At 43.3% G+C, this 144,179-nt stretch overlaps 2 protein-coding genes across 16 annotated transcripts; one reads left to right on the top strand and one right to left on the bottom strand.

Moving 5' to 3' along the window:
• Nucleotides 1-32,483: 32,483 nt before the first annotated feature.
• On the bottom strand, nt 32,484-102,763 carry ABCD2 (ATP binding cassette subfamily D member 2). Of its 6 annotated transcripts, none has more exons than XM_053253613.1 (10): nt 102,749-102,763; nt 83,742-83,922; nt 76,602-76,723; nt 72,494-72,662; nt 64,390-64,484; nt 60,018-60,163; nt 42,573-42,718; nt 39,490-39,574; nt 38,125-38,250; nt 32,484-37,380 (listed from the first exon to the last, which is right to left on the bottom strand). In XM_053253613.1, exons 2-10 carry the CDS (start codon nt 83,914-83,916, stop codon nt 37,170-37,172), a joined length of 1,275 nt encoding a protein of 424 aa, XP_053109588.1. In that variant the 5' UTR covers nt 83,917-83,922; nt 102,749-102,763; the 3' UTR covers nt 32,484-37,169. The 6 variants fall into 6 exon arrangements, with proteins under 6 accessions (XP_053109588.1, XP_053109587.1, XP_053109589.1 ...); XM_053253612.1 differs by lacking the exon at nt 102,749-102,763 and adding an exon at nt 88,603-90,093; XM_053253614.1 differs by lacking the exons at nt 83,742-83,922; nt 102,749-102,763 and adding an exon at nt 88,603-88,718.
• On the top strand, nt 89,957-136,202 carry C5H12orf40 (chromosome 5 C12orf40 homolog). 10 transcript variants are annotated; one of them, XM_053253619.1, is made up of 15 exons: nt 89,957-90,858; nt 102,773-103,055; nt 105,043-105,082; nt 109,698-109,833; nt 110,273-110,405; nt 113,952-114,018; nt 114,933-115,063; nt 116,681-117,204; nt 118,455-118,511; nt 118,612-118,678; nt 122,705-122,765; nt 123,147-123,182; nt 132,135-132,192; nt 134,443-134,525; nt 134,891-136,202. In XM_053253619.1, exons 2-15 carry the CDS (start codon nt 103,033-103,035, stop codon nt 135,509-135,511), a joined length of 2,037 nt encoding a protein of 678 aa, XP_053109594.1. In that variant the 5' UTR covers nt 89,957-90,858; nt 102,773-103,032; the 3' UTR covers nt 135,512-136,202. The 10 variants fall into 10 exon arrangements, with proteins under 10 accessions (XP_053109594.1, XP_053109597.1, XP_053109596.1 ...); XM_053253622.1 differs by lacking the exon at nt 89,957-90,858 and having other exon boundaries at nt 102,505-102,962; XM_053253621.1 differs by lacking the exon at nt 89,957-90,858 and having other exon boundaries at nt 102,530-103,055; nt 122,708-122,765.
• The last annotated feature ends 7,977 nt before the right edge of the window (nt 136,203-144,179 follow it).

Here is a 144,179-nt window from a genome sequence, read left to right as displayed (position 1 = left end):
TACGAGATCCTGAACATAAGAACAGCCCTGCTGAATCAGGCCCAGGGTCCATCTAGTCCAGTGGCCTACTTCACACAGTGGCCCTGACATGTACAGGTTCCTCACAACACATAAAAATGGCGCAAATGCACCATCTCTCATCTTCCTTGTCCTTAAATCTTCTATTTCTGTCTGTAGCTCTCTACAAGCATTACAGTTCTGGGTACACTGTATCTGGGTATATGGGAGAGGAGGGACGAGGGCACTGTATATCAAATTCTTTGAGACTGTATATCAAATTATTTGAGAGTGTCAACAGGCATTGGATAAAGGTGATCCAGTTGACATAGTACTCTTGGACTTCCAGAAAGCTTTTGATAAAGTTTGCCACCAAAGGCTCTTGGGTAAACTTAGCAGTCATGGAATAAGGGGACAGGTTCATGTGTAGATCAGTAACTGGTTGAAGAACAGGAAACAGAGGGTAGGAATAAATGGACAGTTTTCACAATGGAGGCAGGTAGAAAGTGGGGTCCCCCAGGGATTGGTACTGGGACCAGTGCTCTTTAACTTGTTCATAAACTATCTAGAAGTAGGAGTGAACAGCAAAGTGGCCAAATTTGCAGATGACACTAAACTATTTAGGGTAGTGAAATCCACAACGGATTGTGAGGAACTCGAAAAAGATCTCTCCAAATTGGGAGACTGGGTGACAAAATGGCAAATGCAGGTCAATGTAAGCAAGTGTAAAGTAATGCACACTGGGGCAAAAAAATCATCTTCACATATATGCTGATGGGATCTGAGCTGTTGGTGACTGACCAGGAGAGAGATCTTGGGGTTGTGGTGGACAGCGCATTGAAAGTGTCATCTCAGTGCACAGCAGCTGTGAAAAAGGCTAACTCCATGCTAGGAATAATTAGGAGGGGGGTTGAAAATAAAAATGCTAATATTATAATGCCCTTATACAAATCTATGATGCGGTCACATCTGGAGTACTGCGTACAGCTTTGGTCACTGTATCTTAAAGAGGATATTGTAGAACTGGAAAAGGTGCAGAAGAGGGCAACCAGAATGATCAGGGGCCTGGAGCACCTTCCTTATGAGGCTAGGCTACAGCATCTGGGGCACTTTACCTTGGAAAAGAGGCAACTAAGGGGAGACATGATCAAAGTGTATGCAATTGTACATGGAGTGGAGAGGGTAGACAGAGAGAAATTCTTCTCTCTCACACATAACACTAGAACCAGGGGTCACCCCATGAAACTGAAGGAAATTTAGGACCGACAAGTGGAAGTACTTTTTCACACAGCGCATAATTAATCTATGGAATTCCTTGCCTTGGGATGTGGTGATGGCCACCAGCTTGGATGGCTTTAAAAGGGATTTAGACAGATTCATAGAGGACAGGTCTATCAATGACTACTAGTCTGATGGCTGTGGGCCATCTCCAGCCTCAGAGGCACGATGCCTCTCAATACCAGTTGCAGGGGAGCAACAACAGGAGAGAGGGCATGCCCTTACCTCTTGCCTGTGGTCTCCCCAGAGGCATCTGGTGGCCCACTGTGTGAAACAGGATGCTGGACTAGATGGGCCTTGAGCCTGATCCAGCAGGGCTGTTCATATGTTATGTTCTTCTTCTTCTTCTTCTTATTATTATTATTTGCATTTATATCCCACTCTTCCTCAAAGGAGCCCAGAACAGTGTACTACATACTTAGGTTTCTCCTCACAACAACCCTGTGAAGTAGGTTAGGCTGAGAGAGAAGTATCTGGCCCAGAGTCACCCAGCTAGTATCATGGCTGAATGGGGATTTGAACTCGGGTCTCCCCGGTCCTAGTCCAGCACTCTAACCACTACACCATGCTTATGAGAGTGACCAGCTAGCAACATCCCCTGGAGGTTATTCACACATGGCTTTTTATGGCTTGGGGTATCTGAAGAGCGAATCTGCTTCACAGCAGATATATATGCAAATAAAAGGAGGTTACAATAGCTTATGTGAGAGCTGAGGCTAAGACTAGATTTTTTAGGCTCAGCCCAGAGTCCCTCTAGGTAGGGCTGTCCTGGTCCTGCGGATTCTGCATGCGGCAGCACAGAACTCTGCAGTATTTTCTGTGATGGTGGGGTCTTCATCTGAGAGTAGCAGCAAGGTACAGAATTAACTTGAGCAACCAGGGTACTTAAGGAGTACTGTGTGAAGGAATATATTATTAAGCAGGTATAAGCATGTAAAAATGAAAGACTGTAGACTGTGTCAGGTTAATGATGAACTTAAGGGAGGAAACTGGACTGTTAATCACTGCCCAGCCTTAGCCAGTCTGTATCTAGCTAAAATATGCTGAAAGCTATGAAAGCACTGAGGTGCACAGGCGTAGACGCTTGGATGTAGATAAGAGCTATATACTTTCATGTCTTTTTTTCTTGGGGCAGACATTTTTGCAGGCGTTGAAAGACTGTGAGGTGTCTCCCATGATCATGGAATAAATATAAAATACTGGTTGATACACTCTGTTCCGCTCTGGTTATTGGCACAGCCGCAAAATGGACTCAAGAAATGGGCTTGTGTGCTTTGTGCTCTTGGAAGGCAAGGCTCCATTTGCCTCTCCTACCAAGCAGTTTGCTGGTTAGGTGAATGCAAGCCAGGAGAAACTTGGCATACGGACACAGTTTCCCACAACAACTGGCAGGACGAGGTTGGTACAACTATCTCTGTAAAAGGGGCAGAAGAGGAGAATATGCGCTATAGTTTCAACCTGCCCTGTGTCACAAGGACATAGTCTCTCCGCAGCTGGAAACTTCCTGAACCTGCCTTCCTGTACACCTGATGGGAGGTCATGGCAATGCGCCAAAGTGAAAGCCCTCCTATGGGCTGGCCATTTCCAGCAGTGACAGAGATGCAGCAGGAGAGGGGAGATATCTCAGACTTTCTGATATGGGGCAGTTTGGGACCCTGCCTAGGTCTGTTTTGCATTCTTTTTCTGTTGTTACAGGGTATGATCATAAATAAACTTCCTTGGAAGTAAGTTGCATTGAATTAATGGGACATATTTTTGTTTGTCTTGTTCACCAATTGGGGACTAATACCAAATGAAGAGATTTTGGATCTGTAAATGGGGATGAAATATATATTTGGCAATCATCTAATATGAAAGAAATCTCACGAGAAATCTTTGTTTAACAATTTAATCAGTTAGTTTACCTTTATAAAGGGAAGCAATTGGGAAATCCATAAAGCTGGGAAAACATAAAACCAACTATTCTTGTAAAAGCAGTCAAGATTGTTCTGATATATTGGACAACTATATTAGATACAGTGATGGGGCGGGGCAGGGTTTGAGTGTCCTAGGAAGGGCGTCTACCATTTCTCCAAATCATGTATATACATGCATCATGGTTTAGCACCCCACTTTCCTATCCTCCTATTGGATGTATGAGTATCTTGAAGAGCTCTGATGCTACCTAATGCAATTATACTGTAGATACCATTTAAACTGCAAATGGAATGTGGGGTGAAGGAATAACCCCACTTTTTCTTGGACAAAAACCAAGAATGACTTTGGGGAAGTAAAGTTCAAGCTCACTATCTTCAGTTGTGTTTCAATGTAAGTATGCTTTCCCAAAACCAAATAGTTATTTCCATGATCTATTAAATACTGTATCAGTACTTCCCCCTTTTCATATATTAGCAGGCTTAGGTAGAACTGCATCAGGAATTGAAGGCTGAGATGAAAATGTTCTGCACTCTTTTGCTGTTCCCTGAAACCAATTGAATTATCTCCCCCACACCCCTGTTTTTTAAAAAATAATTTGAGAAATTAATCTTGATCTACTGTGGTCCAGTTCTCACAATTGTTCTCTGCTGAAGGTCAGGTGGTAGGAGCATGTGCTCCCAAGAATTGCAGCTGGAGTGATTCTGCGCCATGTAAAAACAGCACAGATCTTGGACTGGCATTTGCCAGACCAATATTCAACCAGTCTAGATCAGATCTAAGATTCTTGATTGCAGTTAAATGTCGGTCTGCCATCGTGCCAAGTCAAGGTCCACATGGTTTCTACAGGGCACACAATCACTCCAGCCTTGATTCTTGGGAACTTGCATGCCTCCCCTGCTGGCCTTTCGGCAGAATTAACAAGAGAACCAGCCCATTATTGTGGTTCTAAATAAGCATGCACAGTATGTAGATTTCTCAACTTTTTACATTATTCTAATGGAAAATATAGCCTGATTTTTTTATTTTAAAAAAATCCACCACATATAATCCAGTTTGTTTATGGGCCTATGTCACAGAAAATGTATAGAATTTCAATATACTTGCAAGAACCTGCAGCTGTGAGCCCCAAGGCTTGAAAACAAGCTGGCAGAGCTCTGGGTTGGTCAGATTATCAACACTCGGAGATAAACCACTTTACTCCAAGAAGGGATTCATATTCAAATAGAACTAACATTTTGATCAGGAGGCCATTTACTCTCCTGTCTACCCAGGGCCAGATTAAGGGCAACTGATGCCCTAAGCACAGCCCAACAATGGTACCCCCCTCGGACCCCTCCGTTGCTTTACTGACAAGACATTAAGACTCAAGCAAATTATTTACTTATACCTTAATATTTATTTACAGATAAAACTTTTCTTCTAGATTTTTTAAGGTAAAACAAAACAGTTCCACTGCCTATAATTTCTTATAAATAGCCACAACAGAAGGAATGATTGAGAAAAATATTTCATCTTCAAGGTCAGACATCATAACATAAAACCATCTTTTACGTGAAGTTTTATCAATATTTTGTACTGCTCTTTACAGTAATCTTTCACAAATCAATGACTTTTTACTTCAGATACATAGTTTAGTAGTTTATCGAAACTTTAGTCACTCACCAAGCCAAAGAAAACATTTTTCTTAACAATGCAGAGTAAAGTCGATCACGGCAAATAAAAACAGTTACCCAAAAAGCAACTAAAGTTGAGTGTGGCAGGGAAATGCAAGGTGGCAAAAGAAATGCAAGGTGACAATAAGGGAGGCGATAGAGAGTTTGAGGAGCATTTAGCTAAAAGTATCAAGGGAAATAATAAAAACTTCTTTAAATATATCAGAAGCAGGAAACCTGCCAGGGAGACTGTTGGACCATTAGACAACGAGGGAGTGAAAGGGATTATTAAGGAGGATATGGAGGTTGCTGAGAAGCTCAATGAGTTCTTTGCATCTGTCTTCACGGCAGAGGATACTGAGCATATACCTGTTCCTGAACCAGGCTTTTCAGGGATGGAGGCTAAAGAACTGAGTCAGATAGAAGTGACAAGAGATGATGTCCTAAACTGTCTGGAAAAACTGAAAACTAACAAATCACCAGAGCCAGATGACATCCATCCAAGAGACCTCAAAGAACTCAAATGTGAAATTGCGGATCTCCTTGCCAAAATATATAACTTATCCCTGCAATCAGGCTCTGTACCGGAGGACTGGAAAGTAGCAAATGTAACACTGATTTTCAAAAAGGGATCCGGGGCGATTCGGGAAATTACAGGCCAGTTAGATTAACGTCCGTTCCAGGCAAATTGATGGAAAGCATCCTCAAGGATAAAATTGTAAAGCACAAAGAAGAACAGGCCCTGCTGGGGGAGAACCAGAATGATTTCTGCAAAGATAAATCTTGTCTCACAAACCTTTTGAGGTTCTTTGAGAATGTCAACAAGAATGTGGATCAAGGTGATCCAGCTGACATAGTATACCTGGACTTCCAAAAAGATTTCGACAAAGTTCCTCATGAAAGACTCCTGAGGAAACTTAGCAGTCATGGGATAAGGGGACAAGTACACATGTGGATTGCTAACTGGTTGAAAGAAAGGAAACAGAGGGTAGGTATAAGTGGAGAGTTTTCACAATGGAGGGAAGTAAGAAGTGGGCTCTCCCAGGGAGCTGTACTGCAAATGGTGCTTTTTAATTTATTCATAAATGATCTAAAAGTAGAGGTAAGCAGCGAAGTGGCCAGATTTGCAGATGATACCAAACTCTTCTGGGTAGTGAAAACCAAAACGGATTGTGAGGAGCTCCAAAAGGATCTCTCCAAACTGGGGGAGGGGGCAACAAAAAGGCAAATGCGCTTCAGTGTTGGCAAGTGTAAAGTGATGCACATTGGGACAAAAAACCCCAACTTCAAGTATACTCTGATGGGATCTGAGCTGTCGGTGACTGACCAGGAGAGGGATCTTGGAGTTGTGGTTGTCAGCTCATTGAAAGTGTCGACTCAATGTGTGGCAGCTGTGAAATAGGCCAATTCCATGCTAGGGATCATTAGGAAGGTTATTGAAAATAAAACTGCTAATATTATAATGCCTTTATACAAAACGATGGTGCGGCCACACCTGCAGTGCTGTGTACAATTCTGGTCACCACATCTAAAAAAGGATGTTGTAGAACTGGAAAAGGTGTAGAAGAGGGCAATCAAGATGATCAGGGGCATAGAGCACCTTTCTTATGAGGCAAGGCTACAACACCTGTGGCTTTTTAGTTTAGAAAAAAAGACAACTACGAGGAGACATGATAGAGGTCTATAAAATCATACATGGTATGGAGAAAGTAGATAGAGAGAAATTCTCTTCCCTCTCACACAACAGTAGAACCAGTGGTCATCCCATGAAATTGATTGCCAGGAAATCTAGGACCAACAAACGGAAGTACTTTTTCACACAACACGTAATCCACTTGTGGAATTCTCTGCCATGAGATGTGGTGACAGCCAACAATCTGGATGGCTTTAAGAGGGATTTGAATAACTTCATGGAGGACAGGTCTATCATCGGCTACTAGTGGGAGGGCTGTAGACCACTTCCAGCCTCAAAGGCAGGATGCCTCTGAGTTCCAGTTGCAGGGGAGTAACAGCAGGGAGAGGTCATACCCTCGACTCTTGCCTGTGGCTTCGAGCAGCATCTGGTGGGCCACTGTGTGAAACAGGATGCTGGACTAGATGGGCCTTGGGCCTGATCCAGCAGGGCTGTTCTTATGTTCTTATGCTCAGTGAAAGAGTTAAGGGCATGATAGCTAGGGGAAAAACTCTGTGGTGTCCCTCTTCCCTTGAGCCCTAAGCACGTGCTTGTTTTGCCTTATGGTTAATCCAGGGCTGTATCTAGCACAAGTGAGCATGTATGTATTTATTACGTTTTTATCTTGCTGTTCCTCAGGGGGTGTGCATGGTTCTTCTACAACCCATTTTACACACACAAACATCCTCTGAGTTAGGTTAGGCTGAGAGAAAGCAACTGGTCCAAAATCATCAGTAAGCTTCATGTGGAGATTTGAACCTGAATCTCCCTAGTCCTAGCCCAACACTCTAACTACTGTGCCATTCCGGCTCATATACACAATGACACATCATCATGTATAGCACATCAGCTGTCAAAAGTCAAAACTATACTTACAGGCCACAATGGACCCACTTACATGTGTCAGACCCACAGACACATACATAGTGTACACCCATCCTACTTCTTAATATAGCTGGCAAAAGCCATGCTCAGCTTGCAATAAAGATAAAGGGTACAATCTATAATATACAGGGCTGCAACATTTACTCAGCTGGCTAATCAACAAATCAATATTTTGATCAATTAAAATAATTATTATATGTATTATGCATTAAGCATCTAACACAAAGAGACATTCTTCTTCTTTCTTCTTCTTCTTCTTCTTCTTTCTTTTTTACAAAATTATGTATTAGACTATATCAGAGAGGGCAAAACCATGGCCCTCTTTGATACAGTACAGTACATAACTGAAATGGTTGAGATAATATTATTGCATAAGGATAGCTTAGGAAGGACATTCTATAGGATATTTGCTGTCAGGTCAGCATTAGCATGGTCAGCAGGCTTAAACCTTTTAGTGTAAAAGTTGCGTGGCAATATTTGCCTTGGGATTGTTTTAATGAAAGGTGGTATATAAATTAACAATAAATTAAATAAATAAATTTGCAGTTGGCATAAAGCCCACAAAGTATGGAGAAACCACTAATCAAAGCTGCCAGAATAGAAGTACAGACAATAGGTTAAGAAAGAAACAGTCCGTACAGACTCTCAAGGAAGTTAGTAATCCATTAGTAATCTCCGTGTAAACTGCCCTGAGCCATTTTTGGAAGGGCGGTATAGAAATCGAATAAATAAATACATAAATAAATAATCGGGAGAGGAGAGGAAGGAAAATTAAGAGGGTCACTGGATTACTGGTTTTTAAACTCTGTACATTCAAGGAACTTTTGTCCAGGAAAAGTTAGTTTAAAAACAAAAGGGAAAGAGAATCATTAAAAAGTTGAAACATCTGAGAATCTTGGGAATAAACAACCTGGCTATAAAAAGAAAGAAAGAGAGAGATCCCTTTCTAACAATCATGTGAGTGGGCTTGCTGGCAGGCAAGGCTGCAGAAGCTCGCCTTCCTCACAGACGATCCAGGTGCCGGGTCTGGGTACGTGGATCACATGTCCATACATTCCGCTGCTCCCAGTCAGCCCATAAGTGTGGGGGGTCAAGACACATCATCCCAGCCCCCAGAAATCCCACAATGCACAAGTGTGTGGTGCGTTATGGGGGTCCCCCAAGCAACAGGCGGCGGCTGCCCGACAGTGTTTCAGCACTGGCTGAAAACAGCCAGCACTGACACATGGTCAGTTAAACAGGGTTAAGGGAGTGCTTGCCCCCTTAACCTCATTTAGCAGCCTGGCTTCTTAGCTGGGTTTGCTGCCAAGGCGCCACTGGGAGCTAAGAGGCTCCTGGTTGTTCCACAGGCAGCCAAGCCCAAGCTTAGCCGCCCTAGCCCCGTCTTGGCTGCTCAAGAGAACAGCTTCTGAGAGTGTTCTCTGGGCCCTTTCCTCTTAGGCATATGGTCAACTAGATCAGTGAAGACTGGATCCATCTCTGAGATGGGCACCTGGGGATCAGAAAGCGTTAAAAATAAGGAACTAATGGGAATATACTCTGACTGTTCAATTATTTTTTGTTTGGCTTCTTTGCTGAGCAGGTTTAAAACAAAGTTTTATAAATTCATTTTACTAATTATTTTATTATTTTACTAATTGAACAGTCACTGGCAGGTACTTTGGATCATTGAAAAAGAAGAATGGATTGACAGTCTTCTAAAATTAAAGAAAATAGTGTTTTCCTCATAACACAGTTTGGGTCCTGAATCTGAAGGACCACCTGGTCCCAAGGATTTCTGCCCACTTGACAAGCTCATTGGAGGGGGCTCTGCTTTGTTCCTACCTCTAGTATCTCCAGCCAGATCGCCAAGTTGTTTCCTGATCAATCCAGATCATCCAGAGTTATGGTGGAAGAAGGTAAGAGAATAACATGCATATGAAATGCACCACAAATATTGGTTTGAGCATCTGTTGAGTGGCAACTCTGCAATATTCTCATATGAGACCATTTAACAGGTACAAACATCTTCCCCCAGATTTTTGTGTCACATAGTAAGCATTTCAAATCAGTACACGTGCAGGTTGAAAGAAAATTCAGTCTAGCTACCTGTGCTCCTTATGGGCATTGTTAAGCAGCAAAATACACCTGAAGGGCTGGCCTGTCTCTTAATCCTCCTTTTGAAAACTCTTAAGTACAGCTGGTACTTTGGCCCTCCCTTTAGACAAATGGGACATTTGCCCTGGGTTCATGGACCATATGAGATGTCAGACACACTGCTGCCCCTCCCAGAAGTGCAGCTGCTGCATATGTGGAGCAGCTAAAGGGAGGGGCAAGGTAATTGTCATAAGAGGAGGGAGAAAGTGCTCAGTGGCTTAGGGTTAACCCTATGCAAAATGATCTTTGGGGCTGACATCTCTAAAGTCTCCACCTGGAAATTGCCAAGAAACAAATATACAGCAAGTATGATTTAAGGCAGGGCAGCTGCAGAACTAGTAAAGCTCCATTGTGGTTTCAACATCTGCCAAGAGGCACATGATCAACCAAGGTGAGGAGGGTGGGGAAATAGAACCAGAGAGCAGATAAACTAGAAATGGAACTAGTTCCACCAGAGGCACTCAGAGATGCAAGTACACCTGAGAGGAAGGCTGAGAGCACCATACATGGTCACTGTTAGAGGAAGATTACAGGCACACTGAAGCAGAGGCAATGTGATGCTGAGTGACTGCAGTGTTAGGTTTGGAGATGGGTTTAAATCCTTGCACAGATACTTTCTTTCATCTAGCCTGGGGTATAATGAAGAGGAAACCAGATAATCCCACATAAACCACCCAGAATCCATTGAAAGGTAAATATTAATGTGATTCGTGTTCTTGTGGTTTGTTTTCCTAGAAACAGTGGTCTGAGAGAATGGACTGATGGCATATACTGCAGCTACCTTGCTGGAGCTAAACAGGTCCTCTTCATATAACCCCATCTATGCCTTCTTGAGTTCTACCACAGCAGAAAGGAACGGTTAAATACACAGCACAGAGAAACAGCCAACAAGGCCATTTTTAATATACAACGGGAAGACAGAGTTTATATTAAAGTGATGAATCACTCAGTGGTGAGATCTGGCCTGAGGCATTTTCACCTGGGGTGAGGAACTGCCAAGTTCTAATTAAGTGGTGGCTATGAAGAAAAATTGCTGCATTTCACTTATATGAAAAATCAAATTGCTTCCAAAAGTTGTAAGAGATTTGACTCTCTAATGCTATCTCTCTCTTTGGAGAGTCAGAGGCAAAATGCCCTGACCGGGTGTTACCCAGAGAAGCAGGGAGCCACTGTGCATCTTTCATACAAACTGGCTTACGTGATGTGCGGCATGATATCTCTGTAATGCTCTGCCCTGGGGATGCTGCAGACTTGCAAGCAGCCCTGATGCTGTTCAGAAGCAGCAGCTGTGCAAGCAACATTGCCACAGGTTTTTCTCTGTTTGTTTCAAGGGGAAACACGGAGGTAGCCCTTCGTGCACAACTCTTCTTCTGAGCAGTGTCAGGGCTGCTTATGAGTACACAGCAGCTCTGGGGCACAGCGTTCCAGACACATCATGCTGTACATCATGTAAGCCACTCTTTCTCTATTCAGGCATCAATGTCATTGTGTAGCCATGTGCAGATACATGCCCTGAACTGATACGCTGAGGTCATTCACACAATCAAAAACTGTGTTCTACCTGCAGGCACGGAGCCTGATCAGCAGTGGCCCATGTGCGGCGGCCCCACTCACCCCCCCCCACATGTGACGTCAGAGGCGGGGAGCATGGTCTGGCTCCCAGACAGAGCCCCGCGGCTCTGTTCGGGAGTTGGGAACACAGGCCAGTGCTGTGTTTGCAGTGCCGGCCATTTAACTCCCGAAGGGGCCACATGGCCCTTTCGGGAGGTAGACTTGGGCTGGCACTGAATTCACTGCACAGCCAGGAGCAGCCATTTAACTCCCAAATGGGGGCTACGCAACCCCCGCTTGGGAGCTAAACCAGCACCCCTGCATCTGATGTCAGATGTGGGAGGGGTGTCGGGGCTGCAAGGCATGGCCCCTGATTGGGCACGGCCCAGGTTCTTTGAACCCATTCACCCAATGGTGGCTCCATCCCTGTCTACCTGGGTTTGGGAGCTGTATGTGCTCCCAATATTCAGTTGTGTAGAAGCAAGGTGGGAGGAAAACCTGGGTAGAAGTGATTGAGGCTATTCCCCCGTGCACTGGAAACCAGCCTCAGGGAGCCCAGCCCAGTTTTCAGTGTGCATGTAAACTGCTGGTTGCTGCATGGCTCCCAGTGGCTAGTCTGCTAAATCGCCCCCCTCCGCTTAAACAAGGTTAGCAGAGTGCTCCACTAACCCCGTTTGTCTGACCGTGTGCTGCCATGGCACGACTCTGTGCCACAGCAACTCACAAGGAGACCCCCGACCGGGAGGCTACAACAAGCTTCCCAGCATTGGGGGGCTCCCCAGAATGTCCCACACACTTGTGTGGGGCATTCTGGGACTTCTGGGGGCCAGGAGGCCCTCAATCCCAACCACCCCTACCGGCTCCATGACAGAGCTGCTAATCGTGTGGGTGGCTGATCCAGCCACCCAGGGTGAGCTGTGTGCTCATGTGGAGAGACTCATTGTGTGGAAGCAAGGTAGGAGGGAAACCTGGAAAGCTATTCCTCCTACCTTGCTTCCACACAATCACTTCTATTCAAGTTTTCCTCCTACCTTGCCTCCACACAACTGAAAATTTGGAGCACACACAGCTCCCCAAACCCGGGTAGAACACAGTTTCTGATTGTGTGAATGACCTTACTATGTAACCCTACCATGTAATTAGGAACTCTGGGATGAAGAGGGGATCTCTCCCCGAGTACAGCATTTGTCTCTTCAAACAAATGTGTGAGTATTAGCTGTGAGCCAGGAATACTTCTGTTCAAATCTTTCCTTGTTTGTGATCTTATTAGGTGGCCTTAGACAATCTTCAGCAGCCTCATCTGCAATATTGGCATAAAAATATCAATCTGCAGTAAGAATAGTTGAAATAAGATAGGTGGAAAACATTGAACACAAAGCACTATGCCAGTGTTAAATATGTTTATCCTACGCAACTTTATTTCATGATTTAAAATGTGCTCTGTCTACCTCTGACAAATATTGAAATCCAAAACATTTTTGAGAAGTAAGGGGAGAGATATGGTGTGGAAACATCTTGCTTAACCCACAAAAACATAAAAGGCAATCTTTACACTGCATACAATAGTGAATAAGATTGTCATGTTTTTATCTCTGTCCTCCTAACTGAAGGCTTAAATATTTATAAGGTATTACCCTTCCATGCAGTTTTAAGTAGTTCTTCCTGCAGTATTGATCACGATCAATGGAGCAGCCCTTCCTGCAATATATTGATCACAGTAATCAAAATGGCAAAAAATATCAAAATCTCAGCTGCAGAGAGCATCTAGAAGATGAAATTGCCTTGGTGAACTGTCTGTGGGATGGGAAAAGCTTTATTAGGAAAAAGCTTTATTTATTCAAGAGGAGAAAGCTTTATTAGAAGCTCTTTAGAACTGCTAAATTAGAACCTCTTTATTTATTCAAGAGGGAAAGCTTTATTAGAACCTCAGCAAAGCCTGACTTGAGTGCTTCCAATTCTTCTAAGTCAATCAAGAGTCATTGCCTCATGAGTGAACCCTGGATCAAAAGCACTGTGTTTTCTGTCATCTTTTTTGGTGAGGCAGGTTGTTTGATCAAAGCTTTGCCGTAGGCACTGAAAGAAAATAATTATCGTTTGCTCAGCTGTCTTTATCATCAAATGTTTCCATTTATTTATTTATTTATTTATTCATTCATTCTTTCATTTTCATTTTTCACTTACTCATTTGGTCCAGTCTGTTGTTATAAATATCAGCCCTGCACCAGAGACCCTTTGCACAGGTGCTGTTAGGTGCAAGGATTTCCACTTGCCCTGAATCAAACAAATAACCTGGAGCCAGCCTGGTTAGTGATTAGAGTGCTGGACTAGGACCGGGGAGACCCGAGTTCAAATCCCCATTCAGCCATGAAACTAGCTGGGTGACTCTGGGCCAGTCACTTCTCTCTCAGCCTAACCTACTTCACAGGGTTGTTGTGAGGAGAAACTGAAGTATGTAGTACACCGCTCTGAGCTCCTTGGAGAAAGAGCGGGATATAAAATGTAAAAATAAATAAATAAACCTAAACTGTCGTAAAAGAACACAAGAATTGCCTTGCAGGATCAGATGAAGGCCCATTTAATTGAGCATGCTGTGACCAATTAAATACCTCTCTGGGTCCTCAGAAGTAAGAAATGAAAGTGATCTTGTCATGTCGTTCATCAGATGTGCAAAGATACATTTGGCTCTCATGGCTAATAACATCTGGCAGCTCTTATCACCTGATGGGAAGAAAGGTATTGCAGGGTGCCAAAATGCATTGCCTCTGCCCACAACAGGTGATGTGATCAGTGCTGTCAAGCATGTTAGTGGACAGTCTGCTTCCCCGCCAGCCCACCCACATTAGGAAACTCTGGCTTCACAAAAGTGAAGAGACAGGCACTTCGCATCATATTGGAAGCTGACCTCTGTCTGGAGCAGTGTCATGCAAACAGAAGCTAGACCAGTGGAAAAGCTGTCTTACAAACCAGGAGGCGCCTCTATTGAATCATGTGCATCCTTGGGTGAATTTCTGATAAACAAAGAAATGCTAATATATTAAAAGGCATGTGAGGCTGTGAATCACTGTTAACCAATTCACACACCCCAGAAAGCAATCAAGGCCCAGAACCTAAGATGAGACTAGGTCAGACAAACTCCAGGCACAACATGTGATCAGGATGGAAACACTGACTGATTTTGTCTCTGAGGGCAGCAAATCACCACACATTACCACTAGTGTGGGAGACATTGGTGTTACAGTATACCATTGCATCTTGCAGCAACACAGAGTGCAGGTGTCATGCATATTACACCTATCCGCATATCTTTAAGCACCTGTGTATGTGTGTCTGGGAAGCCTGATTGGCCAGGGTTCCCAAACACTTTTATACAGGTCTTTAAAGTTGCTTGTGCACACATGTATTACTTCCACACTTTTGTTGCAGGAAGTATTTGGTGTAAAAACTGGTATTTCCCACAGTGTTTACAGTATGTAGAGCTGCCCTTATCCTTTTCACCTGTTGTAAACCTTAAGCAACAGAGAAGCTCTTAATAAGCCTAGAGATTCTCTCGTGCACAGCAATGGGCCATATGGCATCCACATAAATGAAGAGTAGTGATTGGACAGAATTCTCCATAATATGCTTATGGTATATAAATAGGCTAGCCAGAGACTAGAACAGAACTTGCCCCTTCACATCCTTCTCTCCTGCTCCCAACTCAAGTCCATTACCTCTGCCCACCTGGGGAAGTCCGGTGCCACCTGCTTGTCACTTAGCATGACTTTCATTTACTTACATGGTGGTAGGTTTTTTTTGGCGGAGGGGAGCTTCCTCCCTCAGATATTTTGAACACTGACATATCTGCAACTCACCCCAAATCTGCTGGTACTTCCCACTTCAGTTCTCCATCCAAAAGAGCCCCCAAATTTCAGCACTTTTGGAGATAACATATACCTTATCATATATTAACATATAGATAACTTATAAGTGGTTACTATGGGTTGTGTCCTCAATAACCTTACCAAATAGAGCTATGGTAACAGTGCTCATTTACATTTTTCTATCCTACCAGACTTGCTTCACCAAATACCACACCTTTAATCATTATCTGAAGGCCTTTTTGAACAGGTACGTTTTGTGCCTTTCTGAAAGTTGGGAGGGACATACAACAGCAAACCTCATCATTCTGGTCATTCCACAGCCTTGGGGACATCACAGTAAAAGCCCTGTGCCTAACAGTTGTTCTCTCTTCACACAGTAAAAGCATCCAGAACAGGATTCTAGATAAAGATTTTAAAGCAACAATGGGACTCATATGCTTATGTACGTATGTATGTAGAAGTTTTTAAACTGCCCACAGAACTTTAACCATAACTTTAACCACTTTTAAACTTTACCACAGAACTCCTAGGACAATGTACAATTTAAAAAGAAATACAATAAAACTAAGATATAAAAAAACTATTAAGCAAACAAAAATCAAACCATAGAAACAGCAGCAGCCCAAATAGTTTAAAACCAGCACAAGCCAAATAAGTTGCAGTCAAGTCAACTATACGACATGTTGGAAAGCCTGGGCAAGTAGAAGTCCTCACCCGATGGGCACATTCCAGATTAGACCCTGCAATGGGGTCATGACGAATCTCTGAAGTGTGCTTCACACTCCCTGTGTTGTGACACCGCAGTCCCTACGCTGACAGCAGGGTGCCATTCATATTTGCAATGCCTTGTTTTGAATTTAATCGCTGCTATATGGTTTTATAATATTGTATGTCTGACATAAAAAGGTTGCTGCTTTTTCGGGTTGTTAGTTTTTGTGAGACTGCTCCCCCTGCTGGGCGCTTTGCTATTTGAATGTGATTTGCCTGAACGGAAGCATTTTGCCACTGTTGAGTGGCTAATCTGGAAAGCGCTCTGATGCCAAAACAGCATCAAAGTTGATGCCAAAACGGCATCAAAAATAAGCTTCTGGGGATAGCATTGTGTATGCAGGCTGCCATGACTGAAACCAGCTCCTTCCTGATTACTGCTCACTAACCACCAATGGCAGGTCAACTCAGAGGAAAGCCTCAGATGGTGAATGAAGGAATTCAGTCAAATGCTTTGATAAAAAGAGATGCCTTAATATGGGAACTAAAAAGAGGATTGTAGTTGCTTCATGGATTTGTTTGAAGTGGCTGTTGCAAAGGTGAGGTGCCACTGCTGAAAAGGCTGTTTGTATGGATTGGTCTCTGAGGTAAAGAAGTCCCAAGTTGTGCAGGACTCTAGAAAGAAGTAACACATTAGTACCACCATCAAGATATGACTGATATCATGACAGGAAGAAAGTACTTGCAAAAAGCAAATAGAAGGGAACTAGTGGAGATAAGTTTGACTTACCTTAAGGAAATCTTAAGGATTTCAGGTAAATAAGAGCTGGTGTTAGGCAAGTGCTCTGTTTATGAGGAGAACAAACAGTTGGGTCCCCCCCCCCGCCCCCCGGGTAGGGTCTTCAGGAAAAAAGGGACATAAGGAGCTACTATAAATAAGGGTCCTGTAAGTTGAGCATCACTGGGGGAGCAGATGAGGTTTAATTACTCTTTAGTTGCAGTCACACATTTGTTGCCTCTGAATGTGCTTCAAGCATACAGAATATAGATTAGCATTTATAACTTATGGTGTGCACATACAAGGAGGGGTTTACCATTGCCTCCTCCTACTGAGAATGAGAAGATGCCTTTCAGCATCTTCCTATATCGCTGCTGGCTGATATAGGTGTTTCCCACAGTCTGAGAAGCATACCAGTGGGGATTTGAACTGACATCCTCTGGCTTGCTAGTCAAGTCATTTCCTGCTGCACTATTTTGTAACCCCTTGGTAAGTTAGCCTTCTGTAATGTTCTGCCAAATTTGATGCAGAGAATTGTATCACTCCGTTACCTGATATTTCTAATCAGGTGTGGATATTTATATTTTTACATTTATATCCCACTCTTCCTCCAAGGAGCCCAGAGGTTATTTTTATCCTCACAACAAGCCTGTGAGGTAGTTAGGCTGAGAGTTAAGTAACTGGCCCTGAGTCACCCAATGAGTTACATGGATGAATGAGGATTTGAACTCAGGTCTCCCCAGTCCTAGTTCAGCACTCTAACCACTATAGTACATTGGCCCTTTATGTATGTGGTACATACATATGTGGTAACATTCTCATGTATGGTAACATTCTCTTGTGGCCAGCTTTCCAAGTGGTTGCATGCACTTTCAATTTACTTTACTGTATGGTAAATAGTTCTTTGTGTTCATTCACCATTTCCTGTCTTTCAATTGCCTCTCATATAGACAAAAATTATTGTATGAACCAGCCCTAAAATGTATAGTGCTGGTTTTGATATAGATATAAGATACTCCCTTTGAATATGTTTAAATTAAGTGTTGGAGACAACCTTGTTTGACGGTTCTTTTTCCGCTCACAGTCTTAGTATGCATTAACATCATGAGCTCATAATGCCATTCCTCTGCCATAATGAGGAATGACACAGTTTTCCTTTCAGCTGTTACAATACTGGAGAGCAAGTAAGGAGGTTTTGATCTTAAATTGCCTTAGCAAAGTGTGTTGCAATGAAAGATTGGGGGACTCAGAAAGTGTAGCTTTTGTTTTAAATTAATAATTATGTGATGGAAGAACTGAGCTCATTAATATCCTTTGCTGTGTTAGGAAATCCATATATATCCCTTAGAGGCACAATTAATAAGCAGTGCTTGTTAGGATTGGATTCAGCCAGACGTTTGCTGCCTCCTGACACTGAAAGCACTACTGGGCAAAGCAAGTCTCCGCAATCACTGCCATATCTATTTCAGAATCAATGGCTAACCCAGATCAAGTGCAGTAATAACAAAAGCAGACCCAGTTGGTGCTTCACTGTCCTCAATATCAAGTGAGTGCCAAACCATACCAAGAGATTCAACACAGCTCAAACAGATTTGACATTTAATTCAGAAATTAGTGGGAGTTACAGTATATCTCAGCAGGTCCCACAGCATTAGGATCTCAGTTTTAACATTGTTGTACACCTTTAGTTTGACTTTTAATATAGCAGGATTACACTGATAACACTTTGTAAGAGGAAATGATTAGGAGGAGACTGAATATATTTACCTATCTAGTGAACTTTGATGCTGCCGTTCACACAAGGTTGCTGCCAATAATTTTGCCTGCCTTTTAGGTATTTTTGCCTCAGGTTCAGAATCAGGTATTTTGTTCAGTAAACAAAACATGGGATTTTGAATCAGGATATTAAAAAAGTCTTCCCATCAACCCTGAACCTTTATTCACTCCACTCCACCCTGACACACTAAAATCTACTAGACTTGCCCCCTGACCTACCAAAGCTCTTGATCTACCAAGACCCACCACCACCAGGATCAACCCTCTGATTTACTAAAAACCACGGGGATCCATCTTGACCCTCCAAATGCTAACCAGGCTCCACCTGTTGACCAGTCAAAATCCGCCCTGACTCCGCCCAGGGATCCACTCTTGATTCTGTCCCGACCAGCTATTTTTAGAAACACATCTGTTCTTATGAATATTATTAGGGTAGAAGAAAACTCCTACCCTAGTTGGAGAGTTGGGCACACTCTCAATTGTTGATCATGTGTTACAGACAAGTATGGTTGGACGTGGGGAGTTGGCTCATCTGTCAAGCCCCAGCTAGGTTGAGGATCGGAGGAAAAATTGTGCGTCTCCTCAGGTTGCAAGGAGACACAGAGACGGGCACCGAGAGTACTCATTTGATGGGGAAATCCCCCAACACACATACACCACATTTGCCATGCATTGTGGGATACCCAGAGGCTGGGATGCAACGTCCCAGCATCTGGAACTCTGCACAGCCTGGTGCAGCGCTGCTCATCTGGGAGCTCAGTCAGCACTCCCAGCAATGTTTGAAGGATCATCGGCGGGAGGAAGTAAGGTTTCGCTGCCTCCCCCTCCCCCATTCCACACGCCCTCCTGCCCTCCAAAATGTTTGTATGAATAGCTCCACTATTTATCATTTATTTTGAAGAATTGTTTGTTTGGTTGGTCGTTTTGTGGGGAAATGGCCACCAACACCAGAGGAAGGACCAGAACAGCCTGAAAATGGGCCAAAATGGCCCTTTAAGGAGAGTGGGATGGCTGGCAGAGGGAAGGGAAGATGGCAGAGAGACACATACCCCCATGACCTAGCAGTGAGTCCTATTTTTAAAAAACACACGCTTTGAACTCCTGAACTGGCTCGAATTCCAGCTGAGCCAGGGGTCTGTTCGGGGGGAACTAAACCAAACATGCCTAGTTCAGTTCAAGTCTGGTTTGCACTCAAACCAAACAGGGCAAACCTGTTTTGTGCACACCTCTAAAGCATATTGGGGCAAACAAAAAACAAAAAACACCCACCAACTTCACATAAACACTGTTGGGGTCTGAGCTGTCTGTGACTGCCCAGGAGAGGAATCTTCGGGTTGCGGTGGACAGCTCACTGACAGTGTCAACTCAGTGTGCAGCAGCTGTGAAAAGGGAAAATTCCACGCTAGGGATCATTAGGAAGGGAACTGAAAATAAAAATGCTAATATGATAATGCCCTTATACAAATCTATGGTGCAGCCACATCTGGAGTACTGTTCTGGTCACCGTATCTTAAGAAGGACATTGTAGAACTGGAAAAGGTGTGGAAGAGGGCAACCAAGATGATCAGGGTCCTGGAACACCATCCTTATGAGGTGAGGCTACAGCATCTGGGGCTCTTTAGTTTGGAAAAGACGCGACTATGGGAGACATGATAGAGGTGTATAAAATTATACATGGAGTAGAGAGAGTGGAAAGAGATAAAATTTTCATCCTCTATCACAACACTAGAACCGGGGGTCATTCCATTAGACTGAAGGTCGAGAAATTTAGGAGCAACAAAAGGAAGTACTTTTTCACACAATTAATCTATGGAATTCTCTGCCACTGAATGTGGTGATGGTCACTAGCTTGGGAGGCTTAGACAATTCATGGAGGACAGGTCTATCAATGGCTATTAGTCTGGTAGCTATATGCCACCTCTAACCTCAGAAGCAAGATGCCTCCAGATACCAGTTTCAGGGGAGCAACAGCAAAACAGAGGGCATTCCCTCACCTCTTGCCTGTGGGCTTCTCAGGGGTATGTGTTGGGCCACTGTGTGAAACAGGATGCTGGACTAGATTGCCCTTGGGTCTGATCCAGCAGGGCTATTCTTATGTTCTTAACTAACAAGTCAATCAGCAGCAGGGTTGAAAAGTTCATTATCAGCAGGTATTTCTAAAGAATTTGATCTGTAAAAATCAAGATTTTGCCATAGACTTAGGAATGCTGGAGATTTCACCTCATTTTGGTGAGGTGTAAGCTTTGTTTTTTGTAAGGTATCTGTTTGCCTTTCATTGATCTGCATTTGTATTATATACATATATTTGTTGAATAACCTCTGTTTTTGTTATATTCGGTTTAGGCTTGTTGGAGACTTGTTAAGTGGGTCCTGAAAAGTCCATCCTCAAGTAGGCTATAGAGGCCAACTTCACACAAATAAGTTGGTACAATTCTTACCATATTCTGGACCATATAATCTCAGACTGCAGTTGTGGGAGCTGCATAGCTGAACACTACTCTTAAAAAAAAAAAAATCCTTGTAAACAAAATTAACATATTCGGAAGATGATTGAATTAGAACTCCACATTTGACATGTGTTGTGCACATGGAAGTTTGTATATGGACAAGTATAACTTTATCAGAAAGGAAAATATATGTCAAACTATGCTTACATGTGAGTTGGTTAATTTTTGGTGAAATGAAGACCTATCTCCAATCCAGTACAAATTCATATAAACATATGTATGTGTGAGTAGTTGTGCCAATGTGGAGATGCATCTCTGAATGTGCAGCCCATTGGAACAAATGTAGCCCAGACAGCCTGCAGCTGCATTTAATAACTGGATGCACATCCCATTTATCCCCACAATTCCTGATCCAGGAAATAGATGTGGGAAACACGTGGATCTCCTTTTAAGGGCTGGTGCACAAATACGGCAGTTACTAGTCTTCTGGAGATGCACAACTCCCGAGTCTTGCTCACAAGTAATTGCTATTTAGCATGGACTACATATTGAATCAGGCCTCCAGGTATGTGTCCTCTAAACCGGTTCTCTCTTTTAATAAGCTGACTGCAATACACCTGTTTGTGCAAGTTCAACAGTGAAGTTTGTTTCCAACAAGGCACACCTGCTCTAATCTTCAGACTTTCCAGTGTGTGTTTGCAGCAGCGAGCAGAGTTGGCGTTAACACCTGGTTCACAACAAGCCTATACAAGAAGGAGGAAGATTTATTTTCTGTAGCTTATAAGGCAACTTGAGCACCTGCTATGAAAGTGTATTTCCTCAGAATTTTATGAGAAGAAACTGCCTCTTCATCTTTTTACAACGGTTTAGCTTGTAGTGAGTTGACTGTCAGATATGAAACATCCAGGGAACTCTACTGTATGTTTCAGCATGCTACTCTCAGTTAAAATATTGCCACAATTCAACCACGAAGTTTTTCACACGGGGTTTTAAAAGCCCTTTAACTTGCATCTCCTCCAGAACGGAGGGGTTGGGTTCAAATATTGGCCAGATTTTACCGAAGTCCCTGCGAGTTATTGGGGAGCAGTTCACACACAATTCAAGGTTTTCACTGCATGTTAGAATGTAGCCCATTTTATATCCGGGGTAAAAAAACCCTCACTATTTGTATCTGTTTTTTGGGACAACTTAGAGTTTGCAATAAAGCCTCCCAGTCAGGGGCGTATCTAGGGTAGGGCAGGCAGGGCATGTGCCCCGGGCGCCACTTGAAGGGGGGGGTGCCATTTTTAAAAATTAATTTTTTTAATGGCCACCTAAAACAAAATGGCCACCATGCATGCTCAAATGGCCTCTGTGAGGCCCTAGGCCATGCCAGGCCTCACAGAGGCCATTTGAGCATGCGCAGCAGACATTTTGTTTTCATCGGCCATTTAAAAAAAAAAAAAAAATGGCCACCGCACATGCTCAAATGGTCCTTGTGAGGCTCTAGAGGCCAGCGGGGGGGAGGGGAACCTTTGCAGACCCCCCACAGCCTTTAGGAAGCCCCCCGAAGGGGCTACATGTTAAAAAAATTCATTAAAAATTAATATAATATAAGTCACTGTACACATATTCAGATTGGCACTATGTACAGAGAATCAGGGCTTGTGAATACTGAGCTGAAGCTTATGAGCTAGGATTGTATTCATTTGCTCTTACTTTACTTCTTGTGATAAGTGATTTAAATATGATGTCTTCATAATATGGCTATTAATGGTGAGTTTGTCTTTGAATCAATGTGAAATCCTTAGTATTAAGGCCCACTGGGAGTTTCTTGCTCTCTTTCTCTCATTTGAACCATCTTTCTGAAATACTAGAATATATTCCAAGCAGTGACACAATTTACTCTGCATATCTTTTAATTATTTTCAGAGTATCTGGGAAAAGCCATATTCTCCATTTATTTTTAAAACTTATGTAATAGTGATGCTGCAATGCATAGTACTAGAGAATTAGACAGGCACTTCTGTTTAGTTTTCCAAGTACACCTCCACATTGTATTTGGGTTTTTCATGAGCCCCAGCATACTGAAATTTGTAGTTTTCCAGCATTTTTTGGTCTGGCTACATCCACTGCTAAATAGTTTTTGAAATATTACAAGATTAACAAGCTTGACTTGTATTTTTCAGCTGATATTATGGTAAAGGGTGTCAGATGTTTGGACAGGGGGGTATTTGAGTGCTTGCCCTAAGCGCTATTTCCCCTAGATATGCCTCTGCTCCCAGTAAACTTGTGGTAAAGCCTGCTGTGTGTAAAGTCACAGTATCATAATCTATCTTTGAAGTAATCACAGATAATAAAATTTACATGCAAAGTTCCCAAACCTATGGGTATTTTTAGCAAATGTAGAATATGATAGCACTACCACACAACCTTCATGACCACATGTCTCTCTCTCTCTGTCTCTCTCTCTCTATACACACACACACACACACACACACACACCTTGTCTCAGCCTTCACAGTTGTCTAATACTTCCATTTAAGGGACATAGTGGAATAGTGTTGTGTTTGGTTCAAATCCTTGCTCCATATTGTGCTACTCAGGAGCAAGGTTGCTAATTAAGCCTTTTCTGTTTGTTCTACACATCTATTGTGACCTTACAGGGGTTTGTCATGAGGCACAAGAATCCACAGATGTATGTGTATCCTGTCTGTAACTAGTCTCTGACAAATTGGTTGTGGCTGAAGGGGGACTCTGTCCTAGGAGTGTTGTTTGTTGCCAGAACCTAAGGGGTATACTCATGGGTCAAATGGGCCGTAAACCAGAATTTGGCTTTTAAAAAGCCAAATCTGGCAACAAATCTGGAGCCTCCATGACAGTTCCCACAGCCACGCACACCCCAATAGCCACACCCCCAATGACCACACATCAGTACACAACACCAAATGACCCCTTTATATTTTTTGTATTGTTAATGCAGTTTTATTGTTTTATATGCAAACATGCAGGTTGTTTTTTTAAAAAAAACCTTAATAAAAAAACCTGCCCAGAATTGCACCTTTTCTTCAAAAACTAAGGGGAGACATGACAGAAATCTATAAAGTTATATATGGCATGGAGAGAGTGGATACAGAAAATCCCCACCCCCTCTCTCACAACACTAGAACCAGAGGTCATCCCATGAAATGGACAGGCAGGAAATTTAGGACAGACAAAAGAAAATATTTTTTCACACAGCACATAATTAAGCTATGGAATTCTCTGCCACAGGATGTGGTGATGGCCACCATTTTGGATGACCATTCATGGAAGACAGGTCTATCAATGCTGCTAATCTTATCTATCTATCTATCTATCTATCTATCTATCTATCTATCATATTTCTATACCGCCCAGAACTTACATCTCTGGGCGGTTTACAACAAGATAAAAACAAAAGTAAAACAGTTAAAAACAAAAATGAGAAATTTAAAAACAAGAAATTGTCTTGGTGGCTATATGCTACCTCCACACTTAGGCAGCCTGCCTCTGCATACCAGTTGCAGGGCAGCAACAGCAGGAGAGAGTCCATGCCTTCACCTCTTGCCTGTGGGCTTCCCAGAGGCATCTGATGGGTCACTGTGGGAAACAGGATGCTCTACTAGATCAGCCTTGAGCCTGATCCAGCAGGGCTGTTATGTTAGTACTCCTCCGTTTTGGCTCTCCATGAGATAAGGCAGGAAGTTCTCAACACTCAGATGGTGGAAGCACATTTTGGTAGCCCACGTGTGTTGAATTTGGAGTTAATTGGTCCACCCATCAATTTTTAATATTTGTTGTTACTCATGGCAGGAAATGTAGTAATACCAGAGAATCTACTTTTTGTGTATAATTTCAAACTTAGCCATTCCAGAGTTATTATAACTTTGCAAATTGTATCATTAGGAAGCAGGACTCCTGCACAGTCCCAGCCCAGCTTTGGGGCCTTAACTACCCATCCAGCTCATACATGTCATAATTGTCTGCCCCCATTCCCAACATTAATTTGCCCAACCTCACAGATGCAGAAACAAGAAGCAACATTCCCAGCCCATTAATTTGCCTGCCTCAGTCAGAGGAACATAGGAAGCTGCCTTTTAATGAGTAACTCCATTAGTAACTCCATCAGGCTTAGTACTGTATTTAGCTGAATCCAAGACTAGGCTTTTTTTGTAGTTTTTCTGATATTAGAAATCAGGTCATCTTAAATCCAGAGTCCTATTCCTTTTGAGTAAATGCAAGTATAACCTGTATTTAACCTCTGCTTTTAAAGGGGGTTGCCTTAAATTCATAACCTTCAATTTGGATAAATATGGTATTTTTTAAACTGGCCGGCAGCAGCTCTCCAAGGTTACAGGCAGGAGTCTCTCCCAGTCCCAGCCTTACCTGGAGATGCCAGGGAGTAAAATTGGGACCTTCTGCATACCTGGAGGGAGGAGTCACACAGAGGAAATGAGAAGCTCTGGGGTGGGGAAAAGCAGCCAGGGGCAGATTAGCAGGTGGGGAGGCCATCCAACCCAGGAAGAGGCAGTTTGGCACAGTGCAGACAGCCAATGACAACCTGCTTCCTGGATAGCATTGGCACAATGCCTGAGTGGAGCAGGGCAGAGGGAGCCACCAGAGACTCAGGGTCAGGAGTGATCTGCTGCTGGTGGTGGTGGTGGTGGGTGGCAGGGTGGGCAATTCCTTTTAATTTAAAAGCATCACTCTTCACGGGTTGTTGAGCACCTGGCGGCAGCCTCTGTGAATCGGCCACAATTCACTCAGCATTCCTTGGGGAGACTATCCCTCCCCAGGGCTCAGCTGGCCTCCGTGCATGTGCTAAAGACAGCTGAGTCCTGGGGGCAGGGCAGCCTCTCCAAGGAATGCCAGGTGAGCCCCCACCAGTTCACAGAGGCTGCCACTGGGAGCCTGACAAGCAGCAACGAGTAGCACTTGTAAAAGGAATTGTGCATTGCCTTCTCCACCTGCTGGAACTGGCCTTACCAGCTGCTGCTGGTGGCCACTGTGCACACGGAAATAGAGCATGGACAGTCGCAGGAGCACCCCAAGAGCAGGTTCCGTGCCGGAATGGTGTCCCCCATCCCCGTTACACAGCACCACAGCTGCTCTTAACTGGAAATCCACAAAGATACTTCCGGTTTCTGAAAGTTTCTGCTTTATACCGTACATAAAGACAACAAAAGTCAAGTATTTCTGTATTCCCATGTCTTCAAACACATTCTTGAAATTATATAGGCCTATTCACATGTTCAGCAGTCATACAACAAGTGTACAGTGCACACAGATACAGTTATTCGCATGTTATGTTGAACACAGGTACAGCAATATTCTTCCTATTTGTGCCATGTATTTATTTATTATTATTTCTTCATTTAACATATTTCTATACCACCCCAAACTTGTGTCTCTGGGCAGTTGAGGGACCTAAATCCAGGTTCATTTAAAAAGTCATTCAAATAAAAACCATGTACAAGTGCACAGACATCTGTCCGCCCATACAAAACGTCTGATTAGGGTTCCCCAAATTCAGACGTGCATTGACATTAGCCTGAATGGATGCCCTTGCATCTGCCGTTATAGAGGGCAGGTTCAAGGGCATCCCTTTCCCCGCCCGCCTCTGTCCTTGCGGTTCTGGCCACGTGGAGACCAGTACACATTCAATTTTACATTGTGATTTTTTAAAGGAAGCCCGCTTGAGATTAATCTCCCCCTTATTGTCTAAGTTTTTAGGATACTCTGATGATTTTTATTTGAAGTTTTTATTACTTAACCCAGATGAAAAAATATTAATATAGTGGCCAGGTTTTGTTTTATAATCTGCAAAACTTAATCTGATCTTTTGTAATGCATTTCATAAGTCGTTTACATATTTCTCTCTTCTTTTTCAATTTTATTTACATGATACATTGTTTGTATTTCTTGTATATTGGTCTATGACCGCAATGAAGTTCTGTTCTGTTCTCTTTAGGGCTATACAAACAAAAACGTTAGAACATTTCACAATGCCATTTTTTTAAAGGTGAAGATCAAACTAGACATTACTTTAAGCCTGTGATTGGCATAAGCATGCTTGTTTTTTATTCAGTAAATACAGTAGCAGCTGGATTGGGCTCGCCATGGATTAAAATCACACCATGGGGTGTTGGAGTTTTGTGATTATTTAGCAAAGCACCAAGGAAGCTAACACTCCAGTTACAGAGTGCAGAGTTTAGTTGTTGCAGATATTTAAGTAACATGCATGGAGATCACTGTAGAGACTAAACTAAACTAAATAGGTTTATTAGTGAAATACAGTCCCTTCCCTCCCCTGCTGCCAGGGTTCTGATCTGGTGGGGCCAATCTCACTATTTACTGCATAAAACACCAGCACATTAGCCCCAATCATGTGCTTAACATAACATCAAGTTTGACCCTAAGAAGTAGCTTGAAGTCATATTTCTGTCTGCCTTATTTTTCTGTCTACCTTACTGAGATAATGTATACAAGAAATGTGTGAAGAACTTTGTAGTCAGAAAATGCTGTATGCATGCTAGTTATTGAGTAATAATATACTCTAAAGTCTAATAAGTCTTTTCATTCTAACTTTATTTTGTTTGCTAATCCTTCAGATCCTGCTAATGCAAAAAACTAATTTCTGAGATGATACCACTTTATAAATTATATTAGAATACAATAATATCATTACTACAGCTGTTGGTGGCTACTAATCTGTAATTTTCTGCAGTTTACAGGCTATTAGGGTGGTTATAAATTATATATACATTTCAGTAAAGAAACTATTGGCTATCTCTCCTTGCCTTGGCTAGGGGTCAGTAAAGAGCTGTATAAACATAGCTGCTCTAGAAACCATTAAACATACTATTTCACTTCAAACATGCTGAAAACATATAGTGAAGAAATAATGTCTTCAGGGTTGCAGGCTACGGTGGTGTTTTTTGTTCTTTGTTTTTTCTTATACATGTAAAACTCCCCAAATCTGTATGGCCTTTGTACTGTTTGTCCTGTTTTTTTAAGCCATTAAACTCACTGGGTGACTCTGGGCTAGTCACGTCTCTCTCTCTCTCTCAGCCTGACCTACCTCACAGGGTTGTTGTGAGGATAAACATGTACACACTCTGGGCTTCTTGGAGGAAGTGCGGGATATAAATGTAAAAATAAAATAAATAAAAACAAATGATTAATAAACGCTGCAGCATCAAAGTAAAGTATAATTTGTTTAATTTATTGTCTTATACATTTGCATAAGCCACCTAACGGCGGAACAGGGAAATGCTTGACTAACAAGCAGAATGTTGCTGGTTCGAATTCCCTCTGGTACTATATCGGGCAGCAGTGATATAGGAACATATCATACCCACTCATACTGCGCAGGAGGCAATGGTAAACCCCTCCAGTATTCTACCAAAGAAAACCACAGGGCTCTGTGGGCGCCAGGAGTTGAACATCAAGAACAGAGGCACTCTTATCACCGGACCTTGGGGCCCCAGTCCATGGCCTCTAAGGTCCAAGGGGGCCTCCAACAGCCGGACGGGGGCTCCTGCCATCACCTAGGTGTGCCCCTGTAGGGGAAGAGGGGTTACTGGCATTCTTATTTTAAAAATATGAACACATTCCTATGCCCTGGGGTTACTATGGACAATGCCAGATCCTGTCATTACACAGAACAGTCTGTGTGCTGGGTGGGGTGTTGGTAGTTCTGGTGCTGGGTTTACACTACAGAATTTTTACACTGTTTTCTGCCTACATTTTTGAAAGGAGCTTTCCATTATTCTTCCCCAGCACCCTTTTTTAGGAATTGTTTAACTGTTCCCTTTTTATCTGGAAGCAAGTCATGGAGTTTAATGGAGCTTACTCCCTTGTAAATATACATATAAGATTGCTGGGTCAGTTGTCAAAATGTTACTTGAAAAGGCATGTGTACTCCCAGCTCAGCATCCTCTTTCCCAAAAGGCTTAGCCAGATTCTTCTTTTGGCAACTCTTTGTGGAGTTTCCTAGAAGATCTCACAAATCATTCCCACCCAGTACCACCAAACTACTGTTCTGGAGTAGACTGCCCTTGAACACGGATCATTGCCAAGCATTTGAACACAGAGCATTGGGCTGCCAAGCATTCTACTTGGCAGCCAAACTGCCTGTCAATATGGAAGCTTCATTTATTCATGTGGCCAAGTGCAGCCTCCATATTTACAGGCATATTGGCTCTCATGCAAAGTCTCCATTATTCAAGCGAGTTCTGCACCAGAATGCTGGTTTTTAGTGGTGGACTGGAATTGCTTTTGAGGTTTGCAGCTTCCTATCATGGGGTCTCAGATGTCCCCGAGAAATAAATGGATTTCCCCTTCCCCCCGTAAGTTTTTCTATGCTTTGGCTGGGAGGAAGGGGGGAAAGAGAGCCCAGATTCTTGCCTAGTAGCTCTGTTGGTTCTGATTCCTATGTTTACTCAGAAGTAAGCTCCAGTGAAATCAATCAAATTACTTTTCACTAACTTATTCCAAGCTCGGGTGAGGGGCTTTCTCTTCCACCGCTCTGATGGGGGTGAGAGAAGCGCGAGAAAGGAGGCAGAGGAAGGAAACAAAAGCCCATAAAAGGAAAGGGAGAGGAAATGGTTCTTAACTATGCAAGTACCATAGTGCTCATACACTCTCTTTATCAGGCAGCTATGTTCAGAACCAGGAAGCCACTTGCTAGAATTTGCCTGGGGTTGCCCCTCCCAACTCTGGCTTCAGAACCCTCATTGGGCAAATAGTTGACCTGTGCTCTTTGTTGATTTTACCATTATTATGGGGAATTTTGAATACTAATTACGTGAAAACCACTAGTTGGAAGTTTTCCAAACAAAAGGTATGTTATCTGTGGTGAAGAAAGTTGCCAATACTCAGCCCCTTCCTTTTAGGAGATTAAAGTTGTAAACTGCTATATCTCAGGCATTTTTCAATGGATTTACACTAAAGAGGGAGGAGTGTGTGCATTCTCTTGTGCCCTAGATGAAATTCAGAGAGATTGGGTGGATACTATAGATTTTATGAGCAATAGAATATCCAGGCCTTATAATGGTGGAATGTTGAAGCAATTCCTTATCTTAATTATAATTAATAGTGAGGTAAATCCCAGGATTCCTTGTAATGTAGCACAGGGGGCTGGGGAACTTATTTTTTTTTACATTTTACATTCTTCCAGTAATGTGCAGGGCAAGAGTTGTCGTGGCTTACATCCCTGCAAGAAAGTCTGGGACACAACTCTCAGTGCAGAGCAGCTGGTAGCGCAGTGGTCCATTGTATGGGGATTGGCCAGTATGACATTTGAACAAGGCCCACATGTCTGATCCTGATAATGTTCTAATCTAAAGCCAGTATTGCAGGATTCATCTTGTGAACACTTGCACCTGGCCTATGTATGGTGCATTATGTTTCAAAACTGGCTTCATAGATCTTTCTTTTCAATTTAGAGATGGCAATTAAGAGATTTTTGTACACTAATAGAATACCATTGGAATCAGATAATCAATTTCTGCCCTATTTGCATGTTGATAAGCTCAGTATACGATGAGACAGCCAACCAACAAGCAGTACAGGCTTTAAACCATCAGGTTTGATAGCAACTGTAAACATCACAACAGGATTATGGGAACCCACCCTAAGGCAGCCATAAAATCCAGTTAGAACATGGCAAATCACTTACCAGAGTGGATCCTTCTTTACAAAATGATTCTGGAAAGCACAACATGCTTTCTAGAAAGTACCTACCTTGGATCCTCAGATATTGTTGGATTACATCTCCCATCATCCACAGCCACAATGGCCAAGCATTCTTCATGAAGCACCTGCTTCCTTGAAGAAGTGAAAACTACTACTACTACAAATATTTATGTGCTTGACACTAAGTGGTAAAGTGTGCCATCGAGTCAGTGTCAACTCCTGGCACCCACAGAGCCCTGTGGTTGTCTTTGGTAGACTACAGGAGGGGTTTACCACTGCCATCTTCCATGCAGTATGAGATGATGCCTTTCAGCATATTCCTATATAACTGCTGCCCGATATAGGAGTTTCCTGTAGTCTGGGAAAATACCAGCAGAGATTTGAACCAGAAACCTCTGGCTTTCTAGTCAAGTCATTTCTCTGCTGTGCCATTAGGTGGCTTGGGCAGTCACAAACAGATAGAAATGTACAGATCCACTGAAAAATTAAATGTGAGATAAAATCAATAGCCAATATCCAGAATAATGCGTAAGCAAAAGAACATTCCACTCACATAAAGGGGATGGGGTGATTTTCAGCAATCCTCCTCCTCTCTGTTGCCTTTGATTCAGCCTCCTGGAAAATATGTCCCTGAGTTGGAGAACTTTCAGAGACATTGGGTGGGGGGGGGATAGAGAGCAGAGGGAGATTGCCCAGAATTATCTTTCTCCCCTCACACAAGTAGAATGTTCTTCTTTTCATGTTACATTAATCTGATGTAGGCCAACATGTTTGAAATAGTCACAGGGATTAATTCTTGGAGAGCAATGTAGCACTGGTGAATATCTTTCTATAATAAAATTTGGATAATTCCAAATATTGAACAAACAATAAAACTTCATTCTTTAAAGATTATCAGATTTGCTCATATTTTTGGAACATAATAATCAACAAACAGTGTCAGCATTTTAAACCTTTCTTCAGGAGCTGTAGCCTTTGTAGGGGTTGGAGTCAGTCTATCAAAGTTCTTTCGACAGACATGAGAGGTGAGCAGCTATGTTTAATTAATGTACACAGAGGGTAGCTTAAGAGGTTTTTAATGTCTCTGAATGCCAGTTGCAGGGGAGAAACGGCAGGGAATAGGGCATGCCTTCTTCTCCTTGTTCATGGGCTTCCCAGAGGCATCTGGTGGGCCACTCTGGGAAACAGGATACTGAACTACATTGGTCTTTGGACCTGATCCAACAAGGCTCTTCTTACATTCTTAACAGCAGTCTGAAAGAAGGCAAGACCTTTACCATCCGAGGGTCACATCACCTGAGTGCTGTGCACAGAATCTAGCATACAAGAGGTACCAAACCAATTTTAATTATTCAAAAGCATAGCATTGTCCTAATTGCCCATGCTAAGTTAGAGATTAGAACATCTCCTAATTATTTTTTAAAAAATTAAAAATCCATTGTTTTGGTAGTGCTTTGACTTCCTCAAATAACCCTAAAAGGACAGCAGCAGATAATAATCTTCTGCAAAAAGATAGGCAACTAAGGCTCACAGTGTTGGGAGGCTTCCAGTAGCTACTAAAAAATGCTCAACAGACACAAGTCTCAAGCAGAAAAAGGCAAGAACTGGACTCTGATACTACCTAATTTTCACCATACAATGCATTCCTGAAAATCATCTCTTTTGCCACCTGTATAGCAGGCCTACTGGCCTGTAGGGTTTTTTTTGACAGATCTGAAAAATAATATGGATTTTCATACTTAGCCTATGTCATTTCCTCCACGTTTAAAAAGCTTAAAAAGCTGAGGTTTTTCGGGGGGGGGGGTTAAAAGCAGACATTCAAGTAGCCCTTTGGAAAGCAGACAATGCATTTCCCATTGACTCTGTATTTATGCCTCAACCTCTGATGCAGTGCAATGCATCGGACTTGTACTAGGGGAACTGGGTTCAAATCATCTCTAAGCCACAAAGCTACCAGTTATGTGTGCGGTGGGGTGAGGAGGCGGCATCTTGAGCAAGTCTCTGCATTTCTCCACCCAGTGTTTCTTGCAGGATTGTTCAGAGAATAAAATGGAAAAACATCATGCACATCATCTTGAGCTTCTTGCAGGAAAGAGAGGAAACAAATGTGACCGAGAAATAAACAAATGAAGTAGGCATTGAATTTACTTGACTTTTACATTACTACATTCTTGATATATTGCACAAGCATAGCCCTTTGGTACAGAAAGTTGAGCTGCTGTATATATGTAGTCACGTAGTTGTCCTCGTAAGATAGTTTGATACAAAAAAACATTCATTACCTTTGTGACATTCCATGAACTCTAGCATGCCTGGGTAAGTAAGAACCAGTTCTTATTGAGGTGGTAAATCTGTGTCTGTGTGTGAGTTCTACCACTTTCCCCTGCTCTTGTTCATTTGCGTTTGCAGCCCCCATCAACTGCTGGGTCAGTGTGAATTGTGCTTGAAAATAGCCTTTCCTCATCCTACTATCATCTTAGTCATGTTACTGAAGTTAAACAAAGCTAATTCAAAGTCAAGGTAATGTCCATTCATGAAGTATTGCCCTTACTTTGAATTAGCTTCTTTTCCCACAATGATGTTGGTACGTAACCAAAATTGATTGGCTATGAGATAATGCCCAGAGATGCTTTTACCCCTGGATTTCAGGGCCAAAGTTCACGGCCTCCATACCCCTTGCCACCCCCCCCCAAATCCTCTTTAGTCTGTCCTGGGTGGTGTGGTCACTGTGCCACGCTGCCGGCCTGTGCTGCAGCAGACGGCCAAGTGTGATTGTCACCTGCACCGGGTGCTTTAGAAACAGAGGGGGAAAGTGGGGGAAGAAATATGTGGGATGGGTTAAGTTGCATGTTGAAATGCTTCTGCTAATGTATATTTGCATAAATATACCAGTTTTATATTCTTACATTCTTGTGAGTTCAGTTGCTGTTTGTGTCCTCTAAAACCCATGTGTTAAAAATACTGCGTGTGTCACGGTGCGTGTGTATAGGGGAATGATACTTAACTTTTGTGGGTGTGGTGTGGTGTGTGCATGTGTTTGGGGTGGCTTCAGGTCCAGGCTCCAAAATTACCAAGGTGCACTTCTGATGGTGTCACTGTTCCTCATATTAGGAAGAAGGAGACCAATGTGAAAGGAGCAAAAAAAGAGTGCCAACATTGCAACTGAATGGAGTTGCAACAAGGTTCACAGTGGAGCAGCTGCTAATGGGAGCTGCCTGAATGCATGTGGGAGGACTCACAGTTTCAATGTGTACAGCCTCTGCAGCAATCCACAAAAAGTGCCAATTTCCCCCCAATAATAGTCTAAAAACAGGGAAATTTTACAGCAGGAGAAATGTTTCAAGAAAAGCACCCACAACAGTCTCCTTCCTCCTTCATGTTTTAATCAATTTGGACTTTGGAGTACAGAGTGGGTCCAATCAGATGTCCTCAGAGAAAGAGGGGGATGAGAAGTTAATTTAGTCTGCTCTGGCAACAACTTTAAAAAGTGTTACACTCTGAGCACCAAGGAAAAGTGCTGCATAAGTACAAAGTATGGTTGTTAACATTAATAGGATCGTGTGGATACTGGTTTATTTTTACTATCTGCAGGGGTAAACTGTTGTTGTTAAAGAAAATTATATCAGCTAGAAAAGCTAGTGGGAGACTGTCTCCTTGTACTACACATAATATGCTGTTAAACACTCTATAAACAATACATGATATTTATACAGTGTGTTTTAAAGTGTTTCACATGCATCTTCATTGCAGGAATCCTTCAATAGCCCTGGAAGGTGGGCCAGTATTATCCCCATATTAAAGATAAGGGGATGGCTGACGTGAAGAAAGAGGCAGCTCAGAGAACTCACAGGTGAGGCAAGATCTGAACCAGAGACTTCCCAGCTCATAGCTCTTAACTCCCATGCTAACCTGAAATCATGCATGACATGGTGGAGATTAACCTTCAGTCCAGATTGTTCCAACTCTCCAGAACGTTTTGTTTTCATAAGGTTGAGAAACATGGCAAGTATCATGAAAGGATGACAGAATCTCCTGCTTTCTATTGTGCCTATTATTCTGATATTCTAAATAGGAGGACGGCGATTAATATAGCCACAAAATATCACAAGATTTGCCTTTAGAGCAGACGGTTGCTGTACAGTATCCATGCTTCATGGTACTGATCAACAAATGGTTTTTTGCAAAGTTGAAACGACTCACTGTCAGAATAAGCTTTCCACTCTTATATGCAGTCAGATCTGGATAAGTAGGCTGTTACCACAGGCTATATTGGAGCCACTGATACATTGCACAAGGGACAGTAATCTTTTCTTTTTAAAGAATAAAGCCCAAATATGAATATAACACTGTTGCTTGTACAAAGTTATCAGTGTATAATTCAAGTCAGATGTTGACTTTTGAGGCCAACAGAACATTATGGAGGAACATTTCTCTTAGGACCGATTTACTAAAATTCATACAGCACCATCAAGATACGTTAACACTTTATAGAATAATATAACCCTCACTCACCCTAGTTTAAATGCTGTCTCCTTTGATCTGCAATTCTCTCCAGGTTTACAAGAAACCTGCACCTGATGCAATACCCCAAAGAATGTGAATTGGCTTACTTCTTTGAATCATCCTCCTATATAAATATTTATATCATACTCCTTGCAAGACAGCATTCATCTTGCCAGAAGTGACATGGCCCCTTCTTTGCTCACTCTCCTCACTCCCTATTTTTTCCCCCTACTTGGTTATTTTGAGACAATGGAGAGGTTTTCTCAGAAACAAACAAAAACAAAAAGCTCAAGCTCTAACCCACCAGAAGTGGCAGTGGGCGGGGGGGAATCCACTAGTTAACCCTGGTTTAGGCTTGCTATGCTGCATGCCATCAGTGGAACTCTTAGGACATTGCAGAGGGCATATCCTTCTAGTCTCCTATGATGTGCTAGGTAGAGTTTGATCTCAACCTTCATAAGATAATACAGTAGATCCATAAAAGCAGCAAGGAGAGAAATCAGGTCTTCTAACTTTCTGCCCACACTGTACCAAGTACAGATATAGAAATCACAGTGAAAGACAGAATGAAAATGTTCTCCAGAATTCTGCCTTGTGGCAGATTTGCCATTCATGCATGCTGCATGCCATCGTTGTCATCTCTCTGTGCACAGAATGGAAAGCTGGGCCATTCTCACCATGACAGCCATTTTCTAGACTGCTTGTCATTTTGTTCTTTCCTAGGAAATACAGCTACTGACATGCACACATCATTAGTTGCAAACAAGGGGGTCACTTTTACAGGGATTAAAAGAACGGTGTTTTCCTTCATCCATAGTAGTTTTCTTTTCATGCACTTGCATACTCACCCCAGCCCTGCCCTGCCCTACCTTGCTCCATGCCTTTGTACATGTCAAATGTTTGTTGTATACAGCAGGCATATCATATGCATGTGGCAGTTGGGTGGGAGAGGACCTTCTGCCAACTGACTCTGAAGCAAGAACCTATTGAGATAATCTAACCACACAAGTAGCTTCCCAGGAACAACATGAGTTCATCTCACTAGGAATGACTGTGAGGCATAATGCATGGTCATATATACAGCACACTTCTTATTGAATTCTCAAAGTCTAGACCAGTGCTGAGCCAAAACTGAAGGCAGGCAGGCTTCCTGAACATCCCCCAGGCCAAAACAAGCCAGACTTCTTCAGTGATTTTTCTTTTTCTTTTTTTTTTACCTTGTTGCAAAAAGGTGTGAAACTATCCACAAAGCAGTCGGTGTTGGGGAGAAAGCAAACTTGTCTCTGTGGGGCAACTCTGGGAAGATGCTTCTTCCTCTCATCCAATCATGTGCACTGTTCCCTCTAACAGGGATTCCCAGATGTTGTTGACTACAACTCCCAGCATCCCCTGCTGCTGTGGCCTTTGGCTGAGGATTCTGGAAGTTGTAGTCAACAACATCTGGGAATCCCTGTTAGAGGGAATACTGGTCATGGTTCTATTAATTAAAATAGAAAGTGCACACACATTTGGATGTGCATTTGAATACCTGTCAGCTGAAAATAATGCCATGGGGAGGGATGGCATCCACATTTGGATGCACAACTGTATGAACATCTGAACACAGATGCCCATTCTTCCTAGTTACTTCCAAAGAGATGGGCATTAGGCTGTGAATCTATCTGCACATTCATATCCCCTATGCATAACTCTGCACAACTAGCATAGCATCAGAGTGAAAATCTTGCAGTGTAGATCTGGTGGGCAAGGAATTCACGAACACAGCATAGCAAAAGAGGGAGCATCAGCCTAGCTTCCCAGGAAAAGGGCACATGTTCCCTCTTTCCTCTCCTCACATTCTAAGAGCGATGGGAAGGGATTTGTTTCTTCTAAGCGAGGTTGTCAACTCGCATTTGTTACCAAGTGCTGTGACAGCACCATGTTAACTACGTCATTCCTGTGGTTCTTAACTTTGTGAGTCCAGCCAAAGAAACCCTAAAAATAGTGCTGAAGCAACATTGTACTGAGGCTGTGAACAGATGTGGGGGGACATGTCAAAGACCATTAAGATGGAGGTCTTGCAAGAGGCTTTTTGTAACCTTTGTAAGCTCACTTCCACATAATCAAACCTCACTACAATTCGGTGCAGCACTAGTCTGAACAACTTTCTTCTTCAGCTCTGAAAGGCTGAAGATTTACAGAAGCATTTCGCTGGTTGCCAGTTAGGCTTCCGTACACTCTAAGCTAATCACAATGCATGCAAATCATAGTGTTTCAGAAAACATAGCCCACTTAACTTTTTAAAAAGGAAAAAAATATAAACTAACACATTTATTCCTCTTTATCCATTGTTTTAAGCACAGAATCTTCTCCCAAGATTTTGCAAAGTTCATTCAGTCTCTGCTGCATTTTTGGCATTCCTGCAAGGTGAGATTCTAGTCTTTGTTTTTCTTCACTGAGGGTTAAGCGGATTGCAGTGTCCAACTGTTCAAAGCGCCAGCCTCCTTCCCCATCAAACTGCAGCAAGTGTGTGTGGTATTTCCTGGAGGACAAGAAGAAAGACAAACTGAGAAACAGAGGGATGGAACTGGGAACAACCAGAGGAACACCAGAGTTAGTGAGAAAGCTTTTGTAGTCAGATGCCCCTTGCTAGTGAAACACAACAGGTTCCTTAAGAGCCAATTCAGAAGATAATTTGGTGAAGGTTTGGCAGTTATAAGAATCACTCACTACTGCATTCTTCTTCAAAGTAGCGAAATGTCCATCAAGTTTGATGGATGGAAAGCTAACACTTTCCCCCTTCCCCTCTCTTGCTTCCATCTCACCCAGCCCACATGTTGTGGACAAACCAACTTATCTACCTAAAAAGGGATATAATCAATGCTAAACATTTTTTTATTGTCTACTCAGGCAAGACAAAAATCTTAGAAATTTTGACTTGGCAATCACGGTGAAACCTACATCCATGAGATTACATTACATGAGAGCCAGCGTGGTGTAGTGGCTAGAGTAATGGACTAGGACCGGGGAGACCCGAGTTCAAATCCCCATTCAGCCAGGATACTAGCTGGGTGACTCTGGGCCAGTCACTTCTCTCTCAGCCTAACCTACTTCACAGGGTTGTTGTGAGGAGAAACCTAAGTATGTAGTACACTGCTCTGGGCTCCTTGGAGGAAGAGCAGGATAAAAAAATGTAAAATAATAAATATTATAATAATATCCATTATCTGGTTGCAAGTTTTAAAAAAAAGGAAAAAAAGAGAAAAAGCCCTTTTTAAAGACTCACCAAAGTGATGGCCTGTGTGTTATTGAAAGCAGGGATATGCCAGCTCCCTTTGCAGCCTGGAATATCTTTCCTTCAACATCAATGCTGACGGCACTTGTACATTCATCCAGCAAAGCATATTTGGGCCTTATAAAGCAGGAAAATAAATGTTTATTCATTTACCTTTTACTGCTCAATGGATGCAGGGGGGCTACAATGGGACAAAGCTCATTCTCAGACTAAAAACCCTTCCTGTCTGAAGCTCCCTGCTACCACTGGAAATTCTGGGCTCAGAGTGATTATCTTAGTTCTATCAAATACAATTCAGTACACAAAACCGGCGATGTGATATGTTCTTCTAGGAGATTCTGAAGAAAATTCAAGCTTTCTGTGCCCATGACAACATCTGGACTTGCATTTGAGAGACTCAGTCCAAGATGCTATAAAATGAAAACACGATTTCTCCCCCGCCCCCCATCTTTCACAGTCACGACAGGCAAAGCAAAACTGAAAAACTGATTTCAAAGATCATACAAAAAGGTGATGTTAATCTTCCATAAACAGAGCTAATGTATACATGAAGAATGAAGAGTGAGAGTAGGATTACATTATTCCTCCTGATGTCTCAGATTATTCTGAGAGCAACCAGTGCAGTTTTCACAACAACCTGAGTGCTGTCTCTGATCAAGGCCCAACTTATGGATTTCCCTCCTGGAAAAGTGAGTTCCACACTGAAATGTTACCTTTCCCACTATGTGCCCTGAGATGTCTGGATGGATATCACAAGAAACACTGTTCCTTAACTTCAACCAACTGTAAGCATATTTAGTTCTGTGTAGGTGCACCAGTGTTCGACTTGAAGATAAGGCTGCTGGACCTACCCACAAGTAAATTCTTTTGGAACTGCTGTATCTTTTGTCTTTCATTGTTATTCTACTCTTCTTTGCATTTGCAATAAGTATGTGCATAAGGAGTAACACAAGAACAATGAAGAGACATAAGAGGCCCAAAAAATTAAACCAAAATAAAATTGAACACACAGCAATGGAGCAGCTGGTGAAGACTGAACTGGGCACTGTCCAATTTATTAGGTTTCAGAAAGGCCTCTGGCATTCTCATTCCACTTGCCTGTTGCTTGCTGTGTGTCAAGCCACCTTTACACATAGACATTCAGTGACCCCTGTTGCTCATGGCATTCAGCTAGCCTTGGGCCCATGCTTACCACCTAATCACTTGAATCCTTTGCTTGCTGTCTGACTCTTCCATGCCTTCCTGTAGCCCTGGGCCCTCTAACCTGCCTTTTCTCCCCGATTTGTCTGAGCAGCCACAATGCATTCTTTCCGGTGGTTTCTGCAGTTGCTTCAGAAACAAAGTAAATAGACTCACTTGTGGTAAAACATTCGAGCCATGCCCATCCTCTGTTTTTCTCCTCCAGACAGGACATCTTTCCAGTCTGTAACAGCATCCCACCCTTCAAAGAGGGGAGAGAGAGAGAGAGACAGACAGACAGACAGACAGACAGAGAGAGAGAGCTCTTTGTGAGGGCTGCAGACAAATGTCCAGAGTACGTGAGACAAAACCACTTTGTTTGTTCATCATTGTTAAAACACAACACATGAACAGATCATAATGCTTACATATTTATAATACTTCAATCAACTCTATTAACCTTCCCTGCACTAGATTTACTCTTCTCTCTCTAGCTCAAAAACTGCCTCAGTCTGCTGTTGCTAAACAAAAACGGGTCCCTTCAAAATTTCTGCAGGACAAACTTCTAAACCACGTAGATGTCATAAGATGTTCCTCCCTGGAGGCAGGTCTCATCCACTGAATGTGCAGTGAGACCATTTATGACATTACAGATTAGCACCAAACACTTCATCTACACCCTGACTTATTTAAACATTTAAAATCTAACTCCCCGCCCCCCCAAGGCAACACAGCCATCTTGTTCGGCTAATTCCCCACCCACAGTGAGAACGTGTATCAATGGAGAGGATGAGTCAAGGCGAGCCCTTTGATGATGCACAGCAAAGCATTTGCTTTGGTGACAGATTATATTGGATGACAGCAGGACAACCTCTACTGCTTCCCTCTTTCCCTCCTGTCATCACTTCTGCCAGAAGCAGCTCTTTTGGCTAATAACCACTCCAAGTCCTTCTCTTCCTTTGTGTTGCTGGATATGGAGGAGGAGTGTAAGAGTAAATGGAGAGAAGAGAGTGGTGGGCAGATACTGTAGAGTCTCCCCACCTCTCTCCCACACTTGCTCTCTCACTTTCTCCTTCTCCCTCCTTTTCATATCTACCACCTATCCTGCCTCCCTCTCTCCCTCTGCTGCCATTCTCCTCCATGTCACTAGATATGAAAAAGGGGGAGGGGGAGGAGAGTGTTCAGGAGGCATTCTAACTAGCGTGTCCCCATCACTCTCTCTCCATACGACTTCTGCCACTGTCTGCCCCTTTTCAAAGACAACAGCATGCCAAGGAGGAATTATGGGATGGCTCGTTCTTAGAGAGTCAGAGTCAAGCAGCTGCAGTGGACAAAGAAAATGGGGAGGAGGGTGGAGAGAGGAGCTGGCAGTCAGTGGAAGCATGTGGCGCCCTGCCAAGATGCCCTGATGTCTTGGGCTGCCACCAGGACTAGGAAGGGCTGGGGGTCAAATCCTTGCTTATCATGGACCCCATAGGTGACTCTGAATCAGTCACTTGCTGACTGGCTCAGAGGGTCATTACAAGGATAAAATGTGGATGTAATCTATGTATGCTTCTCCCAGTTTTTGAGGGATGGGTAAGATACAAATGTAATTTTAAAAAAAAAAAGACATAAAATGGAATACTAAAATAAAACACAGGAAAAAACACACCTTAAAGAAGATTTGAAAAAAGGCAGCACATGAACATCATTTATTATTGTAGATAGTCTGATGATACATTTTGACTTTCTATAAATGGTTGGAAGTATGAATTTATGTTAAGCTGAAAAAAGTGGACTTTCAATTGAAATCAATCAGCTGCAGCATAAGCAGCTTCACCACAAAACTCTGCGTTCCTTTAAAACAAAAAAACCCAAAACCTAAACCCATTTTTAAAAACAGAATGTGGTATTCCTACTACATTCCTAACTTTGATTTCATAAAGTGAGGTTGTTCTCCCAAGCAGCCAAGACTGGGCTAGGGCAGCTAAGTCTGGGCTTGGTTGCCCATGGGAACCAGCTGGAGCTGACCAGCTCCTGGGGGCAAACCTGCCAAAGAAGGCTGCCTCTTAAATGACCATGTGCAGGGCCGGCTGCTTGTAGCCAACACTGAAACACTGATGGGCACACCCACCCACCCATCGCTGTGGGGATCCCCACAATGTACTGTGGACTTGTGTGATACATTGTGGGATTTCCAGGGGCCGAGACGACATGTCCCGGCCCCCAAACTTCCGCACTGCCTGGGGCAGCTGGTGACCATCTGGGTGCCTGCTCAGTGCGCCCAGCAAGGACTCGGCGATCATCTGCAGGGAAGGTAAGTTTAAGCAGCCTTCTCCACCGCCTGCTCGCCCAGACATGAGAACGACTTCAGTGTTTCATAATGAATTCTTAATGGTTTAGAGAATTCTGAGATAAGAAGCAGGACAAAGGAAAAAGGCTTCTGCACATCACACACAGTTCATTTATAGAATTCACTACCACAGGTTATAGTGATTAACCACTAGGTCAGATGGCTTTTTAAAAGGATTAGGCAAATTCACAAAAGTGCGTAGGAAGACTGGAAGTAGTACAAGTATCTCTTTGCAAAAGCCCCACACACAGCACAAAGAACTCAGAGGAGAAAACATTAGAGGCAGGACAAGAGAGTGTCACACTGCCTCCAATTTTCCTGGACACCCCATCAGTGAGAATGATGGCATCATCAGTTTAGTAGGCCCTTGTCGGCCTCCAGGTCTCAGCAACTGCTCTACATGGATGGTTATGGGGAAGGGCCATAGCTCACTTTTCACGCAGCAAGTGTCCCTGGCACCTCCAATTAAAAGTCAGAATACTGGGCTAGATGGATCAATTGTCTGGCACAGTATAAGGCAGCTTCATAGGTACATATGCCTCCAGTGCTTCCAGCATACAAATTAAAGAAGAGTTTAGTTATAGCAAAGTCTTGTCATGTACTAATTGATGCAGTGGGGAGGTTTGGTTAAGAGGCATGTGTCCAGGATAAGGGGGGGAAATTGCATAATTCTGGAGAAACAACATCTGTTATACCATATATGTGCTATGCAGTCTTCCCTCTAACAGGGATTCCAAGAGATTGTTGACTACAACTCCCAGGATGCTCAGCTGCAATGGTTTGGCTTGGGCATTATGGGTGTTGCAGTCAACAACATTGGGGAATCCCTCTTAGAGGGGAAACTGGTGCTGTGTCTTTCTTCCTATTTATTTATTTAAAATATTTATACTTATGCACTCCTTTCTCCGACAACAAAAAGATGTACCTCCTTCTCTTTGCACTATGTGATTCAAATGAACGATCTTCAGGATACATTCAAGATTCTGGTCTTGGTACCCCTTTTCATGCATATCATCTACCGAGTCGGGATAGATGACTTGATCACGTAGTGTTCCAATGGACATGTAGGGCCTGTAAAACAATAAAGTGTAATTAGTCATTTTGCACAGAGTAACAACTCAACCCTGCTATTTGGTGCTGCCGGCTGAAATCCTTTGAACTGTGAATAATGCTTTAAGTGCTATGTTTCTAAACACTGTAATTATTTGAGGATGACTGTTTTCTTAAACTTACTCTAGAAAACAATGCTTTGTTTATAAAAGGCCTGATTAGAGTGTAGCGAAGCGGATAACGTTGGCTTGAAAAGATACCCTATAAAGAAGATGGCAGCATGCAGGGGTGGAGCCACCACTGGGTGAACAGGTTCAAAGAACCCGGGCCGCTGCCAATCAGGGGCCACACCTCGTGGCCCCAGACAAGCCCCCTCCACCTGACGTAAGAGGGCATGATTTTGCTCCCAAATGGGGTTGCGGGGCCCCGCTTACAAGTGAAATCGGCCAGCGCTGCATTTGCCAATTTTCGGCAAATGCAAATCAGCCAGCGCTGAATTCTACCTTTTAAAAGCAGAGGAGCCGTTCCTGGCCACACTGCAAACGCAGCGCGGGACGATCTCACTCCCAAACGGGGCTGCACGGCCCCGTTCGGGAGTGAGATCAGCCAGCACTGTGTTTGCAGCGCTGGCCCCGTTCAGGAGCCCCCACGTCTGACGTAATATGCAGGGGGCATGGCTAAACAGGCCCTGTGTCATATGTCAAATGCAGGGGGTGGGGCTGGGGGGCTGCGGTGGTGGCAGAACCCAGGACGCCGCTTGGCTCCATCCGCACCTGGCAGCATGTTTTGTTTATTTATTTATTTATTTATTTTTACATTTTATATCCCACTCTTCCTCCAAGGAGCCCAGAGTGGTGTACTACATACTTAGGTTTCTCCTCACAACAACAACCCTGTGAAGTAGGTTAGGCTGAGAGAGAGTGACTGGCCCAGAGTCACCCAGCTAGGTTCTAGTCCAGCACTCTAACCACTACACTATGCTGGCTTAATCTGTTGCACAAAATTCACTTTGCCTGACCACATAAATCAGAAAAATACATTAAATTTGAAGTTCATCTCAATCTTTGATTTATTATTTATATCCTTTTGCTTGAAAATCACTTTGAGAACTCTTGTGTGTAGTGTGTAGATATGAATAAAACAACTTAAACCAAATATTTAAAACTAGAAAAGCAGCATATTAAAAACAATTTATTAATCCCAAAAACCTTTGGTTTAAAATGAGAGTTAAGATACCTTACATTTTCATTCACGGTCTAAAAAGAATGGAAATTGCATGTTGAAGTGCCCATCTTAACTTCTGTGCCATATGTAAACTGTGAAGACTTTGTATAGTCTGGTATATGATGATGGCTTTAGAAATGAGGCTCCATGCACCAACACTTTGCCTTGATCAGAGATGCTCCAGCCAGAAATTAATCAGGGGCATTGCATCTCTAGGAAGTTATTAGGGAAACTGCACCTGTTAAGTGCCTGCCTGGATGCATTCTTCCCAATTGAAACACCAATGTCCAACTGAAACACCAAACCAAAGTTTGGCCGCATGGAGCCTCATTTCTAAAGCCATTATCATATACCAGAATGTTTGTTATGGGGAACTGGGGTGGGGGAGATGTATATGATTTGAGATTTTGGGGGGAATGCTACAAACATTTTTAAAAATATACCTTAGCGCTCTTCTCAAGAAGAGCCTGTGGGCTGTCTGCACCATGTAGCCACCAGGATCGGGCACGATCCTGGTGGTTCACACGAGCATGCAAAACCAGGCTGGGTTCTCTTAGCCCAGTTTTGCATGCTTGTGTAAATAGCGTCTTTATCTGTGGTGAAAAACGGTTGCCAACACTTTCAAACCTCCTTTTAGGAGTTAGAAATCTAAACTGCTGTATCTCAGCCATTTTGCAACACATTTGCACCAAATTTGGAAGAGTGGTGTCTCCTGTCCTCTAGTTGATGTGTCCATGATTTCAGAGGCATTGGGTGGATACTTTCAACTTTATAAGCAATAGAATGTTCTGGGCCTATAATGGCAGAATGTTAGAAACACTCCACATCTAGACAGAAGCAGCATGAAATGAATACCAGACTAAAAAGCAGATAAAAAACATTCACTATATAAGAGGAGCATAGGAAGCTGCCTTATACCAAGTCAGACCGTCAGTCCATCTAGCTCAGCATGGTTGACACTAACTGGCAGCAGCTCCCCAAGATTTCAGGCAGGAGTATTTGCCAGTCCATTTTGATTGGATCACATTAAGTACCCACATGGACGGATGAGCATGCCACTAGTCAAATACTAACCACAACTCCAAGGCACCTGTTTTGGTGATTTGGGACATGTCAGGACCAGACCAAAGTGAAGTACCACCAAAACAACATTTTTATTTGTAACCATATGTGTGCTGCACATGGTAGTTCCAATGAGATGATCCACTGCAAGACAGTGGCATTGCTCTTATGTCACAAATTCTAACCTTATCTACTCATTTTTTCATGCTGGAAAGTGAAGGTCTATTTCATTTAGTTCTATCACCACACATCAAGCTACAATCCACAGAAATTCTGTCTTCATTTGTTAAGCATATATATATATATATATCCTCTATAATTAAAAGGTAGGGTGTGCGCCCGTGTCTTTCATGGCCGTTCTGGGCATGCGCGGAGTGCATGCCCAGAACATGCGTGAAAGATACGGCTGCCCAGACACGGGCGGCCATGTTGGGGAAGAAACGGCAGCGGCGGAAGAGCCCTGCCTTTGAAATTAATGTCGGGGCCGGGAGGAGGAGAAGAGGGGAACGGGGAGGGGAGATGGCAGCGGAGGAAGGAGAAGCAGGATCGAAGAGACAGCGTCGGCGGGTCCACCCCTGCCAAAAAAGCAGCCATGGGCACCGGGAGGAGGAGAAACGCGGACCGGGGAGGGCAGCAGAAGCAGAGACCAAGAAGAGCAGAGGTGGCCGCTTAAAAAGGACAGGACAGGCGAAAGCAGTCCGAATGCCAAGCACCAAAATGTTAAAAAAAACCACACTAAAAACTAAGACCCAAGTATGCACTAATCACAATACCCCCCGCCCGCCCAAACAAACCAAACAAAGCTCCATTCAAACATGTGAAAAGCACACACAGTGCCACAAACAAAAGTACCGGCCATGTCCAACGTCCCCCGCCAGCCCATCCGCCCGAGAGCCAAAGGAGAAAAGAAAAAAAAACACTACCTGCGACTACAGCCGCCATTCCCTCCCCCTCTCCCCGGCCGCCATTCCCTCCCCCTCTCCTCGGAAGAAATGATGCAGCTTGCGTGCTATTAGGAAAGTAAGCGGATGGTGGTTGGTTGGTTTTTTGTTTCATTATGGATGATCGGCCGCCGTTTAGCTTGCTGCAAGTTTTTAGTAAAGCTGCTCAAGTGGCGGTACCGGGGAGGGAAATGGGGGGTGGGGGCAGAAGGGTGAGCAAACAAGCAAGCCAGCTGAGAGGGGCAGTTGCGGGGGCAAACTACTTCTTTTAGGGGGTGTTTACAGTTTCTCTGCCCCCCACCCCAGCCGTCCTTCCCTTTTATAACTAAGTGTGCAAAGAATATTTCCCCGGATAGCAATAGCAGATGTGCACTGCAGGCTCTTGGATCAGAATGTTCCCCTGAAATTCAGTTCCATCGATTCAGCAACAGTGTAAGCAGAAAACAATTCTTGCAAAGGATGTTCCCCCCCCTTTAAACATGCCCATTTAGTAGCGCCCCGCCCTCCAACCTGTGTCCATGCCTCTTCTGCAAAGTGTAACGTGTATTAAGTAATATTATTAACTTTTAAAGTGTTTATGGGCAAGTACAGAATGCCTATCTTCACTACTGAGCACTGCTGCACCCTGTTCCCACATGATTAGGAGTAGGCTTCCTTCCAGTGCCGATGCAACGCACCCATACAGGTGTGAATCCCAGTACCCCACCCCCTCGCTCTCTTTTTTGGAAGTAAGGAAATGCTTCATGTCTGCCTTGACAGCATTCTGAGAACACGTTTTCAACCAATCCTGAGTCTTTGGAAAGGTTATAGTTTATAGTGTAGTGTTTTTGTGCCAGGAGAGCAAGGAAGAGAAGGAAATGAAAGAGAGGGAGAGGGAGAGAAAGGGGGGGGGGAAGGCAAGAGAAAGAAAGAAGGAATAAAGAAGAACAACAAAAATGAAACTAGCGCCCGTTATTATAACGGGCTTAAAATATATATATATATATATATATATATATATATATATATATATATATATATACACACACACACACACACACACACACACACACACACATATATATATATACACTGAATACTGGAATCCTGTGCTCCAAAGGAATCTCTTTTCCAAAGGACTCCAGAGTTTTGGCAGTTCCAGCAGACATGCCTTGGGTACCATCTAGTCCTTTTGTGTTGGATTCTTTTCAGTTGGTGCAGCCTGAGGATGTGGACAAGATCCTGGGTGGTGTGTGGGTGACATGTGCTCTTGACTCTTGCCCTTCGTGGCTAATAAAAGCTGCCAGGGAGAGTACAGGCAGTTAGTTGGAGGTAATTATTAATGCTTCATTAAGGGAGAGCAGGATGCCATCATGCCTCAAGGAGGCAATGGTAAGACCATTATTTAAAAGGCCCTCCCTTGATCCTTCCAACCCAGACAACTATAGACCTGTCTCTAATCTTCCCTTTTGGGGCAAGGTGATATAGCATGTGATGTCCAGGTGCAGAGGGTCTTGGATGATAGGGATTATCTAGACAATTTTCAGTTTGGCCTACACCCCCGATATGGGATTGAAACTGCCTTGGTTGCTCTAGTGGATTACCTACGTCAGGAACTAGACAGGGGGAGTGCGTCCCTGTTGGTTCTGCTGGACCTCTCAGCAGCATTCGATATCGTCGACCATGGTATCCTTCTGGGCCTCTCAAGTATGGGAATCGGAGGTTCTGCTTTGGAGTGGCTCTGGTCCTTTCTTGGGGGGAGGGTCAAAACGTGGTGCTGGGGGACTATTGCTTGGCTCCGTGGCCATTGGCCTGTGGGGTCCCACAGGGTTAGATTTTGTCCCCCATGCTGTTTAACGTCTACATGAAACCACTGGGAGAGGTCATCTGGGGACTTGGGAGAGGTCATCTGGGGACTTGGACTGAGTTGTCAGCAATATTATTTATTTATTTATTTATTTATTTATGCAGTCAGACAGGTGTTATTGACTGGTTTGTTTTATCCAGACATTGAGTCCTTCCCAAAGACCTGGGATGACTGAATTTTATTATCAATGTTGTTGCTGTTGTTATAGATATTGTCGCAGAATATAGGCTGTTCCCAGTAAAGTTCCTTTTTGTGATTGGCTGATGGTGATTTCTGTGGCTCCTATAGTGTTGAGGTGCTCTTCAAGGTCTTTTGGAACTGGGATTATTTTGGTCTTTTTCTGCCACAGCCTTTCAATTTCAATTTGTAGATCTTTGTATTTTGTTATTTTTTTCTATTTCTTTTTCTTCTATTCTGCTATCCTCTGGTATTACTATGTCGATTATTTTAACTTGGTTTTCTTTCTTCTCGACTACGGTTATATCTGGTGTTTTGTGTGGCAGATGTTTGTCTTTTTGTAGTCAGAAGTCCCATAATATTTTTACATCTTCATTTTCTTCAACTTTTTCAATTTTATGGTCCCACCAATTTTTGGCTACAGGTAGCTTGTATTTTTTGCAAATGTTCCAGTGTATCATCCCTGCTTCCTTGTCATGCCTTTGTTTGTAGTCAGTCTGTGCGATCTTTTTACAACAGCTGATTAGGTGGTCCACGGTTTCATCTGCTTCTTTTCAAAGGCAGCACTTGCTGTTTGTTGTTGACTTTTCTACTTTTGCTCTTATTGCATTTGTTCTTAGTGCCTGTTCTTGTGCAGCCAGTATTAAACCCTCTGTTTCTTTCTTCAAGTTGCCATTCTTAAGCCATTGCCAGGTTTTGGTGATGTCTGATTTTCCACTTATATTGTCAAATACTGACCATGCAGTGGCTTATTTTTCCATTTTTCTGCTCGGTTCTTGACTTGTTCTTTCTTGTAGGCCTGCTTTGTTTCATTGGTGTTGAATAGTTTCACGTTTTTGACCATTTTAAGTGCATCTTCTTCACTGTCCTTGATATATTCTTCAGGGCCTCTTTTCTCCTCCTCTACTGTTTGATGGACTTGCAGCATTCCTCTTCCACCTGAGCTGTGAGGGAGGTATAGCCTATCTACATCACTGTGGGGGTGCAGAGCATGATTGATGGTCCTTATTTTCCTGGTCTTATGATCTAGCGTCTCTAGCTCTGCCTGGGTCCAGTCTATTATTCCTGCAGTGTATCTGATAACAGGTATAGTCCAGGTGTTTATGGCTTGTATGGTGTTCCCGCCATTGAGTTTGGACTTGAGGATTTTTCTAACTCTCCTGATGAATTCACTTCCAATTTTTTCTTTTAACTTCAGCATGTGCAATGTTATCAGCCTGGAGAATGCCCAAGTATTTGTAATGTTTTTTCTCTTCCAGGTTCTTGATGTTGCTTCCATTGGGCAGTTGTTGTTATTAATTAATTAATTAATTAATTAATATTTATTCACACAGTCAGACGACAGGTGTTATTGACTGGTTTGTTTTATCCAGACATCCAGTCCTCCTCCTCCTGCTCCTCCTCATTATTATTATCTGCAGTAATATGCAGATGACACTCAGCTCTATCTCTCCTTGTCACCTGATACTAGGGAGGCAGTGGATGTCCTTAATCGGGGGCTGGAGGCCATAATGGGTTGGATGTGGACTAATAAAGTGAAATTGAATCTGGACAAGATCGAGGCAATGTTGGTCAGTAAGAGAGCCAATCAGGATGAGGAGATTCTACTGGTTCTGGATGGGGTTGCACTCCCCTTGAAGGAGCAAGTATGCAGCATTAGGGTATTGCTGGACCCAGCTTTGCTTTTGGAAGCTCAGGTGGAGGTGGTGGCCAGGGGTGCCTTTGCACAGCTTTGGCTAGTGCGCCAGCTGCATCCCTTTCTCAAGAAGGCAGATCTGGCCACAGTTACCCATGCCTTAGTCACATCATGGCTGGATTACTGTAACATGCTTTATGTGGGGCTGCCCTTAAAGAATATTCAGAAATTGCAGCTGGCTGCCGCATTTTGCACTAGCTGCAGTTTCTGAATATTCTTCAAGGACAGCCCCACATAGAGCGTGTTACAGTAATCCAGCCATGGCATAACTAAGGCATGGGTAACTGTGGTTTGGGGCCTGGATACCTGGGAGATACCTGCTCCCAAGGGTTGCTGCCTGCTTGAGGAGGTCATCTGTGGTGCCGACAATGAGGGAGGCTCGGCTGTCATGCACGGAGGACAGGGCCTTCTCTGTTGCTGCCCCTAGACTCCGGAATGCTCTCCCGTTGGCCATTCACTCCTCAGTCTCCATCACAGTTTTTAGAAAGTGTGTTAAATTGTGGCTTTTTACTCAGGCTTTTACATGATGGTCTCTTCTGATGTTGCTTTGTATTTTGTATGATTATATTGTCTTTGTAATTTAAATCTTTTTAGTCAAATCTATGTTTTTATATTTTTAGCTTAATATTTTAATTGAAATTTTTATAGTTTTAATTTTTCTATGTGAACTGCCTTGAGATTGTTATAATGAAAGGCAGTATATAGATTTAACAATAAATACATAAATACTACACGAGACATTTCTGTCACCTAAGTGTCTCATGTGACATAGCAAGCAACACTGACAACTCATAGTGGAGACAGGGACTAGCATGTGAAATGACAAAATACTGTAATCAGAGAGTGGCTCAGCTTGGTTTGGTTGTACAATGGTTCTAAAACTGGTTAAAACATCCAATGATTTATATTATTGTGAATGTGACTGTTACTCATCCTTTTACTCACAGGGTAAATGTGTGGTGTTTAACGAGTGATGTCATAATGTCCTTTAAGAAATGTTAATGCTGGAATAACAGAAAACATGCTTTCAAATCGTATTCTGAAAGTTATATTCTTACAAGGAGATTTCACACATCAGTTCTAGGCTAGAAGCTAATGAAAGTGCATGAGAGAGTATCAAATGCACAGCTGTAATTTTGTTTTCTATTTTCTATAGATGTTAGCAATGTCCTCTCAGCTTGAGCCCCGAAATCAATCTTGAAAAAGCCTTCTTCAAAAGGAGAGGCAAGCTTCCGAATCTTGAGACTCTCTTCAGACAGTGAGGCTAGTCACACACACGTGCAAAACTGGTTAAGGGAGCCCAGCCCAGTTTTGCACACTTGTGTGAACCACCAGGATCGGGCTGATCCCAGGAGCACCATGACCGCAAACCCGCCTAAGTAGCCTCCCATAGAATGGGGTAGTAGTAAGGTAACATCCGAGAGTCTAGACACATTAGATTCTCAGATGTTACATTGCTTCTTCTTAGGGATTCATTATGAGAAAAAGTTAGTTAACACCAGAGATTCTAAAATACATTAAAAATCACCAGGGTGCCCCACTGCCTTGTGGGCTGTGTGGTAGCTGACACCCATGGCACTCTACTCACAACCCACTTTTGAGCATCTAGGCGCTATCCATGGGAAATAACAGGGCTGCTTTGAATCCCCATTATTCCCTATGGCAGAAAAATACAAAGTCACTTAAAACTAAAAAAATCCCTTTAAAAAATCAACCGTGTGTCCAATCGCTTTGCATTTTGGGTGGTAGGCAGCATCCATGGTGCCCTGCCACTCAACCCACTTGCTGCCCCCTAGCCTGTAAAAATCAAATTCGAATTGATTTGAATTCAAATCGAAGCTACCCTGATTCAAGGGCAGCAGATTCAAGTTCAAATCAAATCACAAAAACCATTTAATGCACATCCCTAATATGAAGAAAAGAAGGAACTCTCCCTTCTCACTCACTGCTGCAGGGAGAGCAGTGGACTGGGATTCTGAAGGACTGGTGAGAAGGAGGTGGATTTTTCCAAGCCCATATATAGTTCCCCTGCTAACTGGGAATGGCATATTTTAAATTGATGGCTCTTGTATTTAAGCCAGGGAAGCAGGGACATAACAAGGCTGGAGTGGGCCCAGAGACAAAATTTTAAAATGGGCCCCTCGCCCACACACACACACACACACACACACACACACACACGTCATGTGACTTGCCTCTGGGGGGCCCCTTGAGGCGTGGGGGCCCCCAGGCAGCTGCCTCCCCTTGCCTAATGGTAGTTACGCCCCTGCAGGCAAGAGCAACTGTCCCTATTCAGCCCAACACAGTATCCCTCCCAGTGTGCCATTCTGCTATGTCATTTGCTTCCGAACAATTTTTGTTGAAAAGTAATAATTATAATCTATTTCTTCCTGGGGGGGGGGTTGGCGGGAGGGCAGATTGGACCACTACAAAATTAACACACGGTGAACTATGGGGAACTTACCCATCCTACTATTTCTGCCACAGTCGAAAGAGCAAGTCACTGGTTTCCCCCCCCAAAAGTGGCCTAGCTCAGCTTTTTCAAACACCTAGTTATGTGAATCAATTATATGCTATACTTATCTCCTTGTAAGACTACCTATGGCAAAGTGAAATGAATCCGCTTGAACAGGGCCAGCCAGTATGTCCCGGTAGATAAAATACTGTTCCTGGCCCTGGTAAATCTAAATTTAAACTCAGCCATGAACTCATTAGGTAAACAGGCTAAAACACTGTATTTTTTAGCCTCTCTTTGTAGACTAGGAATAATTATATAGACTCTTTTTGTAGACTGGGAATAATTATGGTGGGTTCCAAAGGTAGTACAAGGATTTTAAAACACATTAATAGTGCAATATAAATAATCTATAAACATGGAACTAGACCATTTGAAAATATGATTTTAAAAATTAATCAAAACAGGGAGAAACAATCTGACAGTGAAAACATTTCAGAAGGTCACAGAGTTGATCCAGTTCTGTTCCTCAGGGAAATTGTTGCAAAAATACTCTAACAGAGCTTGGGCAGACCAACTGGACTAATTTTGTTTTCCATAATTCTAGCTTATAGCTATTGTAAAATAAAGCAATGATTTAATGAACTGTTGTTGTGATCTACAAGGCTAGTACATTGATCATAGCTGCACGACACAGCAGAAGACCTTTACAGATTAAAATAAAATGCTAAGGATGTATCTATATCATAAAATCCAATGTGATTTAAACAGTCATTTCCTGTCTCCAGGGAACCCTGGGAACTTTAGTCTCTGAGGATGAGGGCTAGGAGTCACAATCAAAGAACTGTCAGCACCCTCACCAAATTACAGTTCCAAGGCCATTTGGGATAAGCCATAACCGTTATATTAATGCTAAATCAATACAAGTTTGTTCTGTAGGTGTGCCCTAATTGGAAGTTAAATTCTGCTAGAGACATTTGACCCATCTATCATAACATGTGGCACTACTGCAAGTTATGACCCATGGGATATTTAAAAACAACACCACAACAATTACCTTTTTATCCTCTCTCTTTCTGCTGAAACTAGTTCAAGAGCGTTTTAGGGCAAACTGCAGTTTCCACAACTCTCTCAAGATATAAATAATTAATCTGAGCCTAAAATAACCCACAATAAGCTTTCCTCTCCAGTATCCAAGACAGTCTGTTAAATATTTCAAGGAGATCATTTACCAAGCCTAAGCATAATTAGCTTACACCTGCTAACATAGTTTACAGGGCATGGAGTGTAGAGCTTCCCTATCAGGACGTATAATTAGAAGCTGCCGTCACAGGCAGAAATATTACACAATAACACAGAGCTGCAGAAGGGGCAAAGGGAGTCCTTAATGTGGAACGAAAACAGCCAAGAAACTGTAGGCTAACTGATCAATTAAATCACAAAGAGCTCTTCATGATGTAATGAACATTATTTTGTCTCTCTGTGTAAGCAAAGCATCCTTAAAGCTCTGTTCAGAAATTGTCTGCATCAGAGACTCAAGTCCAGCAGAGAGGACACAGCAGGGAGCATGCTGTCAATCCATATTAAAAAAGAAAAGAAAAGTCAGCCCTATGGAATCTCAAGCAGCTGCTGCAACATGCTTACCCTTCTTGAGGCTTTCTATATAGGACTCAGATGGTAAAACCAGAGAGACAAGAAAAAGACTAGAGCAGACAAATGGCCTGGACATCTGGTTCTGAATTGAAAGCTGCCTCACACCAAGGCAAAAGAACCGCAGCTGCATCTCTGCGGTACAAGCTCTATACATCTGGTATTGTTTTCCCTTACTAACTGTCTGGAGTCTGAGCAGGGTCAACTGTTCAAGGATCAATCTTGCTCATCCCAGGAAATCCCAAGGCTGGCCATCCTCATGCACTTAATGTGCGATTATAATCTTCAGACCACCACAGGCTCACAATTCCTGGGAGAATCTGAGGATTGGATTATGACAACCTAATCTTTCCCAACTAAAATTTTAAAGGGAGAATAATGTATTGTGTAAGCCACTCTAAGATGTGGCTGCTGCACAGAAAAGATGGCTGAGGAGAGGAGACCTGGTCTTGTGGTACCAAGCATGGCTTGACAGCTCGCTAAGCAGGGTCTGCCCTGGTTGCATTTGAATGGGAGACTACATGTGAGCACCGTAAGATATTCCCTCAGGGGATGGAGCTGCTCTGGGAAGAGCAGGAGGTTTCAAGTTCCCTTCCTGGCATCTCCAAGATAGGGCTGAGAGAGATTCCTGCCTGCAACCTTGGAGAAGCCACTGCCAGTCTATGTAAATAATACTGAGCTAGATAGACCAATGGTCTGACTCAGTATATGGCAGCTTCCTATGAGATAGCAATGTGAATATAGTGTTCTGCTTTTCACAAGCCACTGGATTCATGTGAAGAAGATAACCTCAGAAACATTTGTATCCATGACTCAAGCTAGAATATTATTTCTGGTTTTCAGACAAGGTATAAAGGTCAGGATCGTACCCACTGCCTACAATGTATATTTATCATCATCTCTAGGTTTCACAAGTGGTGTGTACAGAGCAGATGGGTATATACTGTATTTGTATGTACACAGGCTCTGTTCAAAAGTTATTGAATTTATATACCGCCTAATATAGAAATCTCTAGGCAGTGTACAGTATTAAAACATAATATAATATAAATATAAAACATTTAAAATTCATAAAAAGAAAAACATAATAGATAAAAACACATTGAAATTTAAAAATTTGGTTTTAGTTAAAAGTGTGGGGAAATAGGTATGTCTACATGGTCCTCCTAAAAACAAACAGAGACGGAGATGCTCGTATTTCAGCAGGGAGCACATTCCAAAGCCCTGGGGCAGGCACAGAGAAGGTCCAGTCCTGAGTTGCCAAATGGGTTGGCAACGGCAACCATAACCGGACCTCTCCAGATGATCTTAAGAGGCGACAGGGTTCACGACAGAGAAGGCACTCTCTTAAGTACCCTGGGCCTAAGCCAATAAGGGCTTTATAGGTAATAATCAGTACTTTGTCTCCAGAAATGGACGAATCTGGCATATCCGTTGAAGATGGTAAAAAAAACACTCCTGGCCACAGCCTCAACCTGAGAAACCAAGGAGAGTTTGGGATCCAGGAGCACTTCCAGACTATGAATCTGATCTTTCAGGGGGGATGTAACCCCATCCAGAACAGACAGATCTAAACCATCTCTCAGATCCTGACCCCCTACAGACAGTACTTCCGTCTTGTTTGGATTCAGCTTCAGCCTGTTATCCCTCATTCAGCCCAGTATCACCTCCAAGCAGGCATTGGGCGGGGGAGTCAAACCATTTCCTGATAAATGGGTGTCATCAGCATATTGATAGCAACCCAGACCAAACTTCCCAACGATCTCTCCCAGCAGTTTCATGTAGCTGTTAAAAAGTACTGGAGACAGTATGGAGCCTTGTGGAACCCCCACTCTTTAGCTCTCGCTTTTCAGCGCAACAGTCTCCAAGTGACACCATCTGGAATCTGCCAGAGGTAGGAACGGAACCACTGGAAAACAGTCCCACCCAATCCCACCTCCTTCAAGCGACCCAGCAGGATACCATGGTCAATGGTATCGAAAGCCACCGAGAGACCCAAAAGGATCAGCAGAGTCACACTCCCTCTGTCAGGGAGTCAGATATTTCAGTGGTGGTGGGGAATCGACCAAGATTTGGTGCTGACAGATAAGCAGGTCATGATAGGTGAAGGGAATTTAGTATAATCGTGGTTTCCCCCTCAATCAGGCCTACTATCTCTTTGACCTTAGAGAACAGTGCCTACAACCCACAGAAGCTCACCTTATTGCTTTGTAATGCCAGGTTGGTCCAAAGTAAGTCTGAGATCATCCATGATTTGATCTTGGATGAAGATGCCAACCTGGTGTGCATTACAGAGACTTGGTCAGGAGAGGCTAGTGTCCCGGTTTGGTCCCAGCTCCTCACAATGGGTTACTTCGTGGTGGAGCATGTGAGAGGATGTGGGGTGGCTGTGGTCTATAAGAATACTATTTCCCTTACCAAGATCTCTGTCAGGGAGTTGGCCTATATTGAATGTGTGTTCCTAAGTCTAGGGACCAAGGATAGATTGGGACTTCTGTTGGTATACCAATCACCCCGTTGTCCAACAGAGTCCCTCACTGAGCTGACGGACCTGGTTCCTGAGTTGGCATTGGAGTGGACCAGGTTGTTGTTGGTGGGGGACTTCAACGTCCATTTCAGGACCGGGTTGTCAGGAGTGACTCAGGACTTCATAGCTGCCATAACGACTATGGGCCTATCCCAAGTGGTCTCTGGACTGACGCATGATGCAGGTCACACATTTGATTTGGTCTTTTGCTCTGATCAGGGTGGTGTCCCATGGGTCCCACTGTTAGCTCTTCACTGTCATGGACAGATCTCCATCTGGTTAAGGTAAGACTTGCAGCCACAACCTACCTCTATAGGGGTGTTGAAGGACCCATTAGGTTGGTCCACCCAAGAAGGTTACTGGATCCAATAGGATTCCAAGGAGTCTTGGAAGGGTTTTAAGCTGGCTCTGCTAGTGATTCTGTCATGCTCTCGTGCAAATATGAAATAACAAACTTACTAGAGTGGTAGACACAACCACTTCTAAGCATCCTCTCAGACCTGCTTTAAAGTCAGCCCCGTGGTATTCGGATGAACTGTGGGACTCAAAGCGGCAAGGTAGATGACTAGAGTGCAAGTGGAGGAAGACTCAGTGTGAATCCAAAAGATTGCAACACAAAGTTCATTTGAGGACCTATGCTCTGGCAGTGCGGACGGCAAAGAAGCGGTTCTTCTCTGCCCGCATTGCTTCTGCAAACTTACATCCAGCTGAGTTGTCTAGGGTTGTGATGGGCCTAGTTCATGCCCCCTCCACCTTGAATTTGAACTTGGAACCATCTGTCACTCGCTGTGATGTGTTTAACAACTTTTTTGCATATAGACTTTTTTGCTGAACTAGACTCCAGTTACTGCAGAGTCTATCATAGAGGTGCCCAGCAACCCCTCTTGTAGGATTTAATTGGATCATTTTCAGTTTGTTACTTCTGAAGATGTGGACAAACTGCTTCGGACTATACACCCCACCACCTGCTCTCTTGACTCTTGCCCAACTTGGCTTATTTCACCTGGCAACCATATTATGAGAGAGGGTTTGGTAAATATCATAAATGCTTCTCTGAGGGAGGGCAAGATGCCTCCTTGTCTTAAGGAGGCTATTATTAAGTTATGACAAACATGTATGGATGGGGTGGGGCCAGTGGGCCTGATCCCAAACCCAATAAACACACACTTCTTGTCTGAACAGGGTAAGGCACAGGCAATATTAAAAATATACAAAAATTTCCCAAATAGTGCTCTGGGTAACACCAAATTAGGGATGTGCACAAATCACGATTCATGCACGGATTTGGAGAGAGGAGAGCAAGTCATTACCTGCTCCTCTGCTACTCACTGCAGCTTCCTGCGGAGGCAGCACCCACCAGCTCCCTCCCCATAGTGCCAAATACCTCATGTGGCTCCAATGCAATGGCAGCACGCACATGGCCTCCATGCATACGTGGAGGCCACTGGCGCAGGCCAGTGACCTCCACGTATGTATGGCAGCCATGTGTGTGCTGTCATTGTGCTGGAGCCACATGAGATGTTCGGCACCATGGGGAGGGAGCGAGGAGGAAGATCTTTTTTAAAAAGGAGAGCAGGGCCTTATCTACTCTCTGTCACTACATGCAGCTTCCTGCTGCAACTATGCTTGTCCCAAGAACCCCTGCACAATGCTGGCACACATGTGCAGACACCATGTGCATGCTGGTGCCATGTACGGGTTCTTGGGATAAGCACTGCCGCTGCAAGAACCTGCATGCAGCGATGGAGAGCAGATAAGGTCCAGCTCTCTTTTTCTCTCTTTTTAAAAGATCCCGCTACCTGTTCCTCTACCCACTGTTCATGCACATCTATAGTATGTGTGTGGTGTGGGGGGGGGGGAGCACCACAGCAGGAAGCTGAGGCAAGCAACGGAGGAGCAGGTATGGACCTGCTCTCCTCATTTTTAAAGGTGCCCCGGCTCAGCTTTGAATCTGTGCAAGAATCACGATTCGTGCACTTCACCAAACCAGTCCTGAAATCTTTACAAACTAAGGTTGCAAACATATGCACATGTATCTGGGGGTAAGCCCCATTGACCATAGCAAGACATACTTCCAAGTAAACACACATAGTGCTGCGCTGTATGTAATTAATTTCTTGACCTCTCCTCTTAGATCGGCAACAGGCAAATCTATTTTCACTCTGTGCAACTCTGATTTCTGCAATGATACTTCATCACTAGAAAGGTCATAGGTGAAAGGGTTGCTGCTGCTGACTTTTAAAAATATATACAAGCAATTATAGATGTTTGTCTCTGTATGTAAACAACTGTTATTTAAGGAATAAACATGTTCATGTCCATTTCATGCTGGCCCAATTCACAGTGGCCTGGATCATATAATCATTCAAATCTAGGTTTAATGCTGGTTACTGACATTAGCATGACTGTGTGAACATATGTCAAGACAGGAATCTCAGATTCATCTTAGGTCATATAACACCTTGGTGTGGGTTCACATAATCACACTAACATTGGTAACCCATGTTAAACCTAGATTCAAATGAGTGTGTGAACCAGGCCAGTGAAACACACACACACATAATTATTCTAAATTATGTGTGACACAGAACTGAACATCTAGGCATCCCATTACTGGATGGGATCCTTAAGGAGGTCAGGGAACTCCATGCACTTGCAAAACAGAAGCAAGGTTTTGTATAAAGTACTGCAACTTTGTAGTATGCACTGTATCACAAACTCTATCAATGAACTGAAGATGTCAAGAGAACCTATCCGTTGTTGGTTGCTTTATAAAGTTATTAAAAACCTCATCAGTGTTTTTACACACATCTTAGAATGTATTAAGATTTGAGCCTTAACTTTGACCAAATTCTCCCTCATTCAAAAACTTCACATTCAGACAAAGGGGAATTATAAATATCACCTTGGAGATCTTGCAAAGTATTTTAGGAAAAATAATCTGTGATCTAAGATTTACTGTCTGGGATTGCTACAACTCTAAGCCCTGGTTCCAATTAGTAGACTCCTAGAATGTTTGAGTGATGATCACAGTGCCTTGGAGAGAAAATAACAGCTAATCTCTAAAGCCAATATTCCCCTTTGGAGGACTGCCCTGGTAACTCTTTTACATTTTATGATGGTAACTCCTGATAACCACTTTACATTTTATGATGGTAAGTAGCATTGCCACCTTCTAATCACCTCCAAGCAATCTGTTTTGCTATAAATCAGTCAGTCAGATCTTTATTATGGTCAATGACCAGCAACAGAACAGAAAAGAGAAATATACTGTTGCTATAAGAGTGGTGGGGCTTGCTTGCTCAGTTAGTTAGTCTTTCCTGGAGAGGAGGGATCAGAACAACATATGCCCTCCAGGGTAGGGAAACCCAAAGAATTTAATGGGAAGGTGGGGGGTCCCCTTGCTTGGGAGTACATCTGCTGACTGAGAAGGGCTTTTTCCCATAGCTGAAAAAGCGTACCTTGTGCTTTCATAGTCTTCTCAATTGCCAGCTATGTCTGTGAGTGAACATGAAAATTATTAGATGAATTTCTATCCTCAGGCAGCAGCATCTCATAACCGAGACACTTGAAACCCTCTTTTCAGAACCTTGAAACTCAGTTGACACTCTTTTTTCTAGGATATGAAACTATTAGATTGCTTCACTGTCATAAAACTATGTTCCATATGTTTAGAATAAAAAATAATCCTGGTGGTGTATGTAACAGCTAAATATGATTCCAGATTAAAGAAATCACAAACCTTTGTGGAATGTAGAACATATGTTGAGGAGGTGGCTTGAAAAGAACTCCTTCATAGACTGGCCACAAGCCACTTAGAATTCTGAAGAGAGAACTCTTGCCACAACCATTGGGACCAGTGATTAGAAGATGCATTCCTTCCTCGACCTACAACAATGAAAATAAGGAAAACGGCTTTTACCTTTCTGAAGACAATTATGTTAACCAATTAGCAAATTCTAACATAGTACACTATACCCCCAGATGAAATCACTTTAGGATTCTGATTCACTGACATCCTGCAACTAAACATGTGCATTGAAATACCTATAGCAGAGCAAGATCCCAGTAATGACAAGATAATGTCACAGTGCCGCATTTACATGCTGTATCCTAAATAGTGGCCTGATTAACAGTGGATCTGATTAGCTGTACATTCCTACTCCCTACTTGAAACCTTAGAAGGCCTCATGAAAATTAAATCACAAGAATGGAAGATATTGGTGTGGAGGAATCCTATATCCTAGCATACAACAAAGAAGTTGTGAATGGTAATTTGTTGTGTATATCAAAAAATGTATACTGCCTCACTCCAGTCTTGTATGCTCCATTTTTGGCTATAGAAAGGAAAAGCAGAGCTGGAGAGGAGAGCTGGTCTTGTGGTAGCAAGCATGACTTGTCCCCATAGCTAAGCAGGGTCTGCCCTGGTTGCATATGAATGGGAGACTTGATGTGTGAGCACTGCAAGATATTCCCCTCGGGGGATGAAGCCACTCTGGGAAGAGCAGAAGGTTTCAAGTTCCCTCCCTGGCTTCTCCAAGATAGGGCTGAGAAAGATTCCTGCCTGCAACCTTGGAGAAGCCGCTGCCAGTCTGTGAAGACAATACTGAGCTAGATAGACCAATGGTCTGACTCAGTATATGGCAGATTCTTATGTTCTTAAGCAGCCCGTGTAAAATGTAGAGCTCCATCCATCATAGCCAACAATAGGAGCTCCATGTATGCAAAGCTCTGGCCATTGCTTGCATTTTGGAATTGTGTGCGTCATCAGAATCCAACACAGTTGCATTTTTAAAAATATGGGAATATTTGGTCTCAATGAAAATAGGGATGTGAAAACTCATTGTGGGAGAAGGTTGGAACTTAGCAAGTGGCTTAGATCTGCCTGTTCTGGATGCAGTTACACTCCCCCAGAAAAAGCAGGTACATAATTTGGGAGTACTTCTGGACACAACCCTCTCTCCGGTTTCTCAGGCTGAGACAGTGGCCAGGAGGGCTTTCTATCGCTTTGGCTGGTGTGCCAGCTACAACCATTTCTGGAGATAAACGACCTTAAAACAGCGATGCATATGCTGGTAACATCCAGACCTGACTGCTGCAATGTGCTCTATGTTGGGCTGCCTTTGTACATAGTCCGGAAACTGCAGCTGGTACAAAATCCAACAACCAGGTTGGCCTCTAGGGTTACCTGAAGAGATCATATTACACCCATTTTAAAAGAACTACACTGGTTGCCATCAATTTCCCGGGAGAAATACAAAGTCCAAAATATTTAAGAGAGCACCTTCTTCTTCATGAACCCCACTGTCTATTAAGATAGTCAGGGGGATCCAGTTGCGGTTGACACCAGCTTGGTCAGTGGCGACTCAAAACTGAGACCTTTCTAGGGTTGCCTTGAGACTTTGGAATGCACTTCTTAATAAAATTAGAGCTTCTCCTTCTCTGGAAGTTTTAAAGAAGGATCTGAAAACACACCTGTTTAGTCAGGCTTTTAGTTTATAGTTTTAAAGTGTAAAGCATCAGAGTTTTTATCAAATTGTTTGGGTCAATGTTTTAATTGGTGTTTTTATTTACCAATCATATTTATATATTGCCTGATATGTGCATCTCTAGGTGGTGTACACAATTTGGAGCACAACAAATGTAAAACAGAATGAAAACAGTTAAAATGATTTCATGGAATGAAAATGTAACACAATCTCATCAGATAAACACAATTAAACAGTTTAATTTGAAATTAAATTTTTTAGATTGTGAACCTAGAGATTTGCATATGGGATGGTACAGAAATGTGCCTAAATACATACATACAGCCAGCCCACCAGCTCACACAACATATACCATTAGCTAGTGAGAGTCCTCATCTATCTTCTATATATTTAATTATCTTTAATGTACCTGTCGCTAATCCCATGTGTGGCAGCTCTCGCAAGAGTTCAGAGAGCTTCTGGACAGTGACAGTGATGGGGCAGGGGTGGGAATAGCAGTAGCCAGCCAGCAGGCCCAGGAGTTAACGGCGGTTGCATTAAGTGATATGATGTCATTAAGCAGTGCATGCCATTGGCACCAATGATGTGAGCTAAAGGTGGGGAAAGTGTGAACAGAATGAACTGGATCTAGACCTTGTGCAAGAGGAAGGAAACTAATGCAAGAAAAAATTCCCATTCCGCCATACCACACTGGTCCCCTGCACCCCACCACAAGCCATTCCTGAGGTTCAGGGGACCACCAAGCAGAAGGTGGAATGGGACATGGAGGGCTGCAGGGGGAGGAGGGAACTGTCAATTTTGCAGAGGCACCTTCAAGCAGCTGGTTGCGAGACTTCAAATGGAGTCCTGCAGCCAGAAGGCACCTTCATCCAATTTTCAGCAAATTTCCCCTCCCTCTACAGTCTCCCAATCCATGCCCTTCCTGAGGCTCCCCCAATTTCCAGGAAAAACTGTTGAGAGGGTGCAGGGGGGCACAGCAGGAAGAAAGGATGGAAAAATTCCTTTGCATAGATTCAACCCATTGTGTTAAGCTAAGAGGCTGTTCGCACGTGCAGGCAAAACTGAGCTAAGGAAGAGAGAACTGCGCGTGAGCACTGCCGGCTGCTTCTCGGCTCCCAGCAGCAAACCCACCTCCAGAGCCCACCTCCAAAACGAGGTTAAGAGAGCAAGCACTCCCTTAGCCCCGTTTGCCAGCCCCGGTTGCTTTCAGCCGGGGCTGGGAGCCTGCAGGGCTCCTGCCTGGCTTCAGGGGAATCCCCACAATGCACCGTGCACTCCTGTGGTGCATTATGGGAGTTTTAGGGGGTGGGGTGACACTTTCCAGCCCCCAACCCTCCATGCTGCCAGGTGCAGCTGGCCATCATATGCACAGGCAATCTGCCCGCCCTGCAAAGACAGAGGGATTGTCTGCAGGGAGGTAAGTGCTCACTGATTGTGAGAATGTTCTCCAAGAGTTAAGAGAAAAAGAAGGGGAAAGATACAGAGCACCAGCAGCTTCACGTCTCAGACTATCTAGTTTCACTCTTAGCTACAATGTCAATTGTGTCCAATATTAATGGAGCATCTTTTAATAGTCAAAGAACAAAACTCCTTGTTTTACAAGAGTAAAGACGTCTAAAACATCACCTCCCTTGGGCCCACTTAGGAAGAGAAGCAGGGATAGAACGGAGCCTCCTAATGGCAGAAGATGTGAATTCTTGTCAGGGATATGCAGAGCCCCAGGTTGAATTCCACCGTGGAAACCACTTTGCTGACTCAGGTGAAAGAACTTTTGAAGAAAATCAATCTGCTTTTTGAATTTCTTCTTGTTTCATTGGTGCCGCATTACTAATTGCTCAGTAAACAACAGATCACTTCCTGAATGAATGTTCAGTAAGGCAATGTAGATTTTGATACATCTGTCTCATTTTGCAATATAAGCTTGTATTAGCATAATGCAGATTTTGCCTTGAATTCTGTTCTAGGCAGAATTTGGTGGCAAACCTCTTATTCTGTAATGTTGAAAAGGCAAAGGACAAGACGCATGAACTCTGGAGAAGGTCTGAAAAGCTTTACAGAAATGCCTCTCTCTCTGTCTCTGTCTCTCTCTCTCACTCACACACTCACATCTGAACCTCCCAGCATTACTCAAAGATATGTCTCACTGTTTTCTGATGGTTCCCCACACACATTACCAAAATACGAGTAAGGAAACACATGATCTAGAAAGTTGGTCTAAGAGGGTTAATAACTTGAATTGTGGCTTCATTGTGTCTTAACACTAGAAACGGCATTTCTTAACAACTTCAAAAAGCAAATGTTAACATCTGGCTGCAGCTGTACAACATTACTGTAGGAGGGCAAGATAAAACGGGAGTGGCCCAAAGGTACTTTGAACATTCTAGTTACAATTTTTAATCTGGAAGTGGCATTAGAACACAACCAGATCATTCTCACTCTCTGCCTGTTTCCTAAAGTAGGGTGAACTGTACACACCTGCCTCTACCACTGAGCCACTATGCCTACCTTTCTTAACTTCCCCTCCACACGCTCCTCCAAGCATTTAACATAAGGCACATGAACTCTGTGCTGTTTTCGTGATAATTGTGATGGCAACAATCAGAAGATTCTTGCATATCATCTTACTTTGAAGTTTAGCCTGGAAGCCACCACATCTCCGTTTGGGGTAATAATAGGAACATTTTCACAGATAATTCCATGATCAACATCTATCACTCTTCCTATAAGTAAAAACAAACAAACAACCATGCACATGTTAGTAGATCATACACACGTGGGAAAGAAACACACATACACACACGGAGTCAGATAGAAAGTTTTGTCTTAGGAGGGTCTATTCACACATCAACCTTCATCTCCTACCAATGTTGTTCATACATACAGCAAAATAACCACAAACCTGTCTTATTTTAACTTTTACTTTTAGGTTTTTGACACCAACTTCAAATAAAACCTGTGCAATGGTATATTCATTTGAGATCCATGTTATAAAATTAATCTCCCAATATAGTTTCCACAAGCAAGGAATCAACTAAGGAAAGCCATCTTTAGAAAAGGTTCGTCTTTCAAGATATTTGACACTACTGCATATAATATCTGGCATTTTTATGCACAATGGCATAGCCAGAAATATTGCTAAGGCTCTAGGAAAGACAGTTTTCGCAATATTGTATGGAGATTTTCATATATATTAATGAAACAGATTCCAATTATATGTATGGAAGTTTAAAGCCATGCAAACATGTGTATTCAAACAAACACACTTGTCTTTCCAAGAGCTTCACTGGTGGAATCCATTTTGTTAGTGTTGTACTGATTATATTTCACAGCTTCAATGACACGCAGAACCATTTACAGTTAGAGTGTTCCAATGTAATCTTTACCAAGCATGGCACAGAGGGGCAAGAGACGGTGGGCATTTCCTACCAACTGATGGAAGGGTTGGGAGCTTGCCTTGTATCTCTCACCTGGGACGTCCCCAAGCAGCAGTGCCTCCTCAGAGAGGAGGAGGAGGAGGGAGCTCAACTACTTCATGGTTGCTTTGTAGGGTCAGTACCAGCCCCTGCTTTGGTGAAGGCAACTCCTACACCACCACCACCTCCTCCTCCATCTCCACCCCCTTTCCTCCTCTTCTTTGCTACCCCATGCCAGAGGGAGAGAGAGTGAGAGTTTCTTGTTGCTAGGGAGACAGGGATTATTTGTGGCTGCTGCCGCCATGGAGCAGCCCTCCTCTTTTTGGTGTGAACATTTTGGCCAGCAGGAAGTTGGTGACGGGGCGCAAGAGGTTCTTTTGCCTCTTGTGCGTCCCCAGCCGTGGCAAGGGACCCTACAGGCATGCATGTGCCCTGGCAACATATCAAGGCATAGGCGTGCCTGCTGCCAGCAGGGCTCGCTCCTCTTGCCGCAGCCAGAGCAGGGATCCCTTGCAGAAGGGAGCCACAGTGCAGTGGGGAGATGGGAGCAACATGCACCCTCCCAATGTCGGTGCTCCACTGCCCTGCGGTCCTTGCTTACTACGTTGCGCTGGTCCTGTACTTCTTTCTCTGCCTCACTTGCAGCAATGCAGAGGGGAAAAAGCACCCAGCCAGCTTGAACAAAACACTGACTGGGAAGAAGAGGGGCTGTGCCTCATGCTCCCAGCCAATGAGCACTTAGTTTGCCAGCTAGATGTGGGAGGAGAAAAAGGGGGTGGCCTGGGAGAGGAGCAAGGGGGCACCATGGCAGCCTCCCTGATCCTGGTAGCTTAGGGATATTGGTCCCACCTTGGCCAATGGTGGCCACACCCCTAAGCATGGTAATGGATGCCTCAGTGTGCACCCGGAGAAAATGGCCACAGGCTCTCCATGTGACTATATACAGTCATGCAGTAAGCTCTTATATGGCTACCATCCAGTAGGTATTATGATTTATTTATAAAATATTATATTATGATGATTTATTTATATTTTATACTGCCCCATCTGATAGCTCTTATTATAGCACTATTTAATACTGTAAATAGTGGTTTACAATAAATGAAAAGAGAGAGAGAGAAACTAACAAACAAAGAATTAAAAGCATCTAAAACAATGTAAAAACAGGGTTTTAAAAGTAAGGGCTCTTTTGAAAGCATATTGCTGAGCCTCAGATTCCTCTGAGGAGTGCATCCCACAGCCTAGTAGCAGCTATGGAGAAGGCCCAATCTGAATCGCCAACAGTGACAGCTGGAGACAGACCTCTCCAGATGACCTTAATGTGCGATGGAGACATACAGAAGATGTCACTCTCTAAGATAACCCGGACCTAAGCCATTCGGGGCTTTAAAGGTAATTACTAACACTTTGGATTTGGCCAGGAAGCATATTAGCAGCTCATGCAACTGTTTAAGAACAGGCATAATATAGTCCCTCTAGGTCATTCAAGAGACCAATCTGACTGGTACATTTTGAACTAACTGAAGTTTCCAGAACAGGTCCCTTTCTGTCCCTTTAACAGATGCACAAAAGGGAACTTGAGCAGGTACAGCTTTTCTTTCCCCTGCATGCAAGTTGCCACTGCTCAGATACACTCTTCTGTGCATCTCTTAAAGGTGTAGAAGACCTGTCCTCTTTTCCATATAACAACCCAACAGATAGAGGCAGCCCCTACATAGAGCACACAGCAGAAATCAAACTTGGAGGTTATCAGGGTTCAGATATTCATGTGAACCATCTCACTCAGTCTTTACCTCAGAGTCTTTAAGTTTAAAAATACTTCTTGGCTTCATCTTCATTAGTATTAAAGAGTATAAATTGTGTTAGAGGCTGTTTCTTTTAAGTCCCAGAAGTTGGACACGAACATTCTTTCCTGAAGGAAGAGCCTTGAGCTGGCATATACTGCAGTGTGCTGGGTCACACAGGAACACTCCTGGGAGTTTGCCACACTGGCTTTTAGTTCACATCTCTTGCAGATTGGAAGTGTGCATTCACATATTGGCCAAATTTACCCTGAAGTTCCTGCGGGCTATCAGGGAGCACTTCACACACAAATTCAGATTTTTCATTGCATGTCAGAGTGTAGCCCGATTTATATTCAGAGTTTAAATCCACTTTTTGCATCGGTGTTTTAGGGCAACTTCAAACTGGAAGTAAAGCCTCACAGTAAGCTCACGGTAAACTGCTATCTGGGAGAGCTCCTTGCTCTTGCCAGTTGGACAAGAGAGCATGGCTCACTCATTGCTAACACAGGGATGTCACTGCTGTTTTCTGTGAAGTGAACCATTGTGCCAAAAGGAGATTTAATCCAAGATTTGCACTTATTCAAATCAAAATAAAAGCTACTAGCTGGGCCGGGTGCAGAGCATCTGCACCTCCGGCCAGCCCAGCCACTGCCTCAGTTCCCCACCCCACATGCTGGCATGCTCGGCTTTCTGGCTGGCCACTCCCCCCTCCCCCACCGTTCGCTTCTTGCTCCCCTTCCCATGCTTTCTGACAGGCCAGCTGGCCAGCCCGCTTCCTCTTCTCCCCCACCCCAGGCTTAATGGCTTGCGGACCAGCCGGAAAGCCAGCCCGCCATCTACTCCCACTCCTTTGTCCTGGCAGCCGGGCAAGGTCGGCCTGCCGCCGCCTTCTCCAGCGGCCAGGCTAGGGCCAAGCCAGCCCGCTGGCGGGCACTCTCCTTCCCAGCCGCCGGTGGGCACTTTCCCTCCCTGCCTGCCAGCAGACGTTCTCCTTCCTGGCCAGCCTAGTGGCGGGCTCTCACTTTCCCTCCCTGCCGGCCGGCCTGCTGGCGGACAGTTTCCCTCCTGCTGGAGGCCACAATTTTCTCTCTCTGCACCTGTTGCTAGTCCGGCAGCTGCTTGCGAACTCTCGCGAGAGCTGCCACACATGGGATTCACGACGGGTACGCCTAAGAGAAATAAATGTTTAGATTGTTTGCCAGATTGCTTCATTATTACACCTGTGAGCATTTCTCCAAAGATTAAAAAGAGTTAATATTTATTTTTAAATATTCCAGATATGTGCTAAGGACCAACTATAACAACACTTCCACACTATAACCGCTATTTGACGAGCTATTTTTAGGTATACCCTCCCTTTTCCACCACTCCTTTTTAGTGACACTAAAATGACAGACTGAACAAATAAAATGGTGGAACCTTATACATCATAAGTCTATCCTTATTACAGACTTCTGTTCAAGAGTATTAAAAGAAAAGTGAGGGTACAAGTTAAAACAACAACTTCAGAAGCAGTTAGAAATATTTGAAGTAGGCATTTTCTCCTTTATGGACAACATGCTACATATAAAGCCTGTAATCTTCAAACCAGACTCTGGAATAGTTCCTGTATAATCAGTGGTGCTACTTCAGGACAACTAAAGAGCAAGCGGTTTGTGAATTCTAGCATAATCACATCTCTTGCACGGGCAAAAGATCCCTCACTTCATTGCAATGGAGGGACAAAATCCACACATTCAAAGAAACATACTGTATGTGTAGGATTCCCTCTATGGAAAGCAGAAAAGAACTTCCAAGTGGTAGACTTCGGTGCCATTCAGTTATAACACTAAGTCATGAACTAAGACATGAGTGTTATGTGAACAAGCCTAAGGGAGTATTTATTTTTTATTTTATTTATATAGCGCGTGACTCCAAAGACTCTAGTATGGTTTGACATCCTGGTTTGTCCTAAATATAGTGACATAATAAAGCATAGCTCCATGTTTGTATATCATGGAGAGCCATGATTTGTTCTTAAAGTGAAAGCAGAAGGGGAAGTTTTCACTTTCTTTCTCTCATGTGCAACAGAGGAGAGGTGAAAGGGGAGCTTAGTGCTATGCACTAAGCCATGGCATAGTGCTGCATCTGAATCAGGCCTTTCCGTCTTTAGAATACATGATTACAACTCAGGAAAATGCATTACCTGCAAGCATTTGACAGCATGTATACATTAAAGAATATTTCCTCCCACTTTTTCCTCTTCAGCACCTCTCTGTAAGAACTAGACATTATTTTGTTCAACTCCCCCGAGTCAGAAAAGTCCTATCTCCTTTGGCAAGACCCTAAAATGCTGAGAAAACTGAGAGACATTAACAGCACTACTTTGGAATAATAAAAGCTAGGGATCGTCTAACAAGGACGACTCCAGGGAGGAGTGGTTTCCCCACTCCCTCATCCACCAGACTGGAACGTTACAGCAAAGTTTGAAAATATTAAGCAGGCTTCATTAATAAGGTATACAGTCACAGTATTGTCCTAAAGCTTCAGTTATTTTAAAAGGCCTTTGTTGTTTAAAGGTGCCTCATTTACTCCCTCTACTCCAGAACAAGCAGGAGAAGCCAGTTCAGCTGGGTAAAGTAAGAGACTTAACCAGATTCCCAGGAGCCAGGCCAACTCCTCAGCCTCCTTCCTAGCCAGGAAATGAGCTGGGTGAGACCATGTGTGCATGGTCATCTTCATTTCAGCTGGCCTAGTACCAACTTCTCTCTCCACACACCAGTCTTTTCTGCTACATTGTCTTACGTAGGAAGAGCAAACTAACATGGAAAGCAGATTGGAAGAGTTAGCCTAATCCAAGAAGGCAGCATTTTCTAAGAGAAATTTGGTCCCTTTTCTGAAAAAGTTTGAAAATTCCAAGCAGGCTTCATTAATAAGGCAAATAAACTATCACTTTAATCTCTATAAGTATTTAATGTACAGCAAAATTCTCACTTCCCTAATAATGTTCTTTGCTCTCTCAAACTAGTTGTTCTGGTCACTCCTGATCCCTGGATGTTGTTGGACTACAATTCCCATCATGACCAAAGGGCATTGTGGGTGGGGATGATAGAACTTATAGTCCAGCAACATTTCAGGACTCAAGTTTGAAGATTCCGTATACAATCAGTTTTTAAAAAACCAAGTGGATGGTTCTCCATAATGAGGGATGTAACATAAGTGGGGTCAGAAAAGCAGCTGAAAGCAAAGAGGTAAGAAGTAGGACTGAGCAAGTCATAAGAATCGGAAGCCGAATTCAGAATTCCCCCTCCCCCATCATGAGGAGGCAGCCAATTGCGGGGCAATTCCAAGACCAGGGAACATGATGTGGGCAAGCTGCGAGGCTGCAGAGAAGGGGGGCTGTGAATGAGTGTGTGGCATTTGGGAAGAAGTGCAGGGATGCCTGGGAATTGTAGTTCTTCCCAGAGCTTCTTCCATAGGAGGGGAGGAGCCATCCTGAGGAACTACAGCTCCCAGGCATCTCTGCACTTCTTCCTGGCCATCCCATGCTCCTTCCCAGCCTCCCCTGCATCGCTCCCAAGATTCTCTGCAGCCACCCAGCTTTCCCTGCACCGGTGCTGTTGCAGTACAGTGGATCAGTACAATACAGCAAATAAGAATTTAAATAACCCATATCCCACCACTGTACTACATGAGGCAATTGCCCCGCAATCGGCTACCCCTTCATGGTGGGGGATGGAAATTCCAATGTGGGCTTCCAGTTCTTTCAGCTTGCATAGTACTAGTAAAAAGTACTTGTCAAAATGTGGGGAGGAGAGCTGGTCTTGTGGTAACAAGCATGAATTGTCCCCTTTGCTCAGCAGGGTCCACCCAGGTTTGCATTTGAATGGGAGACTACATATGAGCACTGTAAGATATTCCCCTCAGGGGATGGGGCCACTCTGGGAAGAGCATCCACATGCTTGCATGCAGAAGGTTCCAAGTTCCCTCCCTGGCATCTCCAAGTTAGGGCTGAGAGAGACTCCTGCCTGAAACCTTGGAGAAAACGCTGCCTGTCCATGCAGACAATACTGAGCTAGATGGACCAATGGTCTGACTCTAGGAATGTACAAACCAGCTCGAGTTTGAACCAGTTTACCATTGAATCGGGCCAGCTTGAGGGCTCACCTTTGGGCTGGACTGGGCCCGGTTCAACTCAAGGTCAAGTTGAACCCCCTGGGCCAGCTCAGGGCTGGTTCAGGGTTCTAAAAGTGGGGAAACATTTTTTTAACTTACCGCTGGGCCTGGCGGCCTCCAGAGGGTATGGCCATGGCTGTGGTGTGTTTGTGTGGGTTGTGTCTGGAAGTTCCCCCTCCTGGGTTTCTATGGGCCATTTTGGCCCTCTCTATGGTCGCGGTGACCATTTTGAAGGCTGTCAGGCATGCACCCTGGCCATTTGTGTGGCTGGGTCATGCGCCTGGGCATTTGCGTCGCTGGACCCAGCAGTAAGTTTTAAATATATTTCCCCACGTTTAGAACCCCAATCTGGCTCAAATATGAACTGAGCTGGGGTTCTCCTAGTTTGGGGTCACAAAACAGAACATGCCCGGTCCAGGTCTGGTTCAGACTCAAACCGAACCAGGCAAACTGGCTTTGTGCACATCCCTATCTGACTCAGTATATGGCAGCTTCCTATGTTGAAGAGAAGGTAAATAATGGGGAGGGAACATTTGGCATTAGACAGGAAATGAGCAAAAGGCAGAGAAACCTTGGTAGGCACATGGATAAACTACATCATTAAGAACCACTGTGAAGTCTAAATGGAAGGGAAATTGGAGACAAGTAGCAGCATATCCCACAGAAACTAGTTACATGAAAAAAAGAGGAGGGCAAAGCACACTGATGATGCTTCCAACATTTGTCTCCATTAGCAGAGGATCAACACCCAATTTACAAATGAAGTTCCTAGGATTTTGGACTACAGGTGGAGGGTAGAAAGTTGCAGGCTTTGCCACATCTAGAAACGAACAAAACTTTCCTTCATGAAGAAAATCATCATGTCAGGGAAAAGGCTGAACTACAACTGAACTAAAACGTTCTATGGCTAGGGATGTTTATATATAGTAAAACATTCAGATAGTCATCTTCTACCTCATATGTATGATAAATCATACATAGTACATGTAACATTTCTGGCAATTTGAAATGATATGTGCCATATATGATTAATTGTATGTCATATCACAATCATATGCACCATGCGATTGATCTGAACATATAGATTATCTTCTATCAGATGCTGAAGGCCAATGTACAGTGCGATTCTGTAGTAAGTCTCACTGTTCTCAGTGCAGTTTATGACCAGGTGATCGTGCACAGAATTGTAGCTGGCAAGATGTTGGGAGAGGAATAGGCATAGCTGGAAGAAGAAGGGATCCAGACCTCTTCTATGAGGCAATGAGAATGGACTAAGTGTGCAAAGGACATTTTTGTTTACGTAGCTGTTCTAGCGGCTTGATAAAAGTTGCACTGAAAGGCATTAAAGAGGAATAATTTTGTAAAAGTTGTAATTACCTTTGATTTCTAATGGGCCATCAGTACGTCTTTCTGTTTTCTCTCTCTTCTTGTTGTTGCTTTCACATTGTTGAGAAACAGCTGTTCTTTTGTAAATGCCTCTCTTCACTTCATCAAAGACTGAAAACATGTTGTACACACGGGCTGTGTAGCCTGCTAACTCTGTGACCTGTAGGACAACACATTATTGTGGGGATATAACAAAAACTAAGTACTGAAGCAAGTACTAAATTTGTCTTATTTTACCAAAGGCTTGGTACGTGCCTTGTAGTCTGTTCTTGATGGGGGGGAAATAAAAGGGCCGCAAGTATTTTGTAGACCATGTTTAGTTTGAATGCACAGACATGATTCCAGACATCCACAGAAAACGTTGCTATTTTCAAAATGGATGACACTGTCATAGATGACCTCAAACAACATATGTGCTGCTTCTCAGAGGAAGAGCGGGATATACAGGTGAAACTCGGAAAATTAGAATATCGTGCAAAAGTCCATTAATTTCAGTAATGCAAATTAAAAGGTGAAACTGATATATGAGACAGACGCATTACATGCAAAGCGAGATAAGTCAAGCCTTAATTTGTTATAATTGTGATGATCATGGCGTACAGCTCATGAAAACACCAAATCCACAATCCCAGAAAATTAGAATATTACATGGAACCAAGAAGACAAGGATTGTAGAACAGAACAATATCGGACCTCTGAAAAGTATAAGCATGCATATGTATTCAGTACTTGGTTTGGGCCCCTTTTGCAGCAATTACTGCCTCAATGTGGCGTGGCATGGATGCTATCAGCCTGTGGCACTGATGAGGTGTTATGGAAGACCAGGATGCTTCATTAGCGGCCTTCAGCTCTTCTGTATTGTTTGGTCTCATGTCTCTCATCCTTCTCTTGGCAATGCCCCATAGATTCTCTATGGGGTCAGGTCAGGCGAGTTTGCTGGCCAGTCAAGCACAGTACACTGTATACTTTTCAGAGGTCCGATATTGTTCTATTCTACAATCCTTGTCTTCTTGGTTCCATGTAATATTCTAATTTTCTGGGATTGTGGATTTGGGGTTTTCATGAACTGTACGCCATGATCATCACAATTAAAACAAATTAAGGCTTGACTTATCTCGCTTTGCATGTAATGTGTCTGTCTCATATATCAGTTTCACCTTTTAATTTGCATTACTGAAATTAATGGACTTTTGCACGATATTCTAATTTTCCAAGTTTCACCTGTAAATGTAATAATAATAATAATGATGATGCTTGAAGCATAATAATAATCCTTGAAGAGCACCTTTGAAGAGCATAATAATAATCCTTGAAGAGCACCTCAACACCATAGGGGCCACAGAAATCTCCATCAGCCAATTACAAAAAGCAGCTTTACTGGGAACAGCCTATATTCTGCGACGATATCTGTAACAGCAGCAACAACATTGACAATAAAATTCAGCCATCCCACATCCTTGGGAAGGACTCGATGTCTGGACAAAACAAACCAGTCAATAACACCTGTCTGACTGTGTAAACAAGAAATAAAAATTTATCATGCCATGCAATGGCATGCCGTTTTAGAGGCATGCAGTGACATTAAATTGGGATCAACTATTATCTGGTGTTGGATATGGAAAACAAATGGTTATGGAAAATGGATATGGATATGGAAAAAAAATCTAAATAAATGCAGTTCTACTGCTTGTCTGTCACAAAAACTTAAACACTTTCCTTGTGTTGCTTAGAAATATATAAAGATTCTAGGGCACTATCAAAACAGTCTCCAAACAGGAGGTTTGATTCATTGCAGAAAAGCAGGGTTTGATGTCTGTTCTTTCAGGATAAGCAACTTTAAGATATGGTCATGCCTCTGATGCCTCCTCCTTTCTTTTTTTAAGTTGTTCTCTTATTTTGCAGAGGGAAACAGGCACCTTGCTGGAGCTTGGATCAATAGTCCTTTGTGACCTCTAGGTTGCCTACACTCAGTTGTGTATGTCTTTCAAAAGTTTAACTCTGTTTCGCCTGAATGTATGCATGTGTGTGCACACACTAACATACTCTTATGAAAGCCAGAACTAGCTGCATGCACCTGCCCCCCACCCCTCTCCCTAAAAAATTAAGACTCTAGCAAATTCATTCATTTGGGTAATTACTCTGGTGAAAGATTATACTTCTTGAACTGGTCTTTGTGTGGGAGGGGGGTCAGGGGGAATCCATGAGCACAGGTATTTCTTTCCATAAGGTTCACACAGAAATTCTAGAATAGTTGCTAAGTACTGTTATGTGGTTTTTAAAATAAGAGTCTCAAAGTTATGAGTATATTTTAAAATTGCCATTTTTAGATATATGTCTATGATTATTTTAAGGATATTATGCTATTTTATGTCATTTACCATTGTATATCTCTCTTTTGGTCATTGACTGTAAATAAAGTAATCTGAATCTGGGGGGGGGGATCCATGAGCACAGGTATTTCTTTCCATAAGGTTCACTCAGAAAACTCAGGATCTCAATATCCCATCAGGTTCTTCAGAGGTACCTCTCCTATGGATAGCACCTGAAACTATTTCTGTGCTTCTGGCACAAGCTTTCATTTCTCCCTGAGCTTGAAGACAGGTTGAACAAGGAAGTCACACCCAAGCTTATGAACTAAGGTAGCTGATATTCCCTAACAACAAGTGATGACACCACCCCAAAATTGCAGTGTTCCATCTCCATCTGCTGGCAGAAAGGACATAGACCAGAACATCTGGGCCAGCTGAGAAGACTGGAAAGAGACATGCTGTTTATATCACAAAACATATTAATAACCATAGTACAACATGAATAAGCAGGCACATTTTTGCCATGGGATTAGTTCAGCTATTTCACCACCCCTTCAGAGAATTTCTTTTTATTTGACTTATTTATTTCAAAACATTTCTTGAATATTCTTTCTTGCCAAGGCAGCTTACAATCAGATCAACAGAATGCCAATATAATTTTAATATAAAATGTTTATACAGTATTTTATAAAGGGGGAGACAATATGGACTGAGATGACCAACAACTGTTATTTATTAAAAACCAGACACACAGGTCCCCATTAATGTGACAGGTAGACCAGAGTAGGAAGAGGCTGTTTGTATTGCCTTCAAAATATAGGTATTTATAATTAAGGTGAGGGTTCAGTCTGTCTTTCTCCTCAAGCAGCCTGGCTTCAAAAATAATTATGTCACAAGCATATCTGTTGGTTGGTTCAAGTTTGGCAGGCTAAAGTATTTCTACATCTAAAAAAGAAGGAAAAAATGATAAACTAATGCGTGTACATATAGTATTACACAGCACTGTTTTCATCAGGAGCAAACAACATGGACACATATTTCATAGTACTGAAGCAAGAGCTTGCAGTAATTTAAAACTACTTGAGAAATGCTACACAGTTACCTTTCTCTGGAGTCTGAATCTGGACTTCTAAGCCTTGAATCAAACTTACCTTAAAATGTGGCCTGCACTGAGTAAAAATCAACCAAATTATTCATACTTTTCTCAACAGAAACACCAAAAGGTTTTACCAAGTCCAAGTAGTATGCAGACTCGAGGCACTATTTAGGGACAGTGGGGTAGAGCTATGATACGAGAAAGGCAAGTTTCTTGTACCTTGAAGAGTTGCACAGAAGAGGGAATTTCAGCAAGTGCAGCTTTTCTTTCCCCTGCATGACAAGCTGAACCTGATGAAATTCCTTCTTCAGGGCATCTCTTAAAGGTACAGGAGACCTCTCTTTTCCATATGGCAGCCCTACAGTGGGGGTGACAATTGCCCCCCGCCATATTTTAGACATGTGATTATTCCTCAGAAAATCTATATCTAGGTTCTTCAGAAAACCTATATCTATGGGTTTCTAATGAGGTATCTAAAAAGCAGTCACAATGAGACCTCTTAAAATATACTGTTCTCTTTAATCTTGGATATCAAGTATAGGCTTTTGAACCTTGCTGTGAATCTTGCCTGCCCCTCCCTCCCTCCCCCGCCAGCTGAATTGCACCTCTGGCTATACAGTTATATTTAATGTCTCCTATATACAGGTTTTGATGTATTATCCTTGCTTTCTTAAATTATGTGTTCATCCAGTACCTCTTTGTAAGAAGACATAATCCTTTCGATAGCATCTGCTCCAGAGGCCAATAAATTCCGGGAAGTAGTAAAGGCTTCTGTTCGCTCACTGACCATTGCTTGTTTCTGACCATCTTCTAATTCTAAAAACAAAGAGGGGAGGGGGAAAGATGGAACAAGCAATATCTTAAGAACAGTCTTGACTCCATGGGAGAAAACTTGCACATAAGGAAATGAAAGGCAGACAAAATTCATGTCATGAAATTAGCTCAGAACCACTCAGCGTTGCCAAATCCTGCCCCAAAGAAGGCTCCTGTCACTGCAGCAGCAACTTGGCAAGGAAATGTTTGGCAGATAACATGGGGTCAAAGTAAGTCACTGCTTTGCAGCAAAGTAAGAAGCAGCATCTGCCAACATTTGCCTGCCATGCAGTCATTAAAGATACAAGACATCTTCAAGCCAGGTTGGGCAAGCCCGACGTCAACATGGAGGAACTGTAGGAGTGGATTTCACAAAGCAAAATACATAATCCCAACAGTGATAAGATATTTACATTTTTCGTCAATCATAACCACCCATCTGTCACCCAGTAATGCTATTACCCCAGGATTTCTGTTACAAAATTAACAAGTTACAAAATAGTTTCAACATCACCCATAGTGGGACTGTTTATAAGCAAATTTAATGATGTACATAGGAATTCAAGTATAAGGGCCAACTTGAATACTAGTCTTCTTAAACCCTCTATCATTTCTTTGGCTTAGAACAAACAATTCATTTATTGTTTAATTGACATCATTCCTTTGAACTCAAGGAACTGTGGGGTTCTTAGGCAGTTTGTCCCATCCAAAGCCAGACCCAGGCCTGCTTAGCTTCAGCAAAGTTGCTGTATCATGTACCTTGACACTATGCCCTTGGAATGTAAACATAAATGCTAAGGTTCAAAGACAGATATTTCAACTTCCATTGACTTATTTGCACCACAGCATCTGTTACACTTTTTTAAAAAAGTGATTCAAAATCTGTGCCATCCCAGACAATTTAAGAATGTAATGTTAGGGCACATTAGGAAAGAGAGCAATACTTTCTCCAAAATCATTTACCTTTGTCACTAGGTGGCCATATTTGTTGCTTTAACGACTGCTTTTAAGTATGAGCTTTCATTCTCACAACACAGCATAACCTTCTGCTTACAGATTTGCAGGTGGTTAGATTGGAAATAATTTTATTTTGGGATGAGACAAGAGGCGGCCAAAATGTGTCGTGAGGAAAAATATTCCATACGGATTACTTCATTTGTGGAATAGGCAAATTGGATTAGGGCATTATGGGAGTCAAATTTAAAAAATCTACAAGTACAACATTTTCATGTGTAATGTTTACTTTTCCCCACCATGAAAGTCTTCCTTCAAGTCCTACATGGCTGGATACCAGTTATCTCATCTGTACATTATTTAAGAGAAATTACTATGGTATCATTCTCAGGGAGTTAACATGCAACTTTAATCAAAGCAGTATAATAATATTTTTATTTAAAACAAGAAGTTGGGAGATGACTACTAATAATGATGGAAACATATGGCTTGCACAAACATAGCTCCTGCAACCCAGTGCTAGCTGTGTGCAGTTAGTGGCTCCAAATAAGAATTCACAGCCTCATCTAACTTGTTCAATGTGGCCCTGATGAGCCTCGGATTCTAGATGCACATCTGTATCCACATTGACTATGCATGTGGATAATCCTTTGCTGGATCAGGGAGACTATTCACTCCTTGGCTGTGGAGTTTACCTCTAGGCAAGCTTAAACCTACTCCTATGCAGTAACTGTTTCACTGGAAGGTAGCAAGATTGCCATAGGTAATTATCTCCAGGGCTACATAGGGACAGGTGATAATGCTGCAAAACACAGTGGCTGACAAATGAAGCAGGCACTCTTCAAGGGTCTGTGGGGATGTGCCAGGAGCCCTCATGCAACTCCCCGAGTTCTCCTGCACATGTGCTGTTACACAAGACCCCTTATAGTCACAAGTGCTTGTCTGTGCTCTAGAAGCACTCTGTAAGATGGGAAACACATTGATGCGTTTCTCATCCGACAAAGTGCTTCTGAATACAAGCAGTGCTCCAAACTCAAAGGGCTCTTGTACAATGCACACAAGGGAACTGGAGAAGTTGTGTGAGGGCTCCTGGTACATCCCCACAGTCCCACAAAGTGCGCCCACTTTGACAGTCAGCCACTGTTTATATACATATTTAGGTGTATGGAATACACGGCATTAGTCAATTGGCATCCATCCCCTTCTCATCTGAAGATACATCCACAGCATGGTGGGAGGTGGGGGAGGGTCATGCCATGAGCATGCTAATTTAGTGCACCAAATGTTCACATAGCATGTAGCACCTGTGAAGAGCCTTCAGTTGCCCACATATTGAAGGGTCCCCAGAACTTGTGGCCAATAATCCAAATGATAAAGAGATTCACAAATCTTCAGTTTTGCCCATATGTGATTGTGAGTGGATTCTGACATCAAAATGGCAAATATATTTGACTTTCCAATCAACAGCCATCTTGAACATAAAATCTGGGATAATCTCCATTCATTTTCCCAGTTGGAAGACAATATTACTACTGGGTTTTCTTGTCTAAGACTACCTTGTGCTTAGCTAGGTTCCTGAGGAATAAGGGAAGAAAGAGCCATAGTGGGGAAAAGCACATAGTGAGGTACTTCAGTGGCTCTAGTGCCTCTGCCTCTTGTTCAACCAGAAGACTGGCTGATGACCTTGGGGGTTCCTTGCCTTCTCAGTTAATGCATGGCTCAGGTACCTTGCTTGAGTTACTCAGAGCCATTTCCTCCGGAGGCACCTCTCTGCTTTTGGCACACTGTGCTCTGATTGTTGATCAAAGCAGTGGGAAGAGAAGGGAGCAGATATGCTGACAGACCTGCCTGCCTTTAGATTTAAAGGGGAATCTGATATGGAGATGGTTCTGCCTTCTTTAGATTTGAAGGGCTTTGGTTTCTTCCAACTCTGATTTTATAAATATAAATCCCAGTGAAATTTGAAATAAATAGGCCTAATCATACCCAATATTATCACATTATTAAGATATTATGGGTCCTGTTTTAGTGCTATTTGTTTTTTATGTTAAGAGTAGGATTAGACATGACAGTGGATAACCCCTATCTTCAAATGCAGATTACATTAAGCATCTGTAAAATGAGGATAAGTAGAAACAATTTCAAACAATGGTAGCAGGTGCAGCAGTTGCTCAACTCTTCATTCACTACTCCCCCCACAGCTGCTTTTCTCAGGGTCAGGCTCCAAAACCAGAAATAGTCCCAGTGGGGAGAAAATGAGTGAGGGTGAGTGGGTGGGTTGCAGGAAGAAAAGTGACAGGAAGAGGAAGGATTCAGGAACCACCACCTGCCCGCTGCCTCACTGGAAATCACAGCTTAACCCATTTTCCAGTTTTCCTGTATTTGAAGGCATGGGTCTGAGGCTATCACATCTAGTTCAGCCTTTACAAAACTTTGACATACTGTATCCAATAATTACATTAGGATGCAATGTTTATGCAATTAACTGGTTAGATTGATTGATTTCAAACATTGTAATCAACTAAAGTGCTCCTGCTATCAGGTAGCATATTTTAAAAATATCAGTTTTTAATACTAGTCCCCATGAATGCAGATGGCATGACCTATCTTTCTAATCCTCTTTTTACAGATGTCTAGTGTAATCTGCATTTGAAGATATGGGTTATCCAAATTACAAAAATAAACCACTTTGGGAACTTTTGTTGAAAAGTGGTATATAAATATCCATTGTATTTGTAGAAGCATGCATCATCTACAAATCATGAAAATATACTTTTTTTTCCTTTATAGATCTTGTTTTCATGATATAGGATTAAACAGAAACCAATACACATGCAGCCATCTACAGATCCTTTACCTGGGCAACAATGCTACAGCACATATGGTAGTTCTGCTTTTTGGAAGCGGAAATAATCTTAGTTCTCCTACCAAGTGACTACTTCAGTTTGGCCTTCAACTTAGGACCACTTCACAAAGATGTTCTGCACTACTACTAATCCAACTATTTATATACCGCTCTTCAACCAAAACTCTCAAAGTGGTTTACGAAGAAAAATAAATACAATCTGTCCTCAACTTTGCATGCATTTGCATGGACAAGTCAACGTCACAATCCTGGGCACAACTGGCAGCTCCCACAATTGTGGTAGGAATCTCCCCCACTGCTGAGATCACAGGAATTGTTGCCAGCTGTATCCTCACATTATTTTTGCCCATCCAGTTGTAAATATGGATATAGTGTCAGGGCAGCTTGAATATAGAAAACAGGCTTTTATCGTGTGCTGAAATATTTACTGAAAACAATTCCTAAAAGAGCAGAGATGGCATTCTAGCAAAAAGGACCCACCCATTTTAATTAAATTCTCTCCGCATCTCTCACTACCAATTTCATATGCATAACCACCACCAGCTACCTCCCCGACCAGTAATATTTATTACAATCTGAGACATCTTCCTCCCTGATGTGAATCCAAACACGCTTTAGAATTATTTTATGATCCCATGGTTACAGAACTGAGTTGGGAACTGGGTTTGAAACCTTGTGAGTAACCACGAGATGCCACAGTTTTTTAGCCTCCTTTTCAAAAATGGTAGGTCTGGGGTTTAAAAGACCATACAGATTGCTTCAGGATAGTGGTCATTAGGGACGTGCATGGAACTGGCGACTGCCGCTTCAAAGGTGGAAGCAGAGAGCTTTAAGGACCAGGGCTCTTACCCCACGCCCCACCCCGCAGGATTCCCCCACCAGCGTTGTGGTTTAAAACAGTCCTGTAGGGCAGCAGTGTACCTCCTTGCTGCCCTGGTGCACATCAGACCGGAAGTACCCAGTGTGCATGCGCATGTTGTGGTTGTGCATGTCATGACGTGTGCGTGTACCTGGCACTTCTGGATACTTCCGGTCCGACGCGCACTGGGGCGCCAAGGAGGTACGTGCCACCCCATGGGACCGTTTTAAACCACAGTGCTGGTGGGGGAAACACGGGGGGTGGGGTAAGAGCACCCTCCCCGGTCCTTAAAGCTATCCCCCCTACCTTCGAACTGGCTGAACTGCCAGACTTTTGAACTGGTTTGGAGGTCCGCAAAAGGGCCTCCAAATCGGTTTGTGCACATCCCTAGTGGTAATTAACTTTGTTAATTACAGGAGAACCCTGTTATTCAAAGGGGTTCCATTCCATGAAGGAGTTGCAGATACTGAATCAGTGAATAATGCGGCATTAGAGCAATGGGAATCGGCGGGGGGGTTAGGTTCCTGGGTGCAAAAAATCAGCCCAAAATCGTGGGGATTTTGCCCATTTTGGCCCCCAAATTGCCTCCAGATGGCCCCCCCAAAGTGCCCTACTGTGCTGAAACCCAGCCAAAAATCACATTTTTGCCCCAGTTTCAGCCATAAAATGGCTCCCGATCACTCCAGCAATCAAAATGGCATCTGGAAATGACCTCAGAGGTCATTTCCAACCACCCTGACCCGGGGATATGCAGGTTTAACCCTTTATTAACAGGGTTTTTTGTGTATACCAAGGTCGAGTGCTAATTACCCAACTGCATATACATGGACGGGGGCGCACCTAGATGATTTTGGCACCCAGACCAGCAACCCCCCCCCCCGCAAGGCCCCCAAATCTACTTTTCCTACACTTATCAAGTTGATATACAGAGGCAGGGGGTGGCTGTAGGAAGTCCCCTGGGCATTTGGAGGCCCCCCCAGACCTTGAAGGCCACGGACCAGGGCCCCAAGGTCCGGGGATTAGAGTGCCTTTGTACACAAATCCATGAGTGCCATACCCACAAATAGTGAGGTCCTTCTGTATATCAACTTGGTAAGTACAGGAAAATTAAATGTCAAGTTAAAAAATTGATATTTTGTAACTACTTTTCCTCAGCAAACAAAGATTTTCTTGAGACAAATATTTTCCCAATAATTCTGAGCCACGTACATTTATCTCTCTTTTTAGAGTAGGGGAGAACATTGTACTGTTGATTTATTTTCAAGCCAGGCTTCTTATGAATACATCTTTCCCAAGACTATTGTATACCCTAGGTTCGTTTGTCCCAGTTCAACATGGAATTTGTCCCAGTTCCACATGCAATTAAGTATATTTCCCTGAAATAAATGAGTTTAAACAAACCCAATGCAACTGAATTTAAAGCATGCCTTTTTTCGTGGCCTATGGACATTGACTAGAGGTTAGAAAACACACAACTTGCTTTTCAAAGCTGTCATCCTATATCCCCAGTTGTCTATAATGCATTGATTGCAGTGATGTTTAAGAGAATCAGCACAAGAGCAGAAATTCAGCCTAGAGGTCTAAACACACTACATGCTTTCAGTGGCTTACATGATCTGCAGTGCAATGCATGCATTGCAGAACCACCTGTGCTGCTGAAGGGCCCCAAACACATGTGGCAATGGTGCTGTGCAGAACCAGAACTACTGACCTCTTGTGCAGGTGCACATCATGTGCTACTTCCACTTGGAATAATGGAAATAGCACATGATGTGTGATCGTGCAAAAGAAGTCAGTAATTCTAGTATTGCCCTCTTGCTCAGCACTGTCACCACATGCATTAGAGCCCACAGAGACGCAGGAGGGTCTGCAACACCCTTGTTATGCTGCAGGACATGTAAACAAGTGATAGCAATGGAATTTGTTTAAATATAAGAGATCTGGGAGAGGGAGTAATTTAGGAAGATTATCACTGGGCAGCACCCACTGAAATCCATGACACAAGTTAGTCCTGAGTAACTGAAGTCCCATGAATTTCAACAGGACTTAGTAATCACTAACATAGTCTGGATACTGTCCATGGTTTCTAAAATCTCCAGTTTTACCACATTTTTTATTTCTTTCCTTTCTCTTCCTTGCTTGGATGCCAAGCGAGGAATCCTTTTCAAGCGGCGGGGGGGCAGGGTACTTATTCATGTAACAGAACTATGCAAATGTGCAACCTTGGCAAAAGAAGCAATATTGCTGTAACATTAGAATCAGTAGAATTTCCTCCCACTACCCAAAAATCCAAAGAAACAAAATTGTCACACAAACATTCCATATTAAATAAATGTTTTTACCGCCATCTGCAAATCCTGTTGCAGTGATGATAGGTACAGCCACCATAATCAAACCACTGCTGCTCCAGACATACTTCATCAGGAACTGTTCTAGCATGATGTACCATAAACGTTTGGACAAAATGAGGTTCATTTGGTCTGCCAGAGCTTTGTAACTTTTCTGGAGCTGGTTCATTTCTACCTATAGTTAAAACATGTAAATACTAACACAGTATGGTACACAGAGATATGCGTGCACTAAACAGACATGCCTATGCAAAGGATGTAAATGGGTTGGTTTGTTTTAAATTCAAGCAATAGGACTCCTATTTTCCCCCAACACATAATAGCTGGATATTCCTTCTAAAACTACCAGGCAGAGTCTCAGGTACTGTATACTGCAGAGTTGCAGTCAATTCAACCAATCAAAACTGGATGGTTTTGAACCTGATGGAAGATATTATTGTTGAGGAGGCAGCCCCTCTTCTTATCTTCCCAGGAGTAATGATAAACCTGTGCGCCCTGAGAGGAAGGCAAGAAAGGAGTTGCTCGAGCCAGGGAAGTGTGTAACATCAACTCCCATAGAGACCCGTATTGGCCTGTGAGGGAAGCCCCTCCCCTGTCTTCCCAGGGTACTTATGAGAGGCCTGTCTGCCCTGAGAGGAATGCAAGAAAGGAGGCGCCCAGGCCAGGGAGCTCTTGTCCTCAGCTCCTGAAAAGACCATCGGCAGTCTGAGACAACACTGCTTTGTAAATCTTAAGTGACATATTTCTCTAGTTTTAATCCTGTAAAACACTACGGGTGCTTTGGCCAAGACAGAAAGGCGGTATAAAAAAATGCAACAAGCAAACAAATAAATAGGCTCACCTCCAGACCATATACATGAGCTGGAAGCATGGTGAGAGAAAAAGTGCTTCACTCATGCTTCTGCTCTTGGTCACATATGAGATTGGTATGGTCAAATAAATAGACTATTGTATTGAGTGTGGGAGACTGGCCCAACATCTCTGAATCCAGATCACTTCACACATTACATGGCAGCAACCCAGCTTTACCATTGGGTGGATACTCAAAAGACCTACATACATGTGCTTGCAAATAAATATTTGGCACAGTCACATTTTAGGGGTTCTTGTCAAATATCTTATGTGAACACCTGAAAATATTATGCACAAAAGGTAGGTAAAGGTAAAGTGTGCAGTTGAGTCGGTGTCGACTCCTGGAGACCACAGAACCCCGTCGTTGTCTTTGGTAGAATACAGGAGGAGTTTACAATTGCCTCCTCCCGCATGGCATTGGACAAATCACAGTTTCTCCTTTGCAATTCTTGATTAGTGATGGGAAATTAATGATCTACTTCATAGGGCTGTTCAGAAAATTAGTGAGACAAAGACTGTGAAATGTTTGAAAGTGCTCTAAGCTATTGATTATCACATTTGTATACTACTACCCTTCCTCCGTGAAACTCAGGGCAACATGCATGGGGTTATACCACTTCATCTTTATAACAAGCTTATGGCATAGATTAGACCAAGAAGTAGCAACTGGCCCAATGTCACCAATAAACTTCATGACTGAGTAGGAATTTGAACCCAGCTCTTCCTGTCTTGTCCAACACTCTATCCACTGCATATCTGTTCTATACATGAGCAGCACCCTTATACCAAGTCATGCCAATGTTATATAGCCCAAACATGGGCAACTCTGGCAGAAGATTTCTAGATTGTCAGGCTGAGGCAGTTCTCTGTGTTGCTTCCTGAGCTTTTAAAAATGTAAATGCCAGCACTTCAACTTGAGACTTCACGTGTGTGCCACCAATGAGCTACATTTCCTCAATCACATAGATACTAAATAATTACAATTTTACCAAATGTATACCTTTTTCACACATTTCAGTGTAGAGTATGAACTATCCTATTTTGGAACAAGGGATACCCACTAATTTCAATTCTTTCGAAATAAGCCTCCAAAAATCTATCAGTCTTTGTTATAGTGCTTGACAGAGATTCTGTCCCAATATACACCAGCATCAGGTCAGATAAAGCTACTGTCAGTCCAATCACTTGGATGATGATGATGATAATAATATACTAAAGGATACTAATACACTTAAAGCAAGGAATAATGTTTATTATTCCATTCCTATTTTGTAAATGAATGGCTATTTTAGCAAATATTTTGCCTCCCCCTCGAGTTTAATCAGGAATTAAATGAAAGAATTGATCTTTTACTCCATTAAAATACAAGCGAGTGATAAAAGTGAACTTGAAAGTTAGTTTCTAACTCAATTACCTTGGAGAATTTGGGATTCTTCTTCAACAGACTTGCATTAGGCCAGAAACACAAGTGCCTTCCTAGGAGTTTGACTTCAGTCAAATCTGCAAATTGTTTCATCTGAACATTAGTGGAAAGTAGGAGAGGAGGTGGGGTTGCAGACTGTCTGGAGTAATCATCCTCGAAATACGATTAAAGCCTCCCAATGGAGAAGTTACCAGAATAGAGATACACCTCCCACCAGCACCCCCTCAACCCCATTTCTGTGGTGAAGTGCACCGGGAAGTCTAGTGCTCCATCTAGCTCTCTGCAGCTGATGTGTGTGCCGTGTTTCTCAACAGATGTAAAACATGCAAATAGGCCTGCTTTTCATGGGTTTTCCAATTCTTTGGGTCTTCTGCTCCTAATTCAAAGTGACCATATTGCATATTCCTTTGAATCCCAGAGGACTGCTACGTTTGCAGAACCTGTGGTAGCTGCATGTATAGGCTCTACGTGGAAGTGCTTCTTTATTCAGCCAGAGCTGCCTCACAAATCCCTGCTGGCTTAAAAGCCATCTGGCAGGCCTATACATTCTTGCAGGCAATCAAGCTGGGCTACCAAGTATATGAACCATGCCTGCTGCCAGCCAAATGAGAATCCAGTAAGGGTGGCACCCCTGACTTCCTCTTAGCTGCATTATCAGTCATTTATAGGCAGAATCAGAGGTGTTCTGTTGACTGACTGACTGAAGCTCACTAATGACATAGCTGGAGAATGTCTAAGCAAGTAACACAAACATACATACATACATATATATCTGTTTAGAAGTGGGCTGACCGAAGTCTTTTGGAGGAGATGGATGCACAACGGATGTGAATCAGACCCAGTCCGATTGCTAGAATGGGTCTGGTTCATGCTGTCCTTGTACCAGCTCCTAGCCTGTGCTGATCCCTTGCTTGCCAGCCCAGAAGTGACAGTGGCATGGCTTCTCTGGTAACTCTGTTGCTCCTAGTGGGCCAGCTTCCTGTTCTTCGATTCAAGCATGCGCACACACGCACGCACACACACACACACACACACAGAGAAATGCTAGAAGCAGCACTTGTGCAAGAATGACCCTTGTCAATAAAAGTTACAAGTAAGTGGGAAGTAAAGCAGTCATTTTAGACTTGCCAGGCAAGTCTATAGAACTGATTCTATAGTCTCAGACCCATCCACACTGACTTTAAATTAAAAAAACACTTTTCTTTGCTGGAGGTAATATGGTGCTATAGAGGTTTTGGGTGCTCATTTCTATGAAATCAAAGTCTCCCATGAAACTCCAATCAAATGAAAAGGAGTTGTATAAGAGCATAGGTGTTTTCTGGCACAAATCCCCTTCCTCTCAATGGTGCATTCACAGTGCAATTGAATCCAATATCCTTATGTGAACTGCTCTCAGTTTTATGCTAGGCAAAAGAAGGTGGGTTTCTAAATGTTTATTTCTTAAAACAGAATAAAAGTTCCCAGCAATACTAAAATTGACATAAAATCTAATGCTTGACACTTTGATTTTTTTTTAAAGGACATCAATTTTCTCCAACTATGATTGTCAAAGCACAATACTTCAGCCTATTCTTTTTAAGGACTTTGCATGACTGCATCTCTGCTTAGCTATGCAGAGCAATGTCAACGGTCTTGCTGCTTTCCATGTTGGAAGGAAGTTTTCTTCAAACTGCCATGTGCAACTAATACATTATCTGTTCTGTACATCAATAGCGGGGTGGGGTGACGTGGGTGGGGGTTAATGTACTTTAATACAAACATTTAGAACAAGATCTAGAAGAAATGCATGAAAATAAAATCATTTCAGTAAAGAAATCATTTCAGTAAGAAACAAAATTAGTTTAGGAAGGATAACTGGATAACAAAATCACCACAAAACTCCAGTTTTTCAAAAAGATTACAGGTCTATTAGCATAAGTGTAATATTACATTTTTGCTAAGAGACCTGTACCTGTATGCTTTTTGAGAAATTGGAATTTTGTGATGATTTAGGAATCCGGATAGTTAGAAGAAGAGGAAAGCACTCCAAGGAAATGATTGATGTTTTTTAGAAGTGTTTAAATGGGGAAATTTAGGAGCATTTGGTGAAAGCAATGGTGAATGGGGTTCATAAGTGATTATCCAGAAAAGATCATACATTTTTATTCTATATTAGTTTATTCAAAACAATTCACACATGTTTTGTATTTGCAACCACTAAGAGGGAACAGAAATGTATCCTTTGGCTAAATTCAATTATCTGAAGAAAGCGTGTCCTTTAGAGAGTATCCATGTGTACTAAGGAACAACCAATTCATCTTAAGCTATTATTGAGGGTGTTTGTTCTAAATGTTTCCAGATATAGGGTTAGCAGGAAAACATCTTTGTTTTGCATTCTGTTTTTGTGGCATACCCATGAAGAAGTATACAAGATTGCCTAAGTCTATACTGTAAACAGGTCTAAGTGTCATAGGAATTAAATAAACTCACTGGCGGGGGGGGGGGGAGAACCGTATGCTCCAGGAATGTAGAGTACAGAGTAGTACTCCAGAAGCAACTCAGAGTTGCCTCTCTCATAGTTCACCCACGGCCTCTTCTTACCTTGTGCCCTCTATAGAAGGCAATCTCTTCCACGTTGGCGATAATCCGCGAGTGGACGTAGCGGAGGTAGCCCTTCCGGTGGGCCTCCTCGGCCACCAGTTTGCCAAATTTGGGCGAGCAGGCTTTAAGCACCTTGGCAGTGGCATACACCACCAGCCCGGCCAAGAGCGTAGGCCCAATGGGGCTAGCTCCCCTGGACCTGGCAGTCTGGATGAGGGTGTACGAGGTCAGCACCACGTCCAGGATGGGCTTGGTCAGGTTGGAGTAGAGGTGAGCCACCGACTGCGAGAACATCATGATGTCCTCAGTGAGGGACTGGTCCGGGTTCGCCAGCCTCCCGTCCATGTTGATCACCTTGTAGTAAGTTTGATCTGCAAAGTAGGTCTCGTAGGCGTGATCCACCAAGCGGGTGCGAAAGGCCAGCGCCAGCTTGCACTCCAGGTAGCGGATGGCGCTGTTGACGAAAGTGGCCGGGATGGCGATCATGAGCCACTTGATCAGTTTCAAGGCGAAGCTCCGGGGTTTTTTCTCCACGATGCTCTTCACGATCTTCCCGTCCAAGCCGGCCACGTAGATGGAGAGGAAGGTCCTGGAGACGAGGGCCACCGAGTGGAGGCACAGCCAGCCCGATTCGGTGCTCACCAACTTTGGGAAGAGGATCTTGCGAAGTTCCAGCAGCTGCCGGAAAAATTCCGCATTCGCAGCCGGTGAGGCTCGGCCCGCCGGCAGCCCCGTGCAATGCAGCAGCGCCGCCGCCTCCTTCGGCAGATCGCCTCCTTCAGCCCGGCTGCTGGCGACCTGCCGCTGCCGCAAGTCCTTTCTGCAGCCAGCTTGCCTGATCCGCCTGCAGACGAGCGGGCAGAGGATCTTCAGCCCATATGCCGCAGCCAGCAAGCACGCAGCCCTCTTCGCGGCGCTCGACCGGGTCCATTTCTCTCGCCCGGCAGCAGCCTCCAGTATAGGGGTCATTTTCCGCAGCAGGAGCCTCCCCCCACCTCCTCCCGGCCGGGGTGGTGGGGGAGGCAGGGAGGGAGGGAGGCTGCTTTGTGCCTGCCTTGCAGGGGAGGGGGAGAGGAGGCTTACGCCCACCACCACCAGGGAGAGGGCGGCGGCGGCATCAAGAGGCAGGCGCGCCTCCGCGAGGCCCGGGGCGACCCATCACTTGGCCCACTTCCTGCCCCGCCGATCGGGGTGGTGACATATGCAGAATGACTCGGGCTTCGCCGGGATGCCGCTTTCCCTCCCATGCCCGGCGCGCCGCACGACGACGCTCATCCATCTCTCGCCTCCCCCGTAACCGCGGCCGCAAGCCCCGCCCCTGCCGCCCGCTCATTGGCTGCCAAGCCCCGGGAAACCCTTCGCCCGCAACGTCGCTGCTCGCCGCCTGGTCCGAAGCGGCGCTGCTGCTGCTGTCACTTCGCGTCTGCCCTCGGGGGGCGGGAGGGCGGGCGGCATGTGCTAATGGCAACGTGGTCCCCTCGGGAGCTCTTCACCGCCCGCCTCTCGCAGGTCGCTGCTGCCGCCCCGCTGGGAGAGGAGGAGATGGAGTCGCAGCGGGTGATGCAACTGCAGGCTTTCCCTCACCTCCCCATCCAAATCAGGGGTGTCGCTAGGGAGGAGGGCGCCTGTGTTCGCTCCTCTCCCCGCAGCCCCATGAAGGCAATGGGGAGGGGTGGAGCTGGCGGGATGGTTCTTTGAACCTCCACCTCTGAAACAAATAAAAGGCACGACGCCACCCATGCACATGTATGTTGCTCATGTGGCCGTCGCTTTTAGTGGGGCCTCGCATGTGCGACTGCTTCTCCGAGCCGTCTTCACAGCTGGATCCAAGTAAACGCCGTGTGTCACCTACTGCCTAACAACTCTGGTTGAGAATTGCCAAGTGATCGTCTGCGTGTGGGAGCCAGCCCTCGCTGGAGCTCTTTTAAGGAGCTGTCCCTCCCTGGTCGCTCCTATGCACTTCTCAGTCCCGGGGATGGCGGGAAGGAAGTAGAGTGGCTATCTGTCTGTGGGGGACGAGGGGCAGAAATTCAGCAGGTAAAGCTTTCAGTATTCGAGGATCTCCATACTGGGGGAAATTGTGCTTCTGTCTGTAGCACAGAAGCCTTTTTCGGGAAACAGCATGGCAACGCTAAAAGGCCACGGTCCTTGCGCTCCTTCGCTACAGTGTGAAGATGGGGATGGGACGGAGCAATCCATTGCTGAAACAGTTCTAGTGCAAACAGGCCAATATCAACGTAGAGGCTCCCTTTTGTGGTAAGTGCTTCACGGGAGGATAAAGTGCTAAGGATACCACAGTCCACAAGGCAGTAATTCTCAGATAAAACCCTATGTGGTTATTGCTGAATTAATCTTGGCACTGCTTTAAATAAAGCACATATATAAAACATAATCTTGTTTGTGAAGTAATAGAAATACAATGCATAATTTGACGTCTTCTCTCTCTACAAGCCCATGGCTTTACAGTTTAATACATGATACCTTTTTGTGACATTCCCTTGAAGCTTCTTGTCTCTTGAAGGCTGAGAGCCTATGTATGTATTTAACATCTTTTTATATCACCCAAAACTTACATCTCTGGGCAGTTTACAACAAAAACAGAAAAGTGTGGATTTTGCTTCTGAGTAAACATACAGGATTGTGGTGTGTGTATGTGTTAGAGCATGTACTGCTGCTCTAGAATGTTAAGAACTCTGATGCTTCTTTTCTTATTATTCTACAGTAAGCAATGACTATTATAGACTCGCCCTTTTAAAGATTCTTAGATGCCCAGTGGCTGAATACCCTACACCTTCCTGCAATGTGTGTTGGGGTTGTGTTGACAATGTTGGGCAGGGGCCACAATGCTGAGGTTGCGGGCCATATCCAAGTGTGATGCCCAGGGCAATTGCCTTCACTTACCCACTCCCCAGAGGGCCTGATTGCAGGAAGAAAATGGTCATGGTTTGTTAATTTGCTACGGGAGATGATGTAAAGATCAAATATAAAGAAAATTTTTAAAAGAACAGAAGTCTATTGAGTAATAAGTTCTTTGACCAAGAAGTGCAATGCATCCTAATCTCAGATGAATGTTGATTTAATTGCTCCCTATGCATTATCTTAATCCCCCAAATTTCCCTCATCTATGTGCATATATACATATACAGGGGAGACTTGCATTTTGGGTGGTATATAAATGTTTTAAATAAATAAAAATATATTATACAGCCAGTGGCTATCTTTGCACATTAAAAACTCCTGTTTTTACTGATGGGACATTCTGACTGCTCTGCTGCTTAACTTCCTAGCTATTTTAAAGCAGTATAACAATATGTTGTGGGTTTTTAAAACTTGTTCTAACTGTTCTGTAAGTCCTTTGGGACTTAAAAGTAGGATACTAAGTATTTGAAAGAAAGAAATAGTCCCAATGTTTCCAAAGTGAAAAGAAGGTCTTTACAAGAAGGCACCAGCTCCACTTTGACCTGTCCCAGAGTAGTTTGTGTTGGGGTTGCCACCTCTTTTGTTAAAGCATTCTGTCAACTGATGCTGCTTCTGTGCACATGCAGAATTGTTTTCTACCACAGGGAGCAAGCTGCTTTTTAAAAGGTCTAATGGTAAACTTCTCCTGTTCATGTGCAAAGTGCCTTTTCCTGGTGAAGGGATTATTCTCCTATCAGTACAGTTAGGAGAGCATCAAACACCTGCATCAGTCAGTGTGCTGAGAATGATGGAAGCCTCATGCGTGCTATCCTGGCTGGGATATGGTGTGGGGCAAGATGGGAAGAAGTAACTTGACCTAGAAGAAATGGGTTGGGCTGTTGGGCTTTTCTGAACCACAGTGGCTGGGAAGTAATCACATGTGAATGAAGTATTGCCATATGCTCCCAGCAGAATGGCACCAATCTTCTCCACACACCTTTTGTTAAAAGTCAGATATTCCCATGATACCACAGTATGCACACAGGACAAATACAGTCATTATCCCCCCATAAAATCTTGGTACATGTGCTAGGAAAGCATCTCTGCTAACAGCATAGACAACTTGGCTAGTTTTCTAGTTTTACATCCTTCAGTTCTAGGAAGGAGACCAAGAGAACAAAATTGTGCTCAGGCCTGTAAACATTTTAGCTGATTTGCAACCATAGTTTGTGTATGTATGTTTTGAGTGTCAAGAAGCTAGAGTGTCAAATGTCTATTCGGGACAGATTAGAACTGCAACCTGAACTGACTCTGGACCCTGTCTCTTTAAGAGATCAGTTGCTGCAAGGAATCAGTAAGGCTTTTCCTTCTTTACAGAGGGCTACTCAGTTACTGAAGCCATAGTGCAATCCCTCTCTGTTAATGGAGATATCTTGAATGACACTTCTTGGTGAGGAAAATTGATTCCTCCTCACTAGAGTGGAATTTCATGCAGCCCAATACAGGTTTCCTCCGAAATAAGCGCCTTTGAATTCAGTGAGATGTACTTTTTAGTGTGCATAGCGCTGCAAGAGACATGTGTTTAAGCTAGTTAGAAAGTTGCAACTACCATAGGATGGAGAGATGTAAGCCACACATAACCAACCAAATTAGGCAGTTCATGGAGGATTATAGATCAGTGTTCGAGTTCCAGATCTGTATTAAATGACCTGAGGCTCCGTCCCAGTATCTCTAGGTAACTGATCTCGGGTAGCAGGACTGGGAAACTCCTCTGACTGAGAAGCTGGTGCCGGCCAGAATGAGCACAGAGTTGTGCCGGAAAGATAAGTCATTAGACTGACTTCCTTATACCCAGCCCACTGTGTTCTGACTGTCTTGGAGGGAGCATTAGGCCATCTCAAATTCTTTTCAATTTTTTGTTTGTTTCTTTGGGCTGTGTATTTAAGATCTGTATATGTGTGTGTGCGCATGTGTGTGTATGCACATACATAGACACAAGAACATAAGAACAGCCCTGCTAGATCAGGCCCATGGCCCATCTAGTCCAGCATCGTGTTTCATACAGTGGCCCACCAGATGCCTCTGAGAAGCTCACAGGCAAGAGCTGAGGGCATGCCGTCTTTCCTGCTTTTACTCCCCTGCAACTGGTATTTAGAGGCATCTTGCTTCTGAGGCTGGAGGTGGCCTATAGCCAACAGACTAGTAGCCACTGATAGACCTGTCCTCCATGAATTTATCTAAACTCCTCTTAAAGCTATACAGGCTGTTGGCTGTCATTAGGGATGGGGCCGTACCTTAGCGGTAGAGCCTCTGCTTTGTGTGCAGAAGGTCCAAGATTCAATCCCTGGCATCTCTAGGTAGAGCTGAGAAAGACTGCTGCCTCAAACTTTGGAGAGCTGCCAATTAGAGCAGACAGTCTTGAGCAAGATGGACCAATGGACTGACTCGGTATATGGCAATTTCCTGTGTTTCTTTTCCCTTTCTCTAACGTTGACTCCTGCATTGTAGAACATTGTATTGGGGTTTGTGATTATTTAGCAAAGCACCAAGGAAGCTACCACTCCAGTTACAGAGTGCAGAATTTAGTAGTTGCAACTGTTTAAGTAACACACATGGAGATCACTGTAGAGTCTAAGTTACTTAACTAGTTTATTGGTGAAATACATTTGGGATAGGAAAAACCTATCCTATCTATCAGCTACATAATAAATAATGAATAGGTAGGGAGAGAGAGAGGTTTCCATCTTCTCTCTAGGAGAAAAGGAAGAGGGCTGACTCACTACAGGAAGTACCTGAGGAGTCAAAGCAGGGGTCATAGAGTAGAGGCAAGCAAGGACAGGTAAGGAGACCCTCACTAGCTACCTCTACTCCCAATGCCCCTCATGGTCATTAGGATAGTCGGTGCAAAAGGTCAGTGCACTGGAACTCCATATCCAACACCCCTTCTCAATGCCTGCTGCACCAGGTCACGACTCCCATAGGACTGAGAGAGATTCCTGCCTGCAGCCTTGGAGAAGCCGCTGCCAGTCTGTGAAGACAATACTGAGCTAGATAGACCAATGGTCTGACTCAGTATATGGCGGTTTCCTATGTTCCTATGTTCCTATCTTCTCCCAAAGTATCTGGAATCTGACTCTGGGCAGTAGCTTAGTGAATCCATCTGCCACCATCTTTTCTGTTGGGCAGTACTCCAACTGGACTATCCCTTTTTCTTGCATGTCTTGAATGCAGTGATACTTTATGGCAATGTGCTTAGTTCGAGACTTCATCTTCTCCATCTGGGAGATCTGGATACAACTTTGCTTATCCTCAAACATTATTGTGGGCTTTGGTTCCTCAATCCCACCACTTCCTTGCACGCTTCAGCTGTGGAAATATATAATGCAACTGTGAATGAGAGCGCAACAATTGACTGCTTGCGGCTAGCAATGGCAATGTCATTTTCACATGGTTATAACTCTGTGGTAAAGATCTCAGAATCCAGCCAATTAACACTTGATCTTTCAAAGTAGATTCATGTTGTTTAAGTGATTTGTGAGTCTCCTGCATTTCACTTATATGGGTTGACAGATCCCCTCCTTCTTCCAGCTGCATTTTGCAAATCCTTTGAATTAATAGGACAGCAGCGTTGAGGGAGACTCTGTCATCCAACATTTTGAGCTCTTTCAACACTTCTGATGCACTTTCAGTCTCTTTGAGATGCATTAGTAAATCATCATTCACATTTAGAAGAATCAAACCATATGCTCTGTTGTTCTGTGAATCCCACTACTTTTTGGCGGCCGCCCCATCTGTTGATCATGGTTCTGTGAGAGCTCCATTAAGTTCTTTTGCCATTTGGAGGGCTTCCATTTTCAAAACCAATTTATCATAATTCCTTCCATTTAGCTTGAAGAAGGCAGCACTGCTCACCTCTGGATCCGTGCTGTCTTACTCATTCACTCAGCTGCACTTTAAAAGGAAAACTCTGCTGCAGACTCTTGGACTGCTGGGTCCATAACCCAATTGAGGTTTGTGATTATTTAGTAAAGCACCAAGGAAGCTACCACTCCAGTTACAGAGTGCAGAATATAGTTGTTGCAGCTATTTAAGAAACACACATGGAGATCACTGTAGAGTTTAAATTAAATTGATTTATTGGTGAAGTACATTTGAGATAGGAAAGACCTATCCTATCTATTAGCTACATAATGAATAGGTAGGGAGAGAGAGAGAGGTTTCCATCTTCTCTCTCAGAGGAAAGGAAGAGGGCTGACTCACTACAGGAAGTACCTGACAAGTCAAAGCAGGGGTCACAGAGGAGCGGCAAGCAGGGATGGGGAAGGAGACCCTTACTTACCCTTACCTCTGCTCCCAATGTCCCTAGTGGTCATTAGGATAGCTGGTAAAAAGTCAATGCACTGGAACTCCATCTCCAACACACTGCAATCGGAATGATTATTTTTTTGTTTGAGCATAGTTATATTTGGTAGACTTTACTGGTTCTCTTTTGAATTATGGGGGCACAGCCTGGTTCTGAACAGGTTTATTCAAGGCATTCCTTCAAGTCCTTAGTTGAACAGGACTTACTTCCTAATAAGTATGCTTAGAAGTATGCTTATTCTGACAAAGTTTGTCACTCTCTGCTCCAATGAAAGGAATTTGTAATTTGAATACATGCACATTCACCATGGAACTAGTTGTACTAGCACAATTGCAATAAACACAATTCTATTTAATATGTGAGATCTGCTTTATTTCTGTTTTTAAAAGGAATGAAATTTATTCAGGTAGAACTCACTGTATTTACAGGCTCACTGTAAAGTGAGCATTAGTGTCTAATCTCTTTTGTAGCCACATAAAGAGCCAGAAATACAGTTTAGTGGTTGTAATTGTTATAGTATTGTGTTAAACAAATGATATGTTTTTGAAAGAAAGAGCCATTCTCCAGGAAGGGCATGGATAATTTCTGGAGGCCAAGAATAAGGACCAGACTGTTGTGGCTTTTGGGAAAGATTCTTTGAAGCAATGTCAGTTCTAAAGAATGGTCACTTGGAAGGCTGTCTAGCAGCCAAGTGAAGTCATAGTATGAGTCAGGAAGAATAAGTCAGAAGTTCAGACCTAATGCAAGAGAAGCTATGCTGCACACATTTTTTACTACTTATTTTTTAAAAAAAAACATTTTAAATCTCACCTCTCCACCAGCTCAATGAGACTTGCAATATTCTAAAAGCACATAAACTAAAATAACACTCATCTATAAAAATTAACTCACAGCCCTAAATATATGTTACACGGCACAAAGCAGATCATCACATTAGCCAGGCATGCAGCATCTGTTTATTTGCCAAATGCTTTACCAAGCATTGTTTCCATAGCCCTTTCTAAGGGCTAAGAGGGACGTATTTGAGCAAACCTCCTGCTCTAAGATGTCACCGCATTAGACTTGGAGCTGCAGCAGAAAGGGCCATGTTTTTAGCTGCTGCATACTCTTCAGTGTTCCAGCTGCAGCAGCCATGCTTTTCACTGAACACTGTCTTGGGGGAAGCCTCACCTCTCAATTTTCAGGAAGCATTCACATTTCTCACCTCCTCTGCTTTTTCCACTCTACACATCTAAAGAAGTTAGAGGTGAATTTGACAATAGACATCACAAATAATCTGTCTACCACAATTGAGTCTGCTGGGTATCTTCGTTCCATTTCTGAGACCCTTCTTCACGTACCCCTGGCTACCAAATATCTGCCGGGGATAGGGTCTTTTCCATTGTGGAGCCCAGAACCTGGAACAGCCTTCCCTGAGAGGAACTTGGCTCCACTGATCTTAAGAGGAGCAGTGAAGATAGGCAGTGCTGTTCCAGTAGGCCTTTTCTTAACTGGAACTTACTGTCCTTCCTTTGTAAGAAGATATTGTTCTTCTTATTTTAAATTATTTTATTATTGCGTGATGTTTTAAATGTGTAAACTGCCTTGAGCATATCGCTATTTGGAAAAGCAGCATAATTCATGTTTGGATTATTAGGAGCAGATTTTTGGTGGAGAAAAACTTGGCCCTGTACCTGAACACTTAATGTATTGGGAGGCAGAACAATGAGGTTCTTCACAGGTTTACAAAAAGCACTCTGCACATGCTCATGAGGCATTTCCTTTCACCCAAGGCAGCTACTGTATCTAACTCCTGGTTGCATTTGAATGGGAGACCACATGGGAGCACTGTAAGATATTCCCCTCAGGGCACAGAGCTGCTCTGGGAAGAGCAGAAGGTTTCAAGTTCCCTCTCTGGCTTTTCCAAGATCGGGTTCAGAGAGATTCCTGCCTGAAACCTTGGAGAAGCCACTGCCAGTCTGTGTAGACAATACTGAGCTAGATAGACCAATGGTCTGACTCAGTATACGGCAGCTTCCTATATTCCTCTCTTAGACAGTGAAAAGGCCTGCAGCCATGGGGGGAAGGATGCAAGGTGCATGCAGCTAGACAACAGCACATAGGCCCCAATGAATTGTCCAGAGTCCCAAATCTCCCCAGCCAGCTCCCTCCTCCATGATCTCTTCCACAAAGGCACAGAGCATGGGATAAAGCTCCAAGCTTCTCTGATGCTTCCACCTTCATAGGTGCTGTATTATAATATTAGAGACTTTTAAAAAAAAACATGCATAATTGTTTTGTGGGGTAGTGTGATGATGACTGAGTTATCATTCATACAAAAATTATTGAAAGGGGGTTGTGGGCCCAGGCCTCCTGATCTTTTAAGTACCTAACAAGTCCCATGCCTCAGGCACAGCTGTTGATCCTGGCTACTCCCTCTTTGTCCTTTGAAAATGAAAAGACCAGTCCTAGGAGAAGGGGAATAAAAAAGAATCTATGTCCAAGCAACGGACTACTCAATTGCCAGCAGCTGAAAAGCACAGTGGGATGATGGGAAAAGGTGACAGATGGTAATATGCCACCCCTATGCTATTCCCATGAGAAGATCGTAACAAGATATTTACATATCCACAACTACATTATTCACTCTATCCCTTTTGAACAAACTTGGCCTCTTTTTTCAAACATGATAAATATAAAAACTGTCATTTAATCTGTTATAAATATAGTTATGTGGAATAATCAGTTTGTGGGTATGTACAACCTCCAATTGTCAAGTGAGATATGTATATGTAAAGAAAGTGTTAAGATGTATGTTTTGTTTTTGTATAATATACATAATAATATACCCTGGCTAACTTGGCAAAGAGGCACCTTTTAACATGATGATTCTCTTTATTTAGCATGGAGAGAGTAACTGGCCCTATCCACCCCCAGCACAGTACCTCCAGTGATTGTTGCTGGTGTCTATCTTATGTTTCTTTTTAGATTGTGAGCCCTTTGGGGACAGGGATCCATCTTATTTATTTGTCATTTCTCTGTGTAAACCCTCCTGAGCCATTTTTGGAAGGGTGGTATAGAAATCGAATGAATGATTTTTTAATATCTATATCTATATCTATCTATCTATATATGCAGCTGCACTGTACTTATATCTTATCATTCTTGATCAAGCTGGGCTGGAAATCAATCAATCAATCAAAATCTATATATATAATTCTCCTGGGTGTGCCCAGGAGAAATGCGTCCCGGCAGCCCAGCTGATTGGCTGGGCTGCAGGGGGGCGCCTGATTGGCTGGCAGCACACCCAGGAGAATTCGCTTGCTGGGTGGCTGCGGAGGCAAGGTGGCGGGCCCAGGGCCGCGGCGGCGGAGCCCAGCGAGGCGGTGGGCCCAGCAAGGTGGCGGCGGCCCCGGCCGTGAGGCGGGGCGAGGCGGCGGGCCCAGAGCGATGCCAGCGGGCCAGGCCGTGGTGGCGGGGCCCAGCGAGCGGCGGGCCCAGCGAGGCGGCGGGGCCGGGCCGGGCCGCGGAGGTGAGGCGGCGGGACTGGCCGGGCTGGGCCCGGCCGCGGAGGCAAGGCGGCGGGCCTGATGGCAGCACTCTGGGGCCGGCCGCGGCATCGGCGGCGGCACTCTGGGGCCGGCCAGGCCCGCTGGCGGCGGCGGCCGCACTCTGCCCCGCCGGAGACGGGGGGCGGGAGGAGAGAGAGAGGTAGCCTGGCCTGGCCGGGCCCAGCCGCGGAAGCGAGGCAGCGGGACTGGCCGGGCTGCGGAGGCGAGGCGGCGGGACTGGCCGGGCCCGGCCGCGGAGGCGAGGCGGCGGTGGCCGCACTCGGCCCCCGCAGGGCGGCGGCGGCCACACGGGTCAGCTAGTATTTATTATTCCAGGACTCGGTATTTGTAATGAAAACAGATTCCTAGACTGTCCTCATTGACAGATTAAGAGGTGTATATATTGGTGTTGCAGAACCAAGAAAGAAGAGTTGTAAAGAAAGAAATAATAATCCTGCTTTTATGAAGAGTTGATGGAGTTTGAAAAACAGGTGAGGTGTGGATTGTTAAAGGAAGAGAGACTGTAGGTGTTGTCTGGTTGTAGCCTTTTGGCAATGGAGGTGGAATTAGTGTTCATTTCTAAAGAGAGAGATTTTGTAGCTTTATTCAGTATGCTAGATGTAAACATTGCTTCTTCAATGTAAGAGTGAGAGAGAGGAGGCTGCAGTTGTTCAGTCATGAGAGAAAAGCAATCTGAGTATGTTTCAGAGGCATAATTATTATTTAATTTGCTATTTGTGCTTAAGAATTATCTGCCATGGATTCACTGACTAATAATAAGCTAGCCACTTTCCCCTCTCAGCTGTAAAAAGGAACCAATGTTCTCTTCTAGTACCAGGTAGACCTGGGTTCAAATCCTATTCAGCCATGAATCCCACTAGGTGACTGGGCTAGTCACTTATTTCTTAGGTGAACCTACCTTACAGGGTTGAGAACCTGTCCTGAGCTCCTTGAAGGATATAATAATGTATTACATATTTGACTTGCCATGTGATAAATTGCCTTACCACATCAGCTTGCCTCCAATTGTTAGCTCTCACTTTATACTTGTGGCACATTTGAATCTACATTGTGTTGACGCCAACATTGTCTACCAGGCCATGCAGCTTGACTACCAGACTCTGTCCCTAGCCCCTAGAACACAAGTAAGTGCACAAAGTAAGATGGTTCTGTTTCAAATTAGGTCAGACACAAATATGTATGTTGAAGAGAGAGAGAAAAGGGAGGTTGTAGGTTTGCCTCAATAGTGGGACAGCATCTCATCTCACTTCAAGCACTGAAAGAGGGTGATCTTATGTACTGTTATGAAGGCTGTCTGTCTATTTCTTTGTTAGGAAGATCAGTGGCTAATAGGTAGAAGTGACAACTCTGATTAATACTATTCTTGGAACTTTTTTTCTTTAAACATTTTTCATAATATCAAACCATTAAAATATTCAGGATTGCTTCCAATAGTCTCCTGGAGCATTCCCAGACAATGGGCTTAAACACAGGCTTAAATGCGGGAGAGGGGTATCCTAGAGCAAATCTTCGCCAACCCCCAAAAACCTACACCAAAAATGGATTTTTTTTACTCTTGGCATAAATCGGGCTAAGCTCCAGTATGCAGGGAAAACCCTGAATTGTGTATGGAGTGGTCACTGATATACCACATAGACTTTGAGATATGTGAACACACACACAACACACACACACACCCAAAGTTAAGTCACTGAGGAGATTCTCACGATCAGCAAAAAGCAGGCTACGGGAGCCTAGCCTGCTTTTTGCTGATCGTCTGCTGCCATGGGAACCGCGCAGCTCCCGGCAGCAAACCCTCCAAATTCCCCCACCCCTTAGCTGTATCAGTATGCAGCCAAATTCCACTCCTACCACAACTACCCCTTTTAAACCCATCTGGTGTCACTGGCAACCATCCTGAAAAAACACATTGACAAGTGTTGCAAATGTAGTTTTTCAATAAGAGCTCTGGGATCACCATTAGACACATTTTAAAATGAGAACCCAAAGGCAATGAGTAGCACAAGAGGAGGAGGTCATTCACACAATCAAAAACTGTGTTCTACCTAGGTTTGGTTGCTGTGTGTGCTCCCAATTTTGGGTTGTGTGGAAGCAAGGTAGGAGGGAAACCTGGGTAGCCTTTCATCCTCCTTTGCTTCCACACAATCATTTCTACTCAGGTTTCCCTCGCACCTTGTTTCCACACAACTGAAAATTTGGAGCATGCACAGCTTCCAAACCAGGGTAGAACACAGTTTTTGATCGTGTGAATGACTCCAAACTCTGTTGTTGGGAAGAAGCACCAGAGAGATAACACTGCAGTAAGAGCAGTTTCTTGACTAACAAGCAGAAGGTTGCTGGTTCGAATCCCTGCTGGTACTATATCGGGCAGCAGTGATATAGGAAGATGCTGAAAGGCATCATCTCACACTGTGCAGGAGGAGGCAATGGTAAACCCCTCCTGTATTCTACCAAAGAAAACCACAGGGCTCTGTGGGTGCCCAGAGTTGAAATTGACTTGATGGCATACTTTACCTTTTAAGAGCAGTTTGGCCAGCTACAGGTGTGTGAAGAAAGAAATCTTTCCCAACCAAAAATGTTCAGCTCCACATCCACAAAACCTCACCTTGTTTTTATTCAGTATTCATTAATCTGGAAGAATTTACACCTTTCTGGTGTTCCAGACTCACAAGTACAAAAATAAAAAAATAAAAAAATTATAATCCTCATTCTGAATGAGACATGGTAATTTAAGGGCGTAAAAGATAACTAACCCACTGTATGTGACATTCAACTTGCGACCCAGAAATTACTAAACATTTTTTCCAGATGCTGAAAGCTGACTTGAAAATTGTCAAGTTCAAAGTGGTTGTGACTAAAAAACAAAACAAAAAGAAGACAGTTTTGTTTTGCATTCTGTGACCTTAGGGGACACCCAGTCCCTGAGAACCAGAACACATTATAGCTCTCTTGGCAACCCTTAAAAACAAACAGAGATACTGTATACACATTTCCAAGGACTAAGCTAGGGTGACTAGACAAATAAATAATCCCCTCACGGACCATATTTTGTCAGGAAATATCAATCTCTCCATTTTACTCCAAGTGTTGGGGTTAAAATGCAAGGGGATTCTGTTCCTGCCAGAGCCTACAGGACCCCAAACACATGCTTAATTCTGTGTAAATAAGTCTGAAAGAGAGCGCAACGTGTGCAAGTGTTAAACACAGAATAAGGAGAGGACTCAAGCAGCCTCTCTTTCAATTCTGTATCAGCTCCTTAGGCCAAACTAACTACCGCCACACCCCTCCTCACCATCACTTTCCATTTTTGCTTTCTTTCTGCTGTTTACTTAACTGCTAAAGTGGGTATTCTTCTTAGGGCTCTCCTGTGAGTGTCAGTCGAAGACCTGGTGTCCAGGGACAGCTTGGGAGACCCTGCCCTGAGAGCAACCTTTCCTTTGCGGCCATAGCGGCACCTAGTGGTCTTGGAGGAATCCCTGCACTGACAGTTTCTCTCAGTGGCTGCTGCTTTTTCTGGATGGAGGAGTTTTCACCTTGGCTCAAGGCTGGTAGGATGTCCACCTGAAAGGGTGCTCTCTCACTAGGCCTCCCTAGCTGAGTATTTTCTGATGAGAGGAAATGAATTGGGTTGGTGGTTCTCGGTGAGTGAAACGAAGAGCTTCTCCTCTCATAATTATTAAGGCAAACTGCCATGGGGTGTGGTAGTATGAAGGCCGCTTCCCTTGTCCAAACAGCATGAAGGTTGTATGATACAACCCTCTGACCTGACATAAAGCAGCAAGGGGTGTATTATCTCCCTAAATTTAAGATTACTTAAAAGAGAATATCAGGGCTTCTGTGCCTTTTTAACAACTGCATGACAGAGAGAAGACCAGCTCTTTTTCATCATGACAATGCAGTGATGAAGTAAAAAAACCACCTCAGAATAAATCCTTCCCTTTGAATTTCTGCCTGTTGTACAGGAAACCGGGGTGGGGGGATGGGGGTGGCAGCAAATATATCAAGACTGCTGAGTACAGGTGTGGAGTAAAAGGACTGCATCCTTCTACTGCCTGTATTTATTCATTTTTGCATTTAATCTGCAAAGTGCTTTACAATGTTTTTGTTTACCATAACAAGAGAGGTCTCTATTATTCCTGTTTCACAACAAAATCTGATGGGGAGAGAGTGTGAATGGCCAAAGAAGCCAAATTCAGTCTGTGCACAGATGAGTACTGAACCCGTGTCTCCCAGGTCGAGGGCAGGCCTAATACTTTGTCTTCCCAGAAACACATTTGGCCTTGATAATTCTAAGGCCTAGTCCTCACTGGGGTGCTAAATCACTCCAGGCTGCAGATTGGGGCTTGTGACTGTGGGTGGACAGTTATTTTAAGTGTGGTGGAAGTGGTCTGAATTAATATTTACTGCATTTGTTTGTAGGGCAGAGAACGTGGTTCAAACCACTTTCATCACACTTGGCAGTCCTTACTTGGAATGTTTCGCCAAACAAAAAATTCCCTCCACACAGAAAACTAAATGCAAGGGAGAAGGATTCTAGTGTAGTCTTCTTCCTGATATACGTACTAATTGTCTATGAGAGGGATTTTAATTTTTTCTTTTTCTTTTTTGGTATGCTAGCAGTAGCAGCTCATCCTAACAAGCCAGGGGATGCCACATGAGCAGCTGCCGTCTCTGATTTCTGGCAACTCCACTTGAGCCTCTCTTTCCTGTCCCTCCCCATCATTATCAAGAGCCGCATTGCCTACAGGCTTGCTCTACCTGGCGAATGGCTAGCCTGCAGGCAGTGCAGTAGGGATGTGCACGGAACCAGTTTGGAGGCCCTTTTACAAACCTCCAAACTGGTTTGAATGTCCAGCGGTTCTACAAGATTTTGGGGTGGATACCTTTAAGGACCAAGGAGGGTGCTCCCCCCGCCCCCCACAGCCGTGTTTCCACAGCAAACATGTCTGCCCTTGTCATGTCTAGTTTGACCCTCAGAAAGGGAGAGAGGGAGACTAGTGCAGTGTAATTCTGTAAGCTTCATAGCAAGGTGTGGGGTTGAACTTTTGTTTTTGGAGCCCAAGTCAGCACCATCTGCTACACTACAGTGGCTTTAAGTTAGCTGAAGCTTTCCCCCTTCTACTTATGGGTTGATGCTAAGACTTGCTGTGATTATCTCAGTAAGTCTGTAAGCATGTTTATCACTATCCGTTATGGTAGCATGATAGTGAAGTTACCTTATTGCGAAATGAAGATGCACTCGCCCAAATATTTTTTGTTCATGCTGTTTGAAAGGTTTCTTTGCTCCTTTTAAGCACATTTTTTCCCAAATGTAGACCTACCTACATACACACAAATAAAGGTTGATTTTTTTTGTGACATTTTAGTGATATCTTCCCTACCCCTGAATTGGTTAATTGCTCAAAAGTGTTAACTTTTTGGAGCACAATATATTTTAGAGTCGATGCATTGAATTAATTTATGCATATATTAACATTAGTTATGTCTTAGCATACAATAGAGGATGAGGATTTGACAGGTAATTTCTAAAGTGCTAGAAGTTTCAGTATTGGGCTATAATATCTACTATTTCTATAAACATATTAAGACTGTTAAAAATGAGTTATCCTTTCTTTTAAACCTTTCAAGAAAAAGAATCATGCTTACGAAGGAGAGAAGAAAGCAGAAGGTAAGCAGTACTAACACAAAATCAGAGCACACGTTTGAGTAATGGCTTGTCAGAAACCTCAGAAAAAAATATAGGAGAGTGTGCTGTGAGCATGTGCAGAATATTTGTACCACCACTGAGGCTAAAGACAGATGATAGTTTTTGAGAGAGTTAAATATGGCATCTTATGAATGTCCTTGGCATACACCACAGGCAGCTGGCACTGTTGTACCCTTTTCAGTTCACTTAAAATCAGTGGTTTCTTGCCTGAATAAATAAATATGTCTTCTCACAATGAATGCATGCTGGGTACAAAGCTTGAGAATCCAGGGGTGTTGCTTTCAGGAAGGCTTTACCTGATGGTACATCATCACTGAAACTAACCAGGTATGCTTGCCGATCTCAACAGTCCCTTGATGGGAACTACTAGGAGCCCAAATAGGAGCAGCAGGATACATGTATAATAAATAAATGTTCAGCCTTTAGTTTGCATTTAAATAAGGGTAGGTGGGTATAGCACACCTCAACTGTTTGAAGTATCAGCAATCAGAATGGAGGCTAGGAAGGATGGAAAGTTTGAGAGCTGGGGCAATAAAGAAGAACACAACCCTGAGAGACTTAAAGATACAAGGCAAATAGGATATAGTAGAAAACACATTAGAAACAGCATGCATTGTGGGGCACAAAACAGTCTTCAAGTACTTGCTAGAGGCATGAACATCAGAGCTTTTAAAAAATAATAATAATAAAGGGAAAGTCCTTATGGCCTGGTACATACATAACACGGAACCAGAGGTTGTGAAACCACAGTTTCAAACAAACTCCAAATTGCACCACAGATGTTAATCAAACTGCAGCCAGCCAAACTCCAGTTGCAGGAGAGGGGAGCCACTCCTTGCTGCTCAGCCACCGATGCTGATCCCAGCAAACTCCACGGCCAGACTGTGGGCAAAGCTTCGGCACATCAGCAGAGCGGCCGTGACTGGCCATGATCTCGAACTCCCCATAAGCCCTGCACCCTGATAGTCCCACACAAGCATGAAATTGGGGGGGGGGGAGAGGGAATTTCCCTGTCACTCTGGGAGGAGATGGGAATATTGAGATTTTCTAGGAGGGGATATGCAGATGAGGGAGGGTAAAGGATGCTGTGGTGGGGTTGCTTACATTGAACCCCATTTGCCATTTTGTCTCCCACTCCTCCAATTTGGAGAGATTCTTTTGGAGATTCTCACAATCTGTTATGGATTTCACTACCCTAAATAATCTAGTGTCAACTGTGAATTTGGCCATTTCACTGGTTACCCCAACTTCTAGATTATTTATGAACAAATTAAAGAGCACTGGCCTTGCACTCTCATTATTGAGCAGTGCACCCCAGGTCAGGTGTCTCTGTCTTTTTAGCAGTAATGCGCTTCCCAAATACTGGAGCACAATTGACCCTGGTGACTGGTCTTGCTCATAAGTGTCTGGGGAGTGCAAACCCCCAAAGCGCCCCCCCCCTTCTCCAAGAAAAATAGAACTTGGCTGCCCCAGGATCCCTGCTTTGGGCTGCACTTTACACCCAGCTAAGAGCTGTCCACCTCCCCAAAGCATTTGTACTAATGGGGGAGACACCAGGTTCTTTGATGGACCTTTCAACCCATTCAAAATTCCTGGGTCCATCCTGGCATTGTGCCCTTTGCAGATCTGCCGGTGCATGGATTCGCGGGAGAGGGCAGCCCTGGTGCCCTGCTGCCACTGGACAGTGGGGTCACCCTTCAGGACCACTGGCAGGGGTGCACATTTCCACATGATTGAGGCTCCCCTTTTCACCCAAACAGGAGTACCTCCCCACCAAAAAAAATCTGTACTAGTGAGGAACACATTCTGTTCTGTGACGGACCTGTAAACCCATTCGAAACTCCCGGGTCTGGTCCAGCATTGCACCGTACACAGATCTGCCAGTGTGGGGACTTGTGGGAGAGGGGAGCCTGGTTCCCCACTGCCCCAGAACAGTGGGGTCGCCTTGAGGGGTGTGGGTGATGAATATATCGACATGAGCAGTTGGGCTGGCAGGGGACACACTCCAACAGCTACTCAGTGGCATTTGCAGGACCAGGAAAGAAGTCTCCGGGCTACCTATCCCCACGGCTTTCCTCCATAGAGCATCCTTGCTCAAACTCAAGCACCCGCTGGTCTTGCACTCTCATGAGAAAGCGGTACATGGGATAATGGGTGGAAAGCACTCCAGTACTATCTAGTAAATGTTAAATTAGTGGTCATGTACAAGTAGTGTTGCAGAATGCAACAAGAACACCTCAGTGCACCCTCACCTACTCATGAGTAAGCCTAGGGACTAACCCTGGCAACCAGTCTTGCTCATAAGTAAGTCTCCAAAGGGAAAAGGGCTGGGGCCCCCTTTCCACAACATTTGTGTGGAAAAAGTAGAACTTGGCTACTGCAGGATCCCTGCTTGGGGCTGCTTTTTAAACCCAACCATGAGAAACTCCCCCTCCCCACCGGCATGCCAAATGTTTTCCTCCCAACGCCAGAATGGGGTGCCTTGCTTATGTTGCCACCTAGAGTGCTTGTGCACATACATCACTGTTGCTTGCTTCTTGGGGAGCAAAGCACTTGGTGCCTGTCCTGTCATCCCATCCCCTTTCCCTCCTGCTTGCCAGGTGGGGGAAGCAAGGGACAGAGTTGGAATAGGGAATGCCCACTGAGAGGATGGCAAGGCTGCAATGGGGTGTTGCAGGGCCTGTTGCCAGGCAAATCCATAGCAACATAGATGACAGGAGGGGCGGGGCTGTGAGAGGTGGCCGGCGAAAAGCACTACTGGGATAGAGCAGCCAAGTCCCTGGTGGGTCTGCACCGCTGCTTCTATTATTGCGGTTTGGGAATCAGCATGACACCGTGGTTATGGCTGTGTCCGGAGTCGGACGTAACTCCTCAGTGGCCAAACCTCAGGTCTCCGTGGTGAACCTTTGTGCAAACCAAAAGTTTAAATTGGAGTTTGACAAGGCAAACTAGAGGTTGCTTTTGCTGAAAAACTGCAGTTTCACACATTCAGATGTACTGAAGTTCAAACCTCTGCCACGTTTAACTCTGGTTTAGTGTTGTGTATGAACTGGACCTATGTTTACAGGCAAGATTCAAATGTGATTGCTAGCAACTATTTTACTTTTGTTTGTGGTTGGTTGCATCCAACTCATTATTTGGTTGGAGCTCTTATACGTTCTGTGTTGCTGTTGTTACTTAGTTGCATTTCCCCCCAGAAACATATGCACAAAGCTCATTTGCCTGAATAAACTGGGATTTTGAGACTAATTAAGTAAACCTGGAACTAAAGTTGTGCCCTCGAGTCAGTGTCGACTCCTGGCAACCACAGAGCCAGGAGTTTTCTTTGGTAGAAAACAGGAGGGTTTACCATTGCCTTCTCCCACACAGTGTGAAATTATGCCTTTCAGCACCGATATAGGTGTTTCCCATATTCTGGGAAACATACCAACAGGGATTCGAACCAGCAACCTCTTGCTCCCTTGTCAAGTCATTTCCCCACAGCACCATCAAAAGTTGCTATTGCTTGAGTGTTAGTTATTATTCCACTTGTAGGACATTATTGATTATGTAATAAAGATTATTCTCCAGAAAATGGACTCGAGAGTTCTGCAGTTTGGTACAAATAAGGGTTCAGTTACAGTCTAGCAGTTAGAATCAGTTTATTTTCCATGATTTTAACTATCTTCTGTGTTGGTGATATTAATGTAGTAAATGACTTTCTTTTAGTATTCTGAATAGTTTCCCTTTTGGAGCTGATGATTATGAAGCATCATTAGTCCATCTATTACATAATTCACATTAAGTTGGAATGGATTACCAATTTTTTGTTTGTTCAGTACGGATATATTCATAAGATAAGAAACACAACTTGGAACACAAGCTTAAATCAATTCTCTATTTGACTTGTTGGCATGATAGTAGCCCACTTGCTAGTTTACAGTGTTCATGAACCCTCCTATAATGATTTTAAAATTGAAATTAAGATTTATTTTATACACTTTTCATTGTTAATAGGTGAAAGTGGCAACAGTATAAATTTTGAAGGGTTGAGTTTTTCTTATCTAATAGATTAATTTTGCTGACATCAGTAAATCATTTTTAAATAACTGTGTGTTATAGACCTAGAAGCGGGAAATGCTACAGAAACGTTTGAATACCGGGGCTGCAATACATGACTTCATTGATAATGAAGCGACTTATGCTAAAGCTGGCAAGAAGTCAGTGAATGATGGAAGGGCATCATCCTGCCCATAAGCCTGAGAATGGCTTTGGTTGGCTGCCTGTGCCCTTGTCAGTTGCTCTGGGATACAAAAGGAGCAGCCGGTTTGAAGGCACCTTGACTCCACTCCCTGGCTAGAGAACTCTCGCCCAGTCCAAATGTCTTCTGAATTGCCAGCTTTGGGGTTTTTCCCCCTTTGCGGGGTGTATGTGTGTGTGTGTGTGGGGGGGTGTTGCTGCACAAGATGCTAGCTTTGTTGAGACTCATTATGGTGTTATTGGAAGGAAATGTAATATATAAACTAGCGCTGGGTGTTCCTAGAATGAAAATCCAACATTACTAAAATGTTCCTTCTGGCCCTTTTAAATATAATAGGATTTCTTTGAAAAGGAAAGGCTGAAGTCCAAGATGAAGATGTTGAGGGTATCTCCCCTTAAAAGCTCAACTGTCAGTTTAGATCTCCTCAATCTGTATGTTGTTAATCAGATGTCTACCAAGAAAGATTATCCTGGTGAGTTTAATGGCAGATTTAATTGGTATACTACCATTTGAAAATCATCAATATGAGAAAAGCATGACTTACAGTAAATCATGTTTTCATTGTCCTATAGCCTCAGTATCTACTCCATTCAATCTGAATTACAGTTATCAACATCTACTAATGAGAACTTTTTTTAGATTGTGAACCCCTTTGGGACAGGGGATTTCCCCCACCCCCACCCCTTTTCTCTGCTATGTGAACAGCTTTGTGAACTTTTGTTGTTGTTGTTGTTGAAAAGTGGTATAGAAATATTATTAACAAGAAAATGAATATAGTGTATTAAAAGGTGCAATAGCTGTAAAGCTAAAGTACTCACTGAAACACTTGCAGTTCTGCACAGTCTAAACACTGGATGTTCCTGTTGCATTTGCTGAAAGGGCTACTAACTATTTAGGCATTTTCATTACAGACAAAGTTCAAAAACCAGTTCATGTGGATATTGACAAAGGAATAAAAATTCCTCTGAGGCGGCATAATGTAGAACTTCCCAAGTCCCCTGAAGAGAGATCATCTAAAATATCCCTAGATGACATTCAGAACAGGTAAATGTGCAATTTTATAATTTTCTTTCATATTCCAGTGGAATCCTATAAATTGTAAATTTTTACATTTCCCCCACCTATTATAGATGCACTTTGAAATGCATGTGCAGTTATTTTAGGTAGCTCTGCCAGTAGTTGTAAATTAGGGGTGTGCAATTTGGGTATTTGGTGATTCGGTTCAGGACCCGAACCGAATCACCCCTGTTCTGTTTTGTGCCCGAATATGGGCCACCCGAATCACCCTTGATTCGGTTCAGATTCGTATTTAATCCGAATCCGAATCGATTCGGGGGGAAGGCGGCCCAGAGGCAAAATTTTGGGTTGGGGTGGTAGTGCCCAATGGTTGGGGTATACCACCCCAATTTCAGGGGAATTGGGCAAAGGGCTGATTTTGGTGGAATTTTTGAAGTTTTAGTGACTTTGGGGCAGTTCAGGGGCATAGCATGGGATCTGGGCAAAAGGAGTGGGGTGGGGTGTAGTGCCTAATGGGTGTAGGCTACCACCCCAATTTCAGGGGGATTGGGCAAAGAGCTGGTTTTTGGGAAATTTCTGAAGTTTTCATGTCTTTGGGGCAGATTGGGGCAGAAAGTGGGGCCTGGGGCAGAATAGTGGGGTGGGGTGGTAGCGCATAATGGGTGGAGGCTACCACCCCAATTTCAGGGGGATTGGACAAAGGGCTGATTTTTTGAGAATTTTTGAACTTTTAGTGACTTTGGGGCAGTTTGGGGGCAGAAAGTGGATCTGCCCCAAAAGAGTGGGGTGGGCTGGTAGTGCCTAATGGGTGGAGGCTACCACCCCAATTTCAGGGGGATTGGGCAGAGGGCTGATTTTTGGGGAATATTTGAAGTTTTGGTGTCTTGGGGCAGATTGGGGGCAGAAAGTGGATCTGCCCCAAAGGAGTGGAGTGGGCTGGTAGATAGTGCCTAATGGGTGGAGGCTACCACCCGTCCCCAATTTCAGAGTGATTGGGCAGAGGGGTGAATTTTGGTGATTTTCTGAGGTTTGTCTTCATAAGGTGAAGTTTGCTAAATTGATTACTTCCTCATATTCATAGTAATTGAGAGTGTGAAAAAGTGAAAGTGGGGTCATGAGAGTTGTTTAATTGAAAAAAATCTCATTTGCTATGATAGAATGAGAATTCACACCTCAGAAAAAACTTCTGAGGTGTGAATTCTCATTCTATCATAGCAAATGAGATTTTTTTCAATTAGACAACTCTCATGACCCCACTTTCACTTTTTCACACTTACTATCTACCAGCCCACCCCACTCCTTTGGGGCAGATCCACTTTCTGCCCCCAATCTGCCCCAAGACACTAAAACTTCAAATATTCCCAAAAAATCAGCCCTTTGTCCAATCCCCCTGAAATTGGGGTGGTAGCCTCCACCCATTAGGCACTACCACCCCACCCCACTATTCTGCCCCAGGCCCCACTTTCTGCCCCAATCTGCCCCAAAGACATGAAAACTTCAGAAATTTCCCAAAAATCAGCCCTTTGCCCGATCCCCCTGAAATTGGGGTGGTAGCCTGCACCCATTAGGCACTACCACCCCACCCCACTCTTTTTGCCCAGATCCCATGCTATGCCCCCAAACTGCCCCAAAGTCACTAAAACTTCAAAAAATCCCCCCAATCAACCATGAACTGAATCACCCGAATTTTTCAGGTCCGAAATTCGGGTGATTCGGCTCAGGCCCAAAAAATATCGGGGGACATCGGGGGTGATTCGGTTCAGCTCTGAATCACCCGAAATTGCTCATTTCGGGCACAGATCGTTCTGTGCCCGAAATTTTTTGCACATCCCTACTGTAAATAGTAGTTAGAATGAAGACTTCCTAGACACGTGTTTTAATAACACCTGCAAGTCACAGATTGCTGGATAATTTTCTTACATATGTTCAGCTAAAATGAAGATGGGATTTTCTGATTCATGATGGCAAACAATAGCCTTGGGATGTTTCCATTTTTCTTCACTGGAGACAGAAAGTATGCCAACAAATTATCTTAAGTCCAAACATTAGACTGTGAAAAGTGTTTACATTCTTTCTTTCTAGCAAATATCAGAAAGGATTTCTGAGTTGACAGTACAAAATGAACTAGTTCTGGTTAAAAAAGTATTTTCTCTTTCTTCATGAAGACTAATTTTGGCATTCCTATTTTAAAAAGACATTAGGCAGCATCTAGACTAAGTTAGTCGTGACTAAATTCAATTGAAATTAATGGCCCACATGTTGCACAGCCATGCACTACCGTAAGGGAGCTGCATCATTGCACAGTAAGGTTGCTTTGACCTCAGTCAACATCTTGTCGAGCAGCAGACCACACGTGGGGCAAGGGCATTTGTTCTCCAGAAATATGTCTCTGAGGGTCACACAGCCCTCAGGGACATATTTCCAAATGGCAAAGAGCACTTACAGAGGCGGGGGGATCAGCAAAAATCAGTCCGCCTTTGCCCCGCGTGTGGTCTGCTGCTCAACAAGATGTCAGCTGAGGTTGAAGTAGCCTCAGTGCGCAACCTCCCTTATGAATGTTTTTTTGTTTGTTCAATTTCTATACCTTGGCCCATATGTTGCGCATACTAATGCGCAACATATGGGCCAGTGAGACCACTTAGTCATGACTAACTTGTCTCATTTATTTCAGTGACTGACTTCCTTACATCGCACTAGTGGAAGGCTGTTGTACTGGCTACTTTTGCTATGTTTGGAGCTTGCATTCCAGACTAGTGATGCACTAGCACAAACATGTTTGCATTTGCACAACAAGGTGTGCAAATTGTGGCATAGCTCATAAGACGTTGAACAAAATGATACATTGTTCATGTGCAATAACACAATTCTGAACATTCCTGTGATCTGGCACAGCTACATGATCTTTTTGCAGTAGCACAACTAATGGACAGCATTAGTCAGGATATCAGCCAGTGATGCTTAAACATGTCTAACTAGGCTGGATGCTGCCCACTGGCAGAATCTTAACTTCAATCTTCATTTGTTTTCCTAGTTTATTCCTATTGAGCCAGCAACTAAGATATATCAGTGACAATCATTGGGCTGTCATTTATGCTCTCCCTCCATACCAGCAAGAAAATACAGTTTCAGATTAAAAAAAATAAATCTTAGGCTGATATCCTATACCCCCTTACCCGAGAATATGCATATATCATTATCCTCCCTGAATAAGTGTTTGGTCTGTTGATGAGAACAGAGACTTATTAGTGACAGAGCTGCAAATATGAAATGATATGAGGAGCTGAGTAGCAACAATGGGTGGTAGGATTCTTCTGGGTGACTTGCTAGGTGGCTTGCTGTATTTTTTGTAGATGTAGAAGCCTAACAAGGAATGGGATTTCGCTTTTTGATCCCAAACAGAGATATTACAAAAATCCATTTGTAGGGTCACTATATAGACCTAAAGGATCTGCTCTAGTGACTGTTAAGACACTGAATTGCAGCCCCCTACTTGGTTCTATAAACATAAAAATCCTGAAATCACAAATAATGCCTATGTATTTTCTTCCTCACCGCTTCTCATATTTTTAATAGGTTACAACAAGAAGTATTAGAAAATAGGACTAAGTATCTCTTGGGGAAAAAGAACATTCAATCTCAAGTAAGTTACAGTTATAACCATCTTACCAAGCTCTTTTACTTACACTGTGTTACTGATGGTTCATTTCTAGTTAGCAGCATAATATTTTGCATCCATGGAATGATCCTTGAAGTGAATGTTTATCATGCGAGTTTGTACAATAAAAGGTTGTATCATAGTGAATGACATTTATTGTGTAGTAGTCTAAGCTGCCTTTCCAAAGTGGTGCTCAAGGTGGCATATAAACTCATAAACATGTAAAATGTCATTTTCAAACAGCATTCATAAACAGACATACCACAGAGCAAATCAATCGATATATTTAATTCTCTAAGGCAGGGTTTCTTAACCTTGGGCCCCCAGATGATGGACTACAACTCCCATCATCCCCAGCCTCAGTGGACATGGTGGGGATGATGGGAGTTGTAGTCCATGAACATCTGGGGGCCCAGGGTTAAGAAACTCTGCTCTAAGGCATACCTGTGGCTAATCCCATGCGTGGCAGCTCTCATAAGAGTTTGCGAGCAGCTGCCAGATAGCCCCCAGGTATGCTGCCACCGGGCTGCCAGGCGGCAAGGGAAAGTGCTGGCCAGGGAGGGAAAGCACCAGCCAGGCCTGCAGGCAGGGAAGAAGAGTGCTGGGTGCCGGCCAGGCCAGCGGGTGGAGAGGGAAGGGAAAGCAGACTGGGAGGGGGAAAATGGACTGGGGCTGGAAGAGAGACAGGGAGGACTAGGGGTGCAGCTGCTCTGTGCCAGGTCAGCTAGGATATACTAATAGGAAATCCTGTGAGATGAACAAAATACTGCTTCAGTTCACTGGACAGTGCATGAGGAAAAAGTATATTCGTAGTATGGAGATTACCTAGACTTTTAAGAAGTTAAGTTCGTGTTGAAGGAATGCATTGTCTTACAACCCCTTTCTATAATGTGTGATAGTGCCGACCATCTCAGCCAGAGATTATTAAGTGTGACGACCCTTGGCTTCCTAAAACATCACACAGGCAAAGGAATTTCAGTGACCCTGGTGTAACTGCACCAGCAGGTCTGCATTTTCAGCAGCTGAACAGGTAGGCACAGATTTTACATTGCAAATGGAAGACAGGGCTTCCCACCCTCTTTAAAATGTAATGGCTTCCAGTGGACTATAACATTACTTTTGTTTCACTATCATTGAAAATAAAATTCCATTGAAATGTAATTGGATTCCTCATGCATTCAAGGCTGTGTGTGGTGAGAAGGTCAGGATTATACCTGCCCATTTTGACAGAGGCGTAACAAGGTTGGGGTGGGCTCAGAGAAAAATTTTTAAAATGCCCCCCCCCATCACTGCCTTCCTCTAAAAGTAAAAATAAAAATTCAAGGAAGCTTGGGCGGGCATTGGGTGGGGGAGACATGTCTCTCCTTGCCCTGTTATAGTTACGTCCCTGCATGTTGACCAATTTCACCACCCCTGCCCAGATGCCCACAAGTAGGACTATAACATTTGTGCAGAGGCCTATTTATTTTGTAACAATATATACCATCTTTCTGTTGCCAAAAGTGCTCAAAGTGACTTAAAATGATTAAAAACAATGTAATAACCAGAATAAAACAGTCACAGAGCAGTGTAAAAGCTAACAATAAAACTAAGAGAGTAAAACAAAAACAAAACAAACTGCCAACAATCCATTGCTTGTAGGCTGTAGTTGTACTACAGCCAACAATACATTGTTTGTAGGCTGTACTTTCCAATTTTATGCTGCAAAGACAATGTTTGGGGCCTTAACATGGTGGTTTCATGCAAGATGATCAGGGCATGGACAGGCACACCAGAAGTGTTTCAGCAGGGCAGGCAAATGTAATCCCAATCTCTTCACCATCTGTTGCTTTAAAAATCTGCATAGTTGGTTCAGTTTTACTCATCAGCATGCAAAATACAGATAAGTTCCTTCTATGGGTTCTTGGGTAAATCTCCATGCTTAATTTATGAATTTGCTGTATCATCAAAGAGGAACAGCATGCTATAATCATCATATCATAAACTGAACAGAGCATGAAGCTAGATAGACTATTGCCGTGACCCAATATAGTAATTCTTACATTATTCTGACTAATCAGAACCCATGCTAGAACTGTAATTCATACTTACATAAATAAAATTACAGACCCATGGCTTTCTGAAACATAGAATATACACTTTAAAATGTTGATATTGTATTCTTTGAAACAATTGTATTCTGTTCAGGAGCAGAAAATTATTTCAAAATCCTTCAATAGTATACTCCATTCGATATCTTATATGTTGCTAACATCTTTTACTGCTTTTCATGTCGAAGTGCCTGATGCCTCTCCTTGCCTGCTACTGACTAGTTCACTGGCATGGAGCAGTAGTGACATTCAGTGGTTGGACTGATTAGTCACAGTTGCTTGAACAACATGATATACTTCAGGATCTGTTGTATTCTGAGATGGCATAAAGCAAGATCTTCGTTACAACATAAATCTGGATTCTAATGTTCTTATATTATGCTGAATCTGAAAATATTAGGCAGTTTCTCAGTGAGAGAGATTTCATGCAGAAGTGAGAAATGTTAAGACAAAGGACTCAAAGTTACAAATTGAGATTGATAATGTAATATGGGAGCTTTTAATATATATTCAGTTGTTTAAACAGGCAACTGTTCGTTTTTTTCTCTTTCCCAAAGTTCAGAATATAGTAACTCATTTGACAAGCATCCCAAGATCACTGTTGGCACAGATTTTGGAGATCAGAGCAAAGGAGGGCCATTGTTCAGTGTTGTGAATGACAGAGAAATACTAAAGGCTACACAAGGTGAAAGCACCCAGCCCTGGGCAGCTTTGTTTGAAGAGGAGAATCAATGCTTTCCTACTCATTCTTCCTCGGAATTGTATTGTTCTTTTACTGACAAAAATATTATGGAGGAGCTGTTTACAGATCCAGGTGTTGCAAACCAAATATCCAATGTGGGTGGTCCTTATGTCAAAGATATGCATCAGAGGGCAAGTTTTGCTCAAAGTTGTCCTGCTGAAAGAAGCCTCCAAGGTATTTTCACAGCTCCAGAGCAGATTTTCTCTAAACATACCAAAAGCTTAAGTGCAAACAGTCAAGAGCTCATTAAGAATCAGCTGAAAGATTACTGCATTCAAGAAAGAAATCCTGTAATATTTTCTGAACAGCAAGAGAATACTGCAGACTTTAACAGTGCAGGTAAATCCCTATGATACAAGAAACAATGTGTTTGTCAAGGAACCCAAATATATAATTAGCAAAATTCCCTTTATTAAGATGAGTGGTGCCATGTGCGTGAAGCAAAAGAGGTTTTCTATATTACAGAGATCCCACTCCCACCAGAAGTTGTCTGCAAGGTGAGATCAGGCCGTAGGATCAGCCTGTTTCTCACTAATCTTGAGTCAACTTGCTCCCTATGGTGGTCCAAGGGAGCAAGTTGACTCAAGATTAGTGAGAAACAGGCTGAGCCCTTAAGTGCCTTTGAGCTCAGGCAAGCCCCTCCTCTACATGCTCTGGCTCCTTGACTGGAAAGTAGAAGCATTAAAGACAGATTTCTGGAACTCCTCTTCTGCTCTATTTGCTCCTGCCAAGCTTCTTGTCGTTGCTGGCATGCAGATAATGGGGGCGTAATGGTATGGGAGAGACTGCCTCTGTAGTGGGCTCAGGTTGTGGGTGTGTTGCCCTAATGGGCTCAGGCCATGAGGGAGCTTCAGCTCTGCATCTTTCTCAGGTTCTGGTCTGGATCCAGGGTTGGAGCTAGAGCTGTTGCTGCCTCCTCAGATTCTGGTCTGGTCAAGACTGGTGCTGAGAGCTGGTCCTAACTTCTCATCTTGTGACTTAGAGTTGTTACTTTAAATGGGGACTGTAACAGGCTGGGCCATGACGCTATGCTGTATTTATTCCTGTATAAATTGCAACTGTTCATTTATATGGGAGAACATAGGGAGGTTCTACAGGAAAAGGGTACTAAAGTTAAACCCTGCCAAGGCCAGGGTCTAGGCTGAGGGTCTGGTTTTGCATTCTCTCAACTGTGTTCTAGATATCAGCTTATTTACAGTGTCTGTTATAACTCAGTGGAAGCCACTGACAATGGAAACTGAGCCAGCTCTTATCCTAGCTTACCGCTATACTTTGCATTGGATTTTGCTTCTTTGTGCGATGTTCTGAAACCTTGGCTTTTATCCATAGTGGCAATATCACAGCACATGCAGCATGTTGGCTTGCTGCCAAATTTGGCAGCATAGTTAGCAGCATCCATAACTCACCTTGTCATGGAGACCTGGACAAATGTGGCAGCAAGTATCATTAACTGGTTGCAGGTAGAATTAGATCCAGAATTTTGTGTGCACATATGAAGCATCTGTGCGTTTTGCTTCTCAGTCACTTAAATAGAGGGGGGCCAATGCATTCATGAACTAAACCTTGGTCTATTGTAATGAATGAAAAAGCTATTCCAGGAGGACGATCTTCAGAGTTCCACACTCAGACCACATCACTGAACTGCAGTACGTATTTTATATTTTTAATTAGTTTGAATCTATTATGAAAACATTTGCTTTTATGCAAAGTTATAGTCTAAGTGGGTTTTTTCCGAATTATTTTTAGGGGGATTTATAAACCAAACAAGAAATATTAAGGTAGCAGAAACCATGCAGAATTACTTCAAGGAAGAGTGAGTTTTATAAGTGTCTGTATTTTATTTAACCTTAAAGGCTGTTCTATGATATGGTATCTAGTGCATGTAAGCAAATTATAGATGCCTTTTATTTCTAACTGTACGATTATGTAAACTCTTAATCACTGCTTAATGGCTAGTCATGAGGACTACTTCTACCACTACGAATATTTATATATACTGTTTTCCAACCAAAGTTCCCAAAGTGGTTTACACAGATAAATAATCAATCAATCGGCAGTCAGAGATTGGTCTCTGGGGCAACCCAGAGAGACCATATTATGCCTGTCTTGAAACAATTACACTGGCTGTCAATATGTTTCTGGGCAAAATACGAAGTGCTGGTTATTACCTTTAAAGCCCTGAACGGCTTGGGTCCGAGTTATCTAAGAGAGCGCCTTCTTTTACATGATCCCCACCACACGTTAAGGTCATCTGAGGATGTCCATCTCCAGTTACCACCGGTTCGTTTGGTGGCGACTCAGAGGCGAGCCTTCTCTGTGGCTGCTCCCGGGCTGTGGAATGCACTCCCAGCAGAAATTCATAATCTTAATTCCTTACTGACCTTTAAGAGAGCCCTAAAAACCCATCTGTTTGGCCTGGCCTTTCAAGGTTTTTAAATAGTTTTAATTGTTTTAATGCCAACCTGATTTTCAGGGTTTTAATTGTTATGCTAGTTTAATTGTTTTTTAAGATGTTTTTTAATTGGTGTTAATATTTATATCTCTGTTGTAATTGTTATTGGTTTTAATGGTTTCTGTTTTTAATTGTAAACCACGCTGAGCCTTTTCGGAAGGTTGGTATAAAAATCAAATAAATAAATAAATAAATAAATCATCTTTATTATGAAAGACCAGCGCAGTACAGATACAATGAAATAAAGCTCATTAAAATTATTATAAACCAGAGAGATACACCTAAAATGCTGTGAATTCATAGCTATAATTAGCCTATAAAATTATAATTATTATGATTGTGATTATATTATGATTAATGAAATACAACTCTAAAAACTGTGGGGTAATTAATAAAATAAGATACAGCAGGCTAAACCTAGGAGCTGTAGGGAGATTAGAAGAGTAGAGATAAAACAGGGATAAGCATACATATTTAAGATAACATATAAAAGCTAACATGTAACAAATTAAAATTATGCAATCAAGTAAAATGATCAGTAGTTAAAAATCTGCTGCAAGGGATATTAACTGGCGATCAGGACCTGGCGGATCTTGCACACTGCCCCACAGAACCTGGCAACATTATATGTAAAAGTCCAATTGTCATCTGAGAGCAGCATCTTGGTATAGTCTTGACTAGAGCAACCAGGGTATTTGAGAAGCAGGGGAGATATGAGCTTGTCATGGCTGTCTTTATAAAAGGGAAATGAGAGGAGCACATGCTGTATGGATTCCACTTCCCCAGAGTCACAAGGACAAAGCCTTCCCATGAGTGGGATCGTCTGGTATTTTGCCTTCCAGAACAGCGGAGGGAAGGGCATGACACCAGGCAAGGATGAACACCCTTCTGTGGCTTGATATTTCCAATTGTGCCAGATATGCAGAGGGGGAGACGATAAATCTACGACTATCCGGGGCCAGAAAGCCTGGCACCTTACTTAAATTTGCCTGGCGTTCCGTGTCCAGAATCCTCTGTTTGATGGCCATTTTTGCCTTGTTCATAGCAAGCAGAAGGGACGGGGAGAAGCCCAGATGTGCCACTTTGTTGTAGACTGCCCATTTCCAAGAGGATTGAAAGTTGTCCTGCAGGGTTAGCAGGGCCAGGCCCTATGAACAAAAGGCTAGTTTGAGCCAATGGTTGAGAACTGTCATCCAAACCTTAGCCTCCAATTTTATCATGCCAGTTTCCAGTGTAGAGTGGCACTGGAGACACAGCAAGGCACTTGGAAGGTCCCTCTCAAGAATTTAGATTGAACACGTTCCAGTATAGCAAGATTGGATGGAGATCCTGGGTGGGCGCCATATCATCATTGTGCCAGCGACTTGGCTTCATATAGCTTGAGCGCTGCAGGTATGTAATGGCTGCCTCTAGAACAAAGGAACCTCAAGATGGCAGTGGAGCTCCCACAGAGAAATAAAACATAAATAAAGATGGATCCGTGTCCCCAAAGGGCTCACAATCTAAAAAGAAACACCAGAAACCAGCAACAGCCACTGGAGGGATGCTGTGCTGGGGCTGGATAGGGCCAGTTGCTCTCCCCCTGCTAAATAAAGAGAATCACCACTTTGAAAAGGTGCCTCTTTGCTCTGTTAGCAGGGGATAAGTAAAAAGACAGAAAATGAAGAAAGACCTTCTATGGTCAGAAATGAAAGGCTGCAGTTTTACATAGTCATGTAAGTGATGCACATGTAACTATGAGCACAAGACTGCAGCTGGACTCCTTTGAATATTATATGCTATACCCTTCATCTTGTAGACTAACACTTTCATTAGCCTCAGAGTACATTCTCTTTATGTAAGAAAAATCAATCATACAGCCTCCAGTCATACACAGGACCCTAGTGCATGATTGGGGCCTACATGCTTGCTTGCGTTTATTTATTTATTTATTATTTACATAAAGAGCTAACATGGAGGACCGAATCTGGACCAAGACAATGGCAGGGGAGGTGGTATTTATTTACCTCAGGAGAAGAGATCGTATTGGCACCTATGGGAGCTTTGCTCCTAGAACAAACAGCAACTGAGGGAGGGGCAATCTAGAACAGGATCTCCTGTTAAGATCATCTGGAGAGGTTTGTCTGTGGTTGCCGCCAATTCGTTTGGCGGCTACTCAGAAACAGGCCTTCTCCATTGCTGCCCCTGGATTTTGGAATGTGCTCCCTGTTGAAATAAGAGCTTCCCCATCTCTGGCAGCTTTTAAAAAGGCACTGAAGACACATTTATTCACCCAGGCTTTTAATTAGATTTATGATTTTAAATTTTTAATGTTGGTTTTAAATGATTTTAATGTTAATGAGTTTAATGTTTAAATAATTTTAATTGGTTTCATTTTTATTTTGATGTAAACCGCCCTGAGCCATTTTTGGAAAGGTGGTATAGAAATCAAATAAATAAATAATAAATAAAATAGATAATTTATGAATCAAAAATAACAGACATTTGTCAATTGAGAATACACTAAGCTTTGACCATAACAGATCTCTCAGGATAGAGTCGAAAGCAAATTTGAAATTAATATAGGCAGCATATAATGAGAAACCAGGTTTACTACCATATTTTTCCACAAGGTGTTAGAGTACTAGGCTTTGATCTATTACAGAGCAGCCAGATCGAAAACCAGCCTGCTCCTCAGTCAAGACTGATTTCTGTTCCAGCCGATCTTAAAGCTTATCTATTTATTCATTTATTGTTAAATTTCTATACCTTCTTTCATTAAAACAATCCCAAGGCGGTCGATTCACACAGAAAAATTAAAACAAGACTATAAAAATTACACAATTAAAATAATAAGCTAGAATATAAAAACATAGATCTGATTTTTAAAAATACAAGCACAATATAACCATACAAAATACAAAGCAGTAGCGGTAGAGACAATCGTATAAAAGCCTGGGTAAAAAGCCAAGATTAAGTAAGAAGGTAAGACTGGGTAAAAAGGTTTTTAGCATAAAGTTTGCTGGTAATGCTCAATAAACTTATAGGACTAAAGTTTCGCAGGTCACTCTTCCTCCCCCTTTTAAAAATAGAGGCAGTTATAGCAAGACCCCAATCCTCAGGTATTCCAGCGGTTCTGACTATATGTGTAAAATGGGATGCTAGAACAGGGGAGAAATGATGGGTTAAAATCAGGCTCCTAGACCTTCAGAATTCAAAAAGTATAAAATATTCAGTAAATGTTAATGAAATGAGACTGTTAATAATTAAGGGAGCTGCTGGCCTTAAATGGTTTAATTATAGCTACCATGAAGTACTGTAACTTCATTAACAATGTTCGTTTCAGTTTGGGAACAGAGACTCAAAGAATGGAAATAATTCCCCCCTTCCACCCCCTATATTTTACAGCAGAAACGGCACACTGGCAGAACCAAGTCTGAATCACTTGAAGATCTTTGGACTTGAAGAGGTAAAATGATTGTATGGATTTTATTGTGTCTAAAACAAGCAGCTGGAGACCAATTTGGCAATTTTCATTGCTGCTTATGATCACAACAGATGTATTGGATCTGCTGCTATTCCATCCTGTGTGCCCTCTGGTGCTGAAACAGGGAATGAAACAAACAGAGCTGCCTAGACTAGAGCACCTTAAAATAGGGACAAGGGCAGAAGAGGAGCTTTTCCAAGGAGCCTTGTGGGCTTTTTGCAATTCCTAGGGGGAGGGGGGTGGTTTTTGTATGTGTGTAAATTGTTGGTGGGCAGAGTACTGAGTGGCAAGCAGAACTCTTCAAGCAGTACATTTCTAAGAGTAATTTGCAAAAATGTTTCTGGTTAATACAATTACTTACAGGTGCATGATGCCTCTTTCACTTCCCTTCAGAACAAGGTGGGCCTCTTATGCTACTGTCCGGTGAGAAAATAGGCCCTTGATAGTATACATCAGGGTTTTCCAAACTGTGTGCCTAACCCTATTATTAGGCATGAAAACTCATTGCAGAGAGGGAAAGAGGGAAATGGTTAAGAGGGGAACAACCTGACGAAGAGTCCAAGATAGCTAACATAGGTGGCAAGCAGCATGGTGCAGCATGGTGGTACTTCTCCATTCTCCTAGGTCGGAAGATTTCAGGGTTGGTATACATCAGATTACTGGGGTGGGGGTAGGGGGGTGTCAGGTTGCTGATGCAGAGTCAGATGATGAAGTCTAGTTCCAGGCCAACCAAATCACAGCAAGGTGCCTGAACAGGAAAATCCTATATGTAGCAAAGTAAGATCAGCACTTCAGAAAAATACTGCTAAATTATAGCATCCCCTCCTCTTCCTTGTACTACCTGGATCTGAAGTGGTCTCTCTGAGTCTTTTCACTCAGCAAAAGAAAACCTACCTTTCCCTTAGATATCTCACTAGTAAACCTCTATTTATTATCCAGTGATAAATAATCCATGGTATTAAAGAACAGATAGGAATTCCTGTACTTTCGGCCCGTTATTTTCATGCCAACCAAATCACAGGAGTGTAAAGCAACACAGGTGTGATATTGTTAAATTTTCACCTGAATAGAGGGTTCTGACAGTTTGTCTTTTAAATTTTTGACTGAAACCTCTTAATGATCAGCTGCTGTAAGAAGTGGAATAAGGCAATCTTGAAATATGTTGATGTTCCTCTAATATGAGGCATTCACATTTAGGATACAACATAACTTGTTTCCTAACACCTGATCCAGTGACTTGCTTTTCTGACAGCAGAGCACAGAGAACAGAACTGGACACAAAGACACAGATTTTGTTAAAAATGGGTTTGCCACCAAACTGGTATCCCCATGTTGAGTTTTCTCTCCTCTGACCCTTTAGTATGGCACAATGTAATGGCACTTTTTCATAACTACATGTTAAGGGCAGAGGGGAGGAAACTCAGTGTGAGATTTCCAATTTTGGTAGCAAACGTCTATTTGTCATCTCATCTAGTTTTGCTCATGAAACCAGGTTTAAGGGCCTCAGTACAGTACTGGAAGAAAGATAAGACCTGATTCAACTTGTGCTGCTGTAGCTATACTGTGGATGGACAGGACAGAGCTGCACGTCTCTTCCAACATTAAAATTCTTTGATATTTTGTCAACATGAACTGACTTGTCTTGGTCTGGCCTCAGTGTGATTGGGTGAGTTATATATATATATAGCTGTGGCATTCTATAATTCTCTACCCCACGCAAACACGTAATTCATTATGCTGAGAATCTCAGTGCACGTGTGCGCGTGCGCACACACACACACACTTTCCTATCCCTTAGAATGGAAAGAGTATGAACAATCAGGTCAGACAATCTGAACCAGCTGATGAGAGTGATGAGAGGAAAAGCATATAATTTTGCTGCATTTTTATAGCTCTTTGCTCCTTCCTTTTCTGGCTCTACTAGAAAGACATGCAGAAGATCAAATAATACAAAATGATAAACTGTATGCCAGGTTCCTCATTTAGCATGATTTTTGCAGCCGATTCAATCCAGCTGCTCTTGAGTTACATTGGAGTAGCATCCCCCCGCCCACAACCCAAGCATTGGAGTGATATTACTTGAGCTTGATGCAGAAAGAAGAGGGGTGAGCACATTGCCCTGAACATTCTTTCTGAACTTCATTATGAAAAAAAGGAAACAATTCTGTATAGCAAATCACTTTAGCAAGCTTTGTAACCTCCTTAAGAGCTTAGCAGGCCTGCAAAGGTAGGACATAAATGTGGCAATGCAATAGAAGATAGAGATGTTGGCAAATGACTTGTTTTTGAGTCTGTGAATCAACTGTTGGGGGGCGGGAGTAATGAATGTGGAAAATGTTACTAACTCAAAGAGGACTGGCTGATTGCCATCAGTCTTGTGGAACGTGAACACGTCCCTAGGAATCGATGTCCAATGTGAAGGTTGTGCTGAAGAGACGACACAGGCCACTCAGTCTAGTCATACTAGCTTTCCTGAAGCTGCTTGAATATTTGAGCCAATACTTTATTGTTCACATTTGGCATTCCTGGAGAGCTGCTCCTCCCAATCAGCTCAGAGTTTTATATTTGGATTACTGTGTTGGTAGGGTAGAAGCTGGCAAGGTCCGACTTTCTCTATTCGCATTCTGCAACAGGCCCGTTGTCGCCTCTAGTCTGACTCTGAGCTTCAGAGAGCCCTGCACAGGGAGGGGAAGACTGGCTGCTGAAACACAAAGCTGGGCGGAGGCAAGCCAGCTTGGTTCTTGCAGTGGTGGTGAGGGAAGAGAAATGATGAATGGGGGAAATATCCTAGTTATATTGCCTTCTTGTTAGTGCCGGATCCTGTAGCAACTCATCAGTGCCATGAGGAGATAAAAGGTTGACTTGATTGACTAAGAACAGAGTGCAGCAATAGGCCAGACTGTTGAAGAACATACACAGGAGCTAGAATGTTCATTAGCAGCATACAAGATGTGGAACAGACTTCTGAAATTCCACAGAAATATGGAGCCGCCTTTGGATGAGCAAACCCCATCTATAAAGCCCCCAGCTCTATTTCCTCTTACTCAGCTGCATTTGCGTGAGAGAGAATTACCACCCTTTTGTTTCCATAGGTCCTTAAGGTTCATACCAGGAGTTGGCTATGCAGAAGCTCTTTACAACAGCCCAGGATGGGCAGACTTAAGGCTTCCAGGAGCGGCTTTTTTTGTTTGTTCATTTGTTTGTCTGTTTCTTTGTTTTGGTTTTGCCAGAGCCTTGTGGGTTAGCAGCACAAAATAGCAGCTTGAGGAGACAGTCACAAAATAGAAGTTTGTACAAACATTTACATACAGAATAAGGTAGTTTCAATCAATCAATCAATCAATCAATCAATCAATCAATCTTTATTAATACAGCCAACGGCCAAATTTACATAAATTTACATTAAAAAAAAGAACAAGGTGAGGAAATATAACTAAATCATAAAGAAAAGGAACAATTACTTAGAATTAACAGCTTCAGTCCGAATCACACTACTAATGTAACAAAACTTAGCAACCATAAGTAATTTGCCTCTATTACTATCTGTTAACAGTAAATTTAAAAAATCATTATCTGAAAGTCCTGGGTGTAAATTAAGTTGGGGTAGGATGTATTTGGACCTGATGTTACTGTAAAATTGGCAGTACAGGATAACATGGGCTGTTTCAATTTCTCCTGAACCACATGGGCAGGCACGTTCTTGATAGGGAATACCTTGAAATCTTCCTTGCAACACTGCAGTGTCCATAGCATTGCAGCAAGCTAAAGTCATAGCTCTACGAAATTTAGGCACAGTAAGCAAATATAAGTATCTAGCAGGAGAGTAATTTGCACCTTGTGTTCCCAAGAAAACACCCCTAGGGATGTTACTCCTATCGATCTGAATTTCCATATCTAGGATTCTTTCTTTAAGTTTAACTCTAGCAGCCTCATTTAAGATAGCTGAAGGCGAAAAATCATAATAATACAAACGTTCTCCCACCTTTTTAGCCACGATGAACAGTATACATCCTGGAATATCAATGAAATAATACCAATGGGATTGAGCATTAACTTGAGCCAATAGTTCAAGATCTGGATCCAGGCCTCAATTTTAATTAATCCCGCCTCAAGACATAAAACTGCTATTTGGACACAGCCGGGTACTTGGAAAACACTTTTTTAAAAGTTGGATAGCCTCAATTTTATTAAAGTTGGCAAATAAACCTAATTGAACTCCATATAATAATTGTGCACACACTTTAGCTTTAAACAATTTTATAGCCGCTGGGATAAATTGAGTGCCTCTAGAGTGGAAAAAGGACTGAGAATAAGGTAGTTTAACATCAAAACCCCAGAGAATTTTGCTGCAGGACAGGAGGGGAGCAAAGGAAGCTGCTCTATAAGGGAAGAAACTGGAAAGAAAGAAATTAGAAAGTAAAAGCAACCCTTATCAGAGGAGGGAGGGAGAGAGAATGAGAATGAGAATGGTGTGGCCATGCCCCCACTCAGCCAGCCTATCAGATTTGCAGTTTGGGCTGGAAGGAAACAGGGAGAATCTAGACCGGGATGGGCAAACTTGGCCCTCCAGCTTTGTTGAACTACAACTCCCACCTTCACCAGCCACAATTTATTGTGGAGTGTCAAGTTGCCCACCCCTGATATAGACCAACCCCCTGGAGAGCTACTTTGGATAAACCTAGGACCTACCAGTCTCAAGCTACCTAATGTCCACCCTACTCTACAACACATAAAGCAGAAGGCAAGCAAACTGCAGCTTCAGGTGCAGAAATACCCAAAAACAACTAAGTTTTCCTCCCCACCCAAACTGACCTAGAACAAGCAACTTGCTCTGGTATATAAACCCAGGCTCTGATTTTTTAGCCTGGTAGTAGGTTTAGGAGATGACCCGGCATTCCATGTGTGTGTCTGTCCATGTGTCCATCTGTGAGCGTGTTCCCACCCTATCAACTTTGCAATGCCTGGACCAATATAAACCAAACTGGGTACAGTTGTAGCGACACATAAGAACCCCTTGACGCTGTAGTTTGTGATGATGTCATCCACCCCTATTCAAGATGGCGGACATATAAACATTTGAGGTGCAAGTCAGATAACTTGTGAACTGCCTTACCAGTTTGCACCAAATTTGATACAGTTGTAGTAAATAACACACAGTAACACCTCAAAGGCATGGTTTATGATGATTTCATCCCCCCCAATTCAAGATGCTGGACATGGGAACATTTGAGGTGCAAGTGGGCTAACTTGTGAACTGCCTAACCAGTTTGAACCAAATTTGCTACAGGTGTAGGGACACAGAGGGATGGCTCAAGGGCACTTTTTGTAATAATGTCATCCGCCCTGATTCAAGATGGTGCACACATGAACATTTGAGGTGCAAGTGGAAATCGATTTGGACCAAATTTGGTACAGTTGTAGGAAAACTTCAAACACACAGTTCGTGATGATATCATGCACCACAATTCAATATGGTGGATGCATGAACATTGGAGGTGCAAATGGGTTAACTTGTGAACTACCTAACCGATTTCGACCAAATTTAGAACAGTTGTAGCGGTAGAGAAAGGAAAGTAGGCAGATTACATAAGAACAGCCCTGCTGGATCAGGCCCAAGGCCTATCTAGTCCAGAATGTTTCATACCGTGGCCCACCAGATGCCTCCGGGGAGCCCACAGGCAAGAGGTGAGGGCATGCTCTCTCTCCTGCTGTTGCTCCCCTGCAACTGGTATTTAGAGGCATTGTCCCTCTGAGGCTGGAGGTGGCCCACAGCCACCAGACTAGTAGCTATTGATAGAACTGTTCTCCATGAATTTGTCTAAACCCCTTTTAAAGCCATCCAAGCTGGTGGCTATCACCACATCCCATGGCAAGGAATTCCATAGATTAATTATGTGCTGTGTGAAAAAGTATTTCATCTTGTCGGTCCTAAATTTCCCGACCTTCAGCTTCATGGGATGACCGCTGTTTTTAGTGTTGTGAGAGAGGGAGAAGAATTTCTCTCTGTCCACTCAGTCAGTCTTTATTAATACAGCCAATGGCCAGAATTACATCTGTCCACTCTCTCCACTCCATACATAATTTTATACAGTTCGATCATAGCTCCCCTTTGTCATCTCTTCTCCAAGGTAAAGATCCCCAGATGCCACAGTCTTGCCTCATAAGGAAGGTGCTCCAGGCCCCTGATCATCGTGGTTGCCCTCTTCTGCACCTTTTCCAGGGCTAGAATATCCTCCTTAAGATACGGTGACCAAAACTGTATGCAGTACTCCAGGTGTGGCCGCACCATTGTTTTGTAAAAGAGAATTATAATATTAGCATTTTTATTTTTAATCCCCTTCCTAAGGATCACTAGCATGGAATTGGCCTTTTTCACAGCTGCCATGCACTGAGTCTACAGTTTCAATGAGCTGTCCACCATGACCCCAGGATCTCTTTCCTGGTCAGTCACCGACAGCTCAGTTTCCATCAGCGTATATGTGAAGTAGGGTTTTTTTTGTCCCAATATGCATCACTTTACACTTGCTTACATTGAACCGCAATTGCCATTTTGTCGCCCACTCCTCCAGTTTGGAGAGAACTTTTTGGAGCTCCTCACAATCTGTTGTGGATTTCACTACCCTAAATAGTTTTGTGTCATATGCAGATTTGGCCACTTTGCTGTTTACCCAATTTCTAGATCATTTATGAATAAGTTAAAGAGCACTTGTCCCAGTACTGGGGGACTCCACTTCTTACTTCCCTCCATTGTGAAAAGTGTCCATTTATCCCTATCCTCTATTTCCTGCCCTTCAACCAGTTACCGAGCCACACATGAACCTGTCCCCTTATCCCATGACTGCTCAGTTTACTCAAGAGCCTTTGGTGGGGAACTTTGTCACAAGCTTTTGGAAGTCCAAATATACTGTATCAACTGGGTCACCTTCACATGCCTGTTGAACTCTCAAAGAAATCCAAAAGGTTATTGAGGCAAAACTTGCCCTTGCAGAAATTAAAAGGTTCTCCTTCATCAAGGCCTTTTCTTTTATATGTTTAACAATTTTGTCCTTAAGTATGCTTTCTATCAATTTACCTGGCACCGAAGTTAAGCTGACAAGCCTGTAATTTCCCGGATCCCACTGGATCCCTTTTTGAAAATCAGAGTTACATTGGCTACTTTCTAGTCTCTGGTACAGAGCCTGATTGTAGGGACAAATTACATATTTCTGCTACAAGATCAACAATGTCACATTTGAGTTCCTTCAGAACTCTTGGGTGGATGCCATTTGGCTCTGGCGATTTGTTAATTTTTAGTTTATCAAGACTGTTTAGAACATCTTCCTTTGTCACCTCAAATTGGCCCAGTTCCTTCAGCCTCTAAACCTGAGAAGCTAAATTCCAGAGATAGTATATGGTCAGTATCCTCCGCTGTAAAGACAGATGCAAAGAAGTCATTCAGCTTCTCTGCAATCTTATTATCCTCCTTAATAATCCCTTTCACGCCCTCATCATCTAAGGGGCCAACTGCCTCCCTGACAGGTTTTCTACTTCTGATATATTTAACTAAGTTTTTGTTATTCCATTTGACACTTCTAGCTATATTCTCAAACTCTCTTTTTGCATCTCTTATTGTCTCCTTGCATTTCTTTTTGCCAGAGTTTATGTTCCTTTCTGTTGTCTTCATTTGACCAGGACTACCATTTTCTGAAAAAAAAGTCTTCTTCCTTTCTGTAGCTTACCTGACTTGTTTGCCATGCTGGCATTCTCCTAAACTTGATGATACCTTTCCTCATTCTTGGTATACATTCCAACTGAGCTGCTTGTATTGTTGTTTTAAATAAGTTCCATGCTTTCTGGAGTGATTTGACCCTCCTGACTTTTCCTTTCAACTTCCTTCTTACCAATCCCCTCATTTTTGAAAAGTTTTCTCTTCTGAAGTCCAATGCATCTGTGTTGGACTTCCTTGACAATTCTCCACTCGCATATTTTCTGAATTGGATCACACTATGGTCACGGCTCCCCAATGGTTCTGCAACTCTGACATCTCACACCAGGTCCTGGGCACCACTCAGGATTAAGTCCAAGGTCGCCTTCTCTATGGTTGGTTCTGTGGCTAACTGTTCTAAGGCACAGTCATTTAGCTAGCATGTCTAGAAATTTGGCCTCTCTTTCATTACCTGAACATTAATTTACCCTGTCTATGTGTGGGTAATTGATCACCCATTATTACTACCCTGTCTCTCTTTCCTGCCTTTCTTATTTGCTTCTCCAACTCCAGGTCACTTTCAGCATTTTGATCCAGAGGGCAATAGTACATCCCTAGTTCCTTTCAGTCCTCGTATTGTCACCCATAATTATTCTGTGGAGGACTCTGGTCCAGCTAGGTTTTCTAGCTTCTGGAATCTATCCCTTCTTTAATATAGAGTGCTCCCCTCAGCTCCACCTGTCTCACTTTCCCTGCACGTGGAACTTCAGAGAACGCTAGCCTGGGGGTCGTGGACTGCAGTTTGCTACCTACCAGCAGTCTAAATTTGGCTTCCAGGACCTAAGGACTTCATTTCCCAAAGTCGTTGGTGCCAATGTGTACCACAACAGATGACTCCTCTCCAGCACTGCCTAATAGCCTACCTAGACACAGCGTGACATCTGCAACTTTAACACCAGGCAGGCAAGTCACCATGCAGTCTACACGTGGGTTACAGACCCATCCCTCTACGCCCATAATGATCTAATCATCCACTGCTAGGAGGGCCCTCCCACTCCCTGGAGGAGTATCCTTTGTGCGAGAGAATATGGGCGTATCATCCAAGGAAGGGGTCCCTGCTAAGGGAGTGTTTCCATCTTCCTCAGACCAATATCCTCCTTCCCTGAGATCCTCATTCTCTATGACAGCAGAAGCACCATCAGCCTGGGCATTGGATACCTCTATCACATGCCAGAGGGTCTCATCCACACTCCTCTCAACCTCCCTTGAGCTTCTTCCAGTCAGCCATCTTGGCTTCGAGGGAACAAATTTGTTCCCAGATTCGTTCTTACTAGAATAACTTATCTTTCTACATAACACTGTTCTCATTGGATAAGGGCTATGAAATCTTGTGCAGAGAAGCCTGATTCCACAGACTCCTAATGGAGTCTTCTATGCAGAGTCACTGTGTTGTATAGCAGTCCCAGAGGTGAGAAACTTGTTGTGGAGACACACTGGGTCCTAAAATACTTTATTTGGTGTAAGCATTAAGTAAGCGTCATTTTCATAATTGAGCTATTACCATGATAAAAAGCATAAAGTTAGAAAGGCAGGATAAAGATTTCAAAGAAAAATAGTTTTGTAGTTATGTATAAGGTTTTACTAACACCTTTAATTTTCTCAAAAAGACAGAAAATGAAGTCAGCAGTTACTATGATCATAGTTCAGAACCTGACAGACAACAAGGTCAGTACTGTTTTCAGATTTCTTATTTGTTTTAATTGTCCCTTCAAGCATTTAAAAAGAGTACTGTCATTTAATCTCCAGTGAGATTAGCCTCCCCAGTGAGGTTTGCCTGGCTTCATCACCTTGTTCTTTTAGATACCAGGTAAAGACCTTTTTGTTCATGCAGGCCTTTTAAATTCTGATTTTCAGATTTGATTTGATTTTTAATGAATTTTTAAATGAGTTTTAAAACTTCTTTGTATTGTATTTTGTATTTTCTTTTCTCCCTTTTTGTCTGTTACGATTTAATTTGTTATGTGTTTTTATTGTATGTTTTAATCCTGTGTTGTGAGCCACCCAGAGAACAATTTGTTATGGTGCAGCTAACAAAGTTCTTGTTATTTTTATTATTAATTAATTAATTATATTTATTATTTATTAAGAAAGGCAAACCACCTCTTTTATTTGAGTATTGTAAAATGAGAGTATTGTAAATATCTGTGTGTACTCCCAATTTTTGGTTGTGTGGAAGGAAGGTAGGAGGAAAACTTGGGTAGCTTTTCCTCCTACCTTGCTTCCACACTACTGAAAATTAGGAGCACACACCGCTCCCAAACCCGGATAGAACACAGTTTTTGATTGTGTGAATGACCTCTCTGTTTTGCCACATGGTCCCACTGACAACTTTTCTCCACCACCACCTCAAATATTGTTTTCAGCGGAGCTGCACTAGATTCCAAGAGACAGTCTCAGCTTTCTGACATAGCCATAACCAGACTGCCAGAGCTTACCCAGAATGTCTGATTCTGCAATGCACGTATCAGTCATGTGGGCTAACAGGATATCAACATAATACAACTATGGAACCTATTATTATTATTATTATTAATAATAATAATAATAATAATAATTCAATTTCTATACCACCCTTCCAAAAATGGCTCAGGGTGGTTTACACAGAGAAATAATAAATAAATAAGATGGCTCCCTGTCCCCAAACGGCTCACATTCTTAAAAACAAACAAACCACAAGATAGACACCAGCAACAGTCACTGGAGGGACTGTGCTGGGGGTCGATAGGGCCAGTTACTCTCCCCCTGTGTTGTGAAGTACACCTGGTTTCACACTCTGTACATGCTCAGAGGGAAAGAGGCAAAGTCATATCATACACAAACTGAATTGGTTCTTGGAGATGGTGACCATGTAGGATCTGGGCGCGCAAACAGAGAGAGAGAGACACACACACTCAGAAAGTTCAATGGGCTCTATTATAAAAAGTTGCTCATCAGGAAAGAATCCACATTAAAAACATGTCTTTCCTGGGTCCCAAAAGGTGACAACTTGCTGTTACCTTCTGGATAATGTCTTTTTAATTATTCAGGCAGTGCAGGGAGATCTTAATCCCATCTTCTGTTAGCTGCTATCTTGAGGAGGGGACCAAAGCAAATCTGCATCTCTGAGCTGCAAATGGGCCTCCTCTCATCCCCAGATTTGGGCCTGGTCCCAGAAGGTGTTAGTAAAAGGACTAAATCTACAGGTGTTCTCCTAGGGTGGAATTTCTATAGACTGCAACTGAGTAATCCCCTTTGGGCATAGCAGAACAATCATTGACAAAGATTAACATAGACTTCTTGCAACAGGAAAGGAGAGATCAGCCCCTGGCCTTTTCCACAGACATTATCTGATAGTGAGTTACATTTTAGCATATTGATTAGCTCAGGCCTAGCCCTTGTGTTTCTGTGAGTGCCCATTTCACAATACAATGCTGGATTGCCTCCTCTTTCACAAAGCAGTTGAGACCTGGGTGTCAGTTCACCCTGAGTCCAGGCATTTAATTCATTTCTTAATAAAATGAAGTCAGACACAGGCCTGAATTCCATATAATTCTGGGTTGGTATCTCTGGGTCTAATGTTGGGGTCAGGGGTGTGTGTGTCCCCAACACCTGCTAAATAAAGAGAATCACCACGGTAAAAGGTGCCTCTTTGCCCAGTTAGCAGGGGATATACTGCTAGGGGAACAATGGCTCTCCCTCACTGCCTGGATGTCTTCAAGCAGAAGTGGGGCAGCCATATTTTTTGGGGATCCTCTTGTTCTGGATTTCCTGCAATGAGTAGAGGGTTAGACTAGAAGGCCTTTGAGGCCTCCTCCAGTTCTGTATGTCTGACTCTATCATTTAACCCAAGGGTGGGCGTTAAAAGGTAGAGTTAATTCAGAATGATTTCTTCATGCTTAGAGTTTCCCCTTATAGACAGAGGGTTTTTCCCCCCAGATGATACATCTCAGCTGAGCAGCCAATCCCCCGGTTATTCACGAGAGCAAGCAGGTATATATGCCAGAACTACGTCTGATGAGGTAATGCCAAGGCAAATATTACCTTACATTGAATTTATATTTGTACAAGTTCATTATCTAACCATCTGGGAATCATAGTTCATGGAAAATTAGGTTACATAATGTCTTTTGAACTTTATTTTATTTTGTAGGAGAATTCTTTATCAGAAACAGGTAAACTAAAATATTGTAATGAAACTGGCCATTGCACTAGCTAGTAATATTATATTTGCACTGCTTTGCAAATTAGAAACAAATTACACTTCTACTCTGATTGTTATTGTATATTATGAAATAGTTGAACAGCAGGATCATATACACAGCAAAAAGGTATGTGACATTAAAGGTAATTCAACACACACACTTCTAACAAATCTCTATTCCAGCAGTCTAAAGAAGAAGATCAGAATGGAAACATGCCTTGTTATTTTGAGGACTCTTTCCCAAGAAATTATGACAACCGATTTACAGTTTCAGGAAGTCAAAGACCATGCAATTGCCAATCAATGGATGTGTCTTCCATTCTCCTTGACAGCATGACCAAGGAAAGAGCAGGCATTCATCCTCAGATAAAGTCAGCCATGGATATAAGAAAAGTGAATGCTGCTCCATCTCTGCACAGCAAAGCACACATACCGTTTAAAAACAAACAGTATGCTAATTTCAACGCAAAGCACAATGCTTGGTCCCAAACAGAGAAATGTGCTGAAGAAATACAAAAATCCAATGCTGCTATTCAGTGTGATATCATGCAGGCATGTAGGTGTAAAAGTGAGCTGTCCTCTCTCTGTAGTGCTGAAATTGTCACTTCAACAAGTAAGGTAGAGACCACAGGGGGGCAGAATATTCCAGTAAATGGAGCAGCATTTCAGCCTTTAAGTAACAGCAGTGCAATGTTTGTTAAGACCTTGCCTTCTGACACAGAGTACCTCACAGAACAAGGCAAAACAAGCCGAGGCATGCTAAATTGCCTCAATGTGAAGGATAAAGGGGAAACATGCAACTAAATATAATTTGCATTGCCTTGTATACTCATTGCCAGTATAGCAAAGATAGGAGTTTTATCTGATTTATTGCTTTGACCACATATATTCTCAAGCCACAGTCCAAAACCAGGTTAGGCGCACTTCACTGGCTTCATTTCAAGGCAGAGTTACACACACTTATGCCCCATGACAATACCATCAAGTTGGTGTTAAATCATGACCATTGATTTCAGTGGTCTTAAGCATGCTTAACGCTGTTGGATTGTGACTACTTTGTTTTGCACAACTGCATTTTGTTCTTGCAAAGTACATATATCCTCCACTAATATACACTGCTGATAATATTCTAGAAGAGAAATGTCTCTGTAAAAGCAGTTACAACTGTTTATGAAAATGCATTCTTGAAGCCAATGGACACACATACATTTTAAAAAGAGGCACTTTATATAGAACGATTTATTTCTACTTCCATTGTCATCACACAATATATCATTTTTGAGGAATATAGCAATTAACATTTGTGCATACAGAAGTGACTGTCACGGTGTTACTGCATAGAATAATATTCCAAGCTAACCTTTCCTGCCTGTTTGACTTAATTCAGCAGCTCTCAGTTTTTACCTTGCTTGAATGTTTAGGTTTGAAAGATTGAGTTTTATTCAGTATATGTTATTTATAATCCATGAAATAAAACCCATTTCTTTTATACTCACTCACTTGCCTTTATAATGCAGCTCTGTTAGGATATCAGAATAGTCTGCTGGATACTGAATCATCCCTTCAGTATGGCCACATCATTGCAGGTCAGCAATGACAAGTCACGGTGGAACTGGGCCTCCAATTTCCTTTTAAGCCTTGGCCTCTTGATGCCATCCATGACCCCATTTTGTTAGGAAATGTTTTGGATCCAGAGAGGCACATTAAAGGTTCATCTTTAAACAGTGAAAGTGGATTTCCCTCCCAGGAGGTTAAAATGCTATGCCTTCTTTCTTTTCAGTGAGCATTCTTGAAACATTACCCATCCTGCTTCAGCTGTGTTCTTCTATTAGCACTCTTCTGACAAAGGAGTCCTTGGTCCATAAGATATTTGTGCATTCCCCAGCACTAGAATCTATTATATTAATTCTCCTGGGTGTGCCTTGGAATGTGTATCCCAGTGCCCAGTCGATTGGCTGGGAGGCGGATGCGCCTGATTGGCTGAGGTGCACCCAGAAAGATTGGTCGCCACGGCAGCGGTGGGCCCGGCCGTGGAAGCCAGAGGCGGCGGCGAGCCTGGCCGTGGAGGCAAGGCCCAGGAGGGGGGAAAGAAAGGGGGGCAGAAGTGGTGGTGGGGAGGAGATGTGGCTGGGCCCAGAAGCGGAGACTGGGGCAGAAGGTGGGGGGGGGAGAGGTAACCACCGGCCCCAAAGAGTGCACAGATGCTCTGTGCGGGGTCAGCCAGTAGTATTTTAATATACCAACAGCATCTCCACATAAGAAAGAAAAGATCAACTGTAGATATACATTACACAACAGTTGCATTTTACATTAAAGGGGAATAAATATGAAACAACTGGTTTCCATTGGAAGGATGTTCATTGTGCTTAGTCCCCCCTATACTTTTGGAATAGCTGTAGTGCAGTAACTTCTCAAGCATGGATGGGATTCTTGCAGGCAGAAGACAGAACACTGCCCAATGGAGTTTAGCCATCACAGCATGGTTAGAGTTTCTTTTTGTCACAGTGCTCTAGTCCGTATACAGAGACCAGTTAAGTAACTTTTTGTAGAATCTGCATAAGCATCCTGATGGGAGGTGAGAAACCAGAGGTTTGCTGGAGAAAAGATGCACAACTCCAGTTTTTAACTATCTTTTCTTCCTTCTAGCTGCTGTTGGCAACCAATTCAATCCTTTTTGCTTTGGTTTGAATTATCATTTTTGTTGCATCAGTCTGAATTATTTCACAGTTAAGAATATGGTTTCCAGATGCTGGAAAATGGAAGAGTCTGATGAGAAGTGCCACATCTGTGCTTTTACACACATGCAGAGCTTATGTGAGAATATAAAAGATTGTGATTGTCAGGACCTGCTCCTCAAATACAAGCAATTAAGTTTGCTTTAATAGCACTAGCCGCCTCTGTAGCAACAAGCTACTTTGTAAGGGAGTTTGAATTCCTCAAAAACTGAACACTACTGATTCAGATATATATGTATTCTGAATACTACTGAAGAACCTAACTTGTTTAGCTGGAGAACTACAAGTAATCTCATGTAGTTTCCTGGATCAAAACAGCCTGTTGATACCTTGAAGGTGAGAACATAATAGCCCTGCTGGATCAGGCCCAAGGCCCATCTAGTCCAGCATCCTGTTTCACACAGTGGGCCACCAGATGCCGCTGGAAGCCACAGGCAGGAGTTGAGGGCATGACCACTCTCCTGCTCTTACTCCCCTGCAACTGGTACTCAGAGGCATCCTGCCTTTGAGGATGGAGGTGGCCTTTAGCCCTCCAACTAGTAGCTGATGATAGACCTCTCCTCCATGAAGTTATCCAAACCCCTCTTAAAGCCATCCAGGTTGTTGGCTGTCACCACATCTCGTGGCAGAGAATTCCACAAGTTGATTATGCGTTGTGTGAAAAAGTACTTCCATTTGTTGGTCCTAGACCTCCTGGCAATCAATTTCATGGAAGGAAACAGGGAACAGCTTGGGTGGGGCACTGACTGTTTGTTGCCTCTGCTCCACTTCTCTTCAGGTGTGTACCATCTCCTGGGCTGTTGCTGAGCTGGGGCTTCTGCCAATATAAAGGGCAGGCTGGCCCAGGGGCTTGGGAGAAGAAGGAAACAGGGAACAGCTTGGGTGGGGCACTGACTGTTTGTTGCCTCTGCTCCACTTCTCTTCAGGTGTGTAACATCTCCTGGACTGTTGCTGAGCTGGGGCTTCTGCCAATATAAAGGGCAGGCTGGCCCAAGGGCTCTCGTCCTTGTGGCTCTCAGCCGTGGGGTGAGCTGCCTGGGGCCTGAAGACCTTTTTCGTCTGCCTTGAAGATCTGTCTTCCTTTAATTAAAGACATCAGCAGAGATCGTATAAGCCTGGTCCTGGTTTTCAAATTAGCCAAGAAGCTGTGGTGGGTTAGTCTGGGGAGATGTGCCTGGGAGAGCGAAAAAGTGGGTCTGGAGTGGGGGCGGCAATATCACAAGTAGCGGGCAGAGGGAGGTATGGCGGTGGGAGTTGGGCGGGCCGTTACTGGGGAAATTGGTCCAGGCAATTGAGGCCTGTTCCTTTTTCCGGCCCCTCTCCCAACCCTCTGACCCTAGGGAGCTCTGAGAACACTCCTTCGAGGATTAGGGTGCTGCTGCTGAATGCCAGGCCAGTTAACGCAAAAACATCTCTCATCCACGATCTGATTGTGGATGAGCGTGCTGACCTGGTATGCGTGACGGAGACCTGGTTGGATGCGCTGGGCGGGGTTGGTCTCTGTCTTCCAGGTTTCCAGATCGTGCAGCAGCCCCGCCTCGAGGGCCGGGGAGGAGGCGTTGCAGTCATCTTTCGAGAGACCCTCCCCGTTTCCAGGTGCCCGGTCAGGCAATCTCAGAATTTCGAGTGTTTGTCCCTGAGGGTGGGCCTCCGAGATAGGCTGGGGATTCTGTTGGTGTACCGACCACCCCGCTGCACTTCAGTCTCCCTACCTGAGCTGGCGGGGGTGGTCTTGGAGGTGGCTTTGGGTTCCCCCAGGCTTATTGTTTTGGGGAATTTCAATGTCCATGTCGAGGCCCCCCCAGTGGGTGCGGCTCAGGATTTCATGGCCTCCATGGCAACCATGGGCCTGTCTCAATTGGTATCGGGCCCTACCCACGTGGCGGGACACACTCTGGATCTGGTTTTTGCCGACTGGGAAATAAATGATCTGGAGGTGGGGGAATTTGAGACCACTCCTTTGTCATGGACAGATCATCACCTGGTGGGGTTTAGTTTGACTGCTCCGTCTGCCCTCTGCAGGGGTGGTGGGCCGATTAAGATGGTCCGCCCCCAGAGGTTATGGATCCGCTTGGATTTCAGATGGCCCTCGGGGAGTTTCCAGTGTCCAGAGCTGGTGACCCTGTCGAGGCCTTGGTTGATCTCTGGAATGGAGAGGTGGCCCGGGCTGTTGACACGGTTGCCCCCAAGCACCCTCTCCGGCTTGGTGGAGCCCGTTCTGCTCCTTGGTTTTCCTCGGAGCTTAGGGCGATGAAGCAACTCGGACGACGGCTGGAGCAACGCTGGAGGAAGAGTCGTCACGAATCCGATCGAACACGGGCTAGAGCCCATTTTAGGGACTACGCCGTGGTGGTGGGGGCGGCGAAGAAACGTTTTTTCTCCGCCTCCATTGCGTCTGCTCAGTGCAGGCAAACAGAGCTGTTTCGTGTGGTGAAAACATTGCTCCACACATCCCCCCGGACAATGGGGGAGGAGTCATCTACGGCTCTTTGTGATCGGTTTGCCTGTCGCTTTGCAGATAAAGTCGCTTGCATCCGTGCTGACCTGGACTCCAGAGTTTTGGCAGTTCCAGCAGACGTGCCTCTGGTACCATCTGGTCCCGTTGTTTTGGATTCTTTTCAGTTGGTGCGGCCTGAGGATGTGGACAAGATCCTGGGCAGTGTGTGGGCGACTTAGTGCGCTCTTGACCCTTGCCCTTCATGGCTAATAAAAGCTGCCAGGGAGGGGACAGGCAGATGGCTGGAGGTGATCATTAATGCTTCGTTAAGGGAAGGCAGGATGCCATCGTGCCTTAAGGAGGCGGTGGTAAGACCTCTATTAAAAAAGCCCCCCCTTGATTCCTCCAACCTGGACAATTATAGACCTGTGTCTAACCTTCCCTTCTTGGGCAAGGTGATGGAGCGTGTGGTGGCGTTCCAGCTGCAGAGGGTCTTGGATGATATGGATTATCCGGACCCTTTTCAATCTGGCTTCTGCCCCAGGTATGGGACTGAGACTGCCTTGGTTGCTCTAGTGGATGACCTACGCCGGGAACAAGACAGGGGGAGTGCGTCCCTGTTGGTTCTGCTGGACCTCTCGGCGGCGTTCTATACCATCGACCATGGTATCCTTCTGGGCCGCCTCTCGAGTATGGGAATCTGAGGCACTGCGTTGCGGTGGTTCCGGTCCTTTCTTGAGGGGAGGGTCCAGAAGGTGGTGCTGGGGGACTACTGCTCGGCCCCGTGGCCGTTGGCCTGTGGGGTCCCACAGGGTTCGGTCTTGTCCCCCATGCTGTTTAACATCTACATGAAGCCGCTGGGAGAGGTCATCCGGGGATTTGGACTGAGTTGTCAGCAATATGCGGATGACACTCAGCTCTATCTCTCCTTGTCATCTGATCCTGACAAGTGTACAGTATAATGCAATGAATGTCTACTTGCATCATAAAGCATAGAATTCAGGTGGCTAGTGTTTAATGCTGTACATACAAAACAGGAACATTTGCTTCTAAATATATATATCAAATATACTGTAATTCTAGCTAAATATACTCACTCTGTGCTAAAAAGCTGTCACCATACATTGGGAATTTCCATGCTTAGTTCTGTTGCAAAGTTGATAATCCATTTTAGAGACAGAAAGCCAGCCTGGTATGTATGCTCCTCTGAATAGGAAGCTTGCTTAGTCTCTTGGTAACCATGGCTACAATAGTACAGCCAAAATGCAAATTAGGTCATACGATTCATATATCCCTTTGATCTTAGCCCAGCCAACTTGTAGCCAGCTTCACATCTCTCAGAAATAGCCAGTGAATGTATATAGTTAGCATATGGCCAATCAAGAAGCATTACCATTTTTAGAGATCACATGATCTAATTAATTATAACTGATTGAAAAACACTGGATGTTTCTTACCTCAGCCTGGAGTGAGAGACATGAAAGTTCCCCTGGGGTGAACTCTTCTTGTTCAGGCCTCTGGATACCAAAAAGGTTGTTATCTATGCAGAGTAAAATGCTTCTTATGCTACAAGGTCCTTGCAATTTGGACTAAGGTTTCATTACAATTTTCAAGTTCATTTAATTTGCACTCCCGCAAAATGAACAATAGGGATTGACACATCCAGGCTGTATACTAAAATATATGATAGAAAATACAGTGCAGTCAGAGAAATATATATTTTAGTGATTCCCTTCCCCATGCCCCAAGAAGCTGGAAAATCAAGGATGCTCAAGGATGGTATTTCCCCCAGCATTGAGAGCATGTCACAGAGCTTGTTAGCACTCCAGCTTTTTCAATGATGTGCTGAATACCAGCTGTCACTATAGGGGGGTGTATGCATAAATATTTTCCATGAGAAACTGCCAGAGCGATCTCTTATGATGACTTAACCATGTGGGAACTGGGCATTTGTAGAAATCTGTTCAGCTATGTGTAGGCTGGAAAGCGAATGAATGAGCAACAGCCATGAGCTCGGGTAGCAGCACCCCACACAACGGGAAAGAAGCCCCCTCCCCATGTGGAAGCCTGTCGAGAATTTTTAAAAGACTTCCTCATTGCCATATGTTGTCTGCAGCTCCACCCTGTGCCACTTCAAAATCTTTGCCACTTTTTACGAGCAGAGACTCACTAATAGTTACAAGACAAGTGTAGCATTTCTGCACACTGCCTTCAAGCATCTCTCATGGTGCCAGCTTGAAACCTCCCCTAAGCAGCTTCTTATGTCACCTCCCCAATCTTTGCCTAGAAACAAAGTCACTGACAGGAGTAATGTTTCTTTTAAGTCTAGAGGCTTGTGGCAGAAAACATTAAAGATCACTCTGTCCTCCCACTATTCATCCCTGCCAGAGCTGAAGTCCAGCAGCATCCCATTAACACAGTAATAACAAAGGCAGCACAGGCTGTACTTAAATCACTTTCCCAACCCATTCTCTCTCTACCTTACATCTTGTGTGGTATTCTTTATTAGTATGAGTGGAGCTGAAAAGTCCCTGGGTTTGGGTTGGTTTTGTTTGCCGGTTAGCACAGTGATGGTGCCTCCCACCCTTCAAAAGGAGACTTATGCAAGGCGTTTGATGCTGCAAAGATGTACAAAAGGTTTTTGGTGCAACCCTTCTACAAAGTCCAAAAGAACATGAAAAATATGCATTCATGAATGAGTTATCTGGGTGCTCACAACATAGCATTACTCTCCAACTATGCCCTCTTTGTCCCTCCCATAGTTTTAACTAACACTGTACAATAGGCCTTTTCCAAAATCCCCCCTCTCTCCCTAGTAATGATGAATCCACAGGAAAGTTTCCTCTGCTTCTCCTTCAATTCTCCCTTTTCTGTGTGACCTTTCAGACCATCTCCCTTTTGCTCAGGTATACAATAACTGTCAGCTTGCCTTTCTTTTGCCTATTTCCTCCTCCCATTTAAACTCAGATCACCAAATTATAATTAATCCTGTCCTACCATTATTTCTTGCACCTTTCAGTGTCTTTCAGCTTCCCCAATTGCTTTCGGTTAGCCTAGGATTGGGTAGGAAATGGGCAGTGGTGCTGGTGAGTGACTATAGATAGATAAGGGGATAGCCTGCTACAAGTCTGAAGCTAGAGGGTAGAATGAGAAGCACTTCAGCAGCAAATTTGCCTTCTCTAGGGAGAGTGTCCAGAGATCTCCAAAAGCAATGGAAAGAGCCAAGGGAGCTCATTCCAGGCAAACTCATGCCCTTTGTAATTGGGACCAATTGCTGGGAAGTGGGTGGTGGGGCAAGGGCTTTCCCGAAAAAGGGCAGAGCACGGCAGCCTAGGATTGCAGACGGGCCCTTTATGGAAGGCAAGGATGGAATGGGCTATTTACTACTATGGTTAAGAGAACAAGCCAAGAATGGCGTTGCAGATGATCAGCATTCTCAGTTTATTTCATAAACTTTAGTTAAGTTTTTACCAAGGTTCCACATGATGTGATAACTGATCCATAGTGTTTTAGTGGAGTTATTCATAGCAGCGAAGCAGAGCAACTAAATCCTCCTTAGCCTGGTTTACTGGCAGACAAAACTGTAGATCCAGAGATGATGATTTCTGCAGTTAAATTTTGTCACAGGAGCAAACCAAATGTTTATAGCCATTTCATTGTCCTAATAGAACAGTTAAACAGATTTCCTTTGGTCACCTTGCTATATTCTGGTCTAAAGCATACCCTTGTAATTTTCGGTCATCGTAGCACAGTGCTAGTCACGCCAAGAGGCATAATTATGCAAATCACAAGCATCTCAGAGCTCAGGGTAAATAACTGAAAATGTACCCTGAAATGCATTTACGTCGAGAATATGTAATAATAGGCACATGCAACACAAATCCAGGCAGGGGAGCAAGGAAACAAGAGTTGGCTTTTACTAGTGCAGCCTTGCAAACAGAACTCAGAAGAGTGTGCCAGCTGTGCATTTCATAATTCAATACGTCTTATAAAAAACCAGACAATTCCATATTTTGTAATTACATATTGCAGTAATCCCAAAGATTACTGCAATCCAGCAGGATAGTGTGTGCACCTGTTACAGACTATAGCTTCTGTTATGTCCTGCAAATCTGGATACTAAAATGTACCATTATTAGGGAATGAGACACACATACTCCAAGCTAATCTTGGACAATTTAAAAATCTCAAATTTCAGTTCATTCAAAAGCCAACCTCTGTGAAAATAGTTTATTATTTGACCTTATTACTCCTGAGAACATACACTTTAGTAGGAGAACTGGAAGTCCACCTAGGAGAG

The sequence above is a fragment of the Hemicordylus capensis genome, chromosome 5 (genome assembly GCF_027244095.1).
Source record: "Hemicordylus capensis ecotype Gifberg chromosome 5, rHemCap1.1.pri, whole genome shotgun sequence".
Taxonomy (NCBI): domain Eukaryota; kingdom Metazoa; phylum Chordata; class Lepidosauria; order Squamata; family Cordylidae; genus Hemicordylus; species Hemicordylus capensis.
Note: the sequence above shows the minus strand (reverse complement) of the source record. Positions and strands in the feature narration are given on the sequence as shown.

What these genes read in the sequence shown, in the direction of transcription:
- ABCD2 (XM_053253612.1), bottom strand. Translation starts at nt 89,571, where the DNA reads ATGACCCCTATACTGGAGGCTGCTGCCGGGCGAGAGAAATGGACCCGG. An exon ending in AACAGGATTTGCAGATGGCG is followed by an intron (nt 76,724 to 83,741) that starts GTAAAAACATTT and finishes CTTTGTTTTTAG; the next exon opens with AATTAGAAGATGGTCAGAAA. An exon ending in ACACACAGGCCATCACTTTG is followed by an intron (nt 37,381 to 38,124) that starts GTGAGTCTTTAA and finishes CTTGTCCTCCAG; the next exon opens with GAAATACCACACACACTTGC.
- C5H12orf40 (XM_053253619.1), top strand. Translation starts at nt 103,033, where the DNA reads ATGAATTGGGTTGGTGGTTCTCG. An exon ending in TGCAGACTTTAACAGTGCAG is followed by an intron (nt 117,205 to 118,454) that starts GTAAATCCCTAT and finishes TGAATGAAAAAG; the next exon opens with CTATTCCAGGAGGACGATCT. An exon ending in TCACTTCCCTTCAGAACAAG is followed by an intron (nt 123,183 to 132,134) that starts GTGGGCCTCTTA and finishes TTTCTCAAAAAG; the next exon opens with ACAGAAAATGAAGTCAGCAG.